Below are 121,896 nucleotides of genomic sequence, written 5' to 3' on the forward strand. Positions count from 1 at the left end.
TTTCTGCCTTTACATATTGTAGACGTGAAAACGAAAGAACATGAGTTCCAACCTTGGTAAGTTACAGGTAGAGACTACACCAGGTGGAGTTGTCACACAACGGGAACTTTATTTGCGACAAATAAGGAGATCACAGGGAATAAGTTCCAAAACTGTGAGTTAACCTATAAGCAGGTTCTTTTTATTTAGGATTTAGGATTGAAAGACCTGCAGATCCCCTTACCCAAGAATCCAACACTGCCACTGGATGCAATCAGCAAGAGGTTCTCTATTGTTACGCAGGCACCTGCGGGTGGTCAGCAGCTCCTGCTAGCTGAACACACCCGGCTGGGGTGGTGCCGGGTTTTTATAGACAGGTACAAACAAGTTTTGGGTGGGGCGCAACTGATTGGTTGACAGAACTTTTGAAAAAGGCATAGGTGGAGTTTGCTGATTGGCTCTAAGGACCCGCGGGCGAAGAGAGAGGCGGGAAGGGGGAACAAGCTGATTGGTTCTGAGGGCCCGCGTGTGGGAGGAGAGAGGCAGGGAGGGGGAACAAGAAGGGGGAAGGTAGGAATGCTATCATGGCGTCTCTATTATTTCTATAAACCAAGCAGTTACAGAAGAGCAAAAGAGCAATTAATAAGCAGTTAATAACCTAATTTACGCCTAAAAGCCAGCGGTTCACAGAAAAGCAAACAAGCGGTTAGTTATCCTATCTATCTTCTAGGGGAGGGGTCTTTCATTCCCCCCTTTTTCTTTATCATGGATAGAATCTTCTATCCATTCGTCCTGTTTTTGCATGTCCTGCCCTTGCATTGAGCTAGTCCTGGGCTCTGTTTGTTTAAGGAGTTGGTATCCCTGTGTCAGTACCATAGTCTGAGCAACAGACAGGCGATCTTTAATGAACTGTACTAACCTGTTTAAGACACAAGGACCAAAAGTTAGAATCAATAACAGAATGATGAGAGGGCCCGTTATAGATGACAACAAAGTAGTAAGCCAAGGCAATCTGTTGAACCAGTTTTCGCGGTGGAGAAGGGTGGAGAGGGGGTGCAAGGCATCAGCCCCCATGAATATTCAGAGCGAGGAGCTTTGTCATCACATGTAAAGGCAGGCATAAAGCTGTGCAGGCACACTTAGAAAACATACCTACACATGCCTGCATACATATGTTAATGAAGCTTGTGCTCCTCCAAGGAGCACAGGGGTGGAGACTTTAACATTATAATGAAGCAGATATAACCCACTGGCAAGAGAAATGGGCTACAGGTGTGACAGGCACAAACTGGATGTGGTTTTGGGCTCCCTATTGATGAAGTTCTAGAACCTAGGTGAGGTTCGGTGGGCTGAGGTCCAGAGCCGATGACCAAGAAAGAATTCTTGAGACATTTTTGGTGCAAAATGGTGGTTTATGAAAGCACGGGGACAGGACCCATGGGTAGGTGGAGATGCAGCTGCCCGGGGTTGTGAGGGATGGCAGGTTATGTACCCTGCGGTTGGGGGAAGGTGAGGGGAAGGAAGGGTTCAATGGAGTTTTCATATGCTAAAGAGGGACTACAAGGTGCCAGGATGTCCGAGGCCTACCTGAGGCCTTGCCCTTGCGGCTTGATCAATGTTGTCTTTAGACCAGTCATTAACATTAAGATAGTTGGGAGACTTTTTGGTGGGGTTTCACAATCCTGCTACCAATTGTCTTTGTTAGTGAGATTTAGGACATTTGTAAGCCAAGGGAGACTCCAGTCTTACAGGACTGTGAGCTCTGCAAGTTAACTATTTGCTTATTGTTCATGGCAGTCAGGGCTGCCTGAGGGATGCTACACATATGATTGAGGGGGAGCGGATGGAGACGGGGTGCAAGGTGCCAGCTTTTGCTTTGTCTTCAGCCAGCCTTGTGCTCCCTCATCATTATTTCTGTAAGGAATGCAAGGCCTTGCTTACTTTTGAAACAACACAGAGAGTTTCACTACTGATTTATCATCTCTGATATTCTTGGGCTATTTCCTGGCCTGGTAGAGACAGTTAGTTTTTGCATTCACTTTGTTCTCTTAAAATCTTTACTGAGTTTTTTGCATTTCTTTGTAATCCTGACACCTCCTAGGAAGTTTCCCAAGAAGCCTGCTTGGGCAAGTAGAGCAGGTAAGTAGGGCAGATAGATCCTGGAAACTAGCTGGGGGCTTGAAAGGACTTCCCTTCTGTCACAAAAGCCAAGTCTCATCTTTCTTTTTCTGAGGACCCTAACTCTTTCTGCATACACAGCCATAGCTATCCTCTCATCTCCAGGCTAGCATGTCCTTGTGCAGTGGCCAGCACAGACGGGCTTCTCTGGTCCCAATTCCCAATTCTCAATCGAGATCTGTGTTTGGTACAGTTTGGGTCATGCCTTCAACTCAGGTCATGATCTCAGGGTCCTGGGATAGAGCCCCGCATTGGGCTCTCTGCTAAGTGGGGAGCCTCCTTCCTCCTCTCTCTCTGCCTGCCTCTCTGCTTACATGAAATGTCTGTCTGTCAAATAAATAAATGAAATCTTAAAAAAAATACTTTATCAATACTTCATTAGCCATTTTAAAAATACATAAAAATGGGGTGCCTCGGTGGCTCTGTTAAACATCTATCTTCAGCTCAGGCCATGATCCCAGGGTCTTGGGATCAAACCCCACATCAGTCTCCCTGCTCGGTGGGAAGCCTGCTTCTCCCTCTCCCACTCCCTCTGCTTGTGTTCCCATTCTTGCTGTCTCTCTCTGCATCAAATAAATAAATAAAATCTAAAAAATATAAATAAATAAAAATACATAAAAACATGAATATAGGGAAGCACATTATTCCCTTTATCTCAGGCTCCAATGTGCCTTGGATCTTCATTTAAATTTTGTATATGTCATTCATCATAGATTTTTTGCATTCATGTGATTTTTTAAAAATATTAAATCAAACTATTAATCAGATGACTGAATTTTCTAGCACTGTCCCCCTTACAGCTTGTGCTCTAGGTAAATTCCTCACCCTGGTCCTTAACTGAAATATGAGGGTCAGTCACCTGAAAAGAGATTAAAAATATAACCAACTGACAGAAAGTAACCTAGGGAGTGTGCGCAGTGAGGTCTCCCTCAGGAGACCAATGTGCCTGAGGAGGGAAGGTCAGAGGTCAGAAGTAGGAAGTAGCCTGAATGTGGTGCAGCCCTATCCCACCCTGTCTCTTAGTGCCCTGTGTAGCTGGTGTCAGGCTTCAGAGTTCCTTTGCCTTTAGAACCCGTTGGTTCTCCCTTGTGTCTTAGTGAAGTTTTTTCAAATGCCGCAGCTTTTCTGCAAGGAAAAAGGGCTTTATCCACCCTGGGAGCAGAGAGTTTAAAATGGGAATAGTGAACCCCTGGAGCTAGTGTGGGGTGACAGCCATGATCAAGTAGTTGTAACATTCATACTGGGCTTCCTGTGTGTACACATGGGCCTCAGGCCCAGAACCACGACTCTCCCACCTGTCAGTGCACCAACCCCCTGAGCGTTAGCATGCCGTCCTTACCTGGAGAGTCTCCTTTCAGATATAAACTTGGGAAGACCTGGGTTTATTTTAATAAAGCATGGGCTCATTTACTAATGGCTGCAGCACTTGGCTTTACACAGAGAACAAAATCTCAGGCTGAAAGGATGCATGTTAGACATCTCCCATCAGGGATTTGGCCAGAAGAGGCTGGGTACCCACTCTTTTTACTGCTGTAGGGCAGGTAGTTGAAGTTACTGACTGGATTGTTGAGGATATGCAGTGCTAGTCCCACCCCCATTGCCTTCTTCTGCCTGTCTCTAAACCTCGCAAGATTATCCATGCACTCTCTTGGCAATTGAAGCTCAAAAGCAGTCTGCAAGGAATTAAATTCGCTGGGTGCATGAAGGCGTGCATTATAAATAAAACGCCAGTGGAGGAATTTCACCAGTGGATTGAAGAGTAACCTTGCTGCTAGCATTCACTCTGACATTTAGGATCCCACTGGCTTGTGAATCAAGGTATTGTTCTTTGGGGCCACATAGTCCGGGAAGCAAACAAAAGCTGCTCAGAGTTAGCACTGCATTGCTATTCCTGGGAGTGGGGGAAGAGCAGGAACAAATCAACCAGGGAAAAGTCCCTAAAAGTAGACAGTGTGAGCAGAGCGTTTTCTGCTGACTTCCTCTTCTGTTTGTTCTAAGTGAGAGGCTCTGGACCCTGGCAGTCGATGGGGTTCTGTGATCTGGAAATCAAATATTGACAAGCCGCTGAGGAAACAGGGCAGGAAACAGAGTCCAGGTTTGGACAAGAGTTCCATTTCTTTGGAAAGTGGAGTGCTGGCCTCAGCTTTAAATTCCAGTCCAAGGCTGAAATGAGGCAGCATTGCTGCAACTTCCCCAGCTACAGTGCTCTGGGTGCTCTTGGGGGTAAAGAAACACTGGAGCCAATTCATAGTTCCTGCGGTTTGAATGTGGTCACTGCGAAAACCTGATTTTCTTTTTTTACCTTAGAGAAACTTTGCACATGCTTTCTTAGTATTCATTTTAGATTCTGGAACATTCTACTTAACACAGACTACTCTCCTTCAACCATGCTCTCTCCCTTCAAGACTTAATTCAGGCCTATGGCCTTAAATACCATCAGTGGCTGATGGCTCCTAACGTGCATCCCAGCTTCATTATCTCCTCTGAGCTGCACAGCTGGATGTTCAACTGTGCATTGACACTTCTAATCACCTCAAACTCACTATGGCCAAATCTGAACTTCTGAGTGCTGCCACTCCCAGTTTTCCCCTCAACAAGTTCATAGCCATCCTCCCAGTTGCTCAAAGCCAAAAACCTAAGAATCACCTATTCTCCCAAAATATATCCTGAATAATTCTGTTCCCATCATCTCACTGACAGAACTAGAGTGTAAGGCACCTTCCCCATTCGCCTAGGTTATTATATTGTGAAAGCTTCCCTCCCTCCTTCTCTATCACTTATTTTTACTTTTTTATGTTTTAAAAAATCCTTATTATGGAAAATTTTAAACATACAAGAAGTAGAGAGTATACTATAATAAGCCTCCATAAACCCATCAACCAGCTTCAAAATATCAGCATTTTGCTCATACTATTTTTTTTCACGCAAACACTGGTATTTTATTTTATTTCAGAACATTTAAAGCAATTTTATCCTGTCATGCCACTTTTTTCTATGAATTCTTCAGTATGCTTCCGTAAAATTCTTTCATTTTTTAGATTTTATTTTTTTATTTGACAGAGAGACAGTGACAATGAGGGAGGGAACACAAGCAAGGGAAGTGGGAGAGGGAGAAGCAGGCATCCTACTGAGCAGAGAACCCCATGCAGAGCCCTATCCCAGGACCCTGGGATCATGGCCTGAGCCAAAGGCAGACCCTTAACAACTGAGCCACCCAAGCGCCCCATGTAAAATTTTTAAGAAACATAATCACCAAAGTATTATCATAGCTAATAAAATTTGCAATACTCTTTTCATACTGTACATATTGTCTTAAAAACCTAACTTTACAAGTATTTTGATGGGATCAGGGTCCAAACAATTTCCACATATTGCATTTGGCTAATTTGTTCCTTAAATCTCTTTTATAATCATCTTTCCCCTCCTTCTATGCCATTAATTTGGGGGGAACTTGGTCATTTGTCCTGTGGAGTTATCTGGATTCTGAATCAATTGATGACACCCTAAGGGTGTCAATTAAATTGTCTCACTGTTCCCTGCTATTTCTTATTAGAAAAGTGGTAGCTAGCTCTAGAGGTTTTATTAAGTTTAGGTTACATTTTTATGACAAGAATAATACATAAGGGATGCTAAAAACTTCCTTCTGCATATACCAGGAGGTTTAAAGTCTATGATTCCAGTTTTAGTGCATCTATGACTGACTTGTGACTTATTTTATATAGGCTACTATTCAGAATCCCTTCAAGTCAAAATTAATGGAATGGTGCTATAATTTTTAAAATTCTGTGAGAATTCTATTTGGTGATCCAAACCTAGAGTCTACACAGTAAGTGGGAAGAGTGAAACAACATGATTAGTTGTTACTGCTGAAGACAAGGGATAGGGATAAGGACATGGTAATAAGGCATCCAAAAATCACAGGCCTCCTGTCTCACCACTGGGATCAGATACTGAATGGATCTCACCCTGATATGGGCTCTTGACCTTGACTTGCATCCTTTTCTTCCTCCAAGGTGCGACCCTCACCTTTACCCTCCAGCCCTCTGTTCTGTCTGGACTTCTGGAGAAGGGTGCTCTGCCAGAAGGGGGCCTTTGCTGATGTTACATTGACTTTTACATTCTCCTTTAAAGAGAAAATGCCAGTTACTTCACAGCATAGTCGGTACTAAAAAAAAATTATTGGTCTCACTAAGAATGGGCCAGTCATCTCTTGAATGATTAAGAAAAATGATGAAACAAGATATTTTGAGTTCTGAGAGTTTAAGAAAAACCGGTCAAGAGAACTTTAGCCAGCAAGAAGTTGAGGATAGGGAGGCTGACAGTTCGAGGCTTAGGACAGGACAGACACTAGAGTAAATAACTTTTCAGCGTTAGTGTCTGCTTAACAATCCAATCTTCTTAACAGTCCAACCCCATCCATCCACTGCAGGCTTTGCCCCAAAAGAAGATAGGTCAAAGATACATTCTCTAGTGACCTCGTTATTATGAGGGATAAACTGCGTGTATCAAGAGGAAGGGACAGTGTTTTAGAAGGGAAGAGACTAGACATTGGGCTGCTACCTCCCAATAATGTATAATGATTTTAAGATTAAGCAGGTCTATGAATTGCATTTCAAGCTGTGTAGAAAGACATCAAGTTAAACTTAGCATATACTATCTTGTTGAATTCCCATAACAAGCCTATGAGATTGTAGGTATTATTCATCTTTATTTTGCTGATGAGAAAGCTGAGGCTCAGAGAAGTAAATCACACTGATTTAAGTCTCACAAGCTAGTAATGTTTTTTTTTTTTTTAAATGGATTTTATAACTCTGTCCTCTGAAAGGCCTAGAAACAGTGATAGACCCAATAGCAATGTGCACCCTACTTGTCTCTATGGCATTTCTCACACACACACACACACACACACACACACACACAAACCACAACAAAAACTAGGCTTTTTTAAAGAAGTGTCCAATTCCAGGTATGGCAAAGGAAATGTACAAAATGACCTTGCAACATATTAAGGAGGAAGAAGGAAAGCAAAGAAGTAACAGCAACTACTAGAGCTGTGTCAAAATGAGGTATTAGCTAACTTGAGAGCCAATAGAAGTCAGAAAGACCCTCTCAAGTTGGCTATGAAAATTAGAGCATCATCATCATCATAAGAAAAAAGATAAAAGAAAATTAGAGCATCAAAAATAATTAGGGAGAGTTTAAAAACATTAAATATGTTAAAGCTTACGATTCATAAATATATCTTTAAAATCTCATTCCCTGGGCACATCTGGAAGATTCTAGGAAACCATTTTGTTGTTTGGAAAATTGACAAATAAAGGGGTAAAAACCTATGCATCTATCTTTCTTTTCCCATATGAACTGTATCTCAGTGTGACTGAATAGTTGATGAGAAGTTTCTCTTTACAGAAGTATTCCAGCTAATAATTGAAGAGGGAATGATAGAATTAGGAGATAACCATTTGGCAACACTTAATGAAATAGTGTATCTAGACACTCATATTCAATAACTGCAAACTTCACACTTATATATACAAACAACAGATATTATGGGTCTCCTGATAAATGTACAGAATACCACTTATGAGGTGTTATTGGCAAAATGGAACCTGATTATAATTAAGCCTGTAGATATAAATACTAATTTCCAGGAAATAAGGGGATAGAAGAATGTACTAAATGACACCGTGGGGATACAGTTGGCAAGATCTAGACTGTGGGAACTCTACAGGAAAAATGAACCAATTTCTTCAACAAATAAATAGAAACTACAGGGCACCTGGGTGTCTCAGTTGGTTAAGTGTCTGCCTTTGGCTCAGGTCATGATCTCAGGGTCCTGTGATCAGGCTCGATACCAGGCTCCCTGCTCAGCAGGGCATCTACTTCTCCCTCTCCTTTTGCCTCTCCCCAAACCCTCTCCTTCTGTTCATGCTCTGTTTCGAGTTTTCAGTCTCTCAAATAAATAAATAAACTCTTCTAAAAATAAATAAATAAATAAATAAATAAAAGCTATGAAACTTTTTTTTTTTTTTGATGGAGTAATTGGGGGAGAAACTTTTCAGTTAAGAGACTTAACATATAACCAATTGAAGTGCATGAACCAAACTTGGACTGTGTTTAAAAACAACAACAACAACAACAACTGTTTAGAAATCTGAGAAAATGGGGGAAATTTGGACACTCTGGATATTTGATGATATTAAGGAATCATTGCTGATATTTCAGATATGATGATAATATTGTCATTATATGATTTTTGTATGTGTGTGTGTATACACATTTTCCTTTTAGGGACAAAAACTTTAATTTTGAGTTTTATTAAGAATTTAAAAATCTAGGGGCACCTGGGTGGCTCAGTGGGTTAAGCCGCTGCCTTCGGCTCAGGTCATGATCTCAGGGTCCTGGGGTCGAGTCCCGCATCGGGCTCTCTGCTCAGCAGGGAGCCTGCTTCCCCTCTCTCTCTCTGTCTGCCTCTCCATCTACTTGTGATTTCTCTCTATCAAATAAATAAATAAAATCTTAAAAAAAAAAAAAAAAGTAAAATCTTAAAAAAAAAAAAAAAAAAAAAAAAAAAAAAAAAAAAAAAAAAAAAAAAAAAAAAAAAGAATTTAAAAATCTAGGGGCGCCTGGGTGGCTCAGTGGGTTAGGGCCTCTGCCTTCAACTCAGGTCATGATCTCAGGGACCTGGGATGGAGCCCCGCATCTGGCTCTCTGCTCGGCGGGGAGCCTGCTTCCCCCTCTCTCTCTGCCTGCTGCTCTGCTACTCGTGACCTCTGTCTATAAAATAAATTAATTAAATATTTTTTTAAAAAAAGAATTTAAAAATCTAAATATTTCAGGGCACCTGGATGGCTCAGTTGGTTTTGGTTCAGGGCATGATCTCAGGGTCTGGGGCTCCTGGGTGGCTCAGTAGAGGGTGCCTGGGTGGCTCAGTGGGTTAAAGCCTCTGCCTTTGGCTCTAGTCATGATCCTGGGGTCCTGGGATCGAGCCCCACATTGGGCTCTCTGCTTGGCAGGAAGCCTGCTTCCTCCTTTCTCTCTCTGCCTGCCTCTCTGACTACTTGTGATCTCTGTCAAATAAATAAATAAAATCTATAAAAAAAAAAAAAAGATCTCACGGTTCTGGGACTGAGCCCCACATCCAGTTCTGCTCTCAGTAGAGAGTCTGCTTAAGGATTCTCTCTCTCCCTCTCTCTCTCTCTAATAAATAAATGAATCTTTTTTAAAAATCTAAATCTTTCATAGAGGACTGGGAAGCCTCCCCGGACACTACACACTCCTGCATTAAACACCCTCATATACCTCACTGCACACACACCTTGATGAGGTACAATTCAGCAGCACAGGGAGTGTTTATATTTTTACAATTTGTATAAAACAGGCATTTAGATTTCAAAATCTATATTACTAAATTACCAGCAGCAGTTTTAAGCATTTCAACAATGCATATGAATGTCACTTTTTCTGATGTCTGGGATTTTCTTCAAAATAACAGGAGACATGTGGTGCCTGGGTAGCTCAGTGGGTTAAAGCCTCTGCCTTCAGCTCAGGTCATGATCTCATGGTCCTGGGATCAAGCCTCGCATCGGGCTCTCTGCTCATCGGGGAGCCTGCTTCCTCCTCTCTCTGCCTGCCTCTTTGCCTACTTGCGATCTCTCTGTCAAATAAATAAAATCTTAAAAAAAAAAAAAAGATTAAAAAAATAACATGAGACAAGGGAAAGTGGGTAGGAAAATGGATGAAAGAGGATTTGACAAAACAGCCAACAGTGGAGCCTGGTTTGTGGGTTCACTGGGGCTTATAGATATTTTCCTTATTTTTGACGTATTCCAAAATGACGTTAGCAACAACAGCTAACTGTTTCCCTCAAGATAATATCCTTGGCTCTTAAGAACCTACAATCTTTTGAGAGCAAATCCTATTTCCTACCTTATCTTCTACTTCTTGAAAGTCACTTTCTTCTAACCAAAGTATGTTATTCATTGTCTTCCAATGGCAAATGAAGACCCCAGACTTTGAGGACATGCATTATATTGTCCTGTTGCTGGACCCATTCCATCCATCATCACTCTAGGTACATGGTTCCTCCATCTCTCTCCTTTAATCCTTCCCATTGGACTATACACTTTTTCCTCTGGGAACATCAGTGACACATTAGTATGTGTATCTCACCTTTAGCACTAACATTTTTAGTTACCTTTCTGTATACAGGTGACTTTCCTCCCTAAGATATAAGTCCCTAGGATCCAAAACCTTGTCTTGTACTTATTGGTACACACAGAAGACTTGGCACTATGGTCTATAGTAAGTGATGAAATAAATATGATTTAAATGGCTATAATGACTCAGATGCTAGAGGTAGAGCCTTTAAAAGGAAAAAAGATGGTGATATCTGAAAGCAAAGGTGGGGAAAAGAAAAGCTAGAAGGAGGCAAACTTCCCAGAAGAGAAAAAAAGTTACCTGGTGACAGCCTTTTGAATACTTTGGGTTTAGCATAGGAGGATTTTGTCTTATGCCCTTAGTAGATAATATTAGCAGATTTCCCCAGGCTCTAAGTAAAGTGTCATTTTGTGCACACACAAGGAACTTTTATTTCCTGCTTACAGCATACCATTTCTGTCTGTCCCAAATGTTCAGTTGCCAAAGTACACAAACTGGCTGAAACATCCCTGAACCGCTCATCAAGTGGACATTACTCAGTTCCTTTTATTAATCCTAATTTCTTTCTAAAATGTATCTCAAACAGCCAAAGGAAAATAAAGAAAGGCTATTTGAGAAAAGGAAAGCTCGCCTCTGCCATTTACACTGCTGGCTAGAATATTATCCCTTTCTTCCCTAATTCATTTTTTTTAATGTGGCAAATACACATAACATAAAATCTACCATTTTAGCCATTTTTAGATCAGTTCAGTAGCATTAAGTACATTCCATGGTTGTGCAACTCTCACTACCATTCATCTCCAGAACTTTTTCATCTTGCAAAACTGAAACTCTATACCCATTAAACACTATGTCCCTATTCGTTATCCCCCAATGCCCTGGCAGCCCCCATTTGACTTTCTAGCTCTATGAATTTGACTACTCTCAGTAGCTCACATAAGTGGAATTATACAGTATTTCTCTGTTTGTGCCTTATTTCCCTTAGCATAATGTCTTCAAGATTTATCCGGGTTATAGCATGTATCAGAATTGCACTCCTTTTTAGGCTGAATAATAGTCCACTCTATGAGTATACCACATCTTGTTTACCCATTCACCTACCAATGTCATTTGGGGTGTTCCTACATTTTAACTATTGTGAGTAATCCACTATAAACACTGGTGTAGAAATATCTGTTCAGGTCCCTATTTTTCAATTCTTTCGGGTATATTTCCAGCCTAACCCATGTTTGGAAGCCATTATTTGCAGTTACACTTCTTAGGCATACTGAATATTTCCCTTCTCCCTTCTCTCATTTTTTAAGGAATTCTAGAAGATTTATCTTCAATTACTAGCCTTTGGTATAAAGCCCCATATAAAAACCAACAGCCTCTGAGTGTCAGGAGATTGCCAGAGTTGATTTGGAAACAGGAGCCAGGTGGGTATGGATGGGCGCCAAGCCATCTGATTCAGTCCTTCCTGCTATACCTGAGCCTGATTTAGAATAACAGATGCTTCAGTCTCTGGGCTTAAGGATTTGGAACGACTGTTCAGTAAACAGCAGTCAGACAGGGTAAAAACAGAGTCCAGGAATCTGAGCCTCCCATTGAGCAATGGCTGAGTGTGGCTGTGATTCACGGGAGCAGGAAGCTGGCAGCCAAGTTAAGGATCACAGTGACACACTGTGCTAATGAGGCATTGCTGTGGCCCTAGGTGACTAATCAATTCTGCCCTTTGCTGGCTTGAGTTTATCAGCTTTTAGACAAGGGATCCTGTGAAACAGCCTTACTGTTCAGAGCCATTGTGAGGAAAGATTAAATATTTAAAGTGTTTCGGGCTTTGCAAAAAAGAAATCATATAATTCGTAAATGTTTCTGTGAATCCCCCGCTATTGATTAATGTAGGCTTTCCGAAAAAAAGTTGAAGACCAAAGAAAGAGAGAAAATCTGCAACCCCTTCTGAGCAAGCAGTTCTGTGGGTTCTTTTCTGATCTAGTACTGTCAGAAAACATGAGTGACCTATAGTAACCTTCTGTAAAAGGCCCGTCTGGGCCTTTAGATTACAAACCAATTTCCTCACATGATTTCCAGAGTCAAACAACTACTTAATTAAAACCTGCAGAAGATTCTGGAGGGATTCTCTTTACCACAACGCCCAGTGAGATGGAGAAACATCTGCTTTATTTTCTTAGCATAAATTTGGACTATTTAAATCCATCACTACTATTAATTCCTCAATTCAGAAAGTAGAGAATAAAAGCACTTGAAAAAATCTCAGTGACTCTCTGCAGATGGGGAGGTGCTGTAGATCAAACTACCTGAACATGTGAAAGGTCTGAAAACAAAAACCATTCTAAGCATTAGGCAAACTACCTCCTTCTTTCCAAGATTATTGGCTAGAAAAGCCAGGTGATACCTCTTTTAAATTGGCCCCATGTTTGCCATAAAGGGATTTGGCCAGTAGCAACATTTGTTGAATCCAGGCTCTGTTCTGGAGCATGGCCAGAACTCTCCTGGAGGTAGAAAAAAGTCTCCAACCTCTATTTCAAGAAACATCATCTCAGGGTGTTGGCAGAAGAACCAGGGAGTCTTACAAGAGCATCAGCTCAACAATGCAATTTCTTCGGCACTTAAAACTGCTTTTTAACAGTTTCAGTGGTTTTTAATGGTTTTCAGCAGTTTAGTGGTTTTTCTGGAAAGCCAGTTCTAGTAGCTGAAATCAGGGCCTTATGAATGAGCCATTAAAAGAAACTAAAAGACAACAATATTGTATTATAGTCACTAATCTTGCTAAGAGACTAGAACTTAATGATTCCAATCACTAAAAAGAGAGGATAATTATGTAATGTGATGGAGGTATTAATTATTGCTACAATGGCAATCATATTACAATATATAAATGTATCATATTATCATGTATATGCTTTAAATTTAGACAATGTATTTATCAAATATATTTCCATTAAAAATAAATAAAAACTATTTTAAAAGGATTTTTTAAAGTATTGAATAATGGGACCCCTGTTGCTAGGCTCCATTTGAAAAAAATTTTTTCATTACTTTTCAAACCTACTCTTTGTATTACTTTGTATTACTGTGTATTACTATATTAGGGAATCAGAAATTGATTATCTTTCTTTCTTTCTTTAAGATTTTATTTATTTATTTGACACAGAGAGAGAGAGACAGAGATCACAAGTAGGCAGAGAGGCAGGCGGGGGGTGGGGAAGCAGGCTCCCTGCCGAGCAAAGACCCCCCCAGGGTGGGGCTCAATCCCAGGACCCTGAGATCATGACCTGAGCCGAAGGCAGAGGCTTAACCCACTGAGCCACCCAGGTGCCCCAAAATTGATTTTCTTAACATATGTGTGAAAGCTGAATCGAAATGGATTGCTTTTTAAGCTGGTCAATGGAAAAAGTTCACACAGAAGACCAGCAATTAGATCACTATCATCTTTTTGTAAATGGCTAAGTTCCAGGCTTCAAAGTCATTTTCAAAGCCAAGCTCAGGACAAATAAGAACAATACACACCAGTCCAAATATGTAACATGCACATCTGGTGGGAAATTTAGAACTTGGGTTTGCTTTTATGGAACATAAAAATGAAAGTTTCAGGGAAAAAGTTCAATCTGATATGGAAACTACTTTCAGAGAGCAAACCCAGTATTTACCGCATCTTTAAATGAACTTAATTGTTCCAGTGAATGCTAACTTAATTCTTGCATGATAGTTTTGTTCTTTCACCTAATTTTTAATGTAAGTTGCATTAAGAGCACAAAAAATTTTGTCTTTTGTCCTGATTCCCCAAATGTTAACATTTGCCACATTTGCTTTAACTTTCTCTCTTGCTATTTTTTTTTTCCCTTGAGCCATGTGAGAGTAAGTTGTAGATACAATGCTCCTTAGCCCAGATACTTAGTGTGTATTTCCTGGGAAGAAAGACATTATTTTACACAACCACAATGATAAAGTCAGAAAACTAACATCAAAATGTTAATTTTGATGCCAAAATGCCATTATAATCCTCAGACATTATTCAGATTTTGTCAATTATCTTAATAATGTCCTTTACAGCAAAAGACAGACTGGATCCTGTGTTGCATGTGATTATCATATTTCTCTAGTCTTTCTTAGCCTGGAACAATTCCTCTCTTTTTGTCTTTTATGATATTCACATTTTTAAAGACAGCATGTCAATATATTATAGAAAGTCTCTCCATTTGGGTTTGCTAGATGTTTCATAATTATTCCATTCAGGCCATATACCTTTGGTAGAAATTTCATGGAAGTAATTTCATAGAAAAGTAAGTATTCTTTCCAGTGCCTCATATCAGGAGGCGTATTATGGTAGTACATAATAAGTTTCTCACAAAAACTATGTCTTGGCATGCTCTTCTCAGTAGGAAACACATGAGAATTGTAAGCCATCATCAGATTCTTAATAGCCTTAGTATCATTCTGTATTTATTTACAGAATATATATAGAGTACGTCTTATTCCTGTCTACAATTTAGCACCCAGAAAAGTACACGACATCTAATTGCACTCACTAATACCTACTGAGTGAATTACTTTTCAAGAGGAGAGCATTCACTTCATCTTCACAAACCATCTTTTGTGACATGGCAACCCACTCTGGATCTCCTCAGTCTTGGCTTCTTTCTCAACTTAGACAGGATCACACAGCGGTCCAGTCTAGACACAGCTCCCTCTTAGGATATGACACATGATTCCCCTCTGAAGCTCAAAGTGGTAAACTGCCACTCACTTCAGTGCTGGAGAATGTTGGGTCACTAAATAAACACATGTTTAGAATGAATATGCTAAGTAATTTTCTCACTTCTGCCAAATACTGAAGTTTCATAAAGTGGATTGAAGAACTAACTCATTAACATTCAAAAACATTTTGCAATTCATAGAAAATATTAGGATCATCAATTTCAGACTTCCCTATAAATTGGTGTTAACACTCAGGATGTAGGTCCTTGTCATACCCTATGTGTTAAGGATGGCTGACAGATGACTAAATAAACAGGTCAGCAATAGAATATTTAACTGGAAAAAGATGATTATAATTGTTTACCAGGTTTTAATTTCTTCATAGATACTCATTTGTGGTTTGACTTATAGTATGCACAAATTAGTATTAGAGTGAACATTTATCTTTTTTTGCTGTAGATCTAAACTCCTTCCTATGTTCTCTCTTAATTTTTAATATTACAAGTGATTGTTATTGTTGTATTATACAGTCAATAGTCCTTTTTTGACTTGCCCACATATGCACATCAATGTACACATCACCACATATGTCTCAAAATTTCCGTCTGGGATTACTTTGGCTTTTTCTCAATATAGTTCTTTAATGACACAACTATGTTAGCAGCAAATGCTTCCAGTTTTTACTATCTGAAAACACCTTTGTTGTGCCTTCAGTCTTGAAAGACCTCTTAGCTTCATCATCAGTTACAACTGACTTATTTTTGTCAGTGCAGTGTAGCCCTCATCTCCTTGGCCTTATGGCCCTTACTGCTCTTATTGCTATTAAGAGATTAGCTTTCAGCCTGCCTGTCCATTTTGGAGAGATAATGTGCCTTTCTCTCGGCTTACTTTAGTGCTCCTTCTTTGTGCTTGGTGTTCTTCAGTCTAAGTATAACATACGCAGCTGTCAGTTTCTACTCGTTTATTCTGGTTGTGATTTGTTGGACTTCCTGATCAATGATTGCCATTATAATGCCAGCTGGTATTTTTCATCAGTCAGGACATCAGAAAATTCCATCACTGTTTCTCTATCTCCTACTGGAATCCTAAATTCACGAATGTTAGGTTTCATCCTACCCTTTATGTATCTTACCTTATTTTTTACATTAAAAAAAAATCTGTCTCTGAGCTGCATCTAGAAAATTTCTTCAAATGTATCTTCCAGTTGATTTATTTTTCTTCTTCTTCTGAAATGTTCACCTGGTATAAGGCAGGCTGTTCATTAAGTTTGTCCATTTTAAATTTCAATTACTATATATTTTATTATGAAAGTTTTGTTTAGGAACACCTGGGTGCCTCAGTAGGTTAAGCGTCTGCCTTCAGTTCAGGTGTCATGATCCCAGGGTCCCGGGATTGAGTTCTGCATAGGGCTTCCTGCTTAGCAAGGAGTTTGCTTCTCTTTCTGCCTGCTGCTCCCCCTGCTTGTGCTTTTTCTCTCTTTGTCAAATGGATAAATAAAGTCTTTTTTTTTTTTTTTTAAGATTTTATTTATTTGACAGACAGAGAGAGAGAGCACAACTAGAGGGAGCAGCAGGCAAAGGGAGAGGGAGAAGCAAGCTCTCCTGCAGAGCAGAGAGCCCCATGTGAGGCTCAGTCCCTGGACTTTGAGGTCATGACCTGAGCTGAAGGCAAAGGTCAACTGAACTGAACCAACTGAACCACCCAGGCATCCTGGATAAATAAAATCGTTTAAAAAATGTTTTAATTCTTTTTCAAATAAGTTTATTCAACTTAGAGTTTCTCATTAGTTGCTCACATTTTTGTGATGATTGTTCAGAAAGGAGTATGAAGAAATCTATGCCCAGAGAAAGCTCACCACATAGTAAAGAAAATAGTCAGGTAGAAAAACTAAATTACAACATCAGAGGGGAAAATGCAACAGGGAGCATATAACATATAAATGTAGCCAACTCATCAAAGGGTTCCTAAAGAAAATGACTAACTACAAATTGCAAGTTGAAGTTACCAGTTAATCCGTATTTCTCTTGAGCAATAGCATTCATATGATACCAGCTGTTGCATAAACTAGATTTTTAACAGTATTAAATAGTATCAACTCCAAGCCATAGGAGAAAACAAATATCCATGGACTTTTTGAAAATCAACCAATCTGTGACAGCCCTGGTATCTCCCAGTCCCTAATTTTGAGTCTTACACTCATTCTTTGTGCTAGATATCATCCATTCATCCCCAGATTCATTCTCTCCCTAGGGGACAGATAATCTGGGTTTAACTGCTTCAGTTCCTGTCACTGCTGAGAAGCACAGGAGGAGGGAAGCTGACTCGCTCCTTGCCCTTGGCTGTAGTTCTGCAGTGGCTGTGTCCTTTGGGATGAAAGGACTTGCTAGACAGCGCCTTTCTCCAGCTCTCAACAGGCGCTGGTAACATTTCAGGCTTGAGGGTTTCCCTGGGTGCCTCAGGCTTCCCTGCTGGTTTCTTATTCCTCCCCATTCTTTTTAAACTTGTTCTGAGAACAAGACACCCCAAGACTTAGATATCAACAGTTAACGGACAAGATGAGTACCTTCGTGTCAAGGGAAAAAACCCCGAAAATTATAATCAGGCTGAATGACCATGAGGAAACAAAACCAGTCAGCACCAAGATGACAAGCTTGCACAAAATTCATCAAAATTTGCAGAAAGATCCTGCTATGCTACGTATCTTATCGTACTCTTCAGCGGCAGCTGCCACATCCTGAAACTGCTACCAGAAATGGTGAGCTGAGTCTTGCTGGTCACTCTGCTCCTGAAGTTTGCAGTTGGGCTCCTGAGTCTGACCAGTTTTAGAGCATACTTTTGGTTTGCAGCATAGGCTATGTCTCCCCAGTTTATAAACCTCATGGCAATAAAGTTTTTCCTTCCCTCTGACCAAATCTTTGCATTCCAAGAATTTTTGTTAAGAGTTCCTTCATTCAAAAGTCTTTTTAAAAATTCCAGTGGAACATGCCTTCTATTTCCCATCAGGATCCTGCTTACTACAATTTCCCAAAATGGTTTTCCACAACTCTCAGAGGGTCCCCTTGGGTTTGATACTTCACTAGAACAACTAACAGACCTCAGGAAAGCGCTATACTTTATAAGTATAGGTTTATTGTAAAGGATACACATAGGGCAGAATCTGGGAGGGTCCAAAATGCATAGTTTCTGTGCCTTCTCCCTGTGGAATCAGGGTGTGTTACTATTGGGGTTTCATTATATGGACATGGTTGATTAAATCATCGACCACATAATGAACTCTATTTCCAGGCCCATCCCACCTCCCGAAAGGTGTGACTCAAAGTCCCAACCCTCTAATTACATAGTTGGCTTTTTGTTTTTTTGACCAGCCTGCCAAAACTATTTAGGGACCTATCATGGGTCACCTCATTGGCAAAATGAAAACACTCCTATCATTTAGGAAATTCCAAGACATTTAAGAGACTCCATGACAGGAAGCCAAGACAAAGACCAGAAACATTCTTTATTATACAACAATGTTTATGTAATGGCTTAATGGACATGTAGCTTCTCCCAGAGCACAGGATTGTCGAATTTCATATTAGTAGTGGGAAGGGACTTAACACACAAATCAATATACAACTCAATTTGAATGCTATTTGGAACTAGGGTTTCCCAAATTAAGGATTTGGCAAGTTATGACAGATGTTGTCATTAAACCTATGAATTGATATCTATATACTTACCTCACTTTCCAAAAGATTTGGGACCATGAACAAGCCGCCTTTTCAAAGATCCTATTGTAAGAAAGTATAATTCACTCAAACCATAGAAAATAGTCCAAGTGGAGGCAACAAATGTGAGCTGAGGGCTCTGTGGGCTTAGATCCACACCCTATCTCAGCCACACTATTACTCTTGCCTTATCTCTGCTGCTCCATGTATAATACCAAGAGCTGGACAAGATGATATCTGCCATTCCACGCCTGCCACAAGTCAACTGCCAGTTCCTACAATGATAGCATCATGTGTATTTAAGTTTCAAATAGCTAGCACTTGTAGACTATTTATGATATATAGTTTTCAAGCTTTTAATCTTAGAAATTTTCTATCATATATGATATTGAGATTTAAAAATCAATTCTCCAGGCACCTGGGTGGCTCAGTGGGTTAAAGCCTCTGCCTTTGGCTCGGGTCCTGATCCTGAGATGGAGCCCTACTTTAGGCTCACTGCTTAGCAGGGAGCCTGCTTCCCTTCCTTTCTCTCTGCCTGTCTCTCCGCCTACTTGTAATCTCTGTCAAATAAATAAATAATCTTTTAAAAAATCAATTTTCAATTTAGTATATGTATATATATATGTATATATACATATATATATACACACATACATATATATAAAGTTAATTTTTATATTAAGGTAGAGATTTATCATTTTTCAAGTTTGTAGAAATAAGGCCCAGAAAAATGAAAAATCAATATAATTTATTAAATCGGGGAGGAGTCAAGATGGCGGAGAAGTAGCAAGCTGAGACTGCTTCAGCTAGCCGGAGATCAGCTAGATAGCTTATCTAAAGATTGCAAACACCTGAAAATCCATCGGCAGATCGAAGAGAAGAAGAACAGCAATTCTGGAAACAGAAAATCAACCACTTTCTGAAAGGTAGGACCGGCGGAGAAGTGAATCCAAAGCGACGGGAAGATAGACCCCGGGGGGAGGGGCCGGCTCCAGGCAAGCGGCGGAGCAACCGCGCACAAAATCAGGACTTTTAAAAGTCTGTTCCGCTGAGGGACATCGCTCCAGAGGCTAAACCGGGGCGAAGCCCATGCGGGGTCAGCGTGGCCTCAGGTCCCGCAGGGTCACAGAAGGATCGGGGGTGTCTGAGTGTTGCAGAGCTTGCGGGTATTGGAACGGGAAAGCCGGCTGCAGAGACAGAGCCGACAGTAAGCTCACAGCTCTGTGTTACCTTGAACCGGTCGCAGGCTCGGTGAGCTCGGAGCGCGGCCGGAGGTCAGGCAGACGGGAGTAACTGGGCGCTGTTCTCTGAGGGCGCACTGAGGAGTGGGGCCCTGGGCTCTCGGCTCCTCCGGCCGGAGACCAGGAGGCCGCCATTTGTATTCCCGTCCTCCGGAACTCTACGGAAAGCGCTCAGGGAACGAAAGCTCCTGAAAGCAAACCCGAGCGGATAACTCACCACGGCCCGGGTAAGGGCGGTGTAATTCCGCCTGGGGCAAAGACACTTGAGAATCACTACAACAGGCCCCTCCCCCAGAAGATAAACAAGAAATCCAGCCTAGACCAAGTTCACCTACCAAGGAGTGCGGTTTCAATACCAAGGAGAGCAGAATTCCAGAGGAGGAGAAAGCCAAGCACGGAACTCATGGCTTTTTTTCTGTGATTTTTTTTTTAGTCTTGCAGTTAATTTAATTTTTTCTTTTTCATTTTTTTTTTTCTTCTCGCCTTCGGGTAAAAATTTTTTTTAACAGTTACCTTTTTCTTTTTTAATGATTTTTTACTAGTTTATCTAATATATATATTTTTCTTTTTTACATTTTTCTTAGGTGTTTTCTTTTTTAAAAAATTCTTTTCTTTTCTTTTCTTTTTCTTTTTACTTTTTTTTTTCTTTCTTCCTTTTTGAACCTCTTTTTATCCCCTTTCTCCCCACTCACGATTTTGGATCTCTTCTAATTTGGTTAAAGCACATTTTCCTGGGGTTGTTGCCACCCTTTTAGTATTTTACTTGCCCCTTCATTTACTCTTATCTGGACAAAATGACAAGACGTAAAAATTCAACACAAAAAAAAGAACAAGAGGCAGTACTGAAGGCTAGGGACCTAATCAATACAGACATCGGTAATATGTCAGATCTAGAGTTCAGAATGACAATTCTCAAGGTTCTAGCCGGGCTCGAAAAAGGCTCGAAAAAGGCATGGAAGATATTAGAGAAACCCTCTCGAGAGATATAAAAGCCCTTTCTGGAGAAATAAAAGAACTAAAATCTAACCAAGTTGAAATAAAAAAAGCTATTAATGAGGTGCAATCAAAAATGGAGGCTCTAACTGCTAGGATAAATGAGGCAGAAGAAAGAATTAGTGATATTTCAGAGAATAAAGAAACTGAGCAAAAGAGAGACAAACAGCTACTGGACCACGAGGGGAGAATTCGAGAGATAAGTGACACCATAAGACGAAACAACATTAGAATAATTGGGATTCCAGAAGAAGAAGAAAGAAAGAGGGGAGCAGAAGGTATACTGGAGAGAATTATTGCAGAGAATTTCCCCAATATGGCAAAGGGAATGAGCATCAAAATTCAGGAGGTTCAGAGAACGCCCCTCAAAATCAATAAGAATAGGCCCACACCCCGTCACCTAATAGTAAAATTTACAAGTCTCAGTGACAAAGAGAAAATCCTGAAAGCAGCCCGGGAAAAGGGGTCTGTAACATACAATGGTAAAAATATTAGATTGGCAGCTGACTTATCCACAGAGACCTGGCAGGCCAGAAAGAGCTGGCGTGATATTTTCAGAGCACTAAACGAGAAAAACATGCAGCCCAGAATACTATATCCAGCTAGGCTATCATTGAAAATAGAAGGAGAGATTAAAAGCTTCCAGGACAAACAACAACTGAAAGAATTTGCAAATACCAAACCAGCTCTACAGGAAATATTGAAAGGGGTCCTCTAAGCAAAGAGAGAGCCTACAAGTGGTAGATCAGAAAGGAACAGAGACCATATACAGTAACAGTCACCTTACAGGCAATACAATGGCACTAAATTCATATCTCTCAATAGTTACCCTGAATGTGAATGGGCTAAATGCCCCTGTCAAAAGACGCAGGGTATCAGAATGGATAAAAAAACAAAACCCATCTATATGTTGCCTCCAACAAACTCATTTTAAGCCCGAAGACACCTCCAGATTTAAAGTGAGGGGGTGGAAAAGAATTTACCATGCTAATGGACATCAGAAGAAAGCAGGAGTGGCTATCCTTATATCAGATCAATTAGATTTTAAGCCAAAGACTATAATAAGAGATGAGGAAGGACACTATATCATACTCAAAGGGTCTGTTCAACAAGAAGATTTAACAATTTTGAATATCTATGCCCCCAACATGGGAGCAGCCAACTATATAAACCAATTAATAACAAAATCAAAGAAACACATCAACAATAATACAATAATAGTAGGGGACTTTAACACTCCCCTCACTGAAATGGACAGGTCATCCAAGCAAAAGATCAGCAAGGAAATAAAGGCCTTAAACGACACACTGGACCAGATGGACATCACGGATATATTCAGAATATTTCATCCCAAAGCAACAGAATACACATTCTTCTCTAGTGCACATGGAACATTCTCCAGAATAGATCACATCCTTGGTCCTAAATTAGGACTCAACCGGTATCAAAAGATTGGGATTATTCCCTGCATATTTTCAGACCACAATGCTCTAAAGCTAGAACTCAACCACAAAAGGAAGTTTGGAAAGAACCCAAATACATGGAGACTAAATAGTATCCTTCTAAAGAATGAATGGGTCAACCGGGAAATTAAAGAAGAATTGAAAAAAATCATGGAAACAAATGATAATGAAAATACAACGGTTCATAATCTGTGGGATACAACAAAGGCAGTCCTGAGAGGAAAATATATAGCGGTACAAGCCTTTCTCAAGAAACAAGAAAGGTCTCAGGTACACAACCTAACCCTACACCTAAAGGAGCTGGAGAAAGAACAAGAAAGAAACCCTAAGCCCAGCAGGAGAAGAGAAATCATAAAGATCAGAGCAGAAATCAATGAAATAGAAACCAAAAAAACAATAGAACAAATCAACGAAACTAGGAGCTGGTTCTTTGAAAGAGTTAATAAAATTGATAAACCCCTGGCCGGACTTATCAAAAAGAAAAGAGAAAGGACTCAAATAAATAAAATCATGTATGAAAGAGGAGAGATCACAACTAACACCCAAGAAATACAAACTATTATAAGAACATACTATGAGCAACTCTACGCCAACAAATTTGACAATCTGGAAGAAATGGATGCATTCCTAGAAACATATAAACTACCACAACTGAACCAGGAAGAAGTAGAAAGCCTGAACAGACTCATAACCAGCAAGGAGATTGAAACAGTCATTAAAAATCTCCAAACAAACAAAAGCCCAGGGCCAGACGGCTTCCCGGGGGAATTCTACCAAACATTTAAAGAAGAACTAATTCCTATTCTCCTGAAACTGTTCCAAAAAATAGAAATGGAAGGAAAACTTCCAAACTCATTTTATGAGGCCAGCTTCACCTTGATCCCAAAACCAGACAAGGATCCCACCAAAAAAGAGAGCTATAGACCGATATCCTTGATGAACACAGATGCGAAAATACTCAACAAAATACTAGCCAATAGGATTCAACAGTACATTAAAAAGATCATTCACCACGACCAAGTGGGATTTATTCCAGGGCTGCAAGGTTGGTTCAACATCCGCAAATCAGTCAATGTGATACAACACATCAATAAAAGAAAGAACAAGAACCATATGATACTCTCAATAGATGCTGAAAAAGCATTTGACAAAGTACAGCATCCCTTCCTGATCAAAACTCTTCAAAGTGTAGGGATAGAGGGCACATACCTCAATATCATCAAAGCCATCTATGAAAAACCCACCGCAAATATCATTCTCAATGGAGAAAAACTGAAAGCTTTTCCACTAAGGTCAGGAACACGGCAGGGATGTCCATTATCACCACTGCTATTCAACATAGTACTAGAGGTCCTAGCCTCAGCAATCAGACAACAAAAGGAAATTAAAGGCATCCAAATCGGCAAAGAAGAAGTCAAATTATCACTCTTCGCAGATGATATGATACTATATGTGGAAAACCCCAAAGACTCCACTCCAAAACTGCTAGAACTTATACAGGAATTCAGTAAAGTGTCAGGATATAAAATCAATGCACAGAAATCAGTTGCATTTCTCTACACCAACAGCAAGACATAAGAAAGAGATATTAAGGAGTCAATCCCATTTACAATTGCATCCAAAACCATAAGATACCTAGGAATAAACCTAACCAAAGAGACACAGAATCTATACTCAGAAAACTATAAAGTACTCATGAAAGAAATTGAGGAAGACACAAAGAAATGGAAAAATGTTCCAAGCTCCTGGATTGGAAGAATAAATATTGTGAAAATGTCTATGCTACCTAAAGCAATCTACACATTTAATGCAATTCCTATCAAAGTACCATCCATCTTTTTCAAAGAAATGGAACAAATAATTCTAAAATTTATATGGAACCAGAAAAGACCTCGAATAGCCAAAGGGATATTGAAAAAGAAAGCCAACGTTGGTGGCATCACAATTCCGGATTTCAAGCTCTATTACAAAGCTGTCATCATCAAGACAGCATGGTACTGGCACAAAAACAGACACATAGATCAATGGAACAGAATAGAGAGCCCAGAAATAGACCCTCAACTCTGTGGTCAACTAATCTTCGACAAAGCAGGAAAGAATGTCCAATGGAAAAAAGACAGCCTCTTCAATAAATGGTGCTGGGAAAATTGGACAGCCACATGCAGAAAAATGAAATTGGACCATTTCCTTACACCACACACAAAAATAGACTCAAAATGGATGAAGGACCTCAATGTGCGAAAGGAATCCATCAAAATCCTTGAGGAGAACACGGGCAGCAACCTCTTCGACCTCTGCCGCAGCAACATCTTCCTAGGAACAACGCAAAAGGCAAGGGAAGCAGGCGCAAAAATGAACTATTGGGATTTCATCAAGATCAAAAGCTTTTGCACAGCAAAGGAAACAGTTAACAAAATCAAAAGACAACTGACAGAATGGGAGAAGATATTTGCAAACGACATATCAGATAAAGGACTAGTGTCCAGAATCTATAAAGAACTTAGCAAACTCAACACCCAAAGAACAAATAATCCAATCAAGAAATGGGCAGAGGACATGAACAGACATTTCTGCAAAGAAGACATCCAGATGGCCAACAGACACATGAAAAAGTGCTCCATATCACTCGGCATCAGGGAAATACAAATCAAAACCACAATGAGATATCACCTCACACCAGTCAGAATGGCTAAAATCAACAAGTCAGGAAATGACAGATGCTGGCGAGGATGCGGAGAAAGGGAACCCTCCTACACTGTTGGTGGGAATGCAAGCTGGTGCAACCTCTCTGGAAAACAGCATGGAGGTTCCTCAAAATGTTGAAAATAGAACTGCCCTATGACCCAGCAATTGCACTATTGGGTATTTACCCTAAAGATACAAATGTAGTGATCCAAAGGGGCACATGCACCCGAATGTTTATAGCAGCAATGTCTACAATAGCCAAACTATGGAAAGAACCTAGATGTCCATCAACAGATGAATGGATCAAGAAGATGTGGTATATATACACAATGGAATACTATGCAGCCATCAAAAGAAATGAAATCTTGCCATTTGCGACAACATAGATGGAACTAGAGCGTATCATGCTTAGCGAAATAAGTCAAGCAGAGAAAGACAACTATCATATGATCTCCCTGATATGAGGAAGTGGCGATTCAACATGGGGGCTTAAGTGGGTAGTAGAAGAATCAATGAAACAAGATGGGATTGGGAGGGAGACAAACCATAAGTGACTCTTAATCTCACAAAACAAACTGAGGGTTGCTGGGGGGAGGGGGTTAGGGAGAAGGGGGTGGGATTATGGACATTGGGAAGGGTATGTGCTTTGGTGAGTGCTGTGAAGTGTTTAAACCTGGTGATTCACAGACCTGTACCCCTGGGGATAAAAATATATGTTTATAAAAAATAAAAAATTAAAGAAAAAAAATTTATTAAATCAATATAATTTATTAAAAAAGAAAAAACTACTTTAGGCCAAGTAATATTTGTACTTGCTGGTGGCTATTCAGTAGTATTTATCCAATTCCAAAATATTTTACATTTAGTCAGACATTTAACAATTAAATAATTCCCAGATCACTTGTCAAAAAAAAATGAGATTCTTCAAGAAGAAAAGGAATAACAACCAGAACTACTTAAGTACTTTTGTAAGATTGACAAAAGTTGCCATTTGGAAACTATATAGAAACAATTTGGAAACAATATGATATCATCATATTGATAAAATGCCTTGAAGTAAAATGAAATGTGGGTAGATTTTAGAAAATATAAATCAAGCAGACAGATTGGGGGAAGAAAAATGCATCCACATAGAAAACGTGAGAATGTTAGTAAGCATATAAAGGGGAAGGGCTTACCCTAATAAACTAAATATGGCTATAATGGGAATAACAGGAAATATATTCTTTAAAAGTTCATGATCAGTTGTTTGTAACCGAAATCAGGAAAGGGGTATTTACTGCAGTCTCTTAGGTGTCTTGGAACATCTTTGTGTTATCAAGAAGGTTGTAGGCTGAGCTTCTAAAACCCTCCCAGAATACTACCACAGAAGAGGACCACTGGAGGAGCCACCTCTGTTTCTGTCTGGGAGATGGAGAATCAAGAAGTCACTGTTCCAGATGGACCAGAGTTAAAAAGCTATGATACCCTGCCACCCAGGATCTGTCACCAAAAGCCTTTTGTTGGGATATTCATAGCACACTCATTATAGCCCTAAAAAGAAACTACTAAATTGACATAAAAGACATAAATTGTGTTATAGTCACACAAGTATACAGTAATGAGAATAAACAACCAGTCTGAATCAATAACACAACTGAATCTTACAAACCCCATTCAGGAAAAAAGTCAGACACAAGGAGTATATACTATATGATTCCATTTATGTAACATACAAAGTCAAAATTAATCTGTGGAGTATTTCATATACTCCCATAAAAAAATTTTAAGTACCTGCCTCAACTATGGATCTAGGCCCCACTGTCCTAGCCCCAGTCCACACCAGCAAACTCGATGCCTGTGCACTGCTCTAGACTTGGATGACTCTAAGGACCAAGGCTCTACTCCCAGGAAAGATCTCCATCCCCAGCTTGCCTGTGGAATGACAGAGACAGAATAACCTGCATCTCACCTTGACCTTCCTAATCTGCACAGCAGTAATTTGATGGAAGCCAGTCTAATTAAAAGTTCTCAAATTTGAGGGTTTAAGAAGTATAGCTGCAAGTTTAGAATATGCCAGTTTCCAGAGTGAGGCATAGGACAGGGGGTTAGGATGGAATTGTGGGATCAGTGTGCAACTCAGCATCCTTTTACCATTCACTAGCTGATGTCCTTGATATTTGCCTCTTTAGTTTAATCCGGCCTCATCTGTTAACAGCTTGATGCTGTAGCCTTCTCAGGGACTATATTTTATAAATTAGATTTTATTGTAAATACATTCAGATAAACAGCAAAACAATGAAAAATGGAAAAGTCATGACAGGAAACCAAAGTATGTCTTTTTTATTTTTTTATTTTTTTTGGACTTTTTCCCCCTTGTGCGATATTTCAAACATATAAAAAATGGTGAACAAATATATACCCATCACCCAGCTGTACCGTATTTAAACATCTTGCTATGTTTGATTCTGCTCCTTTTTTTTTTTTTTAAAGATTTTATTTATTCATTTGACAGACAGAGATCACCAGTAGGCAGAGAGGCAGGCAGAGAGAGAGGAGGAAGCAGGCTCCCCACTGGGCAGAGAGCCTGATGCAGGGCTCTATTCCAGGACCCTGGGTTCATGACCTGAGCCGAAAGCAGAGGCTTTAACTCACTGAGCCACCCAGGTGCCCTGATTCTGCTCTTTTTTTATTTTTTATTTTTATTTTTAATTTTATTTTATTTTTTATTTTTTTAATTTTTTTAAAAGATTTTATTTATTTATTTGACAGAGAGAGATCACAAGTAGGCAGAGAGGCAGGCAGAGAGAGAGGAAGGGAAGCAGGCTCCCCACTGAGCAGAGAGCCCAATGTGGGACTCGATCCCAGGACCCTGAGATCATGACCTGAGCCGAAGGCAGCGGCTTAACCCACTGAGCCACCCAGGTGCCCCTCTGCTCTTCTTTTAAAAAGAAACAGAACACCACCGATATAGTTTTTTCCTCATTTCATTCTCCTTCTCCTGCGAAGGTAACAGCCATACTACATTTGGTATATATCACCCCATGCCTTTTTTTTTTTTTTTTTTTTTTTTTTTTTTTTTGCTGCATATGTTTGTATCCCCAAATGAAAGAGTATTATTTTATTTTCAAACCATATAAACTGTATCATACTGTACATTTCAGACTGCAATTTGCTTTCCTTTTTCACTTAACACTACAATGTTGGTATATATGGCTTTACTTCATTTATTTTTAACTGCTTTATAGTATGTCACCATATGATAGTACTACAATGTATCTATTCTCCTTGTGTTGGAAATTTGGGTTGTTCCCTTTTTGTTTGTTTGTTTTAAAGGCTATTTATTTGAGAGAGAAAGAGAGAGGGATTGAGAGAACGAGTTTTGGGGGGGCGTGGCACCTGGGTGGTTCAGTCATTAAGCATCTGCCTTTGGCTCAGGTCATGATCACCATCCTGGGATCAAGCTCAGCATCAGGCTCTGCTAGGTGGGAAGCCTGCTTCTCTCTCTCACACTACCCCCTGCTTGTGTTCCCTCTCTCACTGTTTTCTCCCTCTATAAAATAAAAAAAAAAATCTTTTAAAAAAGGAGAGAGGTAGAGAGAAAGAGAGAATGAGTAGGCAGAGGGGCAGAGGAGAATCACACTCCTCACAGAGCAGGGAGCCTGATGTAGCACTCACTCCCAGGACCCCAGGATCATTACTTGAGCCAAAGGCAGACCCTTAACCAACTAAGCCACCCAGGGGCCCCCTTTTTGGTTATTATTAGAAACAATGCTGCAACAAACATGTACTTGTCCTTGCTAGATTTCCCTAAAGCCAAAGCTAGCTAATTCCTGGGATCTTGTTGAAATGCAATTTCTGATTCAGGAAGTATGGGTGGAGCCTGAGATTCTGGACTTCTAATAAGCTACAAAGTGATGCTGATGCTTTAGGTATAAAGACCATCCACTGGGGTACCTGGTGGTGCGGTCCATTAAACTTCCAACTCTTAGTATTGACTCAGGTCCTGATCTCAGGATGCTGAGATCAAGCCTTACTCCATGCTTAAGGCTCTCCCTCTGCCCCTCCCTGCACTTGAGTATCTCCCCTTCCCTTTCAAATAAATAGATAAATCTTTAAAGAAAAATAGAGGGTACCTCCTGAGTAGGGTACGTATTGAGAAGTGGAATGGTTGGCTTAATGAGTATAGGTATCTTTGGGATGCCTGGGAAGCTCAGTTGATTAAGCCATTGCCTTTGGCTGAGGTCATGATCCCAGGGTCCTGGGACTGATCCCACATCGGGCTCCTTGCTCAGTAGGGAGCCTGCTTCTCTGCCTCTGCCTGCTGCTCAGCCTGCTTGTGTGCTCTCTTTCTCTCTGACAAATAAATAGCTAAATAAATCTTAAGAAAAAAAAGAGTATAGATATCTTCAACTTCATTCCATTTTTCCAAATTCCTCTCCATAGTGGTTCTATCTTATACCCTTTCTACAAATGACAGTTGCTGTACATTTTTCCTAACTCTTAGTATTATAAGAAAATAAACTTGTTGAGATGATTACATAGTTTTTCTCCATACTGGATTGTGGTATATTATATCAAACAGATTTTCTGATTTTGAAACAGCCTTTCACTTCTGAGGGGAGTACCTTACTTGAATTGGCCAAACTTGATAAGCTATTATTAAGGATTTTTAACTCTAGTTTAATAAGTAAAATTGGCCTACAGTTTTGTTTTCATGTACTCTACCAGTCTGATTTTGTTGTCAAGATTACATTAAACTCATAAAGTGAGTGTTTCTTTTTACATTCTCTTAAACAGTGTATGTTAGAAAGTATCTGTGTTATGTTTTGTTTGTTTTGAGAGATTACAGTTTCTGGAAAAGAATTTTATTTTATCTTTTTTAAAGATTTTATTTATTTATTTGACAGACAGAGATCACAAGTAGGCAGAGAGGCAGGCAGAGAGGAGGAGCAGGCTCCCTGCCAAGCAGGAAGCCCGATGCGGGACTCGATCCCAGGACCCTGGGATCATGACCTGAGCCAAAGGCAGAGGCTTTAACCCACTGAGCCACCCAGGCACCCCGAAAAGAACTACTTTTAATTTAACAACTCAATATCTTTAAAAAATTTTTTTTAAGATTTTATTTTTTATTTGACAGATTGAGAGAGCAAAAGCAGGGGGAGCAGCTGAGGGAGAGGAAGAAGCAGGCTCCCTACTGAGCAGGGAGACCAAAATGGGGCCCAATCCCAGGATTCCGGGATCATAACCTGAGCTGACAGCAGATTCTTAACCAACTGAGCCACCCAGGTGCCCCAGCTACTCAATTTCTTGAATGGTTATTTCTTTTTTAAAGATTTTTTTTTGGGGGGGGGGTGCCGAGGTGGCTCAGTTGGTTAAGTGTTTGCCTTTGGCCTAGGTCATGGTCTCCAGGATCCTGTGACTGAGCCCCAAGTTGGGCTCCCTGCTCAAGGGGGAGCCTGCTTCTCCTTCTCCCTCTGCCATGCTCACTCTCTTCCCAAAATATATAAATAAAATCTTAAAAAAAAAGATTCTCTATTTTTAAGTCTTTTTCCCTGAAAACATTATCTATTTAATATTTTTCAAATTGTTACTGTAAATTTACTGTATTGTTTTTGTATTTCTTATCACCATCTTTAAATTTACTATATTTCTAGTTTGATTTGAGTGATTTACCTAATTTCATTCAATAACATGAGTTGATGAAAAATCTGAATTATAAGATAAGTGCAATTCATTTCCATTTATAAACTCCAACTAGGCTGACAAAGTTCTGCTTCAACATAGGTCCCAGAATTAATGAATGCCTGCAGCTAGGCTGGGACATATAAATAAGCATCTATATCACAGATTTTTCGGGTTAAAATGACCTCAAAGTTTATCCCGTCCAACTTCCCACAGTTCAGGAATTCTCTCCTCAATATCCTATACTAATGGTAGTATTCACCTTGAATGAAAGGCATATGGTGGTGGTTTACAGTCTTCACCTACCAATGTTTCCCTTAAATACTCCTTTATTCTGTTCATTTGCTTACCAAAATATCACTCCATAAAATTGTTAAGAACTTAATTTCAGCACAATCTAAATCTGAATAAATTTTCTGTGTATACCCAAGAGTCAGAGATATATGCAAGGAGACACAAAGACACAAGGAGAGAGTGAATTTGAACAGTCAGCATAAGAATTACACATGTCTAGGGGTACCTGGGTGGCTCAGTGGGTTAAGCCTCTGCCTTCGGCTCAGGTCATGATCTCAGGGTCCTGGGATCGAGCTCCATATTGGGCTCTCTGCTCAGCAGAGAGCCTGCTTCCCCCTCTCTCTCTGCCTGCCTCTCTGCCTACTTGTGATCTCTCTGTCAATAAAATAAAATAAAATAAAAGAATTACACATGTCTAGACTACACTTGTTAATTACCCCCCGCCAAACATACACACAGGGAAAGAAAAGAAGAGCAGACCTCACGTAACATTTCCCAGGCAACTTGCAGATGGTTTCAGAAGGATATCTGAAGGAAAGTCTAGGAGAGTGAAAAAATGTTCATGAAATGTTGCAAGGTGGATTGAAATCATATATATCACGGTGAGGTAGAAGGCAGGGAGGCGAGTGGCAGGGGATGAGGCCAGAAAGAAAAAAGTGGACCCTGGGAGATTGTGAAAACCTTGTCAGTCCGAAGCCAGGGAATGGCACAGTCAGATGGTCCTTTGTAAATATCCCTCTGGAAAGGGTGCCACGGACTGGCAGTGGGCATATGGAGATTGAGCCAGCATCTTAGTGCAGATTCCTGTGGTACCCAAATTGCAACAAGTCCTACTCTCATCTCTGATGCCTTAGAATTAAGGTGTCCTTAGGTGAAAATCTAAATACTTGCTTTTTTTTTTTCTTTTCACTATCTGTATTAGGTATAACCCAGTAAAAACTGAAAGAACTATTTTAGACCATGGAGAGGGGATAGCCTAAATTAAAGTCTGATACCCAACAATATAGAAGGAACCATTAAGCTGAAGTTACACTGGGGAATGTAAATGGGGTAAAATGAGTAGTTTTTACTTCTTCCCCTATCTGATTCTATCCTGTCATTTATTTAAATCCATGGACATACATTACATTTTATATATAAAAATAGCTAATAAGGCAAGGTATTTTTATTCATTTGAAGTACATATGTAATTAATTGGGTGTCAAAGTTGTAGGAAGTCACTCATTTTTAAGATCAGTTTGCAAACAAGGGACAAATATCCTTGAAGATTCTGTTCTTTTTTTTTTTTTTTTAAGATTTTATTCATTTATTTGACAGAGGTCACAAGTAGACAGAGAGAAAGGCAGAGAGAGGAGGAAGCAGGCTGAGCTGAGAGCTCCCTGCTGAGCAGAGAGCCCAATGTGGGGCTCAATCCCAGGACCCAAGATCATGACCTGAGCCGAAGGCAGAGGCTTAACCCACTGAGCTAACCAGGCGCCCCAATATTCTGTTCTTTAAAATATATGAACATCACCCTTTGTGATACAGCAAAGGCAAATTTATGACTATTCCAAAATGAGTTATCAAAATTCAGACTCATTGGGTTAAAAATTGGTAAGTTTATGGCAAGGAAAATGGATAACATATTGCTGGTTTTCTCGCAGGTTGACCTTTAATCTTAAGATTGTGCGGAAGCAGCGAGACTTCTATTAAAGCTTAGTGCTCAAAGTGAGAAGAGGCTAGGGAGAGGGGAATTGAGCCTGAAAAAAGAAACATAACCATACCCTATACATTTTAGCAACTCTATCATTCTGAGCTAAGAAAATGATCTTTCTCAGCCCAAATGAATTTCATCCTAGGCGAGAAAGAAAAAAGCTAAACACCTAAAAATCTAGTTTTAATCTTATTCCTATGCAGCAATATCAGGTAGTAAACTCGTATTTACCTCAATCATCAGTGCTTGCCTGTTGTTTTTGTTTTGTCTCTTGTACAGGGACTGTGAATTTTCTCCATCATTTCTACATCACCCGGTGGTAGCTTTGTAAGCATATGGCCAGTTGACTATAACTTAAGTTCCCAGAGAAGTGGCATAGTTTAGTGCTTACCACAAACCCAAGAATCAAGTTGCCTGGGGTTAAGACCGGGTTTTACTACTAACTAGCTTTGTGAACTTGGACAAATAGCCAGTTTCTGCACCTCAATTTCCGATTAATAATAGAGACAAACTACCGTCTAATGGGGATGAAGCTGGGAGAATTAAATGGCTTATTTTTTATTAAGTGCTTAAAACCTTGCCTGGCATGCATAGTAAGCTTCCTGGAAGTATTACCTGTTTCCATACAGCCAATGAAAACCCTTCTCTGGGTTTAGAATCTCCTTAGTGCAACTCAGCATGCAGCCACACGATTGAACTGAAGACCACGACCAAACACTGCCTCACAAAACTCAAGGATCACATTTACCAATATTGGAAACTTCTCGACAAATCTTAGGAATTCAACACTTCTGAGAGACCCATAAGAGTATTCTAACACATGTTTCCTGGTTCATCAGAACAGCATAAATTTGGGTTAAAAAAATTATGTTATGCTACTTCACTGGGTAACTTCAAAGTCAGGCCACTTTCAGCTAAAAACTTCAGTCAGAATGAATACGGCCTAGAGCAGTGTGTATCAAGACAGTTTCTTTAGATCTATTTTAACTTCTCAGGTGCTCCTATAACCTCTGATCAATGATTTCCAAGGGCTGTGTTGTGCCTCCTGAGACAGTCCACGGCATGGTTAAAGTGATTATTAGTAAGTTCTCTAAGCTAAACTTAGAGGTGACTCTCTCTTTTGCTTTTTGGGGTTATACAAAGTAGTCATTTGTATACATGATAATAGTTAGAATATTTAAAGTCAGTTAAAGTAGATTTTCCTATGGTGAACCTGGGTGGCTCAGTGGGTTAAAGCCTCCACCTTCGACTCAGGTCATGATCCCAGGGTCCTGGGATTGAGCCAGCTCAGCAGGGAGCCTGCTCCCCCAACCCTCACCTCTGCCTGCCTCTGCCTACTTGTGATCTGTCAAATAAATAAATAAAATCTAAAAAAAAAAAGTAGTTTCTCCTAGGGATTATGTACTTGAATCAACTTGTAAGGTAAAACTTTCTTATAATCAAATTTACTCATGAAAATCTTTTAAGTTGTTCTCAAAGTAAAATTCTATTAAAGCAGATTTTACCTCTGGGGTTGAAAGATTGTTCTTTGGCTGGTCTGTAAATGAGGTGGTTGGCTAGCAGTTAGGAACCAGATCCTATGGAAAATACATTTGGCATAAATGTGTATCATTGAAATTATCCATATGATGTGACATTATGAAATATTTTATAGTGTTTTCCACTAAAAAAAAAAAAAACCCACACACCCACTCATTATCTCCAACACACCAGACATTGTGTGAGGGTGGAGACTTGTCCAATATTCCTTACCAATAAATGTGGAAAAAGAGACAATTTTTTAACTGAATGGGGAAGCCACTCCTAAGACAAAACTGAGTTTTAAAGAAAAGAGAGAAAAAGTATAACCTGAAAGTGATATTCTTCAGAGGAAAATAATTAGATATGACACAAACAACTCTACTTCCGAATCTTAAAAAATGAGTCCACAAAATGTAATTTTCCAACTTAACTTCTAATGTTATTCATGAAAATTTGACTCATCACTGAAGAACAATGGTTTGCAGTAAATTCCCAGAGTATTTATTTTTTAGGATTAACTTCCAGGAAACTCCAAACTGCCATTTATTTAGCAAAATATAGTTTTTCACTAAGACTAAATACAAAGATCTTTCAAGTGGGCTGTTCAATGAATCCTTCTAAGATACATACTTCTCAGGAAAGAAGTCATTCTAGAAACAGAAACTAAACTTAGTCCTTCAGGTATATGGAAAAATATTTTATAAGTTGTCATAAAGCAAGAGTGACAATAAAAATCCCCAGCAGCAATGATAATTGGATCTTCCCAGGTGCACAATGGCAGAAAAAGTACATCAAGTCTTCCCACATATCCTTTTGCCATCTGAATAGAAGTGAATTTTGTTAGAGATTAAAGTATTTATTTGGTGAGGAAATGAGCTCATTAACGACCAAAGCAAATGGATACTGAAGAAAATTAAAAAAGGCATTCCCGTATGTTTAAGATCTGTCTGGGTTGGAAGGGTTCAGGTTAGTTGGTGTGTGCATGAACTATACTTTTTTTTTTTAAATGTAGTGGTGGTACTACCCCTTCTGTCCAAGTTGATTCCTCCAACACTGAAGTCAAACTACAGTTGTTTTGCCCAAAATTGGCAATTTGAAGTGCAGAAAATATTGTAGAAAAGCACTTAATCTTAAAATCTTGCTAGCTGCCATTTACTTCGTAACCCTGAAGAGCCATCAATCTTCATTCCCTTAACAACTTTAAGGAAGAGGAAAGGGATCAAATAAAAATGGCAACTTTGAAAGGCACTGTTAACTATAAAATACTACACAGGTAAAAGTATAAAGGGCTACAGTGATTTAGACAATTCAGAGAAAAAATGTAGTGTGAACCTTTTATTTTGACAAAACAAACTTTTACAAATTACACTCTCTATAAACTCCCAAAGCTTCACTCATTTAAAAAATAAGAGACGAGGCATCCTGGACTCCCAAGATTTCAGTCATGATTAAAATAGTACCAGATTTTCAAGTCATATAAACTAGCTGCATTTTACACACCATGGAAGTGAAGAGAATTGTGACCAAACATTCACTAGTTTCAAGTGTACCTATAAGAAACACACGGACATACTTGGGTTGTCTATATCACACAGTTTCGTATCAATAAACATCTAAGTAATTGACATACTTATTTTCATAAGACAACTCCATAAAATCAAATTATACATATCATTTGCTTTTAATAATCTCAATTTGGAAACTGAAAAAGAAGAGGAATGTAGAGTTTAAGTAGCTGAAAATGCTATACTCACTGCACACAAGCACATCGTGACAAGGAATGCTAGAAGTGGTTCCTCTTAGGAATGATTTTTGAAAATTTAAAGTTAGATTTTATTGGAAGTTAAAATCTTTAGTGTTTAAAGCAGGTTAAACTGAAGTACTGACTCGACCTCTAAAAACCCAGTAAATTATAGATTTTGTGCAATTAGTTACTAATATATACATTTTGAGATTAATACCAACCTCAATAGATGGTTCTGAAGTATCTACATTCCATAGTTCATTTTAGCTTTGTATGTCAATGAAATGTAAGATTCCTCAGCGGGAAGTTATATTGCTTGTTCTGCACTAGATACAGGTATATATACATATATATATATATAGAGAGAGAGAGAGAGAGAAAGAGAGAGATACATATAGATATATATAAATAATTCCAAACAAATGACTGCTTTTCATCTTCAAGGAACCTCTAATATACAAAATTAGACTGTTTTTACCCATATGTATGGTTAAAAGTGCTTCCCAAATGTACATAGCCTACTTCCATAATCTAAAACCAAAAGCCACACAAATGGGTAATAATTTATGTATTTTATGTGAATATTTCTGATATGTCTTTAAACAAATTCAATTGCTATCTAGAAAGGTGTGACACACATGGTACAAATTTCTAAGAACTGGTAAAGTAAAGATCTAAGAACTCCCTAACCTTCAGTTCTGTGCTATTTATATACTGGTTCATTGACTCTGCAAGCTGTTAACTCACTCCTTAACCTCTAAGGGCTCCAGGTACTTAGTTTCAGCAGTTTGGAGACCAAAAAGACTAAGGGAGCAGAACTTGTGAGAATTAATCTCCCAGGAAGTTGTTTTGAATCCTGTTACAAATTGATTTAATATGCTTGTGAGTTAAATTTTATAATAATTATATAGACATTTAACAAATTTGAATGAAATGTGATTAAGAACTACACTTAACGCTGTAATCGTAATGAAAGATATTTTTCCACTTATAAACAAAAAGAATTCAATAGCCAGCAGCTTTTAAATAAAGAAATAGTTCCACCTCTTCTCCCTTTTATAAAGTGCTATTTTTAACTGGGTAGATTTACTACACAGCTTTTCAATAATTTCACTGTACGCCTCTAACAAATTCAAGGAAACACTGGAAAATTTAAAGTCTTTAGTACTAGAAACATATGCAAACATTGCTACAAAGCACAGACTATGAGTGTACTTTATTAGTAAAGTGTACCTTACGTGAGAATCCTTGATTTAATAATTACTTCACAGAAGCATAGGCTCACTAACATTTATGCTGGTCATCTAAATTAGAAACAGCTTCTGTAGGCAATTCACTTCTAAGTACCAAATAGGGTCTTGTCAAATAGAACCAATGGTTATATGATCCCTAGAATTAAAACTCTAGCAAATTTAGACTTTTAGAATAGCAAAACAAATTAGTGAGAATCAGAACCAAAGGCAATGTTTTACTTAAAAGTACCATAGATTGTGTTCTCTTTAAATAAAATAATTTTTGTATTAAAATAATGTACCTTAACACTGAGTGCAATGATATTCGAGTTAAGAGGAAACCACTCTACGGATTACCTGAAAAGTGAATACTGCTTATTTCTTTAGTTCAGTGATTAGAGTTGAAATTGCTTTTTAAAAAAAATAGTTGAGCACTACTTACAATATAAACAGGATACCATCTTTATTCACTAAATAGTATTTTCGCTTTTCAACTTTGACCTGACCTTCAGTAGTATTTTAAAAGGTAAATGCAATTAGTGAAAAACAAAAAACCAAGGCAGTATGTAGTTTTGTTCACTTAAAATTTCATTATAACTTGCACTTCTTGTTGCCCTTTGAAGAGTAACCACTTTTAAAAACAGAAACATAAAAGTGCAATATTCCTTATTTTGCATGGCATCCAGTAATTGTAAAATCAAAGGAACCCTCAATCACCAATTCTGTACACCCAATTTAAATACATTCCCAGTCCTCAGAAACCGGGACTCCAGTCAGAGGGCACAGGAAAAAGAGGCCTAGGGCAGGTTTGATGAAATCACTTGGAAACCTACTTAACCCAGAATGCTAGGGGAATTCCTTCCAGCATTCCAACTCCCCAAGTAAGAATGCAAAATTTGGCCTCTTTTCTGGTCTCACTTACTAGCCTACAGTGTGTACTCTATTCCTGAAGACCAATAAACCTAGAATTTTCTAAACGAAATTATTTTTACCCAAATACATTGGATTTCGGCCTCAATTTGAATGAAGATGAGTGACCTTTAAAAGCCCGTTCCTCCTCTTCCTCCTCCCCCTCCTCCAGTGGCTGCTCCTGGTCTCTGAAAGAGGGTGTAGTGTGGATGATCTGGGTCCTGAAGCGGATTTTGTTGAGTCTGGGTTTTATTCGTCCACTAGAGCTGCTGGAGGCCTTGCGACCTGGATCCTTTGCTTTGCCTCCAGTCCATCCCTCAGTCAATTGGTGGTGGTGGTGGTGATGATGATGGTGATGATCCCCTCCATCCTCCAGGACGTGTGAGAGTTTGTAGGTGATGAGGTGTGAAGGGAGCACCTTTGAAAGCCTCCAGCGCCCACCCGCGCTGCCAGTGGCACTCTCTCCATCATCCTCGTCCAGGGCTCCCACCAGGTTCTTGATTTCCTCCGCGATGCTCTGACTCAGGTACTGAGAGGCCTTTTTCCCACTGTAGTCCCTGATGTCCACGTCTGCATCGTAAGCCCCCACCAGCAACTTCACCACCTCCACGTGCCCGTGCATGGCAGCTAAGTGCAGGGCAGTGTAGCCTCCGCTTGTCCTGGCGTTGATGTTCACTGGCAGCTGGTGTTTGTTAGCGAAGTTGACCAACATGGCCAGGAGCTCCTGCCTGCCATGCTTGGCGGCCCAGTGCAGGCAGGTGAAGCCGGTGATGAAGTCTCGCTTGGCGAGCAGGCCAGGCTCCCAGATGAGCAACCCTTCCAGGCTGTCCCACTTGCCGTCTGAAGCTGAGAGCATCCACGCGTGTTCTAGAGGGTCCAGCGTCACCGAACCCCCGCCGCTGCTCTCCTCCTCTGCCGAGGACGAAGCGACCGATGCACTGTCTGAATCGCCCCCCCCTTTGACGCGTACTCCCCCAGAGGAGCTCCCCGGGCTGCTCCCTCCTGGACAAACGCTCCTCTTCAGCTGCGGGGAGCTGCCCATCACAAGGTCCCGGAGGTTCTGGCGGGTAGACCTTGGGGTGGCCATCCCCCCGGGGGAGCTGCCCGAGTCCATTTCCCCGCAGCCGTGGGGCGGGGGCGCTAGGTCCTCGCTGGGCCCGGGGACCGGTCCCCGGGGGGGAGTCTGCACTTCTCGCCGCGAGTTTTTCCTCCGGGCCCCGCCATTGAAGGGCGGCCCATTCCGGCTCTCTCCGGCCGGGCTTGGCTGCCCAAGCGCTGCGGCCAGGGGCTCCCCATCGCTCGGCTCGCAACCCGGACTCGGGGACGCCGCCTCTGGGCACAGGCCGCTCTCCCGGGTCTCGACCAGGCCGTCGAACGCCCCCAGGGAGCAGCTGCTGGATTCGGGTTCTGCAGTCACCGAGATGCTCGGCAGGTCCCGTGGGGACACGGCTTCGGACGACGTGGACCTCTCCAAGAACCTCTTTTTAAGGTGCACATACTTAGAGCCGTCGGCAGGGTCGGTGCGCACCGTGGCTACGGCATTGACCAGCTCCTTGAAAAGGGCGCGGGCGCGGGTACGTTGCTCGGGCTCGCCGCCCAGGGCACCCCTGAAGTGCTGCACCAGCTCGGCATGCTGGGCCCGACCCCCGCGCTCCGAGAGGAAGCGCAGCACGGCTTCGGGGCTGAGCTCCGCCGACCTTTCCATTCTTGGCCGCGCTGCTCGTCCGGCGGCAGGCAGCTTAACCCGGCCCCATTTCGGCCGGCTTCAAAACGCTGGCTTCTGACCGACGTAGAATCGAACCGTACAGCTAGCTACTCGGTATTCGCGCCTGGGCGTCCGCGGCGGGAGACGCCACCAACGCCTTACTGGGGCCGCTCCCCGGGAGAACACACCCCCGCCGGCCCCGCCCCGCTGGTTTCACTCCGCCCCGGAGCCCGCCCACTTCCGGTCCCCGCGGTGGCCGCTAGTTTGGCTCCGGCCAGCCGCCGGTGGGCACGCCCCCTCCCCGCCTCATGACCCTCCCACTTCCGGCCTCCGCGCGGGCCTGCAATCACTGCACGTACCCGCGGCTCTCCGCCGGCGGAGGGGATTTGTTTCCTCGCATCTTCTTCCGAACCTCCTCCAGTCACCCTCCCCCTGCATGGATTTATCGTTCTCTGAGACGTCGAGGGGCACTCTTCTGAGAAACTCGCTTCGCGCGCACGCGCGCAGCGATTTTGTGCGGCTAATGGCGCGCGCCCTGCCTCGTGGGGCCTCCGCCCTCTCGCTCCGCGCCCTCGCGTCACTGAGGCCACTTGGCTTGGCTCCTCCCCTTTTCCTGGACGCCCCCCCCAATAATACCGCCCCCTCCCCCATCGGAGGCTGGTCCCGCCCGTTATACCCGCCTCCGGCTGGTTCCCCGCGCGTTCCACCCTTCCCGGCCCCACTTTGCTCGGTTCGTGGTCTGGACGCTCTGATCAGGGGCTGGAGCTGAGATCCCCCCGCTTCGCTGGGATCCCCTCCCCCCCCCCCCCGCCTTCGTTCAGCTCTCGCTCGGGACCATGACCTCTGAGGTGGCGCGGCACCTGGTGAGTCTCGGTCGACCCCTCACGCCCCCCTCTGCTGCCCAGCACTGCCTGCTCCCCCAGGGCCCGACTCCCAAGACCCCCGCCCCGCGTTTCCCGAGGTCACAGCGTAATTTCCTCAGCGCGGGGCTCGGAGCTCGCAGCCCAGTCACTGCCGCGGCCAGTCCAGGCGGGGATTGTGAGCCCCGCCCCTCCTCAGCCGCTACTGCCCACTCGCCGGGTCCTCCCCGGGCGCCCGCGGCCGGCTGGTCCGACGCGGGTGGGGAGGAGGGGTTCTCTTTCTCCTGCGGCAAGGCGGGAGACGCCGGGCTGGGCAGTCCCTCGCCCCGAGAAGCGGGCCCGGGACGGAGCCCAACGTAGCTCGCGGAGAGCGCGGTGCTGGAGTGGCTGGAAGTTTTGCAACTGCTTCCCTGTCTTGCCCAAAGTTAAATCTGAAACAGTGATTGCGGGTCCATCATTTTCATAACGGTTTTGGACGTGCGGAGCGGATCAATCCAACAGTAGTGTAGTAGTTTACGGTTGTACACTCTTCCCTGACCATACTCAACTGGAGCCCAGCTTTCTTGGACTTTGAAGAAGCTCCCTCTTTTTACCAACTGTGCGCTTGTCCTAGTTGTCCTCCATTAGGATTTGAGCTTTTTTTTTTTTTTGGCAGCCTGGAACATAAAAGAATGTATGTTTTGTTCAATGATTTGTTCAATGTTTTATACTTTTAAAATCACTTAAATAATTACCTCATTTGATAGTAAGCCAGTGGTTCTCAAAGTGTGGTCACAGTTATTTTCATAACCATACCAAGGAGTTACTTGCCCTTTTCACCCTCTTTCTAAGTATACATTGAGTTTTCAAGAGACTGTGTAAGGTGGGATGACCTCACCTTTCTGAGGCCTAATGTGTGTACTTGTTTTTTAAAAAAGTTCTTTTAATTACCTAATACTGTAAATATTAATGGTTGTAATCCAGGTAAGTGAAAGCTCTTTGGGGGCCTGAGACCAGGACGTTTGGGAACTACGGTAGCCTTAGAGGTAAGGTGATGTGTGGAAGTTTTACAGCCAGCTTCTTTGATAGAGCCTGGATAAGGATTTTTCTCCCTGATACAGCCCAAGATCTCTTTGCACTTTTATTACGTGTTCAGAGAACTTTGTTTTTCTGTCTGAACTGTGTTACCGTTCCTTGGTGTGGGTATGTAGATGAGGAAAATGTGCTTTATAAACTGATTCAGAATAATCTTCAGAATTAAACTTGAGCTAAAGAGAGCACTTTATTTAATTGGTATTGTATTTCTTGTGAGTTGGTGTACTTATTTTGCAATAATGCTACCTTTATTTTCTAATTAAACCTTTTATTTTGAGGTAATTGAGGATTCAGATGTAATCGTGCAGTTGGTAAATAATAGAAATCCCCTGTACTATTATCCAGTTTTCTTCAGTAATAATATCTTGCAAAACTATAGTACAAGACCACAAACAGAGCATTGCCATTGATACTGAGAATATAGAGAACTTGCCATCACCACTGGATCCCTTAGGTTGTCTATTTATACCACATCCACTTCATTTCTATACCACTTCCACCTTAACCCCTGACAACCACTAATCTGTTTTTTGTTTCTATAATTTTCTCATTTTAAGACTGCTATATAACAGAATCACAGGGTACCTAACCTTTTTGGATTGGATTTTTTCATAGAGCAAAATTCTCTGGAGATTTCATCCAGGTGGTTGCACGTCATTAGTTTGTGCCTTTTAATTGCTGAGTAGTATTCAATGGTATAGATGTATCACACTTTGTGTGAGGAACACTTAGTTGTTTCCATTGTTGGGCTACTATGAATAATGTTGCTATAAACATTGCAGTACAGTAACATGTCATGTAACATAAGTCTTCATTTCTGTGGTATAAATGCCCAGGAGTATAGTTGCTGGTTCACATGGCAGTTGCATGTTTATTAGTTTTTGTTTTGTTTTGTTTTTGTTTTTTAAGATTTTATTTGTTAGAGAGAGAGAGCAGGGAGAGCAGCAGTCAGAGGGAGAAGCAGGCTCCCCATTGAGCAAGGAGCCTGATGCCAGACTCCATCCCAGGCCCTGGGATCATGACCTGAGCGGAAGGCAGACACTTAAAACTGCCTGAGCCACCCACTGTCCTGCATACTTCGTTTTTATGAGAAACTGTTAAAACTGCTTTCCATGGGGCGCCTGGGTGGCTCAGTGGGTTAAAGCCTCTGCCTTCGGCTCAGGTCATGATCCTAGGGTCTTGGGATAGAGCCCCACATTGGGCTCTCTGCTTAGCAGGGAGTCTGCTTCCTCTTCTCTGCCCGTCTCTCTGCCTACTTGTGATCTTTGTCTGTCAAATAAATAAATAAATAAATAAATAAATAAATAAATATCTTAAAAAAAACCAAAACTGCTTTCCAGAGTTTCTGTGCCATTTTACATTCCCACCAGGAGTGTATGTGGGATCAGTCTCCCTGCATCCCCATCAGCATTTAGTGTTCCTATTTTTTATTTAGACATTTTGGTCGATATGTATAGATATGTATTATGTATTATGCAGGTATCTGGTTTTAATTTAATTTGCATTTGCATGATGGTTAATGATTAGCATATTTTCATGGGCTTATTTATCTGCATGTCCTCTTCAGTGAAATGTCTCATTTCTTTTTTTTTTTCCTTTTTTTTTTTTTAATGACGTTCAGTTAGCCAACATATTAGTTTTAGTTCATTAGTTTTTGATGTAGTGTTCAACAATTCATTAGTTGCCTGTAACACCTACTGCTCTTCACAGCACATGTCTCTTCATTTCTTTAGCCCATTTGCTAACTGGATTTTTTTTCACTGTTAATTTTAGAGGTTTTTTTTTTTTTTTCTTTTGTTAGATATATGTCTGGTGCCTCTCCTTTCTTGACATGTAGTTTGCAAATCTTTTCTCTCAGCCTATTGCTTTTTTTCTTGTCCTCTTAAAAGACTTCTTTGCAGAGCAAACATTTTTAATTTTGATGAAATCCATTTTAACAATTTTTCCTACAATGGATTATTCTTTTGGTGTGAAGTTATAGAACTTTTTGCCTAATCCTAGATCCCAGATGTTTTCTCATCTTTTTCTTAAAAGTTTTAAAGTTTATTATTTTATATTTAAGCCCATGACCCATTTTTTTTTTTAAGATTTTATTTATTTATTTGACAGAGATCACAAGTAGGCAGAGAGGCAGGCAGAGAGAGAGGAGGAAGCAGACTCCCCGCTGAGCAGAGAGAGCGATGCGGGGCACCATCCCAGGACCCTGGGATCATGACCTGAGCCGAAGGCAGAGGCTTTAACCCATTGAGCCACCCAGGTGCCCCGTGACCCATTTTTTTTAAAAGATTTTATTTATTTATTTTACAGAGAGAGTGTGAACAGAGGGAGGGGCAGAGGGAGAGGGAAAGAGAAATCTCAAGCAGGACTCCTTGCTGAGGGTAGAGCCCGCTGTAAGGCTCCATCTCAGGACCTCTGAGATCATGACCTGAGCTGAAATCAAGTTGGATTCTTTTTTTTTTTTTTTTTTAAAGATTTTATTTATTTATTTGACAGAGAGAGATCACAAGTAGGCAGAGAGGCAGGCGGCGGGGGGGGGGGGAGGAACAGGCTCCCTGCTGAGCAGAGAGCCCTATGTGGGGCTCAATCCCAGGACCCTGAGATCATGACCTGAGCCGAAGGCAGAGGCTTTAACCCACTGAGCCACCCAGGTGCCCCATCGAGTTGGATTCTTAACTGAGTGAGCCAGTGAGGGGTTCTAAGCCCATGACCTGTTTTTGAGTTAATTTTTGTATAAGGTGTAAGACTTAGATCATGTCATTTTTTGACTTATGGTTGCCCTAACACCATTTGTTAAAAATGCTATCTATTCTTTATTGAATTGCTTTTGCTCTTTTTCAAAAAGCTGTTGAGTATATTTGTGTGGATCTATTTCTGGGTCACTACTAGCACACAGTCTTGATTCTTGTAGCTATATAAGCCTTGAAATAGAGTGATACCTCTCACTTTGTTCTTCTTTTTTTTCTTTTCTTTTTGAATATTTTAAAATTTATTTTATTTATTTGAAAGAGACAGAGCTATCTCTGGGCAGGGAACCTGACACAGGGCTCTGTCCCAGGACCCTGGGATCATGACCTGAGTCAAAGGCAGACACTTAAACTTACTCAACTAAGCCACGTGGCCAGGCGCCCCTGTTCTTGTTTTCTTCAAAAATTATTTTGGTTATTCTAGTATCTTTGCCTTTCATTATAAATTTTAGAATAGTCTGGTCTATATCTACAAAGAATTTTGTTTGGATTTTGATAGGGATTATATTATATCTGTATATCAATTTAAGGAGAATTGAAATCTCTAGTATGTTGAGTCTTCCAACTTGCAGACATGGTATCTCTCCCCATTTCTTTCTTTCTTTTTTTTTTCTTTAAGATTTTATTTATTTATTTGACAGAGATCACAAGCAGGCAGCGAGAGAGGAGGAAACAGGCTCCCTGCTGAGCAGAGAGCCCAAGGAGGGGCTCTATCCCAGGACCCTGAGATGATGTCCTGAGTCGAAGGCAGAGAGAGGCTTAACCTGCTGAGCCACCCAGGCGCCTCTCTCCCCATTTCTTTATATTTTCTTTCATTTCTTCCATCAGCATTATGTAGCTTTCAGCATATAATCTTGCATGTTAGATTTACACACATTTCATTTTTTAAGCAATTATAAGTTGTATTTTAATTTCATCATCCACATATTCATTGTTAACATGTAGAAATACAGTTGATTTCTGTATGTTTATCACGTGTCCTTTGACCTTGCTGAATTCATTTATTCTTGGAATTGGGATTCCTAGTAGATACCGTGGGATGGTCTTCATAGAAAATTGTATCATTTAACACATAGTGACAGTTTTATTTCTTTCTTTCCAGTCTGTTTGCCTTTTCTTGCTGCTTCATTTGTGCTGGTTAGGATTTGTAGCATTATTTGAATAAGAGTGGTAAGAATAAATATCCTTGCTTTGTGTTGTTTAGAGGAAGGCATTCAGTCTTCTGTCACAGATGTAGATTTTTTTTTGAGGATGTTTTATCAGTGCATGAGGTATATTGGTATTGGTCTATAGGTTTTTAGTATTGTCTTTGTCTGGTATCAGAGGAATAATAACTTCATAAAATTAATTGAGAAGTGCTCCCTCCTTTTTTTTTTTTTTTTTTTTTTCTGGAAGCGATTGTATAGAATTGTTAATTCTTCTTTAAATGTTTGCTAGCCTTCAGTGAAACCATTGGGACCTGGAGGTTTCTTTTTTAGAGCTTTAAACTTGCAAATTTAATTTCCTTAGTATTTATGTGGCTATTAATAGTATTTCTTATTGGGTGAATTTTGTTAATGCGTGGTTTTGTGATCCATTCCTTCCAAGTTGTCAAATTTTATATGTGTAGAGTTGCTCATAACATTTTGATGTCTTCAGGGTCTGTAATGATATTCCTTGTAACATTCTTGATAAGGTTAATTTGTGTCTTATGCCTTTCTTGATTCATCTTGCTAGAAGTTTGTCAGTTTTACTTGTCTTTTCAAAGAACCAGCTTTAGTTCATTGATTTTTCTCTATTGTCTTATTTTAAATATAACATTTCTGGTTTTACCTTTATCTCCTTTTTTTTTTTTTTTTGCTTCTTTATTTATTTTGTTTTTCCTTTTCTAAGTTTTCAAGAGAAGACTTTAGATCACTGATTTGAGACTTTTCTTCCTTTGTAATACATATGGACTTTGTTTTATGAATTTCCCTTAGAGCACGGCTTTTAGCTGTGTCCCACAAATTTGGGTATGTTGTGTTTTCGTTTTCATTCTACATTTATAAAGAGCTATGTTAAATCTCACTTAGTACTCAGGTTTTCAGACTTTTTTTTTTAAGAGAGGAAAATATCAAGATTCAGGCAAGTTTCGTATTTTGCTCTAGGAATTACCACTGGTGATGGTGAGATCTGCTCTTGGCCATATTGTTTCACCACTGTCTCCAGCATGTCCCCTATTAGTAATTGCGTAAGTGCTATCATTTAAGAGATCTTGACTGTATAATTATTTATTGCTGACTGCAATAGTAGATATTGAAATAATGTTGACTGCCTTTTGTTGCCTTCTGAGAAAAGAACTTATTTCCCACTTTTCTAGATTGTCCTTACCAAAGCTTTTAAATGGTGTCTGAATATTTTTCAACTCTTATCTGCATTTTTTATTTCCTCTTCCAGCTGTAATGCTTCTGAACTCATTTATGTTTCTACTTTAGTTATCCTTCACTGAAGATAATGTTTGTATTGTAGAGTCTTTGCTCATTTGTTTTATTTTCTATTTTGAAGTTGTAATTCATAATTCTTTATCTTCATGTCCTTAAATTGATTACTACCTCAATGCCTTGTTGTATTTCTGGAGAGACATCCTTCTTTCCCGCTGATCCAGATCCTATAATCATCACAGGATAATGAAATACCCGGTTCCTGTCCCACCTTCTCTGAAGTTTTCCCAGAGAATCCTAATCCTTAACAATCTGTCGTACTGCTCATTTGCCACTTAGTTAGATGCTACCTTGTAATATTTCCTAATTTAAGTTTTGTATTATTACTTAATTTTTTGCACTCAATTAAGTTTTAATGAGTCTTGTATTTTCCCCCTCTATTAAATGATCTGTCTTCAGGAAGAGCAGTCTGTAATATTCTTTGTATCCTTCATAGCCGTGATTATATGTTGTTGAGGATGGATGTTGATTACTCTTCATATGGAAAATAAGTTCACCTTGAATAGTTTTATTCTTGTTAAATGTTAAATGCAGAAATTATAAATTCTTACAGGCAGTCAAGAGCTATTTCTTGGTTTACATTTATGCTTTCATGAAGCTCCACCTTCCACCAGGCTAGATACAGATAATGTCATACCTTTCAGACATTCCCAGACTGTTTTTGATCTAACATAGTCCCAGACTACTTATTTGTATTGGTATGTACATATGTATGTATGTTATGTATTTTAGTGTGTGGGAGAAGAGGAAGAACAGTGCTTTTAAAATTTTATGATTTTTTTTTTAAGGTTTTATTTATTTGACAGACAGAGATCACAAGTAGGTAGAGAGGCAGGCAGAGAGAGGGGAGGAAGCAGGCTTCCTGTGGAGCAGAGAGCCCAATTTGGGGCTAGATCCCAGGACCCTGAGGTCATGACCTGAGCTGAAGGCAGAGGCTTTAAGCCACTGAGCCACCCAGGCGCCCCTAAAATTTTGTGTTTTACTACAGAATAGATGTCCTCTCTTCAAGAGTATGTGTCAACCCCCATTTTTAGCCATATTAAATCTAATTTTCTCTGCTTAAGATTTTAAGTACTCCTGATAAAAATATCTGATTTTTAAAGCTCTCTCAGTGAGAACTTTGATTTTTACACTTTCTTCTCATTTCTGGAAGGAAGTTTGATTTAAATGATGCTTTATTTCAAAAATTTATTTAACACCTTGTAAGACTTGTATCTGCCACTGATTTAAAGATCACGGAAGTAGGAATCACATTTCTTATAGTCTCAGTAACATAAATAAAAGATTAAAAGCTCATTTTAAATACTTTTAAAATAAATATGATTTTGTAGACTAACACAGGCTCTGTTAGTATTACTTGTAGTAAATGTGCATATTTTTTCTAATATCCTTCCTATCTTTCAAATTTTGTCTTTGGCAGTTACACTAATTTGAAATTAACTTCTTCCTTTGTTTTTCTTAGCAAGGCTTGAGATTTTTCACTAAAAATTTAGCTGAAACAGTTTATTCCAGCTTATTACTAAAATGAACTTTTGGAAAATACAACCTATTAGTAAGATTATGATTTGTATTAGTTTTAAGTTATATAGTGAAGACTTTGCAAAAGTTCAATATTGAGCTAAATATTAGAGTAGTATTTCTCTACCTTTTATTTTCATCATTGCCCCTTTTATTCCAGAACATGACACTTTGAAGGTGAATTTTGTTTGCTAGTCTTAAAGTTGTTCAGAATTATATTTTGGCACTCCCCTTTTCCTTTTTTGCTTAAATAATGTCAAATAAAATGTATAGGTTTCCCTATGGCTAGCTACAAACCTCATTATCATAGACAAATGAAGGTGTGTGATTATAGTTTTACTACTTAGAGAAGTCTTGAGTCCTGGATTTTCTGTGATAGTACCAATTATCTAAGTACCATGATCCCTTTAGACTCTGTGTTTGGAGAAACATGGTTACCATATTCTCTCAGTAAACATGAATTGACTACATGGGGAATTCTAGAATTTTCAGATTTCTTTCAGTCTGTTTTTATCAGACACTAAGACATTTTTAAATTCTGGAGTAAACAAATAGTCAGAGCAAATTTTTAAAAAGTGGACTGGGTATTGAGACTAGAAAGGAAGGTAAAATCAAACAGCATGTGAAAGATTTTTGAAAATCACCCTTGGGGAGATATAAACTGAGGAGAATGACCCCAGGCTTTAGAATTTCACGCCTACTTCTTTCTGTTACAAGGGAAGATGCTTGGAGACTCAAGTGAGAGAAGGTGGTAGTTTTTCTGATAAGAATAGTAGGGTGAGCTAAGGTTATAGAGCCATGTTCCATTTAAGGCTGTTCCACATCTTCTCCCATTCTAAGAATCCTATGTACTCTTGGGCACCTGGGTGGCTCAGTGGGTTAAGCCTCTCCCTTCAGCTCAGGTCCTGATCCCAGGATCCTGCATCCGGTTCTCTGTTCAGCAGGGAGCCTGCTTCCTCCCCACCTCCTTCTCTGTCTGTCTCTCTCCCTACCTGTGATCTCTCTCTCTCTCTCTGTCAAATAAATAAATAAAATCTTAAAAAAAAAAAAAAGAATCCTATGTACTCTGATATCTAGGCCTGAGACAACTGACAGAAGGTATACATCAGTATAGTAGAGATTGCATAGTTAACAAAAGTTGTGTTCCAAAAACCTTATGACCAGAAGTAGAACTTATATAGGAGGCCTAGGGTTTTTTCTGGGGTGTCAGATCAGGGTAATATATTAAATTGAAATATAAACTAAAATGATGCTGTATCTTTAAAAAGGTAATATGTACATAGGAAGAAGGGGCTATAGTTAAGGGAAAGGAGAAGAGACAGTTGTGCTTGAGATTTGGATGTGGGGTGAGACCAGGAGGATGACCCAACCCTACAGGTCCTTGCCAGGTGTGATGGATGCTTCGGCCCCTTCCAGCTAGTTTTAGGCATCCTAGTGTCACATGACCAAGGAGTTTACCAAAGAGAAGATGGGAGAATCATCAGACATCTCAGGTCTCCTTTCCCTTCTCCTCTTAAGAACCAGGTCAAGTTTCTCCTACTCTCTGTGTGGGCTATGCTTATAGACACACCAGGGAGTCCTATTGTTCTGATATGTGTAGAAAGATATTTTATGAGTCATCTGTATGCTGTTTTTTTAATAGACAAATATAAGTAGTGCATAGCAATATTTTGCCTAGTTGTATGTATACTCTTTAGCTAGAATATTACTTTGAGCTGTGGATTAAGCCAGAATCACTTGATTGATTTTTGAAAATAAAACGATGCCTTTTTTATAAAGGAGCTTTGTTTTAAGAGGAATTATTAACTAGAGTAGTCCTATATACATGGATGAGATATTTTCCTATTTGAAAATTCGTAGCTAGTAATGCTCAGTCTGCAGAGCAGTGAGTCAGGGCTTCAAAAACAGAGACACTGAATTATCCCCCACCTATATGATCTTCATTATTTTCCCATTTATAATGCATGAAATCCACTTATTAAAAAGTCTTTCCTTCTCTTGTGAAAGTATAGCTAGCTCTGGAAAGGCAGTGGGTCACTTTCCTAATACCTAATACCTAATGGAATCCAGAAAGGTAATCCATTAGGAGTGAATATAGCTGAGCAGTTTTGATTTGGGGCCAGACTGGGGGAAGAGACTAGAGTGGGCAGAACAGCATGGGAGAATGCTGCAAAAGCAAGGTGGAAAAAGACAAAATGGCAAACATAGCCTGTTTCAAGGTTTATCTAGAGTAGTATTTCTCTACCTTTTATTTTCATCATTGCCCCTTAAGGAGAAAAATTAAATTTAAATCAAATTTAGTTTAGCTCCTATTAAATCAAATAGGAGATTTAATTAATCCCTTAAAATTAATTATTCTAATTAACCAAATAACTTTAAGTTTTCCCTGATAAGAGGAATTCAATACCAAAGAATAATTCTTTTAGGTAGGTTGAGCTTGGGAGGGCTACAGACCACTGAATTTGGGTTTTTTCATGCCCCAAGAACTGATTTCTGCCACCTTTCTGTGGGTTAGTAATACCTCCATTATGAATGCATGATCTAGAGTTGGTCTTTCTAGGAAGAGGGCAACAAACAGCCTTTTTCTTGGTTAGCTGCTGGATTTGAAAACTTAATCTAGGACTATAAATTGTTTGTATATCATAGGTAAATAAATGAGGCATTTGTGAACCTACTCAGGACCTGAACTCCATTTATAATATTGTTTCTAATGGAAACTGTATTCTAAATTCAAAAAGCTTATTACTAAAATGAACTTTTGGAAAATACAACCTATTAGTAAGATTATGATTTGTACTAGTTTTAAGTTATCTAGTGAAGACTTTGCAAAAGTTCAATATTGAGCTAAATATTAAAGGAAGAGATGGCCATAGATTAGAAGAACTGGCTAGATACTTTAGGTAGGAGGAAGATTCGGTATTTCAGACTCAGTCTGTATATTCAATCTTAAAATAACATGAGATGCCTTTTAATTATATTGACTAATCATGAAAAATTCCCTTCAAAATTTTTGAGGTATAGTTGTAAAAACTAAAGATAAATTTAGCCATTACTTCCAATTTCTCTGGACATATTTTTATTTCTTTTAGTGGCCTAGTAACCTCTAAAGATCTTTGCAAACGTTAAAGTATTCAAGATACTTTTAAAATTTTTTGGCTAAAGATGTATTTATTTGTTTACGAGAGGGAGAGAGAACATGAACAGGAGGGGCAGAGAGAAGAGAGAGAATCTCAGACAGTCTCTGTGCTGACACAGTCCAACTGGGCTTAGGCTGGGATCCCATGACTGAGACCATGGAAAGCAAGAGTTGGACGCTTAACCGATTGAGCCAGCCAGGTGCCCCTCTAGATATATTTTTATGTGGATTTCTCCTTTGCTGCTTTGAGTATATCCACCAGCATAATTGAATGCTACCAAATGCTAAAGTGCATTCACTATGACAAGTACTTTGGTTGTATTACCACATTTGTTTCCTAACCCTAGGGGCTAAGTACTCTTACGCCATTTTGGGAGGATGAACATTAACTTTCTCAAATTTTGTTGAGAAATCTTGCTTTTTGTTTTTTTTTTTAAAGTTTTATTTATTCACTTGAGAGAGGCAGAGAGAGAGCGAGAGCGAGAGCAAGCAGGAATGGGGTGAGCGACAAGAGGGAGAAACAGATTTCCTGCTGATCAGGGAATCTGATGCAGGACTCGATCCCAGGACCCCAGGATCATGACCTGACCGACTTAGTCACCCAGGTGCTCCCAGAGAAATCTTGTTTTGTTCATATTGTCGTTGTACCTCCTCGTACAGGGCTTCGGCAGTTACTTTGTGCTCCAGCAGTTTGCATCTGTTACCACTATAAGCAGTTAATTCTAACAGCCTTCTTAAGCTGTACATTTATACTGATGTCATGTTAACTCTTCTCTACTGTGACATGGACCATTGAGATCATTTCTAGGGCTCTCTGTTTTGGGAGAAGATAGGCTGCTTGTCGTTTAGTAACAGAGATTCTGTTGTATAGAATAGAAATATAGTTTACAGTTTCCACATAACTCTGAGAGCCAGAAGAACCTAATGCTCAGTTGTAATTTGAACAGTTGGAGAAAATTTTTAATTGCCTTTTGCATTTGCTTATTTTGATGTATTTACTTTTTTTGTTGCTTACAGATACGTTGTCTTAATTACTTAGTTTATCGTCAAATGTTCTAAGTTTTTGTTAGCAACTGCTTTCCCATGTATTGCTTCCTTATATTTACTTAGAAAATTGTTATATCTTCATTACTTTTTTTTGTTGAGGTATAATATATGTGTAGTAAAATTTACCCTTTTTAATACAAAGTTCCATGAGTTTTGATGAACACATTCAGTTATGTATCCACAACCACAATCAAAGGTATAAAACCATCTAACCCCCATTCCTTTATGCTTTGTTGTCTTCCTCCTAATCTCTGATTAGTTTTCTCTCCTTATTGTTTGCGTTTACCAGAGTGTCCTATGTATGGAATTGCTGTAGCTTTTGAGCTGGCTTCTTTCACTGAATATAATACTTTTGAGATTGGTCCCTGTTTTATGTTTCTTTTTAGTGCTGAGTATTATTCCATTGTATGGATGTGTCAAAGTTGAGTTTGTTCATTCTTTCTCCATTTGAGGAACATTTGGGCTGTTTCCAGTTTTAATAGTTTTAAATGAAGTTACTGGTTACATTCACATACAGGATTTTATGTGAATATAATTTTTTATTTCATCTGGGTTGATATCTAGGAGTAAGATTGCTGAGTGGAATGGTGTTTATTTAATTTAAGAAACTGTCAAACTGTTTTCCAAAATGTTTGTACCAATGTATATTCCACCAGTAATGACATGTTGCTCTGCATCTTTACTGGTGGTGTCAGTTTTTTAAAAAGTCATTTTGATAGGTATATAGTAATAGCTCGTGATTTGGCTTTACCTAATAACTGATGATGTTGAGCTTCTTGTCTTATGCTTATTTGCCATCCCTATATTCTTGGTGAAGTGTGTGTTCAAAACTTTACCCACTTACAAAATTAAGTTCTTGTATAATTACTGAGTTGTACAAGCTTTAAATATATATGTATTTCTCATATATGTCCTTTATGAGATAAATGACTTAAAAATGTGTCATCAAAGTATGTGTAATGTGTTTGTATTCCCTTAATAGTGTGTTTTGAAGAACAGAAGTTTTTTCATTTGTTAGATTCAATTTATCATTTTTTTCTTTATGGATCACACTTTTGGTATTGTAGCTAAGACATTTTTGTCTAACCTAAACTAAGGCCATAAAGTTTTACATCTATAGTCTGTTTTGAATTAATTTTTGTATATTGTACAAGGTTCTACAAGGTTCCTTTTTCTTCTCCATCTTCTTCTTCTTCCACCTCCCCCCCCCCTTTTTTTTTTTGGCATATGGGAGTCTAATTGTTCCAGCACCATTTAAAAAAAAAAAAAAAAGACTGTCCTTTCTCCATTGAATTGTGTTTGCACCTTGTTGGAAATCTTTCCTTTTCCCCATTATCTCTTTGACTGCTCTGGTTCACATCTCTCTCTTCCCTTCCTAACACTGACCATACTCTGCTTTCTTCTTTAACTGCCTCCTCTTCACTAAGCTCCTTGAAAGGAGGAACTTTTGTATGGGACCAGGGATGGAAAGGGTATCCAGGCAGATGGAGTGACAGTTGCAAAGCGCCTTCCTGTGGTGGCATGCAGCTTTGGCCTGTCTGAAAACATGCCCAAAGTGGGGGCATCAAGAACAAGATGAAGCTGGAGAGATAGATAGATGGTGGTCAGATCCTGTAGGACCTTAGAGAGGCCATGGTACCAAAGGAGAGTATGGCCCAGGGAAAAAGGATTGCCCTACAGAGGGAACAGGGCATCATCACAGCATAATATTCCTCTTTGTCAGTACAGATGAAAGAGGAATAGTAAAATTTTTCACTTAAATTTATTGCTTGTGTTTTGTTTCACAGTTCCCTAGAGAGTTCTGCCCATTGCTTTTCTTAGGTTAGGAAGGATTAAGCCTTCCTTATGTATTTGTTAATTTAGTCAGAGTATAGTAATATTTTACCAATTTTACATGTGACCAAACTTTTCCCACAGGGGATTTGTGGGAGCGTTGTTTCAAGGCTTACTGTCATTAATGGACACCCCTTATAGTATGGAACCTATTATCACAGCATATGCTTTACGTCTGTCTTCCCCTAACTGGAATGGAAGCTTGCTGATGACCTGGACTTTTTTCTGTTTTGTTAAGTTATACTTCCCCTGTACCTAGGACAGTTCCTGAAATGTAGTAGTCACTCATACACATACGTATCTGTTGAATAAGTGCCTTTTTATAGGTATTTTAAAAATACTTATTTCTTTTTTCCTTTCAGTCTTTGTTAAGTTCATATAAGTGATAATATTAATGGATATCAATAAAAAAAGGTAGTATTTATTCTCCTCCTTCTAAGAATCAAACTCTTTATGCTTGTTCATATGTAAATAACTTATAACCATGATGTCAATGCAGTCTTAAATTCTTATTTTGTCATTTAATCTCACATCATATCATTTCTCTTAATTTTCATAATTATTGCTTCCAGTTGTGATAATACTCCCCATAGTATTTCAATATAGACTTTCAGATGCAATTTTTCCTCTTTTAAATTATTTTTTTATTTTTTTAAGATTTATTTATTTATTCATTTGATAGAGAGAGAGATCACAAGTAGGCAGAGAGGCAGGCAGAGGGGTTTGGGGGGAAACAGGCTCTGGGATTATGACCCGAGCTGAAGGCTTAACCCACTGAGCCACCCAGGTTGCCCCACTTTTTCCTTTTTTAAAAATCATTTCTTTTTCTGACTTACAAAAATGGAAACTATCTCCTAAACTGCAGCCTACTAGTAGTAATATAGCATTAACTATGTTCAGTCTAAAAAGTAAGACTGACTAAATGAGTTAGGCTAAGTTTTTTAGTGCTCTAAAATGTAGAAGAATTACCGATATGGATGAATTCCAGTTTTAGAGAATCAGTGGAAACTTAGAAAGGAGAATTATCACTGTATTTTTAATAATTATAAAAAATTACCCTAGATTAATTATATACTTGACTAAAGATTTGGGTGATTAGACTCTGTAAGAGATCCAGAGGGGAACCTTAAACTCAGCGTTTCCAAAATTGCATCAAACATATGCTGATTTATCTCATTTTCTTTCCTATTTCACAGTAGCATCTACCAGATTATCTTAGGTCAAGACACTTGAAGGTGGGCAGGCCTTCACTTTAAGGCACAGTGGATGTTCAGCCCCCTGCCCTCCTTGCTTTGTCCAGGCTCACCTTTTCTGTCCTCCTTGCACTTAACCTTAAGCCTCCTTGGGCTTAAATGATAATGAGCTTACTGCTGTTTTCCATCCATTCCAAGTATACTTGCATATTTTGCGCATATCAGTTCCTCTATTTTCTTTTCCCATTGGCTAGGAATATTTGTATTTCTCCTTCAAGTCTTTACTCAAGCCTTATCTTGTCAGTATCTTCTCTGACCATGCAGGTTTCCTTATTCCCTGAGCTATCGTTGTTGTGTCCTGTTCATAAACTGAAAGACTGTTTTTTCACTGTACTAAAATTGAAATTGCAAGGATATTTGACTTATTCACTTTTGATCCTCAGTGCCTGGGTATTTCTGTCCTGAAAATGGAAGTCCTTTTAGTAAGTATGGTGTGCATTTGTGGAACAATTAAAAAGCAGTTGTGTATTGATTGTTTTCACCTGATTCCTCAGTATTCTTTTTTTCTTCAGATATTCCTTTTCAATTTTAAGTCTTTTTAATGAGTTTCTTTTGCCTTCCCCCTTCTTCAGTTCCTTTTCCCATTTGCTTTTTCTGGGTGAAATAAATGACTTTTAAAATTTGATTGGCTTTTTTGTCACCTAGTCTGCATGGAACATACTCCTTCTCCCAGGAATTCAAGCTGTCTACTTTTCATTTAATTAAGCCTTGAGATTTAGTTTCAAGAAGTCTTTTCACCAACTAGCAGTTTTGTTGTGCCTTTCCTTACTTCCCCTTGTCTGAGCATGCAGTTTCCATGACTCATTCTTCATTCTCTAACACATCACATCCTTGCTCATAGGTATACAGTCATAAAATCGAGTTGAAAGAGACCTTAGAAGATCATTATTTTTGTTTCCCACTTAGTGCCGAAATTGGTCTACTGTTTGACCAGTTAATGACTGTATCACTGTTTGAACCGCGCTCCCCCCAGCCCCTGCAACTACTGCCCTGGGGAGGGCAGTAGCTAAATCCTTTCACTCTTATTAGACAGCCATTCCACTCTGGCTAGGCAGCCCTAGTCCTTCAGTAATTTCTCCTCACTGTGTCAGATTGGCTTCTCTAGTCCATTCATACATTCTAATTTTTCCCTTGGGGTTTCATTTCCCTAAAACAGACTATGGATGTTTGAATGTCCCTTAACGGAGTAGTAGACTAAGGATGTTGGGAAAAAGTCAGATTGCCTTGACTCACACAGTGCTAGAGAGTAATTTTAAGACAGCCTAAATAAAAACTTATGTGTAAGACATGAAACCCTAAAAGAACTTGGGAAAAATTTAGATGCATTTTATTTAAACCTCAGGGTGTGAAAAGATTTTTTAACCTTTTTGTTTAGGGAAGAAACCATAAAGGCAAGGATTGATAAATTGGGCTCTATGAAAATTGAAAAGGTCAGTGACAGATCAGGAAAATATATTTATAATACATATTGCAAGTACAGGGTTATATCCAACGACTTTTGTTAATAAGAGGAGCAAAAAACGGATACCCTGATGGGCAAATGGCCAAAAACATGGAACTGATGATTTATGAAAATATGCTGAAAAAGTGTTGAGAATACTGGACATCAAATTAAGATGTCAGTGTTGCCTGTCAAATTGACAAACACTTAAAAAGTGTTAATACCCTGTATTGTTGACTAAATAATGAAATGAACATACCAGTTTTGATTTTTGGTAATATTTTTGAACATATGAGTTTTAGAAATGTGAGTAGGTATAACCTTTTTATTTTTTAAGATTTTATTTATTTATTTGACAGAGATCATGAGTAGGCAGAGAGGCAGGCAGAGAGAGAGGGAGAATAAGAGTCCTTGCTGAGCAGAGAGCCCAGTGCGGGGCTTGATCCCAGGACCCTGGGATCATGACCTGAGCTGAAGTCAGAGGCTCTAACCCACTGAGCTACCCAGGTGCCCCAGGTATAGCCTTTTTGAGGGGCACTTAGGCAATATGTTCGTACCTTTGACCAATAATTATATTCTAGGAATTTATCATGAGGAAATTATTAAATGCACAAAATGATTGATGCTTATACAGCTGTTACCCATTGGCTCCTCCAAGAAGCAGATGCTGAACTTAGGAGTGTAAGAGGTAGATTGGGGATAGGAGGTAGGGAGGGGAGAACAGAAAGGAGGAAACGGGATTGGAAAGGAAGAGCCTTCAGTCTCTGATGCAGTTGCAGACAGCCAGCTGTGAAAGGAAAGAAGCTGGGAAGCTAGAACCTGGTGAAGAGAGCCTCAGACGCCATGCAGGTCTGGCAGAGTCTGGGCCAAAGCAGTGGAAAGCTCTCTTGACTGTTAGGGCTGCCCATCTAGCACAGAGGGGGCCAGGTCCTGACACCCTCACTGTGCTCAGTTCTGGGCTAGGGCCTTCCAGGGAGGATTGGTCTCCAGAGTACTAGGCAGATCCTGAAGGCTCCATCCATAGCTAGAGGCTGTCAGCCAGCTGCATTCTTTGTACTCAAAGGGCAGGTTCTTGCTAGAAGGGAAATCTAAGTAGTGTACCACAGGAGGGATGTTCATTGCAGTGTTATTAAAAAATGACACAATAAAGAATGGTATTTTTTCCTATAATAAACATAAAATACTCCCATTTCTAATTAAAGGGAGAGAAGTAATTTCAAAATAAATTGTATTTATTAATTTTAAGCGGCCTTCTAATTACTGTAAGCTTTTGTTAAGCTTGATACCCCTAACTCTTTATTACATGAATTTCAAGAATTTCAATGTCTTGATCTTCTGAGGCTGAAATTTAGACTTTGTAGTTATCCTCTAATTTTTATATTTGTTGGAAATGATGGTAACACTAATATGATATATTTTTTTAAAGATTTTATTTATTTATTTGACAGAGATCACAAGTTAGGCAGAGAGGCAGGCAGAGAGAGGAAGGGAAGCAGGCTCCCTGCTGAGCAGAGAGCCCGATGTGGGGCTGGATCCCAGAACCCTGGGATCATGACCTGAGCCAAGGCAGAGGCTTTAACCCACTGAGTCACCCAGGCGCCCCACTGAGATGATATTTTGATGGAAATTTGACTACCCCAAGCTGCCCTGAACTGAGACTGCCCTGTGGGAAATCCAGGTGGGATATGCACACACGGGGCTGCTGTATTGCTTTGCCTTATGCTCTCCAGTCTTACTGGTTTCATCTGAATTCTTTCTTTTCCCCCCCGCTGGGTTGTAATTAGCATCCACTTCTAGAGTCAGTAACGTTATTATTACTTGTTTTTAGGAAAAGTTTAGATTGGCGCTCTTTTAAGTTTAAGATTCCTTAACCTGAAGAGTTAATAAAATGATTTTAAATAATGAGTTCGTGGAATCTTGCAAAATATTATTTTAAGTCAAAGAACTCTGTCATCTTAAACCCATAAAATAGGCTCAGGTAATTATTTTGACCACTCTCTGCTTTTCATTCTCTCTTACTCCACCCCCAGACCCCCGCACCCTCGTTTCTCCTGAAGAACTCCAGGAAACACCAGGGAACAGTTTGAAAACTTTGGTTCTATTTCTTGGATTAATTTTATAAAGAAAAAAAAAATGTAGGACAAAGATAAAGCCAAGTCACATTTCTGTTCCTGTAAGGTTCATTGTTATACCTAGAGAGAGGGGCAGTTTCAAAATGTTTACAAGTAAGGAAACTTGTTATCTGAGGTCCTATTGTGAAAGAATCACCAAATGTTTCCCTGTAATTGGCTGATAGGAAAAAGGTCATCTATTGTATGTCTCCCACAGGACCCCAGAACAAGACCCACCTCTGTTGTATTGCCCATACTCCCCAAACTGAAATTTTGAAGAAAGTAGAGAGCCCATCTCTTCCTCCAGCTGCCCCAAAATGTTATGGCCCCTTTTTCTATGATTCATTATATATTACAACTTAAAAAAAAAAGTGTGGAGAAGAATAAATGAAACAAGATGGGATTGGGAGGGAGACAAACCATAAATGACTCTTAATCTCACAAAACAAACTGAGGGTTGCTGGGGGGAGGGGGATTGGGAGAAGAGGGGTTGGTTTATGGACATTGGGGAGGGTATGTGCTATGGTGAGTGCTGTAAAGTATGTAAACCTGGCGATTCACAGACCTGTACCCCTGGGGATAAAAATATATGTTTATAAAAAATTAAAAATTAAAAAAAAAAGTGAATTAGACTTCGCCAGGAGTTAAAGGTGCTGTATGTTGTTTTGTTTTTCCTTGTAGGTAGTGTGTAGATAGTTCTAAATTTTTTATGTGTTTGTGTATGATCTGTATATGTATTTAAAATAAAGTAAAAACTATAGAAAAGCAAACTGAGTAATCAAGTGTAGGTGGTGATTTGTAGTCTTCCTTGGAATGAGATTGATCAATGGCTTTGTGTTTCTCTGAGGTAAGTTCTTAAGATCAAGGACTCTGTTTTATTCCTCCTGAGACCCCAGTACCCAGCACAGTGATTTACACATAGTAAGTGATCATTGATATTGCAGACTGGAAATCTGCTTCTAATTTTTTTTAGCTTAGCATTTGCCACTAGAGGGACTTGGTCAGCTCTTGTCCCCGTGTTATTTTGCCTTCAGTAATGTCTTGTTAATTTGTTAAAAACTTTATTCTAAAACTTGGTTTGGAAATATGACTAGTCAGGTAGTGGCAGTGGGAATATTAAAAACAACTATTTTTAATACTTCTATGTGACTCATTCATACTTCCTGATCAAAACATTTATCTACAGAGATACTAAGTAGACTTTTTTGGGCAAGTATTCAGAAACACAGGAAATGAACAATCAAAAGCAGATTTGAAATGAACTTCCATAAATGACAGAAATATAATTGAGGTTTTATTAGTCAAAATTTAATGATAAACTAGTACAAAACCTATCCCATTTAAAAAAATATATTTATTTATTTGACAGACAAAGATCACAAGTAGGTAGAGAGGGAGGGGGGAGCAGGCTCCCTGCCGAGCAGAGAGCCCGATGCGGGGACTTGATCCCAGGACTCTGGGATCATGACCCGAGCCGAAGGCAGAGGCTTAACCCACTGAGCAACCCAGGCACCTCCCATCCCATTTTTTAAGCACATTTTACTTTTCAACCAAAGGGCTTACTCAGCAAGTATTTAACAAAAATATGCTAGTCATTATGTTAAAACTGTGCAGCTTTCTTACCATAATTTTTTGACATCAGGAAGTACCACTGGCCATGGACTGTTCTACTCTCCCACTGAGTGTGTCTAAGGCAAGCTCTAAACAGGGCCCCAAACAGTTACTTTCTGTGGCACTTCTTTGCCTTTACCAATAAGTCAGACTCTTGATATGGGCACTTCAAAATTCCTCAGTCAGATACCTATCTGTTGTATGTAATCAGTTTCTCAACCTCATTTATAAACTTATTCGTAACTACAATAGGAAACCAATGAAGTTTTTTTTTTTTTTCCTTCCACGAAACTCTTATATTCGCTGTTTTCTTTCTCCAAATACTAAATCCTACCTCCTTCTGATACTCAGGGATTTTTTTTTTCTACCCTAAATGCCACCTTCTTTCTTGCCACTTTTCCTGACTCATTGCAATATCATGGTCTTCTCTGAAAACTGCTTTGGCCTTTAATGATCTCTTTTTCCACATCTCCATAACTACCACTGCTCTTCTTTGCTCTTACTTCTGTGTTCTGGCATGGGAGAGGGACATGAGCTACTGCCGATATGACACACAATGACTAGGGACAGAGGAGCTGGCTGGAGGGACTAAGTTGAAGTATGCATAGTTAAAAAACAAAACCATAAGCCAATTTTATGTGCTTGTGTATTTTTCACTTTTTTAAATTGTGAAAATACAGCCAGTACCTAAGTATTCATCACAGAACTTTTGTGTGCTTTATGTAAGGACATCTTCCAACTGACAAGAGGACAAGAGTCATTTCATGTTGAAACAATGTGTTCAGTTAGGTACTCAGGATTTGGAAACACTGTATATGTAGTAATTAAGTTACAAGGCTTGCTTCAATAGCTTATATTACCCAGAATGTACAGAGGGAAATTGTTAGCATTCTGTAAAATTCAGTCATGATCCACACCTGTGTATCTGTGAGATTGCATTCATAATCCCAATGTGTGTGTGTGTGTGTGTCGGGGGGGACTTCAAGGTGCCAAAACCACTATTCTCTTGCTGCAGTGGTAAGATTCTCCCTTTCATCATACATGTGGTCAAAGCTGCTCATTACAGTATAGTTTATTGTAATTAAAGACTAGGGAATAAAGATAAAGATAGAGATCCACATATATTGTTACATATAAAACAAAATACTATACTACTGAAAGAATGAAGTAGATCTGCCTAACAGTGAAACGGTCTCCATGAGAGATTAAGGAGAAATACCACAATGCAGAGCAATAGGCCACTGCCTTTTTTTTTTTTTTTTTAAATAAATTAAGACACCTGCTTATTCACATATACTCATAAAATGCACGGTCTTTCTCTGGAAAGATACATAGGTCTGTTGAGGTCCTAGTTAATTAAGGATAGAAGAGGAACTTACTTTGCACTATTTCCTTACTGGCACTGTTTACATTTTTCTTACTATATCCGTATGATGCTACTTTTTAAAAAATACCACATTTCCTTAGTATCTTGTGCTGCACTCAAAAGTACAATAGCAATTATTGGGGCAGCATTGCTTTGAAATTCCCACTTCTCTTGTACTTTTATTCCCCCATTCCTCACTGTTGAAAATAGTGAACATTTGTTTGGTTTATAGCCAAACAAATTGGGACAGTAGTGGAAGGAACATTAGCTTCACAGGCAGGTCAGACCTATGTCTGTGGCTAACTGGCTTTTGTGATTTCGGGTATGTTATGGAACCTTTCAGAATCCTAATTTTCTCATGTAGGCTGTGGGAATGGAATATGTATAGCTCAGAAACTAAGAAATGTACTTAAATAAAAAATGTACTTAGTGATTGGCATATGACAGGAATCCTATAAATGATAATTATTTCTGTTTTAATTGGATAGCTAAGGGACTTGTTCAGATTTTTAAATGCTTATTTTCCTAACTATACTGAAATTAGATCATTAACATTTGTATTTACCCTGGCATGCTACTGTGGAATATACCAATCTTGAGTATCTTCTTGGCTCCTAGAATATTTTTTAGTGAAATAGCTTTTTTTCCCTTTTTAATCCTGTAAAGTCTTTCAGTTTTAAAAGTTTTTAATTTAAATTCAATTTAACTTACAGTGTATTATTAATTTCAGAGGTAGAATTTAGTGATTCATCAGTTGCCTATAACACTGCTCATTTCATCAAGTGTCCTTCTTAAGGACCATCAGCCAGTTACCCCATCTTCCCTTCCATCAACCCTCAGTTTGTTAACTATGGTTAAGAGTCTCTTATGGTTTGTCTCTCTCTCTGATTGTGTCTTGTTTTATTATTCCCTCCCTCCTTCATGCTCCTCTGTTTTGTTTCTTAAATTCTACGTATGAGGGAAATCATACGATGATTGACTTTCTCTGATTGACTTATTTTCACTTAGCCTAATACCCTCTGTTTCTGTCCATGTCCATATATGTGTGTGTGTATAAACACATTGCACACACATATATAAATATATATATAAATGTATTATATATATATACATGTGATGTGTTTATATATTCTTTATCCATTCATCTGTCGGTGGACATCTGGGCTCTTTCCATAGTTTAGCTGTTGTGGACATTGGTGGTATAAACATTGGGGTGGATGTTCCGCTTCGAATCACTATGTTTGTATCCTTTGGATAAGTACCTAGAAGTGTAATTGCTGGGTTTTAGGATAGGTCTATTTTTTTTTTTAAGATTTTATTTATTTATTTGACAGATAGATCACAAGTAGGCTGAGAGGCAGGCAGAGAGAGGAAGAGAAGCAGGCTCCCTGCTGAGCAGAGAGCCCAATGTGGGGCTCGATCCTAGGACCCTGGGATCATGACCTGAGCGGAAGGCAGAGGCTTTAACCCACTGAGCCACCCAGGCACCCCTAGGGTAGCTCTATTTGTAGCATTTTGAGTAACCTCCATACTGTTCCAGAATGGCTATACCTGTTTGCATTCCTACCAGTGGTGTAAGAGGGTTCGCCTTTCTCCGTATCTTTGCCAATATCTGGGGTTTTCTCGGTTGTTCATTTTAGCCATTCTGACAGGTGTGAGATGGTATTTCACATCTGTCAGGTGGTTTTGGTTTTTATTTTCTTGATGTTGAGTGATGTGGACCATTTTTTTCAAGTGTCTGTTGGTCATTTGTATGTCTTCTTTGGAGAAATGTCTGTTTATATCTTCTGCCCATTTCTTCACTGGATTTTTTGGTGTTTTGGGGGTGTTGAGTTCGGTAAGTTCTTTATGGATTTTGCATACTAGCCCTTTATCTGATAAGACAGATGCAAGTATCTTCTCCCCTTCCACAGGTTGCCTTTTAGTTTTGTCAATAGTTTCCTTTGCTGTATAAAATCTTTTTATCTTAATGAAGTCCCAATAGCTCATTTTTGCTTTTGTTTCCCTTGCTTTGAAAGACAAGTCTAAGAAGTTGCTGTGGCTAAAGTCAAAAAGGTGGCTGCCAGTGTTATCTAATAGGATTTAAAAAAAAAATTTTTTTTCAGTGTAATAGAATTCATTGTCTATGCACCACACCCAGTGCTCGATGTAATATGTGCCCTCCATAATACCCACCACCAGGCTCCCCCAACCTCCCACCCCTACCCCTTCAAAACCCTCAGATTGTTTTTCAGAGTCCATAGTCTCTCATGGTTCATCTCCCCCTCCAGTTTCCCTCAACTCCCTCTTCTCTTCGTCTCCCCATGTCTTCCACAAGTAAGTGAAACCATTTGATAAGTGACTCTCTCTGCTTGACTTATTTCCCTCAGCATAATCTCTTCCAGTCCTGTCCATGTTGCTACAAAAGTTGGGTATTCATCCTTTCTGATGGAGGCCTAATACTCCATAGTGTATATGGTTCACATCTTCCTTATCTATTCCTCCGTTGAAGGGCATCATGGTTCTTTCCACAGTTTGGCGACCATGGCCATTGCTGCTATGAACACGGGGGTACAGAAGGCCCTTCTTTACACTACATCTGTATCTTCGGGATAAATACCTAGGAGTGCAATTGCAGGGTCATAGAGAAGCTCTATTCTTAATTTCTTGAGGAATCTCCATACAGTTCTCCGAAGTGGCTGCACCAACTTGCATTCCCACCAACAGTGTAAAAGGGTTCCCCTTTCTCCACATTCCCTCCAACACACATTGTTTCCAGTCTTGCTAATTTTGGCCATTCTAACTGGTGTAAGGTGGTATCTCAATGTGGTTTTAATATGAATCTCCCTGATGGCTAGTGATGATGAACATTTTTTCATGTGTCTCTTAGCCGTTTGTATGTCTTCATTAGAGAAGTGTCTGTTCATGTTTTCTACCCATTGTTTGACATGATTATTTGCCTCACGTTGAGATGTTATATCCATTTCGAATTTATCTTTGTGTATGGTGTAAGAGAATGGTCAAGTTTCATTCTTCTACATATAGCTGTCCAATTTTCCCAGCACCATTTGTTGAAAAGACTGTCTTTTTTCCGCGGTATATTCTTTACTGCTTTGTTGAAGATTATTTGACCATGGAGTTGAGGGTCCATATGTGGGCTCTCAACTCTGTTCCACTGGTCTCTGTGTCTGTTTTTGTGCCAGTACCATGCTGTCTTGGTGATCACAGCTTTGTAGTAAAGCTTGAAATCAGGCAACATGATGCCTCCAGTTTTGTTTTTCTTTTTCAACATTTCCTTAGCAATTCGGGGTCTCTTCTGGTTCCACAAATTTTAGGATTATTGCTCCAGCTCTTTGAAAAATACTGGTGGAATTTTAATCGGAATGGCATTAAAGTATAGATTGCTCTAGGCAGTAGAGACATTTTAACAATGTTTATTCTTCTGATCCAAGAGCATGGAGTGGTCTTCCATCTTTTTGTGTCTTCGATTTCTTTCATGAGTGTTCTGTAGTTCCTCGATCTTTTACCTCTTTGGTTAGGTTTATTCCCAGGTATCTTATAGTTCTTGGTGCTGTGGTAATTTCCTTTTCTGTATTTTCATCGTTAGTGTGTAAGAAAGCAACTGATTTCTGTACATTGACTTTGTATCCTGCCACACTACTGAATTGCGGTATGAGTTCTAGTAGTTTGGGGGTGGAGCCTTTTGGGTTTTCCATATAAAGTATCATGTGATCTGTGAAGAGAGAGACTTTGACTTCTTCATTGCCAATTTGGATACCTTTTATTTTTCTTTGTTGACTGATTGCTGTTGCTAGGACTTTTAATACTATCTTGAACAAGAGTGGTGTGAGTGGGCATCCTTGTCGTGTTCCTGATCTCAACGGGAAGGCTGTGAGCTTTTTCCTATTGAGAATGATATTTGCTGTGGGTTTTTCATAGATAGATTTTATGAAGTTCAGGAATGTTCCCTCTATCCCTGTACTTTGAAGCATTTTAATCAGGAACAGATGCTGGATTTTGTCAAATGCTGTTTCTACATCAATTGAGAGGACCATGTGGTTCTTCTCTATTCTTTTACTGATTTATTCTATTACATTGATTGATTTGTGAATGTGAACCATCCTTGCAACCCAGGGATGAATCCCACGTGGTCATGGTGGGTAATCTTTTTAATGTGCTGTTGGATCCTATTAGCTAGGATCTTGTTGAGAATCTTAGCATCCCTATTCATCAGCGATACTGGTCTGAAATTCTCCTTTTTGGTGGGGTCTTTCCCTGGTTTGGAGATCAGGGTAATGTTGGCTTCATAAAAAGACTGGAGGTTTTCCTTCTGCTTCAGTATTTTGAAACAGCTTCAGGAGAATAGGTGTTATTTCTTCTTTGAAAGTGTGGTAGAATTCCCGGTCCTTGTTTTTTGGGAGGATTTTGATCACTGCTTCAGTCTCGTTACTGGAATCAGTCTATTCATGTTGTCACTTTCTTCCTGGTTCAATTTTGAAAGTTTATAGTATATAGTTTTCCAAGAATGCATCCATTTCATCTAGGTTGCTAAACTTCTTGACATTAACTGTTGATAATAACTTCTGATGATTGTTTCTATTTCCTTGGTGTTAGTTGTGATCTCTACCTTTTCTTTCATAATTTTATTAATTTGGGCCTTCTCTCTTTTCTTTTAGATTAGTTTGGTCAGTGGTTCATCGATCTTATTGATTCTTTCATAAAACCAGGGTCTAGTTTCATTGATGCGTTCTACTGTATCTCTAGTTTCTGTCTCATTGATCTCTGCTCTAATCTTGATTATTTCCCTTCTTGTGTGTGGAGTTGGCTTAATTTGTTGTTGATTCGCCAGTTATTTAAGGTGTAGAGACAACTGGTCTATTCTGGATGTTTCCATTTTTAGGAGGGAGGCTTGGATGGCTATGTATTTCCCCCTTAGGACAGCCTTTGCTGCATCCCATAGGTTTTGGACTGACGGATCTTCATTCTCATTGGTTTCCATGAATTGTATAAGTTCTTTGAGCTCCTGGTTGATCCAAACATTCTTTTTTTTTTTTTTTAATTTTTTATTTTTTATAAACATATATTTTTATCCCCAGAGGTACAGGTCTGTGAATCACCAGGTTTACACACTTCACAGCACTCAACAAATCACATACCCTCCCCCAAAGTCCATAATCCCACCCCCTTCTCCCAAACCCCCTCCCCCCAGCAACCCTCAGTTTGTTTTGTGAGATTAAGAGTCACTTATGGTTTGTCTCCCTCCCAATCCCATCTTGTTTCATTGATTCTTCCCCTACCCTCTTAAGCCCCCATGTTGCATCACCACTTCCTCATATCAGGGAGATCATATGATAGTTGTCTTTCTCTGCTTGACTTATTTCACTAAGCATGATACGCTCTAGTTTCATCCATGTTGTCGCAAATGGCAAGATTTCATTTCTTTTGATGGCTGCATAGTATTCCATTGTGTATATATACCACATCTTTTTGATTCATTCACTGTTGATGGACATCTAGGTTCTTTCCATAGTTTGGCTATTGTGCATATTGCTGCTATAAACATTCGGGTGCACGTGCCCCTTTGGATCACTATGTTTGTATCTTTAGGGTAAATACCCAATAGTGCCATTGCTGGGACATAGGGCAGTTCTATTTTCAACATTTTGAGGAACCTCCATGCTGTTTTCCAGAGCAGTTGCACCAGCTTGCATTCCCACCAAAAGTGTAGGAGGGTTCCCCTTTCTCCGCATCCTCGCCAGCATCTGTCATTTCCTGACTTGTTGATATTAGCCATTCTGACTGGTGTGAGGTGATATCTCATTGTGGTTTTGATTTGTATTTCCCTGTGATATACCGAGTGATATGGAGCACTTTTTCATGTGTCTGTTGGCCATCTGGATGTCTTATTTGCAGAAATGTCTGTTCATGTCCTCTGCCCATTTCTTGATTGGATTATTTGTTCTTTGGGTGTTGAGTTTGCTAAGTTCTTTATAGATTCGGAACACTAGTCCTTTATCTGATATGTTGTTTGCAAATATCTTCTCCCATTCTGTCAGTTGTCTTTTGGTTTTGTTAACTGTTTCCTTTGCTGTGCAAAAGCTTTTGATCTTGATAAAATCCCAATAGTTCATTTTTGCCCTTGCTTCCCTTGCCTTTGGCGATGTTCCTAGGAAGATGTTGCTGCAGCTGAGGTCGAAGAGGTTGCTGCCTGTGTTCTGCTCAAGGATTTTGATGGATTCCTTTCGCACATTGAGGTCCTTCATCCATTTTGAGTCTATTTTCCTGTGTGGTGTAAGGAAATGGTCCAATTTCATTTTTCTGCATGTGGCTGTCCAATTTTCCCAACACCATTTATTGAAGAGGCTGTCTTTTTTCCATTGGACATTCTTTCCTGCTTTCTTGACGATTAGTTGACCATAGAGTTGAGGGTCTATTTCTGGGCTCTCTATTCTGTTCCATTGATCTGTGTGTCTGTTTTGGTGCCAGTACCATGCTGTCTTGATGATGACAGCTTTGTAATAGAGCTTGAAGTCCGGAATTGTGATGCCACCAACATTGGCTTTCTTTTTCAATATCCCTTTGGTTATTCGAGGTCTTTTCTGGTTCCATATAAATTTTAGAATTATTTGTTCCATTTTTTGGAAAAAGATGGATGGTACTTTGATAGGAATTGCATTAAATGTGTAGATTGCTTTAGGTAGCATAGACATTTTCACAATATTTATTCTTCCAATCCAGGAGCTTGGAACATTTTTCCATTTCTTTGTGTCTTCCTCAATTTCTTTCATGAGTACTTTATAGTTTTCTGAGTATAGATTCTGTGCCTCTTTGGTTAGGTTTATTCCTAGGTATCTTATGGTTTTGGGTGCAATTATAAATGGGATGGACTCCTTAATTTCTCTTTCTTCTGTCTTGCTGTTGGTGTAGAGAAATGCAACTGATTTCTGTGCATTGATTTTATATCCTGACACTTTACTGAATTCCTGTATAAGTTCTAGCAGTTTTGGAGTGGAGTCTTTGGGGATTTCCACATATAGTATCGTATCATCTGCGAATAGTGATAATTTGACTTCTTCTTTGCTGATATGGATGCCTTTAATTTCCTTTTGTTGTCTGATTGCTGAGGCTAGGACCTCTAGTACGATGTTGAATAGCAGTGGTGATAATGGACATCCCTGCCGTGTTCCTGACCTTAGCGGAAAAGCTTTCAGTTGTTTTCCATTGAGAATGATATTTGCGGTGGGTTTTTCATAGATGGCTTTGATGATATTGAGGTATGTGCCCTCTATCCCTACACTTTGAAGAGTTTTGATCAGGAAGGGATGCTGTACTTTGTCAAATGCTTTTTCAGCATCTATTGAGAGTATCATATGGTTCTTGTTCTTTCTTTTATTGATGTGTTGTATCACATTGACTGATTTGCGGATGTTGAACCAACCTTGCAGCCCTGGAATAAATCCCACTTGGTCGTGGTGAATAATCCTTTTAATGTACTGTTGAATCCTATTGGCTAGTATTTTGTTGAGTATTTTCGCATCTGTGTTCATCAAGGATATTGGTCTATAGCTCTCTTTTTTGATGGGATCCTTGTCTGGTTTTGGGATCAAGGTGATGCTGGCCTCATAAAATGAGTTTGGAAGTTTTCCTTCCATTTCTATTTTTTTGGAACAGTTCTAGGAGAATAGGAATTAGTTCTTCTTTAAATGTTTGGTAGAATTCCCCCGGGAAGCCGTCTGGCCCTGGGCTTTTGTTTGTTTGGAGATTTTTTTTTTTTTTTTTTTTTTTTTTTTTTTTTTTTTTTTTTTTTTTTTTAAAGATTTTATTTATTTATTTGACAGAGAGAAATCACAAGTAGATGGAGAGGCAGGCAGAGAGAGAGAGAGGGAAGCAGGCTCCCTGGTGAGCAGAGAGCCCGATGCGGGCCTTGATCCCAGGACCCTGAGATCATGACCTGAGCCGAAGGCAGCGGCTTAACCCACTGAGCCACCCAGGCGCCCTGTTTGGAGATTTTTAATGACTGTTTCAATCTCCTTACTGGTTATGGGTGTGTTCAGGCTTTCTATTTCTTCCTGGTTCAGTTGTGGCAGTTTATATGTTTCTAGGAATGCATCCATTTCTTCCAGATTGTCAAATTTATTGGCGTAGAGTTGCTCATAGTATGTTCTTAAAATAGTTTGTATTTCTTTGTTGTTAGTTGTGATCTCTCCTCTTTCGTTCATGATTTTATTTATTTAGGTTCTTTCTCTTTTCTTTTTGATAAGTTGGGCCAGGGGTTTATCAATTTTATTAATTCTGTCAAAGAACCAGCTCCTAGTTTCGTTGATATGTTCTATTGTTTTTTTGGTTTCTATTTCATTGATTTCTGCTCTGATCTTTATGATTTCTCTTCTCCTGCTGGGCTTAGGGTTTCTTTCTTGTTCTTTCTCCAGCTCCTTTAGGTGTAGGGTTAGGTTGTGTACCTGAGACCTTTCTTGTTTCTTGAGAAAGGCTTGTACCGCTATATATTTTCCTCTCAGGACTGCCTTGTTGTGTCCCACAGATTTTGAACCGTTGTATTTTCATTATCATTTGTTTGCATTATTTTTTTCAATTCTTCTTTAATTTCCTGGTGGACCCATTCATTCTTTAGAAGGATGCTGTTTAGTCTCCATGTATTTGGGTTCTTTCCAAACTTCCTCTTGTGGTTGAGTTCTAGCTTCAGAGCATTGTGGTCTGGAAACAGGGAATGATCCCAATCTTTTGATACTGGTTGAGTCCTGATTCAGGACTGAGGATGTGATCTATTCTGGAGAATGTTCCATGTGCACTAGAGAAGAATGTGTATTCTGTTGCTTTAGGATGAAATGTTCTGAATATATCTGTGATGTCCATCTGGTCCAGTGTGTTGTTTAAGGCCTTTATTTCCTTGCTGATATTTTACTTGGATGATCTGTCCATTTCAGTGAGGGGAGTGTTAAAGTCCCCTACTATTATTGTATTATTGTTGATGTTTTTCTTTGATTTTGTTATTAATTGGTTTATATAGTTGGCTGCTCCCACGTTGGGGGCATAGATATTTAAAATTGTTAGATCTTCTTGTTGGACAGACCCTTTGAGTATGATATAGTGTCCTTTCTCATCTCTTATTATAGTCTTTGGCTTAAAATCTAATTGATCTGATATAAGGATTGCCACTTCTGCTTTCTTCTGATGTCCATTAGCAGGGTAAATTCTTTTCCACCCCTTCACTTTAAATCTGGAGGTGTCTTCAGGCTTAAAATGAGTTTCTTGGAGGCAACATATAGATGGGTTTTGTTTTTTTTATCCATTCTGATACCCTGTGTCTTTTGACAGGGGCATTTAGCCCATTAACATTCAGGGTAACTATTGAGAGATATGAAAATTTAGTGTCATTGTATTGCCTGTAAGGTGACTGTTACTGTATATGGTATTTCATATACCTTTCTGATCTACCACTTGTAGGCTCTCTCTTTGCTTAGAGGACCCCTTTCAAGATTTCCTGTAGAGCTGGTTTGGTGTTTGCAAATTCTTTCAGTTTTTGTTTGTCCTGGAAGCTTTTAATCTCTCCTTCTATTTTCAATGATAGCCTAGCTGGATATAGTATTCTTGGCTGCATGTTTTTCTCATATAGAGCTCTGGAAATGCCAGCTCTTTCTGGCCTGCCAGGTCTCTGTGGATAAGTCAGCTGCCAATCTAATATTTTTACCATTGTATGTTACAGACTTCTTTTCCCGGGCTGCTTTCAGGATTTTCTCTTTGTCACCGAGACTTGTATATTTTACTATTAGGTGACGGGGTGTGGGCCTATTCTTATTGATTTTGAGGGGCGTTCTCTGAACCTCCTGAATCTTGATGCTCGTTCCCTTTGCCATATTGGGGAAATTCTCCCCAATAATTCTCTCCAGTATACCTTCTGCTCCCCTCTCTCTTTCTTCTTCTTCTGGAATCCCAATTATTCTAATGTTGTTTCGTCTTATGGTGTCACTTATCTCTCAAAGTCTCCCCTCGTGGTCCAGTAGCTGTTTGTCCCTCTTCTGCTCAGCTGCTTTATTCTCTGTCATTTGGTCTTCTATATCACTAATTCTTTCTTCTGCCTCATTTATCCTAGCAGTGAGAGCCTCCATTTTTTATTGCACCTCATTAATAGCTTTTTTGATTTCAACTTGGTTATATTTTAGTTCTTTTATTTCTCCAGAAAGGGCTTTTATATCTCTCGAGAGGGTTTCTCTAATATCTTCCATGCCTTTTTCGAGCCCGGCTAGAACCTTGAGAATTGTCATACTGAACTCTAGATCTGACATATTACCAATGTCTGTATTGATTAGGTCCCTAGCCTTCGGTACTGCCTCTTGTTCTTTTTTTTTTGTGTTGAATTTTTCTGTCTTGTCATTTTGTCCAGATAAGAGTATATGAAGGAGCAAGGAAAATACTAAAAGGGTGGCAACAACCCCAGGAAAATATGCTTTAACCAAATTAGAAGAGATCCCAAATCGTGGGGGGGGGGGGGAAAGGGTATAAAAAGAGGTTCAAAAAGAAAGAAGAAATAAGAAAAAAAAAAGAATTTTAAAAAAAGAAAACAAATAAGAAAAATATAAAAAAGAAAATATATATATATTAGATAAACTGGTTAAAAAACGTTAAAAAAGAAAAAGGTAAAAGTTAAAAAAAATTTTACCAGAATGCGAGGAAAAAAACAAAAAATGAAAAAAAAAAATTAAATTAACTGCAAGACTAAAAAAAATCACATGGAAAAAGCCATGAGTTCCGTGCTTTGCTTTCTCCTCCTCTGGAATTCTGCTGCTCTCCTTGGTATTGAAACAGCATTCCTTGGTAGGTGAACTTGGTATTGGCTGGATTTCTTGTTGATCTTCTGGGGGAGGGGCCTGTTGTAGTGATTCTCAAGTGTCTTTGCCCCAGGCTGAATTGCACCGCCCTTAGCAGGGGTCGGGGTGAGTAATCCGCTAGGGTTTGCTTTCAGGAGCTTTTGTTCCCTGAGCGCTTTCTGTAGAGTTCCGGAGGACGGGAATACAAATGGCGGCCTCCTGGTCTCTGGCCCGGAGGAGCCGGAGGAGCCGAGAGCCCAGGGCCCCATTCCTCAGTGCGCCCTCAGAGAACAGCGCCAGTTACTCCCTTCTGCCTGACCTCCAGCCGCGCTCCGAGCTCACCGAGCCTGCGACCGGTTCAAGGTAACACCGAGCTGTGAGCTTACTGTCGGCTCTCTCTGTAGCTGGCTTTCCCGTTCCAATACCCGCAAGCTCTGCGACACTCAGACACCCTCGATCCTTCTGTGACCCTGTGGGACCTGAGGCCACGCTGACCCCGCGTGGGCTTCGCTCCGGTTTAACCTCTGGAGCGATGTCCCTCAGTGGAACAGACTTTGAAAAGTCCTGATTTTGTGGGCCGTTGCTCCGCTGCTTGCCGCGAGCCGGCCCCTCCCCCCTGGGTCTATCTTCCCGTCGCTTTGGATTCACTTCTCCACGGGTCCTACCTTTCAGAAAGTGGTTGTTTTTCTGTTTCCAGAATTGCTGTTCTTCTTCTCTTCGATCTGCCGATGGATTTATAGGTGTTTGCAATCTTTAGATAAGCTATCTAGCTGATCTCCGGCTAGCTGAAGTAGTCTCAGCCTGCTACTTCTCCACCATCTTGACTCCTCCCTCTGATCCAAGCATTCTTAAGCAAGGTGGTCTTTAGCTTCCAGGTGTTTGAGTTCCTTCCAAACATTTCCTTGTAATTGAGCTCCAGTTTCAAAGCATTGCTATCTGAGAATATGCAGGGAATAATCTCAAGTCTTTTGGTATCAGTTGAGCCCTGATTTGTGACTCAGTAGGTGGTCTGTTCTCGAGAAGGTTCCATGTGCACTCGAGAATAATGAGTATTCTTTTGTTTTAGGGTGGAATGTTCTGTACATATCTATGAGGTCCATCTGGTTCAGTTTTATTGATTTACTGCTTGATGATCTATTACATGTAAGATCTCCTACTATTTTACTGTATTCATATCAATATGACTCTTCATCTTGATTAACAGTTTTCTTATGTAATTGGCTGCTCCCATATTGCGGGTATAAATATTTACAATTGTTAGATCTTCTTGGTGGATAGTCCCTTTAAGAATGATGTAGTGTCCTCTGTATTTCTGACTACAGTCTTTAGTTTAAAATCTAATTTGTCTGATATGAGAATCGCTACCCCAACCTTCTTTCTAGGCCCATTGGCATGAAAGATGCTTCTCCATCCCTTCACTTCCAGTCTGGGTGTATCCTTAGGTTCGAAATGGGTCTCTTGTAGACAATAAATGGATGGGTCCTGTCGTTTTATCCAATCTGCAACCCTTTGTCGTTTTATGGGCGCATTTAGGCCATTCACGTTGAGTGTGATTATTGAGAGATAATGTTTTTATTGACATCGTGTTACCTGTGAAGTCTTTGTTTCTATAGATTGTGTCCATATATTTCTGTTTAATAATATTCTGAGGAGTTTTCCTCTTTTATAGAACCTCCCTTAATATTTCCTGCAGTGTTGGTTTGGTGGTCGCATACTCTTTTAAACCTTGCGGGTCTTGGAAGCTCTTTATCTCTCCATCCATTTTGAATGTCAGTCTTGCTGGATTTTAAGGTATTCTTGGCTGCATGTTCTTTTCATTTAGTGCCCTGAATACGTCTTGCCAGCCCTTTCTGGCTTGCCAGGTTTCTCCTGACAGGTCTGATGTTACTCTGATGGGCTTTCCTCTGTACCTAAGGAATTTCTTTTCCCTCACTGCTTTCAAAAGCTCCTGTCTACAATTTTTTTTTTATAAAGATAAGTGGTTTTTATTTATTTATTTATTACGATTTTATTTATTTGACAGATAGAGATCACAGGTAGGCAGAGAGGCAGGCAGAGAGAGAGAGAGGAGGAAGCAGGCCCCCTGCCTATCAGAAAGCCCGATGCGGGGCTTGATCCCAGGACCCTGTGATCATGACCCGAGCCAAAGGCAGAGGCTTTTAACCCACTGAGCCACCCAGGCGCCCCTCCTGTTTACAATTATGATTCATCATTTTCACTATCAGGTGTCTTGAGGTCTTTCTAGATTACTTGGTTGGGGGCAGACCGTTCTACCTCTAGTACATGAATGCGAGATTGGGAAAATTTTCATGGAGAATTTATTCCACCGTATCTTCTAGTGTTCTTTCTTTCTCCTCCCCCTCAGGGATTCCAATAATTCTGACATTGGAACATTTCATGGCGTCATTTATTTCCCTAATTCTGTTTTCATGGCTTCTAAGTTGTTTATTCCAGGCTTCGATCCTTTTTCTCTATATGTTTGTCCTCCAGTTCACAATTCTATCTTCCGACTCAGTTACCCTGGCTTTTAGAGAATTTAGATTAGATTGGAACTCATTGAGAACATTGTGAACATCATCCCTGGTGGCTATCAGTTCTGCCCTAATCAATTCCATTTTGTCATCAAAGGCTTTCTCCAACCTAGCTATTGCCTGGATATTTGTTAGCCTGAATCCGACATACTGTCTATGTCCATATCTAATAGCTCTGTTGCAGAAGGACCAGTCTCTGAACTTTTTTTCTGTTGGGCATTCTTCGTTCTAGTCATTTTGGTGAGAGATGGCTGAATGGATGTGTAGCTGAATGTATTGACCGTGGTGCAGGCAAGGTGCACCCTGGAACGCTTCTGAGAAATCAAGAGTCCCCACCCAAAAGCAAGAAAAAAGAAAAGAAAAGGAGAGAGAGAGACAGGGAAAAAAAGAAAGATAAAATAAAAGAGACTTCCCAGCTGAAATGGGCCCCAAGGTAAGATTTATGAAATATAGAAACAAAACAGACAAACAAAAAGACTGACAAAAGTAGATGACAAGAGAAAAAAAAAACAACAAAAAAAGAAGCTCATGAAAAACAACCCCAAGTATAAGATTTATATACTACCAGGATAAAAGCAAATACATAGAAACACTGGCAGAAGAAAAGATGGGAGAGTGGTTATAAATTCTCAGTGTGGGCGAGGAAGGTTATTTTGATTCTTCCTGGATGTATTTTGGTATCTTTGTTAAAGGACTCAACTTTCCTAAAATAAGGGGAGATTAGAAACTGGTTTACCTATAGGGGTAGCATTGATTGGGGAAAGAGGATTACCTTGAAGCTTAAGTCTATATGAATATTTTAAAAAAATAAATAAATTAAATTAAATTAAAAAATAGAAAAGTAAAAAGAAAAACACAGGTAAATGTATCAAAAAGTTCAGCTGAAAAGGTTATTATGGAATTTGATGTTGTGGACATCTCACTGTGATGATAAATAGGTTAGTGGTGGTTGTCCTCTTGTCCTTTTTTTTTTTTTTTTGGTTGGCTTTTTGGGGGAGGGGCCTGCTGTGTGGTTTTTCAGAGAATCTTGCTGGAGTTATGTCCTCCTGCCCCCATCAAGGGGGTGGGCTCTGAGGAAACCACTTTTCCAGGCTTTTGTTCTCTGGAGGTTTTTTTGTTGGTTTGTTCATTTGTTTTCTCAACCTTTGGCAGCTTTTGATGGTTTTTGGAGGTTTAGAGGAAAGCAAACAGTACCCAGACCTCCTTCTCAGAGAGAAGCCTCAGTCTGTTCTCCTCTGGGTTTCCAGAGCACATAAATTACCCTTCTGCCGTTAGCAGATCACGTTCCCATTCATGGTCTCTGGGGTCACAGGAACTTTTGCTTGTACCTAAAACCACGAGAAATACTAACTGCGGCTGTCTTGGCAGGGCTCTGCTCTCCCAAGCAGAGAGAGCACACTGAGATTTTCCCGCCGGCCTGGGCTGGGAGTGCTCAGACTCTCCGAGAGTCGGAGAGAGTGTGGGCGGCACCTGCACGCACCTCTCTCAGGGGAGGCTGTGGGGCGCAACTCAGACTCTGGTCACAGGGCACGCGCATGGAGAGGTGCAAAAAGACTGTGGTTGTGCAGGCTGGCATCTGCACACACCTCTCAGGGTAGGGTGTGGGGCCCAACTCAGACTCTGGTTGTGTGGCTTGCGAGTGGAAAGTGCAAAGGGGTGTGTTTCTGCTCACTGCTGAGGCTCTCTCACCCTCACCGGTGCTGCCACCCTGGTGCTCTCAGGTGTGATGGTGGCTCAGGGACGAAGACCTGGCTTCTTCACCACACTCTCTCTGGCTCAGTGCCAGCAGTGACTTTCCTGGGTTGGGGGGACTTAAGCCCCTGTCCCTAACTGTCTCGATACCCACAATTTTCCCCCAACGATCCTTTGCTCTTTTTGAGTGCTTTCAACCATACTCGAAGTTAATGCTGGTCCCAATCACAGAGCACTCTCGTATTGGGGTATTACTTTCCAATGGGTGGCTTCTGCTGGCTCCCTCCCCCTTTTGTTTATCTTCCAATGTCAGTCCGATGTTCCCACTGCGCTTTACCTGCCCACTGGCGTCTTCAGCCCCCATAGAGATCCAGAAGTGTATAATTCTAATCTCAGGCTGATTTCATGGGTGATCAGACATCTTTGGTAGGTAATCAGCTCACTTTAGGGTACAGGTTGAAATGGCGCCTCCTCCTACTTCCCCGCCATCTTTTCTCCCCTCTCTTCTAGGATTTTGATGGATTCATGTCTCACAATTAGGTTCTTACTCACTTTGAGTTTATTTTTGTGTATGCTGTAAGAAAGTGGTCCAGTTTCATTCTTTTGTGTGTCATGGTCCAGTTTTCCCAAGACCGTTTGGATATTCTTTACTGCCTTGTCGAAGATTAGTTCACCACAGAGTTGAGGGTCCATTTCTGGGTTCTCTATTCTGTAACACTGATCCGTGTGTCTGTTTTTATGCCAGAACCATACTGTCGTGATGATTATAGCTTTGTAATACAGCTTGAAATCTGGAACTGTGATGACTCCAGTTTCAGTATCCCCTGACCCCTGCCCCAACATTTCTTTGGCTATCCAGGGTATTTTCTTGTTCCACTATTAAGTCTTTTTTTTTTTTTTTAAGATTTTATTTATTTATTTCACAGAGAGAGAGATCACAAGTAGGCAGAGAGACAGACGGGGGTTGGGGGGAGCAGGCCCACTGCTGAGCTGAGAGCCCGATGTGGGACTTGATCCCAGGACCCTGGGATCATGACCTGAGCTGAAGGCAGAGGCTTAACCAACTGAGCCACACAGGTGCCCCACTATTAAGTCTTTTAAATAAAAGTAATGTTCTTTGTCTTCCTGGTTATAAATGGAAATTTACTCTTTTACAGTATTTTGCATGTTTGGGTAAGTATGTTGATGTATATGTTGAATATTATATATTATTTACTTTTGCATGTATTTACGCAGTAAGAAAATCATGGTTTTAAGTATGAGTCAGTTGTATAGATTGCAAGTAAAAACTTGATGATGATAATATTACAATTCCTTCTTAACATAGATATATTATTTAGATACAAGGTTTTTTCAACTAATATCGGTTTTAATTTTTTTTCTTTTTCAGCTCTTTCAGTCTCACATGCCAACAAAAACAACCTGTCTGTCCTTACAAGTATCTGAAGATGAACAGAAAGTGAGTATACCTTTTAAATAGATCCATACTGTACTCTGCACGCCTCTAGGTTTTCAAAATAACTACTCAGAGACCTGACAGACTTTTGTTTGTACCTTGAATATAAATTAACTTCTATGTTGATTGAAATTAAAAATCAGTTTAAATAATTGTTGAATGTTTTTAGTGTCTCTTTCCTAAGGGACATGAAGCAAATTAAAACTCTGGCTGCTTCCACAGCATTCAGTAGGAAGACTAGCACTGCTTTAATAGGGCATACTTGCAGAACTTGGTGTTTGGAGAGAACTCCTTTAATAATAGAACGTTGGAATTCACTGGATGGCCCTGTCAGATGGCTTGCCTGAGTGCCAGATCAGCCCTTAAAGGTTCTTCTAAGTGTGCCCGCATAGGAGGGGTATGTTTTGGTAATTCATATTAAAATTTATATTTAAAAAGAAAGGTAAATTTAACTTGGTGAAAGGTGAGTTGATGATTCTTTAAACAGAAAATTGCAAAAACAGATTAAGCATCTGCCTTTGGCTCTGATTGTGATCCCCTGCATTGGGCTCCCTGCTCACCGGAGAGCCTGCTTCTCTTTCTTCTTCTGCTATTCCCCCTGCTTGTGCTGTCTCACCCTCTCTGTCAAATAAATAAATAAAATCTTTTAAAAAAAATGAAAATTACAAATACAAGCTTGGATAATTCAGTAAGATTTAATTATTTTTTTAGTTCTGTGCCCATTAAGCCTCTTCTTGTTTTCCCCTCTTCCTTCACACATGCTAAAGGCCCCACAGATTTGTGTGTGTGTGTGTTTTAAGATTTTATTTATTTATTTGACAGAGAGATCACAAGTAGGCAGGGAGGCAGGCAGAGAGAGAGTGGGAAGCAGACTCCCTGCTGAGCAGAGAGCCCGATGCTGGACTCGATCCCAGGACCCTGAGATCATGACCTCAGCTGAAGGCAGAGGCTTAACCCACTGAGCCACCCAGGCGCCCCAAAGGCCCAACAGTTTTGATAAATTGTAGCTTGACTGCAAAACTATTGTTCTTTTTAATGGTTTGGTAATAATAATCTGCCCCATCTTTATCACCTGGCAGACCTTTGGAATTATTTTTTATCTGCTTTCTGACACATTGCTCTGCTGAAACTACTGTCACAGTCACTAGTAATACTTTAGTGACTAATCCACTGAGTGGTCATTGCTTAATCTTCATTTTCTCTGGCCCCTCTTCACTGAATTATGGTGACTACCACCACATTTTTTTGGAAAGCTTCTGTTACCATGACCCTAAAATCTTACAACTTTAGAACAGGAAGGAATTCTGTAGGTCATTTAATTCAGCTTTTATCTGGTAAGTGTGTGTTTATCACGTAAAAACTCTAACAAGTATTACTCTAATCTTCTTGAACACTTTCATGACTAGGAAGCATAGTGTTTCTTCTCTCTCAACAAACGTGACTACTAAAAGGAAATCAAAGGGTAGAAAAGAGAATATAGTATACTAGTTTTCTGTTGCCCCATAACAAATTGCTATGAATTTAGCATCTTTAAAAAACACCTATCTATTAGCTCATTGTTTTGTAGGTTAGAAAGCCAGGCCAGCACAACTGGCTTCTCTTCTCTGCCCAGAGTCTCACTCAGGATGTTGGCTGGTTGGATTCTTATCTGAGGCTCCCCTTCCAAATTCTTTCAGGCTGTTGGCAGAATTCAGTTTCTTGCTGGCTGGTTGTTACTAGCTTATGTCCTTGCCATATAGTTCTCTGTCATCCATACAAGAGGGGAGAACCCAACTATCAAATCCCCTTAAGGTTTCAAATCTCTTTCACCTGGAAGCTCCTGGTCGTTTTTAAGGGCTCACCTGATTATGTCAGCCCCACCCAGGGTAATCTCCCTTTCTCAGGTTAACTGATTTGTGACTTTAATTATACCTACAAAATCCCTTCATAACATCACTTAGATTAGTGTTTGATCGGAAAAAATAGAAGAGGCCATCTGTCATGGGGTCCATGTTAGAATTTTATTCACTGTACAGTGTAAAAAGTGAATCTTTCTCACCTGTACTCCCAGACCACTCCCTCAACTTCCAAGTGCATTCTCCAGTAGTAACCACTCTCCATAGTCTGTTGTTACCCTTTGAAAGATTTTTATCCATATTCATAGGTATGAGAATATGAAAAAATATACTTTAATTTTTTAGTCAAATCACAGTAAATAAATCACTTAATTTTTGAGACTTAGACATATTGTGGCATATATCAGTAGTTTAGTATTCCATTGTATGGATATACTACATTTTATTTCTCTGTTCACCCATTGTTGGGTATTGGGTTCTTTCTGGTTTTTGACTATTAGGACTAAAGCTGCCAAGAACATTCATGTGTATTTTTATTTACCTTGGGTACCTACAGGTGGAGTTTTTTGGTTGTATAGTAGTATGTTTTAACCTTATAAGAAACTGCCCACCTGTTATCCAAAGTGCCTGTACCATTTTGCTTTCACACCAGCAAATTTATCAGAGTTACACTTCATAATATCTAATACTTGATATTATCAGGCTTTCAAATTTAGCCATTTTGGAGAGTGTTCAGTGATAACCGGCACTGTGACCACTCCTTCATTTGCTTGGCTGTCTTTGTGAAATTCTATTTGAGTCTTTACCCATTTTCTAAAAAGTGGATTGTTATTATTAAATTATTTGAATTCTTCAGATATTTGAATATAAGTGCTTTGTCATGTATATATGCCAAGTATATAATATTTTCTTTCAGTCTTTGATTTACATATTCCTTGCTGATCACAAATTTTAAATTTTTTTAAAAAAATTTTAATTTTAATTTTTTAAAAGATTTTATTTATTTATTTGACAGAGAAAGAGAGGTCACAAGTAGACAGAGAGGCAGGCAGAAGGGGAGGGGGAAGCAAGCCCCCTGCTGAGCAGAGAGCCCGATGCTTGGTTAGATCCAGGACCCTGGGATCATGACCTGAGCCGAAGGCAGAGGCTTAACCCACTGAGCCACCCAGGCACCCCACAAGTTTTTAATTTTGATGAAATATACAAATAGATAAATAATTAGATTGTCACAATATCATACTTCCTGGTGATTGTACCTTCATGTTAAGGTAGTTAAGTCCTTCAACTTTGTTCTTTTGCATAATTGTTGTAGTTGTTACTAATTGCCTACATTTCCATATAGATTTTAGAACCAGATTGTCATAGAGTTGTTTTACTCTTTTATCCAGTCTGATTATTTCCTTTTAACCTGAAATGTTTAGACATTCATTGTCCAGTGCGGTAGCCACTAGCCATGTGTGGCTATTTAAATTTAAATCAGTTTAATAAAATGTAGAAATCAATTCCTCAGTTGCATTAGTCACATTTGAAGTGCTCAGTATCTGCATGTGGCTGGCTGGTGGGTTCCTGTTGCACAGCTCAGATATAAAACACTTCTACCATCATAGGAAGTTCTGTTGGATATCACTGGTTTAAACCATTCACATTTAATTTAATTATAGACTTGGCTAGGTTTAAGTCTGCCAGTTTGCTGCTATTTTCTTTGTCACATTTGTTCTTTCATTTTTCTTTCTTCTATGCCTTTTGGATTATTTTTATGATTGCATTTCATCTTTACTATTGACTTACTGTCTGTATCTCTTTGGCCTTTTATTTCTTTAAAATAGTAATTGGTGTAGGCTTTACTTTATCACACATATCTTCAAACAATATTATAATGTTCCATGTATAATATAGAAACCTCACAACAGTATCTCTCCATTCCCTCTCCCATCTGTTATGCGGTCACTATCATACATTCTACTTCTCTGTGATTACAAACTCTGTGATACATTGTTGTTGTTGTTGTTTTAAACAATAATATTTTCAAGAAATTAAAACTAACAAAGTTCTCTTACAATTATCCACATTTCTACTTTTCTGGCTGTTTTCATTTCTTTTTATAGGTCTGATGTCATTTTCCTTTCTCTTGAATAACTTTTAATATTTCTTAATAGTGTAGGTCTGCTATTAGTGTATTTTCTTAGATTTTTTTTGGTCTGAAGATGTCTTCCTTTGACTTTCATTTGTGAATGATATTTTTATTGGTTATGGAATTCTAGGTTGTCATTTTTTTCTTTTGGCATTTTATTGATGTTCTGTTGTCTTATGGTTTGCATAGTTGTTTATGAGAAGCCTGTAGTCATTTTATATGTTTCACTTGTCTATAATATATCTCCCCATATTTGGTAGCTCATAAAGTTTTTCTTTATCTTTCTTTTGAAATATTTTGCTCTAATGTGCCTAGTTATGGGTTTCTCTGGATTTTTTCCTGTTTGTAGTTTGCTAATTTGGATCTCTTAGTTCATGTTTAGAAAATTGGAGAATTTTCGGTGACTATCACTTGGATATTTCCTTCCCTCCCCCAGTCTCTCATCTTTTCTGTATGGCATTCCAATTACAAGTATGTAAGACCATTTGATATTGTCCCACAGTTTTTTTTGACTCTATTACAGTTTTAGTTTTTCTATAAGATATTTTTAGCTTGGATTGATGAAGATATTTAACTTGGATATAACTATTGAACAAATAATTTCATTCCATTGTTTGAACTGCTGTTAATTCTGTTCAGTAGGTTTTTTATTTTAGATGTTGCATTTTTCCTTCTAGGAATCCCATTTGTTGCCTTTTGTTGTTGAGAGTTTTCAAATCTCTCTTGTAGCTCACCACCCATTATATCTATCTTCTTTTCCTGTAGAAAAAGAGGATATTTTTCTTCTTCTTCAGCATATTTGTCATAGTCGTTTTTTAAAGTTTTTATCACCTGATTGAATATCTGGTTCATTTGTGGATCTCTTTCTTTTGACTGTTTTCTCCTGACTGCGAATCACATTTTTGTGCTTCTTCCTCTATAGTAATTTTTTATTGTATAGTAGATGTTGTGGATGATACATTGTAGAGGTGCTGGATTCTTATTTCTTCTTCTGAAGAGTGTTGACCTTGGTTCTAGCAGGCAGTAAATTATTAGCTTGTTGTATTGTTCATGTTGAGCCTTAGTTTTATACTTTGTTATTAGGGCAGATCTATTTCAGTTGTATACTAGGGAACATTTCTGATTCCTGGGATATGATCCTTACTCTTAAAATATGGTTCATACAGGTTTTTAGTGGAAAGTCTGAAATGTTTATTCAGCCCCTTTAATTTACAGAGTTAAACTTCAAGCTTCCTGGGCTGACATTCTTGAAAACTCTACATAGCTCCTTCTGATTTCCATTTTCCCTTTGCTAGGCTCCTTGTATTTCCCCTGTACTTGTGCAGTTCAGCAGTCAACCAGAGATTTCAGGGGAGTGCACTTGCAGATTTTGGACTCCCTCCTTTCTATAATTTTCTTCTTCAATTTTCAGCTGATACACCTGCCCTTATTTCCAACTTCTCAACCCATCCTGAGGTCTGTCTTCTTTGTGCAGCAGTGACTGGGGTATGCCTTCAGAAAGACCTTGAAAATGTGCATCTCACTTTACATGGTTTCCTACTCCCAAGAGTCTCATTCCCTCCAGTGCCCATTGGACTTTGGTTGCACTCCACTGATTTGGAAGAATAGATTATAAATGTTATTAGCAGGTGACATAAGTTAACCATGCCATTACTGGGAGCTAAAACTGCATAATGTATTGTGCATTTTTCATGTGACTTTTTTTTTTACTATTTTATCTATTTGACAGAGAGCGATGACAGGTAGGCAGAGAGGGAGAGAGAGAGAGAGCCAGGAGGAAGCAGGCTCCCTGCCTAGCAGAGAGCCCGATGGGGGACTGGATCCCAGGACCCTGAGATCATGACCTGAGCTGAAGGCAGAGGCTTAACCCACTGAGCCACCCAGGCAGCCCATGTGACATTTCAATGTAAAATTTAAGTTACCAAATACTTACGATAAACACCTATAATAACTTTATTCCATTTTGTGAGTGACTCTGCCATAGTTTACATGATTTCCTATTTTTTGGAAATCAAGTATTTGAATGTTGTAAGTAATGCTGGACTCTCATTGTATGAAGAGAATAAGAAATGTGTTTGTTTTCAGGGTTTGGAATTGGGTTTCTCACAAATTAACTTAACATGGTTGTATCTTGGTGAAGGTCTAATGATCATAAAATCTTTAGTTTCTTTGGTAAATTATATTTATCTTTTCAAATGTGCCTGCATCCTATTTTAGTAAAAGTTTTTTTGCTTTAATGAATTATAATTAAAATTTTAAATTTAATTTAAAACAATCTTAATTAGTTGTTTTAAATTATTGCCATTGTCTTTGTTTTCCTTCAGCAAAAAAAAGAAAATATTCGTTCTTTAACTATGTCTGGCCATGTTGGTTTTGAGAGTTTGCCTGATCAGCTGGTCAATAGATCCATTCAGCAAGGCTTCTGTTTTAATATTCTCTGTGTGGGTAAGTGGCAAACTCTTCCTCTAAATTATTCCTTTATATTCCTTGTGTTCTCTTCACTCTTGGAAGCAGTATGATGCTCATGTTTTTAATTTGAGATCATGATTGCAGATTTTTTCAGTTACTTAAATCCTATCAGTTTTGGTTTTCTTTGCTGTACTGCTTTAAACTTTTTTGATCTTTAAACAATTCAGTGCTTTCTTCAGAATGCTGAGTAACTTAGCATGTATACTAGCTTTAATGTTCTGCTAATGACTCAGTGGACCAGCCTTAACTTGTATGTCTTTCATAGACAACACAGTCTTTGGAATGTTTGAAATATTTGGGATCCTTGAAACCAGTCTAAGAGTTCTTCTTTTTCTCATTTGTCCTCTACACCTGGGACAATGTACCTTTGTTTCTTTCAGGGGAGACTGGAATTGGAAAATCAACGCTGATTGACACATTGTTTAATACTAATTTTGAAGACCATGAATCCTCACATTTTTACCCACATGTTAAACTTAAAGCTCAGACATATGAACTCCACGAAAGTAATGTTCGATTGAAATTGACCATTGTGAATACAGTAGGATTTGGTGACCAAATAAACAAAGAAGAGAGGTACATGTTTTCTTATTGTAATTGTCTTATTTTAAGACATTTGTCTTGTCCCAATAGGCATGATTTGGTTTTCTACTATGGAAATTCATACCGTTTCCTCCCAGACTTTATTTTTTTTAAATAAATCAGCAATGTTTATTCTTAACAAATTGAAATTTTTCTACCCAGTTGTCTTAATTCTTTTTAGCATAATTTGACTCAAATTATTGAAATGTGTACTTGGGCAAAAATCATATTCCAGTTTGGTGTATAATAAGTGATTTGTACTAATTTTGAGGCAGGACTTATTTTGTTGAAGGGGAAAAAAAGTAAGACATACAATAGCAAATATATAATGGCCAAAATCATGGTGCATGAATTTTTCTGTGTGTAAAATTCTAAGCAAATCAGCCAGGTCCACTATTAAGCATTGCAGGAAAAGTTTGATAGTTGAAATTATTATTTATATTTTGTATTATGTCATTCTTTCTTCTATAGTATTATAAAGTGATTATAGATTGTGTATGAGACTCAAAATATGAAACAGGGAAATAGGTTGCGGTTAAGCAGGAACTTCTTATTTTTTCTTTTTGAAATGCATATTTTTTCATTGTTAGAGGTGTATTTCTAATTTTCTAAGTTTGATTTACAGGGGAAATAGTTTGCATAATTGATTCCCTTTATGTGACTTAACGTGAGCCTTTCAGCACATTTATGTGGACTTTCCAGAAGAAGCAGATTAGTGGTAGTCAAAGGCCTATCACAAGTTGCTTTAAATCTTCATAATTTCTTCTTTATAGTTTTCTATGTAGAGCTCTTATACATCTTTACTTAAATTTATTCTTAGATATTTGGCATATTTGATGCTCTCATAGATGATATCTTTTAGAAATATTTCATTTTCTATTTGGTGTTTAGAAATATAATTGATTTTGCATACAGTGACTTTTGTAAATTCTCTGATTAATTCCAACAATTCATCTCTAAATTTGTGTAGATTTTCTATGTATGTATAATAGTATAATCTACAAATAGTAACATTTATATATTTTTTTCAGTTCTCTTTCTTTTAAAAAGTTTTATTGATGTATAATTTAAACAGAATAAATAAAATGCTTTTTTTTTTTAAGTGTACAACTCAGTTAATTTTGACAAATACATAGTTTTCTAACTACTACCATGATTATAACATAGGAAATATCCATGGTCTGAGGTTCTTTTCTCACATGTATGTGCAGGTTTAGTGCTTCACCACGGACTGGAAGAAACTGCTGTCTGTCTAGATTATTAGTACTTTTGTTGGTGCAGGGCCTTCTATTCAGTGTCCTTACCTACCAATTCTAGTTGCCTTGGCCCTCCTGACTTCCTGTTTCTGTCTCTTCAACTCAGTGAGTCCACTGTGCTCTCTGCTTTTTTGTGCTGTGCTCTGGAAACTTGCCTTCAGGCAGTAAGCTGGGAGAATCATAAAGCTTTTCTCATTTATTTCCCTTCTCAATGAACACAATTTTACACTGCCTGTTGTCAGATGTCTGAAAGACTTTTTTGTATATTTTATCAAGTTTGTAGTTGTCCAGAGTGGGAGAATAAATGTAGTCCTGGTTACTTCATCATGGCTAAAGACAGTTTTAATTTTTCTTTCTTCCATTTTTAAAACCCAACTGTACTGGGTAGGACTTACAGTATTATGTTGGATAATCATGTTATTAGTGGGTATCATTGCCATGTCCTGATGCAAAGGGAAAGCTTTATTTTTTACCATTTATTATGCTTGCTTCCTTTTTTTAAAAGTTGGAATAAGGAAGTTCCATTGTATTACTAGTGAGAGGTTTTTTTTTATTATTATGAGTAAATATTACCAGACATTTTTTGTTTTTGCATTCTGTAGAGAAGATTGTACATTTTCTTTAATCTTTAACAAGATGAATTTTAGTAACTGACTTTTCATTGGTAACTTAGCCTCAAAATCTTGAATACCATTTTGTATTCTTTATATATTAGGTATAAAATTAGAGTTATTTTTCTCTGAAGTGATTGGTGGAACTCACTAATAAAACCATCTCAGTCTGGGGCGCCTGGGTGGCTCAGTGGGTTAAGCCGCTGCCTTCGGCTCAGGTCATGATCTCAGGGTCCTGGGATCGAGTCCCACATCGGGCTCTCTGCTCGGCAGGGAGCCTGCTTCCTTCTCTCTCTCTCTGCCTGCCTCTCAGTGTACTTGTAATTTCTCTCTGTCAAATAAATAAAATCTTAAAAAAAAAAAAAAAAAACCATCTCAATCTGGAGTTTTCTGAGGTTTTTAATTAGTAACTAATTTTCTTTAATGATTATAGGCCAATTGAGAGTAGTTTCTTGAGAGTTGTAATCTTTTTTTTTTTTAAAGTTGTTATTTATTTATTGAGAGAGAGTGAGAAAGCATGACAGGGGAGAAGGTCAGAGGGAGAACCAGACTCCCCATGGAGCCGGGAGCCCAATGCAGGACTCAATCCCAGGACTTCGGGATCATGACCCAAGCCAAAGGCAGTCGCCCAACCAACTGAGCCACCCAGGTGCCCCTTGAGACAGTTGTAATCTTAACAGTGTTCCAAGTGTCCATTTCATCCAAATTTTCGAAGATACTTATTTAAAATATTTGATAATATATTCCTCATATCATTTTATTGTTTACATCATCTGTGATGCTATCTTCATTTCCTTTTCTGTTTCTGATTATTTGTGCTTGTTTTCTTTTCCCTTTGATCAGTCTCAACAAAGCTTTGTTGTTTGTGTTTTTTTTGTTGTTGTTGTTTTATGTGGAATTCTTAAAAATTTTTTTTTTTTATTAACATAATGTATTATTAGCCCCAGGAGTACAGGTCTGTGAATCTCCTGGTCATCTATTTTTTTTTTTTTTTTGGCTTTATTATTGGTCTTCTCAATTTTATATTGTTTTTTCCCTACTTATTTTGCCTTTCTTTGGGTTTTGATCTAATCTGCTCTAATTTCTCATTGATTCTCAGCTTTATGCTCTTAAGATAAAAAATTATTTACTGATGTTTGTTTTTTTCCTTTGATTCTCATTCATTGTGTTTTTTTTTTCTTTTATGCTTGGTTATTTTTTTATTGTAGATTTCATGGTCTTTGGAAAAGTTTTTGCAGAGATACTTTGAGGTCTAAGATGAAGTTGTCTTCCTTTAAACAGATTTGGATATGTTTATGTTTGGCCCCTATTGGCTTTAATACTCTGAGGATCCTTAAACTCATTTTATGACTCAGGGTTCTCAGTATGAAAGAGGCACTGTGAACTTGGCTTCGAATATGTGTGAGAGCAGACCCTGTGACTTCAAGTTCTCAAGGGCTTTTTGTCTCCCTTTTTATTTTCCCTGATTCATTTAGTGCCAGGGCAACCTTTCCTACAGAAACTTGGGGAGAGGAAAGGAATTGTAGGTTAATTTCTAGTTCATTCTTACCCTGAAGGTGTGGCTTTTAAGACCTCCATTCAGTGTGGGGAGGCAGTTTCTTAATAGACTCCTACCTGTATGGTCCCTGGGCTTTGATTTTTTCCTTCTTGTCCTGTGAGTCCTTTAGAAGTGAGGCTCAGGAACTAGATTGACAAGTGGCCTCAGGACAAAACTAGCTCTGATGCTTTTAGTGCAGGGGTTAGTAAACTCTTTCTGTAAAGTGCTAGATAGTAAATATTTCAGACTTTGTGGACTTACAATCTCTGTCCAAACTACTCAAAGCAGCCATAGGCAATACATAAACCAGTGAACAGGCCTATGTGATACAGACATTATCTGGACTTGGCCCATTTACTGACCCCCTTCTCTAGTCTTCTGCTCACCTCTCTCAGGCTCCACTGTCTCTTCAATTTTGACCTGGTAATTCCTTATCACTTTGGAAGTTTTTAAGGAGGTGATTTTTATATTTTAAGCCATTGTCTTTTGTTTCATTGGAAGACTGAGTATGCAGTGTATTAGAATTGGAAACCTAGGGCAAATTACTGTGGAAGAACTTCTAATGGTATGCTGTTTATTTAGCAGAAGATGTTTTGGTCTTCATTTATGACAAGTGTAATGCAACACAGTCATGTAGAGGACTGTTTATGGCTATTAGGTCATAAAATAGGTCGTGTTACTGATCTCCTTCAGGTCATTAATACATGCTTCTTTGAATTTTTCTTATGTTAAATATGTACTTACAGATTAAGTTTTACTATTTTATTATTTTGGGGAGGGAATCATGTTGGATCACATTTAGACAAGTTTCCCAAGGATAGTGTTCCTGATAATGAATACTTGTGCTCCTAATACTCTCTCTGATAATGTTCAAAGTATAGGCTAGGTATTGTAGAGAAAACAGAAATATAAGATAACTGTCTCTGTTCTCACATTTGTTTACCATCTGCATGGAAAGAATGGTATTCTGCGAAATTAAAAAAGGTGATGATCCTGAAGGACTAGAAGGATCAGGCAACTTTATGGAAGAAGTCAGTTCTGTGCACATTTATTGAGTCCCTAGGCTTCTCAAAGTACATCTCCATTTGGGCTACAAAGACAATTATAAAGGTGTCCAGGGAATTTGACAGAGGAACTATTTGCTATTATTTTTACTTGGAAAGTCGGGTTTACTTAAGAAGAGTAGGAAGTTGAATTGTGTAGATAATTTTTAGTATATCAGAATGAAGTGGAACATTCACAAACTAAGATGAATGCCCATGTCCATGCAGTGTGATATGATTTGCATCTTGAAGGACGAATAGAATGAAATAGCTAGAGGGAAAAAGGCATGCCAGGAAGAGAAGTGATCTAAGCAAGGACTTAAAGTGTGTATGCCTTTCCTTTACTTGTAATTAAAGATAAAATCATGCCTGGATTACTGGTTATTTTCATTTGATGTACGCCTTTCCTCCTTTCTTTGTTACTGTTCTTCATGCCTTATGAATCTGATTTAAAAAGCAAGAAGTTTAGAATTTGACTTAAATGTCTTTTAGGTTATTAATACTCATGCCTTTTCTCAGTTAAATAATATGTTCAGTTTGGTTGTAGTTAAGTGCCTGGCCTCATTGAGCACCGTGGCAAGTATGGGAACCCTTATCAGAAAGGGGTGTAATGTGTGAATGAATGTGAGAATGAGTCCATGTATCTTCATTCAGTTTCTATAAAGCAGTTTAAAGCACAGGTTGTACTGATGGTTTTAAAGTTCTACCTTTGTATGCATATTCTGTGCAGTTTGTTTTATTATTAAAGTTCTCTGTTTAGCAAAGATGATAACTATTTATTAATTGGTAAAAGTATAGATCTCACACCTTAGAATTACATAAATATCTTACTTAGGTAACATGGATATGCTGTATTAAATAATTAAATATTTATTTTTGCAGCTACCAACCAATAGTTGACTACATAGATGCTCAGTTTGAGGCCTATCTCCAAGAGGAGCTGAAGATCAAGCGCTCTCTCTTTAGCTACCACGATTCTCGCATCCACGTGTGTCTCTACTTCATCTCCCCGACAGGTCACTCTCTGAAGACACTAGATCTCTTAACAATGAAGAGCCTTGACAGCAAGGTGGGCTTGGAAAAGGACTCAGTTTGTCATGCTTTAATATTTATTTTGAACTTCTAAAATATCTTTATTATATATATATATGATATATATATATATCATATATATATATATACACACATATATATTTTAACTTTTATTCTGTGCATTTTTAGAACATTTGATAAGTTTCAATGTTAGGTTCTTTCCCAGAGAAATTCAGTTTGGAAGATGAGCTGCAAAGAAAACACATTAACATAAAATTTTAGTCCTTTTTTTAAGTGATTAAATTGCATGCCAGAATTTATTTGACACTAATTTTACTTTATGATGCTACTAAATGAGAAGAAGTTCATTGACAAAGATTAAGGTCTAATGTTTCATCATGTGTTATAATAAATTATGTTTTAATTTGAACCGTCTGAAAACCTGCTTTTGAATTTCTGAGCCAGCCAAAGAGTGATATGTAAATTCAGGGAGCTATAAAAAGTAATATCTACAAATTAACTTACTTGGTGGTTTTTTTTGTTTGTTTGTTTTTTAAAATCCATGTTAAAGGTGGTTGAAGACTGCTATCTCTACTGAAAAAACTAGATTTCCTATAACCTCTGATGGTGTGAGAAATGCAGCTTTCATTATACTGGCTAATGATTTTTTGAGAAAGGATTCAAGAAAAAGGGCATGCTGGCCAGTAGTATTTTCTGTATAAAAATCAGTCTGGAAAAGCATAAGGCTGCCAGTGAAGTTGTGATTGATTGACTTTTGGCTAGTTGCATAGTCCCCTGGCTTTAGCAAAAACTTGATGAAGCTTTTATGGTAGTTTACTTATCTGATCAGATGTCATAACCATTTATCCAGTATTTTCATAGTTGAGTCTAATTATATAGAAACTCTTAAAATCAACATAAAACCAAGAGTGTGCGAATTTTTCTTAGCTAGAGAGAAGCAACATGATGTAATCTGTATAAACTAATCTGTATAAACAACATAGAATTTGGTGTCCTTGGAGGCTGGTTTTAAATCCTGGCTGTGTCACTTAATAGCTTTGTGTTCTTTGATAAGTTTCTATAGTCTCCTGAGCCTCAGTTTCCTCACATCTAAAATAGAAATTTAAGGAGAATAATGCCCTACTTCCGGGGGCAGATGTGAGTGTTAATTAAATTGATAGCTTGTCTTTCGTTCCTAAAAGCAGAATACTCCTCTGCTTGAAATGAAAGTTACCTTTTGCAACCAGTGACAGGTTACCATCAGTGTAAACCATCTTTTTCCTTGCTCTTAACATGCAAATATATGAACAGCTTTCAGTTTAGCTTTCAGTCTGTGATGTACCCTGCCAGCCTAATTATAGTGATATTCTTGGCTAAGAATGCCTGAGGTACTCCCCAACTATACTATTTATAGCAAGCCCCACAGACATTATCCCCAGGGCCAGTGTCATGACTAGGCCAACGCTTGTGGCTCTTACTATGATCTTGGGACTTCAGCCAGATACCACCAGGAAACTTTGAAGGACAAGGTCTGTTACAGGTCCTAGAGGGTACATGGCATGCTGAAAGGCCACACAATGGGGTTAAATGTGATCCTGGGCTCTGCCTTTATTAGGGTTGAGTGTCAGGTGTCTCAGGTTTTATAAGTTCACTCTTTATTGGCAAATTTAAAACATAAGAGTGGGATTAGGGCATGCTCAAGTGGTCAGTTATCAAGGTCACCCAGGTTTTTTAAAAGGAAAATGTTACAGGTGGAGGTGGCTTTGTGCCTTATCCGGTTTTGCTAGTAGCTGTGTCATACAGCTAGCAATATGTTTATTCGATATGGATGTCTTTGAAATGAGCACCTTGACAATCAAAGCTTAATGTCAGACACTTCTATTACAGAGTGCTTTTGCTATCTACTGTGGAAGTAATTATAAGATGTTAACTTGGCATAGTTTATTGACAGTCTAAGTATATAATATTGAATCCAAGAACTTGGCATCAAATTTGTATGTACTTTAGCTAATTTAGCATGAAAGCTGTTTACCCACTATTGCTGGTGAGTTTTCATGGGTAGATGAGAAAAATCTTTATTTCTTCTGGAGCATATTTATAAGACTAATAAATTGAATATACACAGTAAGTGTGGAATTGTAGAAGAGCAAGAAATTTAAGAATAGAATTGATTTTTACTTTTCATTCTGAAAATTACATTGATACCTCACTCTCTTGATACTAGATAGCCTGAAATTTTTCACTGAAACCAACTAATAACCAAAAAACAAAAAAACCTACAAACCCTAGATTTGTGGAGACCTCAATCTTTTATGGGACTGATGTTGCAAAGATAGTCTTCATGACCCCAGAGTTTTTCCTTTCTGGCCAGTGATAGGACTTTAAGGCTGAGAATGTCATGAACACTTTCAATTGGTATTCATAAAATTTCCTTTCTTCAAACAATTAGGTAGGAGTCTCTCACAACAGAGTACAGATTAGATGGATTCACTGGGAAGGCGATCTGCCAAAATGAGAGGAAGAAGGAGAAACTCAGCTGCTTCATAGTTTTGCAGAAGGATCAATTATCCTGATTATTAATGCTTAGATTATTAAGAAATAAAAAATAGTACAGATTTGATGGATTCACTGGGAAGGGGATCTGCCAAAGTGAGAGGAAGAAGGAGAAACTCACCTGCTTCATAGTTTTACAGAAGGATCAATTATCCTGATTATTAATGCTTAGATTATTAAATTAAAAATACTTAGTGAATTCAGCAGGTGATCTCAGCTTCCTGCTTACATTTTGTGTGTGACAGAATTATGAGAGACTTTGAGAAATAGAAGAAAATGTAAGATTTCTAACCCTAAATTCAGATGTAAGATTAATTTTGTAAGAATTCTGCTTTTTAAAAGCAGTTACTATTAAGGCCAGCATCTATAGAAGTGATTTGTGTAGGGGAATATGGTGACAGTGACAGTCAGCGATTATCTAGGTTAGGAGTTGGCAAGCTTTTTCTGTGAAGCTGTGCTCTAGTAAATCTTAATTTATATCAACAGACAACTGTACCATAGTTTGTTCATTCCCAGATCTAGGTTATGGAAGTTAGTCAGAGACCGAGTGGTTTTGAATGCAAAACTACAGAATTAAAAAAATAAACCTCCAATTATGATATTTTGTTTTTCTTTATTGTTAATAGGTGAACATTATACCAGTGATTGCCAAAGCAGATGCAATTTCTAAAGCTGAATTACAGAAGTTTAAGATCAAGCTCATGAGTGAATTGGTTAGCAACGGTGTCCAGATATATCAGTTTCCAACAGACGATGAAACTATTGCTAAAATCAATGCTTCAATGAATGTAAGCTCCTAGTTGAATTTTAATTTTATTTACATGTGAAAAGACTAATTTATAAGTGACATTTCTGCTAACACACTTTCACTTGTGTCTTCCAAAAAGACTTCATACTTATTGAGTTTTCAATAAGTTCAATATAGGAAAATGTTTTATTTTCTAGAGTTGGAAAAAATATATGAGAATGTATTTACTTTCACCTAAATAAAATGATACATTGGCAAGGCTGGAATTTTCCTTTTGTGGCACCATGTTTACTAATTGCCTTAGAAAGATGCCTTTAGTCCTATCTTTAAAAAACATGTGAAGTCTTTCTATTTATTCTCCTTTGGAATGCTTGGGAACTTTAAAATCTTTAAGGACATATTTCTGATCTGGTATTTAAGCTCATCCTCCCTTACAGCATCACATGTACATATTAAACATTCACATAACTTTTCTTTTCTTTTTTTTAAAGACTTTATTTATTTATTTGAGAGAGAGAGAATGAGAGAGAGCATGAGAGAGGTCAGCTGGAGAAGCAGACTCCCTGCCGAGCAAGGAGCCTGATGTGGGACTCGATTCTGGGACTCCAGGATCATGACCTGAGCCAAAGGCAGTTGCTTAACCAACTGAGCCACCCAGGTGCCCCAATATTCACGTAACTTTTTATCTAATATGACTAAAGATGGCTAAGTTCTTTGTGATACTTTCTTCAGGCTACTAGATTTCTTAAATATCTGGTTATATTTTGAAGAGTCATTGGTTTTAACTTAACCATATGTTCTTGTGGGAAATACCTCCCTGAGATTGTTAACTTACCTACAAAATTGGGTTAATACCTGCAGTTGGGTTGTTGTGAGGATTTAGTCTTTGTTCACTGCTTAACACAGTGACATTCAGTAACTGTTCATGCCATTTCTCCTTTTCCTTTTCTGATTTTTCATTAAGATACTTTAAATATATAAAAAACTGACTAATGTAAATGAAGTGATCTCAATACCGATGTGTTATATTGTCTCTAAATATAATTTTATTATTTGTGCCCACTTGGAATAATTTTTCAGAAAGACACAATTAAGATACTTATCAGTTATTAAAAATTAAACGTAATACTTAATACTTAAACATTAGACCTTTCTCCTGTATTAATTCTCACCTTCAGACATACCAGTCTACTCTACTACTATTCTCTAAATCTAGCTGTTATGTGTTTGTTCAAAATCTTCTCCTTACTTAAGTTAGTTCTTACTCTCCTTGGTCCATCTCTGGTTTGGGTTATATCTTCCTGCTCACAGTGATTCCTCATTCCTCTAAGTTTATGTAACATTTTAGTACCTTTTGTACTAGTTTGGGGCTTAACTACCATTTTGTATTAGTACCATGCATCTGTGCACACATTAAACATAGATATATATTTTAGTTATTCATTTGGTATGTGTAAGTGTGTGTACGTGTGTAATTTCCTCAACATTATCTTTGTCTTTTAGGGCAAAGATAATATTGAGGGAAATGATACCTATACTAGAATCTTTTTTTATTCCTGTAGCATGATACCTTGCATGTGGGGGATGCTCAATGATTAATTTTCTTTATGGGGCCTGAAATTTACTTGTATAGAACAGTTGTCACATACTCACTGCCAAGTTTTAAAATTGGAGGTATAGGGATGCCTGGGTGGCTCAGTTGATTAAGTAAGCATCTGCCTTCTGCTCAGGTCATGATCCCAGGGTCCTGGGGATTGAGTCCCCCGCATCAAGCTTCTTGCTCAAGAGGGAACCTGCTTCTTTCTCTGCCTGCAGCATCCCATGCTTGTGCTGTCCCTTTCTCTGGCAAATAAGTAAAATCTTAAAAAAATAATTTTAAAATAAAATCAGAGGCATAGCAGATCATTTGATTTTAATAACTTTGTTATTTAGTACATTTTCTCTAATCTATTACTTTCATAAAACTTTTTTAGTTAGTGATTTATCATAATAGTGTGCGATATGATTTGGTATCATGGTTCCTTTCCAGGGACATTTGCCATTTGCTGTTGTAGGAAGTATGGATGAGGTAAAAGTTGGAAATAAGATGGTCAAAGCTCGCCAGTACCCGTGGGGTGTTGTACAAGGTAAATGAGATGAATGATGACTGGGAATACGCATGTCACCTAACAGTCTGAAAGTTGCATTCAGTGCATTCTCTAAGGTGATGCTTATTTTGGGTTATGATTTGCTTATCAGAACAGTGGCATGTATTTTGTTTTGGCCAAGTATGTGGAGGCTGGGCTTTCCCATTTTCTTTATTATATCACACACATTTTGTGCCTGGTGTGCCAAGACATTCAGAAAGTGGGAAGCACTAGACAGAACAGAATTTGAATATAAATATTAGTGTTTAAACATGATACATAAACTAATTACTAAAACGTAATTCTAGGCACAATAAACCACCTCGTACATTTATGTATTTCCAATTATCAAAGTATTGCCAACTATTTCCAAAACTAAGTCACCCAATTAAAAAATTTTAGGATTTATCTAGCCTTGTAATGAATAAGTAATTAGTACTATCTGGTTCATTCATTTACTTGTAGTACTAATAATGGGAAATGGATTACCCCTGTTAGTACTGGTTTCCTAATACTGCTGATATTTTAATTGACAGATTTGTAATTAAAAGATATTGACAAAACTTAACATTTTTAATGTATAAAAATATAAAAGTAGTAATTCTACTTAAAACTATTGGTTACAGTTACATAATTATTTGTAGTCTTCCAGTCACCATAACCCTAGAAGAAGGACCATGTAAGGAGAACTAAGTATATTTATTCACTAATTTTGAATGGTGTCAAACACAACATCATAAATATGGCATTGTATATAAAGAGTTTGATAATTATAGCATGTACAGATGGTATCTTGAGTATGTAGAATTACTACTTTGAAGTTTTAATAAAATAATATTACAGGGTCTTTTTAAGCACTTTGTAAAATCTCCTAAGGATGGTTTGTAAAATGCTAACAAAATATTAGTGAAATAATTGGAACATTCTAGTGACATAATATAATGTATTTCTTTCCTGTTTATCCATTGCCTACTAAATTTAAAGTAGTTTCCCAATCTGTTACATTGCTTATAATTCAGTGTGTGTAATGCAAGAGTTTCTTCCTTGGTTACTTACATAAAACAATCATAGGTGTTAGACTGATCATTTCACTGTTATTTCAGATGTGTTTTTATAGATTCTTTCATTCAACAAGCACTGTGTGCCAGGAATTAAAAATTGGTGTTGCTGTTTTCTTGTTTTTCTGGCTAGTGGAAAATGAAAACCACTGTGATTTTGTAAAGCTCCGGGAAATGCTCATTTGTACAAACATGGAAGATCTGCGAGAACAGACCCACACTAGGCATTATGAACTTTACAGGCGTTGCAAACTGGAGGAAATGGGCTTTACAGATGTGGGCCCAGAGAATAAGCCGCTCAGGTAACGGGATTTCTGTGAGAAGCCAATCAAAGAGGAAGTTATAGAGGATTGTACTTTGTTTTATATCCAGGATGTTGGAGAATGTGGTTTTCAGAAACCTGGCAAACCATGAAGTAGAATCATTTGCTTATGATTAATTATTGTGCTTCTCAGATCACTTGAGGCTTTCTTGCCTTTGAAGGGTCTCTAATACTTCATCTGATTCTAAGAGTTTAAGAAAGAACACAATGGCAGAAGCCCATTATCTCAGTACATGCTGAAATGAATAACTAAAGGAAAGAATTCTCATTTGGTTTTATATTTGTATTTTTCTGAAAAAGATAAAAGTATATTTCTCTGTTCTTCTAAAAGAAAGTTGGAATGTGAATCATATTAAACCAAAAAACCCGTTGTTTTTAGCTTGGTGAAAGTTTGGAATGACTTAAATTTAGGAAAATGTCTTCTAAAGGAAGAATGAACGTGCTTGTAGGAAGTCAGGGATTAAACTGTTTCTTAAAATATTCCAGGGTAGTTATAAGAATTTTAAAGCCTGATGACCTTCTTGTTCAGTAATTACAGCATTCAGTGTTATAAACTTGCTAGGTAATTTTATGTGGCTTTACATCCCTGACTTGTTTTTATTAAGATACGTAAACATGAAACTCTAATCCTTACCTACTACATCAGATTTGATATGATGTAGCATTCCAGAATAGGTTTTTTGCATGGAGGAAAGTAGGAAATCTTCAGGAAAAAACACTCTAAAACTCTGTTATAGAACTAAGGATTTTTTTTCTATTTCATTATTTGCATTTTGGTCATTTCCCTGACTCTTAGTATTTGTACTAGAGTAAACACAAAAAGTAGAAGGAGAACATTACTTCAGTGATGCCATTGTATCTGACCTTTGGGAAGATTTAATAGTAGATGAGGTTAAATTTTTCAAGTTTTTAATCTATGGCTTTAATTAGTTTTTTTTTTTAGCTCTAGTAGTATGATAAATTATGATATATCATATGATATCATCATGGTAAGTTAGGATATTTTATATGATATCATATAAAATATGATAAATCTAGTAGTATGATAAAAAAGAATTATGTATACTCAACCCCTCTTCACCAATTTCAGGCATGCTGTGCTTTTGATCACTTCTGATAAAACTATTTTCTCTATTGAAGATTTGGCTTCACTAGTGTTTTCCAGAGGAGGCTTCATGTCTCATTCTTTCAAGTCTAAGGGGCAATTCAGAGGTCTCGGTGTACATTAGTAAGACACAAATACTGAGTGAGAGCAAGTGGGACAGCCTTTGAAGTACTCTGAGAAGAGGGATTCAGGTTGCCTGGTGGGTCAGTCATCAGGCATCTATGGAAGATTAAGAAATGCAGGTTCAGAACTTCTACAGATAGAGCCTAAGAGTCTGCATTTAAGTTAAATTTTCCATTCACTCATCTAACAGATACTTGCTGTTCGTCTCCCATATGCTTTCACACACTGCTGGTCAGTTGGTCAGTGGGTAGGTAAGCACCGTGGGCTTAAACAGAAACTGCCTTACAGAATTTCTGGGATGGAGGTGAGAGGAGGACCCTCTGGCCCTTTGTGGAAAATAGAGTCGGGGTGCTCACACAGTAGTCCTGGTGAGACCCTAAAGACTTGGTAGTGTAGAGGTGGTCAGAAGTACATTTAGGACATGTAATTTGAAGGTAAAGTTCATAGGACTCATTGATGGTTTGGGTATGGGCTGTAAAAGGACAGAGGAATCAAGGATGACTCTGGTCATTGAGAAATGACCTGAATTTGGCTAAATGGTGGTAATGTTTACTGATAGGAGCAAGACTGGGGAAGGGATAGATTTTAGGGGTTATGATTAATAATTGAGAGGTTTCAGACATGTTAAATTTAAGTTGCTTATTAAATATGCCAGTGAAGGGGCACCTGGTTGGCTTGGTGGGTTAAACATTCAGCTCTTGGTTTCAGCTCATGGCGTGATCTCATGGATTGTGGGATGGAACTCTGCATTGGGCTCCACACTCCACAGGGAGTCTGTTTTGAGCATTCTATTCCTCTGCCTTTCTGCCCACTCATATATGTACATGTGTTCTCTGTCTCTCTCTAAAATAAATAAAGCTTTTAAAAAATAAATATTCCAGTGAAAAGTTTCAGTACGTTATTACATAAATGAATCTGGCACTTAGGGAGAAGTTAAGGCTGAGATAATAATTTGGGAGTCAGCAGTGATTTAATATGAAAAATCATAAACTTTTATTTTATTTTTTAAAAGACTTTATTTATTTAACAGAGATAGAGCCAGAGAACACAAGCAGGGGGAAGGGCAGAGGGAGAGGGAGCAGCAGGCTCTCCACTGAGCAGGGAGCCTGAGGAGGTGTTCCATCCCAGGCTCCTGGCATCGTGACCTGAGCCACCCAGGTGCCCCCAAAATATAAACATTTAAAACAAATCATAACATTTAAATCATAAATCATAAAACTTTAAAAATAAAGCTCTGGGCTAAGTTCTGGGGATATAATACTGAGGAAGAGCCTATAGACCTGCCTATCATGGAGTTTACATTCTTATTGGGGAGGCCAAAATCAAATAGCACAATTAATCACAGTTGTGAAATGTCTGCTAAAGGAGAGATGGTATGTAGTGAGGGAGGGTTTCCTGACTTAATTTGAAAATCAGAGAAGATTTTCTTGAGGCAGTTACTGTTTTGAGCTAATAATTTGGGGAAATCAGAGCAAGACATGAAAAGACTGCAAGCAGAGAGAGAATGACATCTTCAGAGCTCTTTAAGAAGGTCAGCGCAGCTAGAGAGCATAAGATTGAGAGAACAGGTAGGCAGTAATCAAACTGTGGATCACTTGGTTGGGATTTGTGCTTTGTTCCAAGGGAAAGGCAAAACCACCATTCAAGGAGTTATCATTACCATATTTACATTTGAAAAATCACTTTTAGCTATAATGCAAAGAAAGTATTAAAGTGGTATGCAGAGATGCTTAGGAGAGACCAGTAGAAGAGTATTGCTTGGACTGAAGTAAAAGTGGTAAAAATAGAACTGGATGTGTTTGAGACATATCTAGAAGATGAAATTGAAAGAACTTAGTGACTGTTTGGATATAATGAGGTAAAGAAGCAGGAAATGCCAGAAGATGCTGCTTAAAAAAAAAAAAGGCATCTAGTTTCCTGGTATTATGGTTTCATTGGCTAGGTAGATGGTTGTACTTTTCCTTGAGACAGGTTATCTCTGGAAGGACTGGCTTTTTTGTGGAGCTGCAGTGATGGGCATGATGGAGCATAAGCTTGGTTTGGGACCTGCTGACTTGAGTTTCCTCTGGAACATACAAGTGACAGTGTTCCACTTTGGGTATTTTTCTGGAGCTCAGGGAAGAGGGCTGGGCCAAAGTAATAAACTTAAGAGTCATCAGCATTTAGATGGCTAACTGAATGTATGAATAGGGATGAGATTGCCTAGAGAGAGAAGTATGTCTGAAAAGAAAGGTGCCTTGAAAACAGACTTGAGTCACTCTGATATTTGTCAGCTGGAGAAGTAGATAGAAAAGATTGAGAAGTCTTGGGTAGAGGAAGGAGGTAAGCCAGCAGTGTCATGTCTTGGAAGCCAAGTGAAGAAAGTTTCAGGGAGAAGTCAGCTGTGTTGAAGCTGAGGATCAAGTTCTTGCTATAGAAGTACAGCAGTGTAATAAAATCCAGTTGCTTCCTTTACAGCTCTTTGAACATAATGAAGACCACTCCTCTAAAACAAAAAGGGCAATAAGTTCTATGAAAGACTACATCAGCCAAGAATTACAGATTCAAAGGGAAATCTTAGAACAGGTAGAAACCAGTTTCATTCTGTGCTGGGAGTGGAGTGAATGAGCTGAAACCATTTCCCGCCTTTTTTGGTTTCTTCTTGACAATTTACAGCCTAGTCCAATATGCCTGGCTTAGGACATGTATCCTTTTTGTCTTGGCCAGAGTGGGCATGAATCTAATTAATTGTCCCACCAGACTATATCCCCAGGGAGAAGAGGTAGCTTTCCAAAATTAATCAGGCTAACAATACCAAAAGAAGGTATAGGTAGGTGGTGGACATTCAGAATCAAAGACTGCTTAGAACATCCATGTTTTTTAAAGCATTTCTTTAGTTTGGGGAACATCTGCTCACTGATCAAATGAAGAATGGAAAATTGGAAAATGGAGATTCTTCAATTTATACTGGGTAACAGATTGGGTAGGGAACAAGCAAGAAAGGATGGGGAACTAGATCTTATGTAAGGGAGGCCTCTGCCTGCCTGCGTCTTCTGCCCTTCCTAGGCTGCTCTTCTTAAGAGAGAAGACATTTCTTACTGAATTTCTTGAATCAGACACGGCATAATGTTTCTTCTCTTGGTGTTTTATTTGCGAATAAATTATTTGATAAAGCTTCTGTAGTTCATTATAGCTTGATGTCTTAGGAAAGTTCTACAGTTTCAAAAGTTATATTCTGTTTTCTGGGCAATATTTTCCATTTAATTTAGGGTATACCTAATAGTCACTCTGATTTGGTTGAAAGTTCATCCCTCAATACTGTATCTATCAATTAAAAAAATAGTTATATAAACTTGTTGGGATGACTTTTAATTCTCTTTACTACCCAATCTTCTTTATTGCCAGAACCTTCAGCTTGTTTTCCATTTCCATTTTATTGTGAAGAGTTAGGCTGAGTCATAGTTATTGTCCAAATCTCTCAACACTACTCATGTGCTTATCATGAGGTCCCAGTAAATGGCATTATACTCTCCTCTAATCTTAATTAGCTGATCTTTAATTATTAAAGCTAGATCAGAAGTGGTGTTAAAAACCTTCTTAAATCCCTAAGTTATTTTAGATTAACATAACCATTTTCATTCCCACAGTTAATCATCTTTAACATTTAAGTACAAAATCACTGCCATTTGAAGTGTTGAGGGACCTGTAGTTTTGAAAGGAAGATTCTTGTAGTATTTTAGGTTAAGTGTTTGACTTAATTTTTTTGTGTTGTAAAATTTGTGTCTTTGGAACTCTCAAGAATAAATAACTTTCTGCATTTAGTCTAGAGCCGAAATGGAAAAAGCTTAGCAGGCTTTTTAGAACAGGATATAAAACACAAGTCCTAAGTGAAGGGACTGTAGTGATTTTCTTGATGAATATGAGCATTTGAGAATTTTTTTTTCTTCCTCTTTGATTTTAAACTTTGCTTTAAACAGTGATATTTGCAAGTATAGTAATGTTTCATTGAATATTAAGCTAATTTTATACTAAAAAAAGCAAGAATTTTTACTAAAATAGCAAGAAAACTTTTTCATTTTTGTTACAGTAGCTGCATTAGTTTTATAATACTATGTAAATTGTTCCCTTACAGATCTTCTAGGAGTTCCTTTACCACCTTTTGAAAGATAGTGCAGGTTTCTTTACTTAGAATTGATTTTACTTAAAATTTACTTCTGGTTCTCAAAGCTGAAAAACATTGAGATGTGACAGAAAATATGCAGGAGGAGTAACATGATTTTTTAATCTTTTTTTTTTATTTATTGTATTTTATTTTATTTATTTATTTTTTTAAGATTTTATTTATTTATTTGACAGACAGAGATCACAAGTAGGCAGAGAGAGAGGAGGAAGCAGGTTCCCTGCCCAGCAGAGAGCCCGATGTGGAGCTTGATCCCAGAACCCTGGGATCATGACCTGAGCTGAAGGCAGAGGCTTTAACCCACTGAGCCACCCAGGCGCCCCTTTTTTTCTTTTTTAAAGATCTTATTTGCTTATTTGACAGACAGAAATCACAAGTAGGCAGAAAGGCAGGCAGAGACAGAGTGGGGGAAGCAGGCTCCCTGATGAGCAGAGAGCCAGATGCAGGGCTCAATCCCAGGACCCCTGGGATCATGACCTGAGTTGAACAGAGGCTTTAACCCACTGAGCCACGCAGGTGCCCCTTTAATCTTTTGATAAAACAAAAATCTGACCTGGTTCAAATTCTAGCTTTTTACTTACAGCTATGTTGCTTTGATTACTTTACTTCTCTGAGCTTTAGTTTTCTTATCTGTAAAACAGAGTATTAGTGCTAGTTTGCTTGGGTGCTATGGGAATTAGGTAGATAAAGGATTCCAGGAAAGTATCTTGTTGGGAGTAGCTATTCAAGTAGCTATTCAAGTAGGTCTTTTCTCTTTGCCAGGTAGATTTATTTTCCTTTTAAGCAACTCAAGTGTTTATATACACAGATAATGAGAACTTTTTTAAACTTACATTTGGTACGAATTCAAAACATCATTTAAGTCATTTGTCATTAGAGACTATCAATCCAATGTAGGATCAGTGAATTGTAGTGAGGTTTCTGAAAACAATGAAAGTAGCCTGATATAGAGGCTTCATTAAAATAAGAACAAAACAAACATAGAAAAATAAAAAGCCTGGTAAATGTTTCCTTAAGATCTGGGGCATTAATGTGGTTATCTAGGGCAGTTTGTACATTTTGCTTTTAAAGATACTGTTTAGGATATTTGCCTCTTCAAAATACTTGCTACTCATACCCTGCACAGTCGGCCATAACAGCTGTTGCGTAACGTTTCTTACTCTAATTCTCCTTTTACTTCTAGAATTCTATACTTAGAAGATTTATTTTTCCAGTTATTGGAACAGTGACTAGGTTGGTATGTCTGGAACCTTAGGAGGATTAGATTTGTTTGGTAAGAGATGAATCTGGAAGGATAGAATTAGGCCAGATGGTGAAGTTCCTTAAGTGCTATTTAAAGGAGGTGGTACCTTATTTAAGACTGTAAAATTCCTTAATTCATCATACTTATTTCTATTTAGATATAAAGTACTTATGTAAGCAGTAGAAATTTCTTACTGTAAAACAGCTGGAAGGCACATTTGTGCTCCTTGTTAAAACTTTGGGATAGTCTCATAGTGTGTTAAAATGGAAGGGCTTGGTGTCTGACATATATAAGAAGTCTGTGATACCTCTGAATGCTGTAAGTAAGAAAGGGCAGCTGGGCATAGTGTTCCAGGACAATCCTTGCTCTGCTTGGTTAAATCGAGCTCTACTTCCTGGCAATTTCTGTCATTAAATGAACATTGTACAAAGACCTTGATGTGTCTAGAGAGCTTTGCTGGGTAGTCGGTTTACAGAGATAATGATCTATTAGAAGAGAGAGACAGGGTATAAATGCCAAAGAAGAGTACGAAGTGCCATGAGAGAGCTTAGAAGGCATAGCTAGTTCCAACAGGGGGTAGGAGAGAAGGCTTTTTTTTTTTTTTTAAGATGTTATTTTTTTATTTGTCAGAGAGGGAGAGCAAACATAACCAGGGGGAGTTGCAGAGGGAGAAGGGAGCTTTATGTGGGGCTCCATTCAGGACTCTGGGATCATGACCTGAGCCAAAAGCAGATGCTTAACCATCTGAACCACCCAGAAGGAAGTTGCATTTGAAATTGGACTTGAGGAGTAAAGGATTAGCTGGGTAGAATGGGGTTTGGCAGGGGGGCATTAGTGTTGGAAGCACAGGAATTACACAAGCTAAAGCATGAAATCTGTGGTATTAGGAAGAATGACTAGGTTGGTATGGCTGGCACCTTAGGAGGATTGAATTTGTTTGGTAAGAGACAAATCTGGAAAGGTAGAATTAGACCAGATTCAAAAGTGTAAGTGCTATTCAAAAGAGGTGGTACATATTCTGTAGATAACTAATGCTGTGGAAAAAAAGATAAGAGGTCTGTGCGGTTTTTCTGGAAAATCTAGGAGTGGCAAGAAGTAAGAAAATGAAAGAAAGGGGAACTAAAAGCCCAGAGGTCAGTTAGGATATTAATTTATAATAATGAAGGCAAAAAAATCACCAAGTTTGAGTTGGGCTGTAACAATATCTGTTGAAATCAGAAGATGGGATTAAAATGATGTCAAGGTCACAGACTGAACTCTCAGACCTTGGTGATCAGATACAGAGATAAGGTAAGGGAAGAGTCAAGGATGACTTCAAGACTTCAGGGTTTCCAAAGACAGTGATGCTAATTAAGACTGAAAGAGGAATTCATTTGGGGTAATACCAGAATACTTCTTGAAAAGGACTTGATAAATCAGAGATTTCAGAAACCTGGTATTCTGTAGCTGTGGCATCTGTGGCTTTTTATGTTTCATGCTGTAGGAAATGTCATGTTTCAGGTTACTCTGTATAAGAGGGTATTGGTAATTGTTATTATAGTATAAGGCTTAACCGGAGAAGTGTGAGTGTTTGGAAGTTTCCTACATCATTTTTTAACATGAGAGTACCACAAATAACTTTTTAGTCTTCAAGAAACCTATGAAGCTAAAAGACATGAATTTTATGGAGAACGTCAGAGGAAGGAAGAAGAAATGAAGCAGATGTTTGTGCAGCGAGTAAAGGAGAAAGAAGCCATACTGAAAGAAGCTGAAAGAGAGGCAAGTATGCTGGTTTGATGTGATCTACATTTGTTTTTTAAGTATCCTACTGGGGAGATTTAGCTCAAGAATTTAGCTGAGATGCTTTTGGAGATTACTTGTTGTTCATTAAAAAGTAGTTATTGTAACCCATAGTCTTTGAGTACAGACTTCAATTTTGGCCTTTTTGCGTAAATAGTCTTCCATAAGAAGTGGTTCACCAAGGACTTTTACATTGGCCTAGGTTACTAATAAGGGTTTTAAATGCTTTAAGTTTGAACCAGAAATGTTTTAGCTGTGGCTTGATAAAGCCTTTCTTGGGAGTTATTGAGAGTTGTTGGAGTTGATACTTGCTATGAAATAGGTAACTATGAAAGCAGTTAAGTAGTTCTTTGAGTTTGAAGTCAGGCTTTCTAGATGAGTCAGGTAGTTGTATGACCTTTGGATAATCTTGGTACACATGTGCGGTTGCATACACATAAACATCACGGTTAATTTCCATAATTCTGTGTGCTTCTAGTTCTTCAAGCAATAATTTTATATTTGGGTTAAACTCTTTTCTGTGGACCTAACCACAGTGGTTACTTTTAAGTGAAATGGCCATATTCAAGATGACGGTCAAAAAGGATAAGCTCAAAAGGGAATTTGCCATCTGTATTTTATATATGTGTGTTTATGCATCTGAGGGGAGGATGTTTTTTCCTGGTCATCTGAAAGCTAGTTGTAGACATCATGACACTTTATCCCAAGACCCTTCAGTTTGCATCTCTGAAGCTCAGGCATGTTTTCCTCCATAACCATTGTACGAGTTTTACACCTAAGAAAATTAATAGGAGTGCCATAATATCACCTGATCTCCAGTAGGTATTCACACTTCCCTAATTGTTCAGAGATGGCCTTTTGTTGTTGTTTTGTTTCGTTTTGTTTTGTTTTGGGGGTTTTTTGGTGATTATTTTTACTTTGTGTTTGAACTGGAATTCGGTTGTAGGTCTCATGTCACATTTGGGTATTACCTTTGTTTAGTCTCTTATATTGGAGAAAAGTCCCCTAGTTTTGAGTTATATTTATTTATTTATTTATTTTATTTAAGATTTTATTTATTCATTTGACAGACAGAGATCACAAGTAGGTAGTGAGGCAGGCTGAGAGAGAGAGAGGAGGAAGCAGGCTCCCCCTTGAACAGAGAGCACAATGCAGGGCTCAATTCCAGGACCCTGGGATCATGACCCAAACTGATAGCAGAGGCTTTAACCCACTGAGCCACCCAGGAGCCCCGAGTTATTTTTAAATACAAATATTGAGGAAAGAGTGGTGATGAGTAGGAAATAAGGATGCTGATATTTTTTTCTATTAGTACATTCATCTTTTTTTTTTTTAAGATTATTTATTTATTTGATAGAGAGAGGCAGGGAGGCAGGCAGAGAGAGAGGGGGAAGCAGGCTCCCTGCTGAGCAGAGAGCCCAATGCGGGGCTTGATCCCAGGACCCTGGGACCATGACCCAAGCCAAAGGCAGAGGCTTTAACCCACTGAGCCACCCAGGCGCCCCTGTAGATTCATCCTTAAGATGGTAGTAGAGTAAAACTCTTTTTATTTAAGAGTTTCTCGCTCATGTATCATGATTTTTAGTTTCTCCAGTGAGGAGAAAAGATGTATAAGTGGTTTTTAGTTGAGTTTTTAATTTTTAAAATCCCACATAAGAATATTTTATTTAAAAGGAAATTAAAAATTCAGGGTAGCAAAATTGTTCAAAGGAAAAGAGAAAGACTATTTGTCAGCAGATCCTTTGTAGACTTTTATTTTTATGGTTCAAGTGCTTTTTTGTGAAGTGTAAAAAATGAAGTTAATGTAAACCTAAGGCATCAACAACCAAAGTTCTCACGAGAGTTTTAAACTTTTAATTATATAGCATTAGTGGCAGTAGATTCCAGGCCTCTTTTATTAATATTACAAGGTACTTCATGACCAGTTTTTTAATTCTAAAGTCAGTATCATTAAATACTTAAGAGTCAAGTTCAGAAAAACAGAAGACCTCTGTGCTGTTGCTAACTTCTCACCAATGGCCTTAAGACAATATCACCAGTATGGTACACTGCTTTATCTTTTCTAAACACTACTTCTGAGTATTTGAAAATATATTTGAATTAAATCCTTAATGTTGTGAAAGTTGTGAACCATGAGTGAGTCTTGTATATGGTATAGATTGTTGCAATAAAAAATTGTGAACTCCTGATGTGAATAGTAGTTACACCTACCCCTCCTCCCCTTTTATTTATTTATTTATTTATTTATTTATTTTAAGTTTTTTTTTTTTTAAAGATTTTATTTATTTATTTGACAGACAGAGATCACAAGTAGGCAGAGAGGCAGGCAGAGAGAGAGGAGGAAGCAGGCTCCCTGCTGAGCAGAGAGCCCGATGTGGGACTCGATCCCAGGACCCTGAGATCATGACCTGAGCCGAAGGCAGCGGCTTAACCCACTGAGCCACCCAGGCGCCCCTTATTTATTTTTTTAAAATATTTTATTTTTAATGATTTTTTAAATTCATTTGAGAGAGAGAGAGCACAAGGAGGGGGAGAGACAGAGAGAGAGAGAAGCAAAGAAGGAGAAGTAGACTCCCACATGAGCTGGGAACCTGATGCAGGGCTCAATCCCAGGACCTGGTGATCATGACCTGAGCCAAAGGCAGATGCTTAACCATCTGAGCAGCCCAGGCGCCCCCTTCCTCACCCCCCCCCCTTTTTTGGGTTATGATTTTATTTATTTATTTGACATACTGAGATCACAAGTAAGCAGAGAGGCAGGCAGAGAGAGGAAGAAGCAGGCTCTTCGAGGAGCAGAGAGCCTGATTCGGAGCTCGATCTCAGGACCTGAGCCGAAGGCAGAGGCTTTAACCCACTGAGCCAGGCCCCCTTTCCCCACCTCCCTTTTTAAAACATTTTTCTCTTTATAGTATTTCTGCAATTTTTAGTCAAACTTATGAATGAAATATGAAGTACCCTATAACCTTTCAAGATTTAACTATGCATATAGAGTATGCAGCCTCCATTTAAGTAATCAGAGATTCTTTATTAATTTATATAAATCCACTCCTATATCCTCTTTTCCTGGGTTTACTTAGCTGCTCTCCCGCATTTATAGGAAATGCACACATACTCAATTGTGACTCTCTTATTTATACCACTGATTTGAATGACAACCAGATATACCCCACCCTTTAAACACACACACACACACTTAACGTAGCTTTTTGCAAAAGCAGGAACTATATAAATAAGTAGATACTAAGGAACAGATGCTTCTCTGAAATGCCATCCTTAAGAAGGCAATAAAAGAATCTTGGGGTAGGAGAGTCTTACTGAATCTGTTTCAGTTCTTTTCTCTGTCCATTTAAATACATCTCCTGCCAGGCTGTACTGGTGTACAGCATGACTTCTTCCAGATTTGGAACGGTTAATTTTTATTAGGATGGAGTTCAGCTCTTCAGTTTCTATCTTCTTCAACCTCTGATTTTTAGCAAAACATTTCTTCAGTGGGCCATCTTTTCTAGAAACCAGGTCCTACATTTTTTAAAAAGATTTTTTTTTATTTATTTGAGAGAGAGAGAGGGAGTGCCCATGTGCCTATGGGCAGGGTAGGGGCAGAGGGAGACGCAGACTCCCCACTGATCGCCTCACCTGAGGTGAGGTCTGATCAGAGGATCCCAGGATCGTGACCTGACCTGAAGTCGGATGCTTAACTGCCTGAGCCACCCAGGTGCTCCAAGTTCTACTTTTTTATATGAATGCTTCCCAGAACTGAAAATACTTAGTATAACTAGATTAGAGAATTTTTTTTTTGTTTCTTTTAGATTAGAAAATTTTAAAAGTTGCCTTCTTTGATCTAGATTCTAGATGTTGTATTTGTGTTCTTGGCAGGCAAGGCACACAGCTGATTCAGGTGGAATCTGCTCAAGTCCCTAGGGAAATTTCACCTTGTAAAGTTAAAACCTTTTATGGACTCACTTTAATAACTGCATTGAGTGTACTTAGCATAAATTTATTTTTTTTTACTTCATTAGACACAGGCTATTTTTTCACATTATGGTGTAAATTCTACTACAGTGAGTATTTTTATGAAAAAACCCATTCAGTTCAGGATTTTTTTTTTTTTAAAGATTTTATTTGTTTATTTGACAGACAGAGATCACAAGCAGGCAGAGAGGGAAGCAGAGAGAGGGCGAGAAGCAGGCTCCCTGCCAAGCAGAGAGCCCGATGTGGGCCTCGATTCCAGGACCCTGGGATCATGACCCGAACTGAAGGCAGAGGCTTTAACCCACTAAGCCACCCAGGCGCCCCAAATTTAGGATTTCTTGATTTACTTTAGATTTCAAGAAGGTTAATGGCTGTATAAAAATGTAATAGATTTTTAAGGATCTTGATTTAAATTGATAATTGACACTTTTCAGATAGGTTTACCAATGTAACTTTTTACCGTTTCACTACACTTGGTAACTTTATTTGGAAAATAAGGTGTTTTTTTGATAACTTGATTTTGTGATTTGTGTCCCTTTCATTGAACATGGATTTTACTTTCTTTCTTTTTTTTTTTTAAAGATTTTTTTTTTAATTTTTTTTTTATTTATTTGTCATAGAGAGAGAAGCGAGAGCAAGCACAGGCAGACAGAGTGGCAGGCAGAGGCAGAGGGAGAAGCAGGCTCCCCGCCAAGCAAGGAGCCCGATGTGGGACTCGATCCCAGGACACTGGGATCATGACCTGAGCCGAAGGCAGCCGCTTAACCAACTGAGCCACCCAGGCATCCCTGAACATGGATTTTAGAAAGTTTATTTGCAGAGGGGGGAAAATACAGAGCAAGAAAATAAAAACTCTAAGAAAAGGTCAAATGTTTTAAAAGCAGGTTTGGGGATTTTTATTTATTTTTCTGTTCATGCATTTTTTGGATGGGAACGCATTTATAATTATAGTTACTGGGGCGCCTGGGTGGCTCAGTCAGTTAGGCGGTCTACCTTCAGCTCAGGTCATGATCCCAGGGTCCTGGGATCAATCTTCTCCACCTTTCTTTGCTACTCCCCTTGCTTGTGCTCTCTCACTCTCTCTGTCACATAAGTAAAATCTTTAAAAAAATAAAAAAGCTACCAAGGCAGTTTCTTTCATTTTTTAATTAACATATAATGTATCATTTGCCCCAGGGGTACAGGTCTATGAGTCATCAGGCTTACACACTTCACAATGCTCACCATGGCACATACCCTCCCCAGTGTCCATAACCCAGCCACCCTCTCTCTATCCCCTACCCCCCAGCAACCCTAAGTTTGTTTTATGAGATTAAGAGTCTTTTATGGTTTGTCTCCCTCCTAATCCCATCTTGTTTCATTTTTTTCCTTCCCTACCCTCCACAACCCCCTGCCCTGCCTCTCAAATTCCTCATATCAGAGAGATCATATATTTGTCTTTCTTCAATTAACTTATTTCGCTCAGCATAATACCCTCTAGTTCCATCCACGTCATTGCAAATGGCAAGATTTCATTTCTTTTGATGGCTGCATAGTATTCCATTATGTATTTATACCACAAAACCATTTGGATATAAAGATATCCAAAACCATCTTTATCCATTCATCTAGGTTCTTTCCATAATTTGGCTATTGTGGACATTGCTGCTATAAACATTAGGGTGTACATGCCCTTTCGGATCACTGCATTTGTATCTTTAGGGTAAATACCCAATATTGTGCATGCTGGACCGTAGGGTAGCTCTATTTTCAACTTTTTGAGGAACCTGCATGCTGTTTTCCAGAGTGGCTGCACCAGCTTGCATTCCTGCCAACAGTGTAGGAGGGTTCCCCTTTCTCCTCATCCTTGCCAACATCTGCATTTCCTGACTTGTTAATTTTAGCCATTCTGACTGGTGTGAGGTGGTATCTCATTGTGGTTTTGTTTTTCCCTGATGCCAAGTGATATGGAGCACTTATTTGTGTGTCTGTTCGTGTCTTCTTTTTTTGTCTTTTAATATTACAATTTTATTATTTTTATCAGCTTTCCAAGATTCACCATCCAGTGCTCCATGCAATATGTGCCCTCCTTAATACCCACCACCAGGCTCACCCAACCCCACACCTCTCCCCCCTCCCAAACCCTCAGTTTCTCAGAGTCCACCGTCTCTCATGGTTCATCCCTCCTGTGATTTACCCCCCCTTCACTTTTCCTTTCCGTCTCCTACTGTCCTGCATGTTGTTTCTTAATGTTCCACAAGTAAATGAAACCATATGATATTTGACTCTCTCTGCTTGGCTTATTATGCTCAGCATAATCTCCTCCAGTTTTATCCATGTTGATACAAAAGTTGGGTATTCATCCTTTTGATGGAGACATAATACTCCATTCTATATATGGACCATATTTCTTTATCTATTCATCTGTTGAAGGGCATCTTGGCTCTTTCCACAGTTTGGCAACTGTGGCCATTGCTGCTATGAATATTGGGGTACAGATGGCTCTTCTTTTCACTACATCTGTATATTTGGGGTAAATACCCAGTAGTGCAATTTTCTGCCTATTTCTTAATTGGATTATTTGTTCTTTGGGTGTTGAGTTTGGTAAGTTCTTTACAGATTTTTGATACTAGCCCTTATCTGTTATGTCCTTTGGGAATATCTTCTCCCATTCTGTCAGTTGACTTTGGTTTTGTTGACTGTTTCCTTTGCTGTGCAAAAGCTTTTGATCTTAATGAAGTCCCAGTAGTTCATTTTTGACCGAGGCGGTCTCATATGTACATTTTTACTTAAAGCATGAACTTTTGAGACATCAGGAAAATTTGTAGATTACTGTGTAGGTTAGTGTTAGCAATTGTTGCTTAGCTGGAGAACACTCTTGTGTGCGTGCTGCCACACTGTGTCATTGATGGGAATTGCACCTTTGTTTCACAGCTACAGGCCAAATTTGAGCACCTTAAAAGAGTTCATCAAGAAGAGAGAATGAAGCTTGAAGAGAAAAGAAGATTCTTGGAAGAAGAAATAATAGCTTTCTCAAAAAAGAAAGCTACGTCGGAGATATACCAGAACCAGTCCTACCTGGCATCAGGCAGCAACCTGAAGAAGGACAAGGACCGTAAGAAGTAAGCTATCTCCAAATCCCTCCACTCTGGAGGTCCTCTCCCCCATTACTTTCTGTTTCATTCCCTATTTGATCTTACGCTTATTACAGTCCATTTCCTTATTTATTGTCAGCCTCTGGCAACTAAAATATCAGCTCCTTGAGAGCAGAGACCTGTTCCTCTTGTTCACTATTTCCCTAGCATCTAGAAGAGCATCTGGCACATATGAGATGTTCAGTAAATATTTGCCAAAATTAGCATAAGAATGAATGAACAAAATATCAGAATATAAGAAGGCTCAGTTTACCTGAGGGGAAAAATATCTGCCCTTATTTCATTGTCTAGGCTGTGTTTCTAGCACACATCTAATAACTGCTGAACTACTGTTATGTTAAATTTCATGTGTAAATGGAAGCTATATAACTTTTGGGGGAATCATAGAAGTAAAATAATACTTGATAAGAAGAATTTAGTTTATTTTTTTTAACAAATTCTACTGATGATGATTTTGTGAGAATTTTTATTTTAATAAGGGAACCAGGCTATCGATTCGAACTCCTGTGCTTTGATGTCAGAGCTTGTGAAACCAATGGTGGACGTAAAGATGCAGAGGAAGGTAGAGAGGGTCCCCGTACAATGGGGCGGCCATGAGTAGCATTTGGATGATAATCTCAAGGCTTATAGGTTTGGGGTATGTGTTAAAATCAAAGTTACCAAAATTTTAGAAAATAAGTTTTTTTTCCCTTTTCTATACTTTATGTCCTTTATTTCTCCCACTTAAAGTATCCTTGTCATTTTGCCTGTTTGTTCTTGAAATTCAGCATTGACTGGTTCTTTTGAGACTGCTTCTTGGTGACTCTTTGCCTTAATTTACTCTAGCTACCTCTGTTTTGGCAGCATCCAGCTTTCCTTCTGTTCCTCACAGAGCAATATTTATGGTTTAATTTTGTCATCATATCTTATTTCAAACCCAGCATTTTCAGAATATTGTAATTTAAGTTCAAAATAATTAGGAGAGCTTAATGTTGGCCCATGGCAGCTTTCTATTTTTGAACTACGGAAAAGTGAATCCACAGAGTTTTGGTAGGATTAACTGACCTGTGGGTTTTATGGTTTGTGGGGAAAAGAGAAGGAATGAATTCTCACATCTAATCTTGCAATATAAGTTCTACATGGGCATGGATCTTTGTTTTGTTCATTGATGCATCCATCCCCAGAGCCTGTAGTAATAATAATAATAATAAACAGAGCCTGCTGTAGTAGTGGGCATACAGTTACTTGTCAAAAGAAATAGTATGACTTTGAATAGCCATAATCATTGAATTTCAAAAGATAAACTATAATTTATTATGGCTTTAAGATATGCTTTGAGATATAAAGCTAAGACCTTTTACCTGTTCTTATCCTTTCACCTTAATCTAATCCAGTGTTATTAAGATTGGATTTCCCAAGTTTATTTCATATATGAAAGACAGTTTACATTTGCTTTGTAAAAATTGTTGCCCTGCTCCACTTAAAGACCATTATTAGCATGTGCTCTTGTTTATAAAGTCAGGGCCAAGCCCACAATTTTTTTGAGCGCTCAAAAGAATTCATATTTAACAAAATACAGTTTGGTGTTTTTTTATTTTTTCTTTTCCAAAGGTATCCTGTAGTATATTAGATGTATGTTTGCTCTTTCTGTAAAAGCTTTGTAAAACTAATGATTCTAGTAATTTTTATTTCCTATATGGTTTTTTTGTTGTACCAATCAAAAGGTTTTTTCTTCTCTTTCCAGCTCCAATTTTATGTAAAACAAAGGTTCCAGATCACAGAAGGTCATCACAAGCAAAAGTTATTAAAATGTTAGAAGTATGCTTTGATTTTCTTGCTGTTTTTATTTGCTGTATCAGTTATTCTATATCTGGCAAATGGCTATAGTTATTGCCATTTATGGAAGACATTCTTAAGTATAAGGTTAATGCATAAACCACAGTGTATGATATCACTTTTATATTCGCTGTTAGAAGTTTTCAAGTTGCTGGTTTGTGAGGAATCTAAATCATTTCTCCTGTTACCCATTTATTGTCACTTACATGCATTGTACCACAAAGTGTCAGTGCCCCTGAAAACACAGAAGTCATTCATTATATGGTTATCTGATTGCATTTATATTTCTAAGATGAACTCCTTTTTTTGTACATAAAAAAGGTAAATTTTGGGAAATGTGTTTTAAAACATATTACCCACCTGAAGCTCTAACCTCTTGATAGTTTTATAGAACTTCTTAATTTTTGATATCATTATCCAGTTGGTAACATGATCTTAAGATTTGTATCAGATTATGTAACATGGCCTTCCATGCTTCAGTGTGCCTTACTATCGTTGATGTTTTGTGATGAAACAAGTTGTGTTTTAAGGTAAAAACATGTAGGTATAAATCCCTTTTCTAGTGATGAGTACCTTTGAACCTGAGGTAGGTATTGCCACTCTATTTCATTAGAATGTTTTACATACTTATTGTTTAAAACTCTGTCTTCCAGGGGAAAAATCATAAGGTAGAATCATCTTATTACAAATATTTTTTAAGACCATAATTGTGAGCAACTGAATATTAAAGATATGAAAACTTAGGTAATTCATATATAAAGGGATATTTGGATTCAGTGCCTTTGTAGTATTCTTAGGACAATTTAATGTCTTTTAACTTTTTCTTAACAGTCACTGGTATATAATTTTTCATTTTTTTACTTGAATATCCTAAATAAAATTGACATTTACTCTTGATAAATAAAATATGTATCTACATATTTACTAAAATGTGGTTAAATTACTTTATCTTTTCTTTTTGCAAACTGTCATCTTAAACATTATCAAAATTCTTTCATTTAATCATGTTCTTGAATTATTTTAAGACAGAGGTATATATTACCAGTATTGTTCAGAAATCAAAATGTTTTACTTAGCCAGTGTTGGATTCTGAGCAGTGTGTTTTTTCATGAAGTTGTAAAAGCTGTGAATGAAACCTTTCATTTCATTTCATTCACAATTTATCTGGACAAACACCTTAAATTCCAGTTTTACATTCACAAATGTAAATTCTACAAATGTCTCTTAGCCTTTTAAAACTTTTATAAGTATCACAGGAAAAGCTCTGAACTTTCTTCTCTTGATCAGTAATCCCCAAGTTCTGGAATGTGGGAGCACAAGAGCCCATGAGTCCATGAGGGCAGGTAGCCTATCATACAGAGCCCAACCACTGCCACAGCGCTGAGTGTTAGCAGAGGAGAGTATCATCCCAGAAACTGAATTATGTGATGTGAGTAGTGATTATCTGTAGATTTATTATATCAAACTGTATGAAACAGCTATCCTCAGCTTTAATAAAGTTACTTTTAAATGCCAGATTGGTTGTTGGCATGCTAAAACAAAGTTATTCAGTTCTGTAGTTGAAGAGATTATGGAAACCTGCCCAAAACTCTGAACTTAGAGGGGTGATCATCTTGTGCTTCTAGTGACTCTGCTGTGAGAAAGACTCACCACATGTTCTTCAATCACAATGTGATTTTATGTATTTGGGATTCCAGGTAAGATTTTAGTTTAAAAGAGTTATCCTTCAAAGAACAAAATTTTTATAGCAATTTGTATAATTACAACTTAAAATTTGTAATGTTTCTCCTTACAAAGCTGATTTATTTTTCACTATTCAAGCACCAGGTTACAAGGTAAGTTATGATCCACTGATACTTAAACTAACAAATTTCCTGGGGACAAAATAAAGCTAGACATGTTTTGTATAAATGTTTTTTCCATAGAGTATGTGAAATAGTTAACACTCACTACCAGCCATTAATCTTTACATACTTACCCGATTTTTTTTTTTTTAAAGATTTTATTTATTTATTTGTCAGAGATAGAGCGCGAGCGAAAGCGAGCACAGGCAGACAGAGTAGAAGGCAGAGTCAGAGGGAGAAGCAGGCTCCCCGTGGAGCAAGGAGCCCGATGTGGGACTCGATCCCAGGACGCTGGGATCATGACCTGAGCCGAAGGCAGCTGCTTAACCAACTGAGCCACCCAGGCGTCCCAACTTACCCGATTTTTAAAGCACTTTCACATAGACTATGATTTCAGCTTCAGAACAACACAAAGGGAAACAGTTGCATTATGAGGAGTATAATCTCCTTTTGGAAGATGAATTCCATTTAGGCCTCATTTTCTTATTGGGCTATGAAATGGGGATACACGTGGTTAAGGCTAGTCCTGCCCTCATGGAGCAACCAGAATCAGTCTGCTCTCAGTAACAAGAGATCAGATTTATGCATGGAATACTCTCAGAAGGCCTGAGCCTCCACCCGCAGAGCACAAGAAAACATCCAGGGAAGTGACTGGGCCTTGAAGAATTGGAACTGGTTAAATTATCTTTCCTTTTTGCAGTTTTTCAAAGACACAAATGGAGAATAGCATGTTTTTTATAAAATCTGGGTACTCTAGAAAATCACTGAGTGAAGAGTGTAGGGGAAATGTGGAACATAATAAGGATGAGATTGTAGAATTAGGTAGGGGACAGATCAAGAAAGAGTTTATATATAAACCCAGTCCTGTGGGCAGCAGGAGCCATGGAAAGAGTTGTCCTCACACGGTCAGATACTCCTCCAGGGCTCACAGGAAAGATGTACTGGAGGAGCTGGAACTGGCCCAAGCTGGCTGACTCGGTAGAAAGACTGCAGTCCAGACAAGCACTTCTTATACATTGTGCAATAGAATAAATAAGTAGTGTTTAAAAAAATACAGATGCTGATAGGTATACATTTTAATGGAAATGGTAACCATTTACCATTGGATAAGTCAAAATGAATAATGAATACCAAAAAATGTCTTGTGGAGATGGAGATACAGGGAGAACTAAAATATAAAACTAGAGTGTCATATAAATTGGGGGAGGGTGATAAATTGAGTAATCTAAGGTTCTTGTATTAACTGAGAGTCCCAGTCAACCCATAACATGAGACTTGGAGTGCACATAGACATGGTAAAGTACGTGCCTTTCAAGCCAGAAGTAATCCAATAAATGATGATCCAAAAGCAAACAGAGGAAATAAAACAAGTATGACTACCAGAAAGCATTTAGTTAATATGGTAGATTTAAACCCAAATAAATAATTACATGGATTACATGCTGTAATTTTTTTTAGATTAGAAAGTCTTTAAAAATCAGCTATAAACATTTGACAAGAGAAGTCTGAAACTTCCTGTCCTCACAGACCAAAGATAGGAAAAGGTACATCATGCAGACTAGCCAAAAGCTAATGTGTAGCGATATTTTCTATGTATTAAAACTTGAAGGCAAAAGCAAAATAGACTTTTCAAATATGAGACTATATAACTACTCCAAATTTGTATGTACATAACAGCCTTAGCATATTTAAAGCAAAAATGATGAGAATACATGGAGAAGTATGCAAATCTATACTCGATAGGAGATTTTCACACACCTTTTGTATATGATAGACTAAGTAGACTATTGGTACAGATATGGGAGCCTTGAAGAAAACATTCAACTGCATAGGCCTGGTGGACAATTACAGAGCCGTATACCCCAAATCACAGAACACACACTGCTTTCAGGCCCACCAGGAGCATTAATGAGAACTGACTAGGACATTTGACTACAAAGTGAGCCTGAGTACCTTCTAAAGGAGTTATATCATGTGGACTGTGTTTCCTGGTCATATTATAATTAAGATAGAAATTAGCAATAAAAAATTCTCGTGTTTGGAAACAAAGAAATGCACTTCTAAGTAACCCATTGGTCAGAGAATAAATCAAAAAGGAAATTAGAAAAATATTTTGAGGGGCACCTGGGTGGCTCAGTGGGTTAAAGCCTCTGCCTTTGGCCCAGGTCATGATCTCCGGGTTCTGGGATCAAGCCCTCTGCTCAGCAGGGAGGCTGCTCCCCTCCTGTCTCTCTGCCTACTTGTGATCTCTGTCAATTAAATAAATAAAATCTTTAAAAAATGTGTTTTGAGCTGAATGATAATGAAAATATTACACATAACTTGTGAGAAGCAGGTAAGCCATTCTTAGAGTCAAAATTTATAATCCTGAAGGCTAGTATTAGGGGAAAAGGCTGAAGACCAGTGGTATATGCATTCATCTCAAGAAGTTGGGAAAAAAATAATAAACTAAACCCAAAGTAAATAATAAAGTTGAAAATGGGAATTAATGAAATAGGGGGAAAAAAAGTTCTTACATTTTTAAAAGATTATTAAAATTTAAAAACCATGGAAAGAATGACCAAGAAGAAAGGGGCATAGCATGGCTAAAGCTGAGAACAACAATAAACCTGACATTACCAATAAAAGTGGGGAGAAGTTGTGAAATGGTGAACATGGAGTGGTGAACATTGCTGGTGGGAAGCAAAATGGTTCAGCCATTTCAGGAAGTCTAGCAGTTTCCCATTTGCTCACCATATGTGTTAGTTTTCTACAGCTGCCATAACAAATTGCCACAAATTTAGTGGCTTAAAAAAACACAGTATTACAGTTTTGGAGACCAGAAGGCTGACATGGGTCTCACATGATTAAAGTCCAGGTGTGGCCAGGGCAGTGTGCCTTCTAGAAGCCCTGGGGGAGAATCCTCTACCTTTTCCTGCTTCTAGAAGCTACCTACATACATTACTTGGCTCAATTACTTGGCCCCATCTTCAAAGTCAGCAGTGGTGAGTTGAATCCTTCTCACATGGCCTCAGTCTGACCTTACCTCTTCCCTCCCTCTTTCAACTTTCAGAGACCCTGGTGATTGTATGGGGCCCACTAGCAACATCTCTATATCTGCTGGCTAGCAACCTTAGTTACCCTTTGCCATATAACCTAACATTCAAAGGTTCCAGAGATTGCGATCGAGGGATACATGGGTCTGCCTGCCATGTTTTACAAGCTAGCAATTCTAGTCCTAAAAGATGTATTCAAGATTAACAAAAATATTTGCTCATACAAAGGCCTATACTGAAACGTTTAGCTTTTTCCATAATCTGCCTAACTGGTAACAACCCAAATGCCCATTAACTGATGGATGTAATAAACAAGTTATGGTTCATTATACAATGAAAAGGAGCACACTGATAAATGTAGACATGTGAGTAAATCCCAAAGTATTATGCTAAGCCAGACACAAATGGCTATATGACTCCATTTATACATTTTTGTCAAAGCAAAACTACAGGGACCGAAATGAGCTGTGGTTATCAGGCCTGCTGAGAGGGAGGGGGCAGGCTGACTTCAGAATCACACCAACCCACTTGAAGTGGTGGAAAATTTTCATATACCTCAAATAAGCCTGATATTTTTTCTTTAAAAGTTAAAAAGGCAGAAACAATGGGAATAAAATAAGAAAATGTCACTATACATATCCTGTTAGACTTTAAAATGTCATAAATAAATTTGAAAATACAGAAGAAATGGTAAATTCAATTAAAAAAATAACTTACAGTGGGGCTCAAAGGGTTAAGCCTCTGCCTTCAGCTCAGGTCATGGTCTCGGCATCCTGGGATCGAGCCCCACATCGGGCGCTCTGCTGGGCGGGGAGCCTGCTTTCCCCCTCTCTCTGCCTGCCTCTCTGCCTACCTGTGATCTCCCTCTCTCTGTGTGTCAAAATCTTTTAAAAAAATAACTTACTGATAAAAATTAATAGAAAATCTCATAATAACGGGTAACCCATAATTAAGATCCTCATAAAGTTTAGGTGGAGATAGCTTCACCCAAGAATCCTATTGACATTTAAGGAGGAGAGTGTTCTTTCACTACTCTCCCGGTGCTAAGTAGGGCAGCACTCCCCCCTCCCCGACCACTGAAGATGTCTGTGCCCTAATGCCTGATCCTGGGAATCTGTAGACTTCCCTGGCAAAAAAAGACCTTAGATGTAACTGACGCTACAGCCTTGAGATGGGCCTGGATTGTCAGAGTGGGCCCAGTGTAATCATTTAGTTCCTTAGAGCTGAGAGCCTTTTCTGGCTGTATTCAGAGGAAGGGTCAGAGGAAAGGACCATTGGCTCTGATGAGGAAGGAAGGGGTCACAGCCAGGAACACAGGAGCCTCCAGAAGCTGGAAAAGGCAGGGAACGGATTCTCTGCTGGAGCCTCCAGAAGGAACTCAGCTGTGCTTTGATTATAGTGCAGTGAGGCCCAACTGAGACTTCTGGAGTTTGCTTAAATTCCTGCCTCTCAGCTACAAGTAGCTGTCATCCACAAGGTCAAAGCAGCAGGTGCCCTAAACCTTGAGTTCTGCCAAGTCTAGAAGTGCAAAGCCAAGTGCACAACTGAAAACACCCCACAGGATACCCAGCCACCAAGCCATGA

General features: G+C 38.7%; 2 protein-coding genes across 5 annotated transcripts; one reads left to right on the forward strand and one right to left on the reverse strand.

The window, feature by feature from the left end:
- Positions 1-35,599: 35,599 nt before the first annotated feature.
- On the reverse strand, positions 35,600-40,444 carry SOWAHC (sosondowah ankyrin repeat domain family member C). The gene has a single exon (XM_004764324.3). The coding sequence runs from the start codon at positions 39,867-39,869 to the stop codon at positions 38,244-38,246; it is 1,626 nt and encodes a 541-aa protein (XP_004764381.1). The 5' UTR covers positions 39,870-40,444; the 3' UTR covers positions 35,600-38,243.
- A 100-nt stretch (positions 40,445-40,544) lies between these two features.
- SEPTIN10 (septin 10) lies at positions 40,545-116,948 on the forward strand. Of its 4 annotated transcripts, none has more exons than XM_045077592.1 (12): positions 40,545-40,732; positions 78,738-78,806; positions 85,094-85,214; positions 85,619-85,814; positions 91,150-91,336; positions 94,479-94,640; positions 96,630-96,726; positions 97,918-98,086; positions 106,362-106,494; positions 113,398-113,585; positions 114,098-114,180; positions 115,342-116,948. In XM_045077592.1, the coding sequence occupies exons 1-12, from the start codon at positions 40,706-40,708 to the stop codon at positions 115,482-115,484; spliced, it is 1,575 nt and encodes a 524-aa protein (XP_044933527.1). In that variant the 5' UTR covers positions 40,545-40,705; the 3' UTR covers positions 115,485-116,948. The 4 variants fall into 4 exon arrangements, with proteins under 4 accessions (XP_044933527.1, XP_004764383.1, XP_004764384.1 ...); XM_004764326.3 differs by having other exon boundaries at positions 40,548-40,732; positions 114,098-114,255; positions 115,342-115,418; XM_004764327.3 differs by lacking the exon at positions 114,098-114,180 and having other exon boundaries at positions 40,554-40,732; positions 115,342-115,418.
- Positions 116,949-121,896: the final 4,948 nt, after the last annotated feature.

The sequence above is a fragment of the Mustela putorius genome, unplaced genomic scaffold (genome assembly GCF_011764305.1).
Source record: "Mustela putorius furo isolate JIRA1106 unplaced genomic scaffold, ASM1176430v1.1 tig00000224_pilon_pilon_pilon, whole genome shotgun sequence".
Lineage (NCBI taxonomy): Eukaryota > Metazoa > Chordata > Mammalia > Carnivora > Mustelidae > Mustela > Mustela putorius.

Coding starts and splice junctions, on each gene's coding strand:
- SOWAHC (XM_004764324.3), bottom strand. CDS start 39,869: ATGGAAAGGTCGGCGGAGCTCAGCCCCGAAGCCGTGCTGCGCTTCCTC.
- SEPTIN10 (XM_045077592.1), top strand. CDS start 40,706: ATGACCTCTGAGGTGGCGCGGCACCTG. Junction 94,641..96,629: donor AAATCAATGCTTCAATGAAT/GTAAGCTCCTAG, acceptor GTTCCTTTCCAG/GGACATTTGCCATTTGCTGT. Junction 113,586..114,097: donor AAGGACAAGGACCGTAAGAA/GTAAGCTATCTC, acceptor TATTTTAATAAG/GGAACCAGGCTATCGATTCG.